At 48.4% G+C, this 140,174-nt stretch overlaps 7 protein-coding genes and 1 long non-coding RNA gene across 9 annotated transcripts; 3 read left to right on the plus strand and 5 right to left on the minus strand.

Annotated features, from left to right (window-relative positions):
• The first annotated feature begins 7,854 nt into the window (after positions 1 to 7,854).
• fbn1 (fibrillin 1) lies at positions 7,855 to 71,132 on the plus strand. Its single transcript, XM_086144222.1, has 66 exons — positions 7,855 to 8,188; positions 8,292 to 8,598; positions 11,148 to 11,230; positions 12,378 to 12,476; positions 13,666 to 13,761; positions 15,143 to 15,238; positions 23,032 to 23,229; positions 25,476 to 25,601; positions 26,514 to 26,639; positions 27,806 to 27,958; positions 28,040 to 28,252; positions 28,777 to 28,926; positions 29,010 to 29,129; positions 29,193 to 29,318; positions 29,518 to 29,640; positions 31,021 to 31,143; positions 32,443 to 32,595; positions 32,858 to 32,911; positions 33,609 to 33,734; positions 33,836 to 33,961; positions 34,047 to 34,166; positions 34,274 to 34,411; positions 34,485 to 34,535; positions 34,623 to 34,748; positions 34,820 to 35,047; positions 35,133 to 35,258; positions 36,107 to 36,235; positions 37,621 to 37,746; positions 37,962 to 38,087; positions 38,180 to 38,302; positions 39,786 to 39,911; positions 40,325 to 40,450; positions 45,868 to 45,990; positions 46,078 to 46,200; positions 46,285 to 46,410; positions 47,610 to 47,732; positions 47,819 to 47,941; positions 48,022 to 48,189; positions 49,156 to 49,224; positions 49,314 to 49,439; positions 50,806 to 50,928; positions 51,005 to 51,163; positions 51,240 to 51,311; positions 51,404 to 51,529; positions 51,611 to 51,733; positions 53,467 to 53,592; positions 53,675 to 53,791; positions 53,860 to 53,985; positions 54,076 to 54,195; positions 55,459 to 55,584; positions 57,318 to 57,470; positions 58,233 to 58,295; positions 58,376 to 58,495; positions 58,599 to 58,718; positions 58,807 to 58,929; positions 59,286 to 59,417; positions 61,641 to 61,766; positions 62,183 to 62,389; positions 62,934 to 63,059; positions 63,285 to 63,407; positions 63,881 to 63,997; positions 65,305 to 65,433; positions 65,510 to 65,629; positions 66,878 to 67,109; positions 67,183 to 67,363; positions 69,477 to 71,132. Exons 2-66 carry the CDS (start codon positions 8,429 to 8,431, stop codon positions 69,858 to 69,860), a joined length of 8,661 nt encoding a protein of 2,886 aa, XP_086000348.1. The 5' UTR covers positions 7,855 to 8,188; positions 8,292 to 8,428; the 3' UTR covers positions 69,861 to 71,132.
• LOC147235882 (uncharacterized) lies at positions 11,142 to 11,864 on the minus strand. Its single transcript, XR_015105945.1, has 3 exons — positions 11,784 to 11,864; positions 11,624 to 11,669; positions 11,142 to 11,251 (listed from the first exon to the last, which is right to left on the minus strand). It is a non-coding gene; the product is annotated as an uncharacterized LOC147235882 (long non-coding RNA).
• Positions 71,133 to 71,670: 538 nt separating the features above from the next.
• Positions 71,671 to 73,988, minus strand: dut (deoxyuridine triphosphatase). Of its 2 annotated transcripts, XM_086144225.1 has the most exons (7): positions 73,643 to 73,988; positions 72,910 to 73,057; positions 72,629 to 72,720; positions 72,493 to 72,537; positions 72,325 to 72,399; positions 72,139 to 72,209; positions 71,671 to 71,764 (listed from the first exon to the last, which is right to left on the minus strand). In XM_086144225.1, exons 1-7 carry the CDS (start codon positions 73,749 to 73,751, stop codon positions 71,708 to 71,710), a joined length of 597 nt encoding a protein of 198 aa, XP_086000351.1. In that variant the 5' UTR covers positions 73,752 to 73,988; the 3' UTR covers positions 71,671 to 71,707. The 2 variants fall into 2 exon arrangements, with proteins under 2 accessions (XP_086000351.1, XP_086000352.1); XM_086144226.1 differs by lacking the exon at positions 73,643 to 73,988 and having other exon boundaries at positions 72,910 to 73,634.
• Positions 73,989 to 75,020: 1,032 nt separating this feature from the next.
• On the minus strand, positions 75,021 to 86,767 carry slc12a1 (solute carrier family 12 member 1). Its single transcript, XM_086144223.1, has 26 exons — positions 84,481 to 86,767; positions 83,412 to 83,543; positions 83,061 to 83,136; positions 82,556 to 82,651; positions 82,144 to 82,283; positions 81,948 to 82,058; positions 81,719 to 81,830; positions 81,477 to 81,601; positions 81,289 to 81,373; positions 81,053 to 81,207; positions 80,864 to 80,971; positions 80,663 to 80,786; positions 80,468 to 80,569; positions 79,534 to 79,689; positions 79,347 to 79,446; positions 79,122 to 79,233; positions 78,843 to 78,983; positions 78,179 to 78,285; positions 78,007 to 78,089; positions 77,631 to 77,756; positions 77,374 to 77,502; positions 77,166 to 77,277; positions 76,961 to 77,047; positions 76,732 to 76,867; positions 76,578 to 76,645; positions 75,021 to 75,822 (listed from the first exon to the last, which is right to left on the minus strand). Exons 1-26 carry the CDS (start codon positions 84,727 to 84,729, stop codon positions 75,687 to 75,689), a joined length of 3,108 nt encoding a protein of 1,035 aa, XP_086000349.1. The 5' UTR covers positions 84,730 to 86,767; the 3' UTR covers positions 75,021 to 75,686.
• Positions 86,768 to 88,016: 1,249 nt separating this feature from the next.
• Positions 88,017 to 91,367, minus strand: ctxn2 (cortexin 2). Its single transcript, XM_086144227.1, has one exon. It carries the CDS (start codon positions 90,506 to 90,508, stop codon positions 90,263 to 90,265), a length of 246 nt encoding a protein of 81 aa, XP_086000353.1. The 5' UTR covers positions 90,509 to 91,367; the 3' UTR covers positions 88,017 to 90,262.
• A 29-nt stretch (positions 91,368 to 91,396) lies between these two features.
• Positions 91,397 to 105,301, plus strand: myef2 (myelin expression factor 2). Its single transcript, XM_086144228.1, has 18 exons — positions 91,397 to 91,457; positions 96,293 to 96,419; positions 98,139 to 98,341; positions 99,106 to 99,158; positions 100,062 to 100,069; positions 100,165 to 100,258; positions 100,465 to 100,656; positions 100,738 to 100,891; positions 100,979 to 101,028; positions 101,110 to 101,170; positions 101,725 to 101,826; positions 102,487 to 102,531; positions 102,613 to 102,708; positions 102,829 to 102,918; positions 103,095 to 103,154; positions 104,082 to 104,266; positions 104,657 to 104,708; positions 104,893 to 105,301. Exons 1-18 carry the CDS (start codon positions 91,412 to 91,414, stop codon positions 105,054 to 105,056), a joined length of 1,782 nt encoding a protein of 593 aa, XP_086000354.1. The 5' UTR covers positions 91,397 to 91,411; the 3' UTR covers positions 105,057 to 105,301.
• Positions 105,302 to 105,404: 103 nt separating this feature from the next.
• On the minus strand, positions 105,405 to 109,972 carry slc24a5 (solute carrier family 24 member 5). Its single transcript, XM_086144224.1, has 9 exons — positions 109,557 to 109,972; positions 109,169 to 109,348; positions 108,303 to 108,386; positions 108,123 to 108,226; positions 107,911 to 108,011; positions 107,549 to 107,829; positions 107,261 to 107,467; positions 106,440 to 106,541; positions 105,405 to 106,282 (listed from the first exon to the last, which is right to left on the minus strand). Exons 1-9 carry the CDS (start codon positions 109,726 to 109,728, stop codon positions 105,960 to 105,962), a joined length of 1,554 nt encoding a protein of 517 aa, XP_086000350.1. The 5' UTR covers positions 109,729 to 109,972; the 3' UTR covers positions 105,405 to 105,959.
• A 2,389-nt stretch (positions 109,973 to 112,361) lies between these two features.
• On the plus strand, positions 112,362 to 114,754 carry LOC147235888 (E3 ubiquitin-protein ligase RNF128-like). Its single transcript, XM_086144221.1, has one exon. It carries the CDS (start codon positions 112,789 to 112,791, stop codon positions 113,869 to 113,871), a length of 1,083 nt encoding a protein of 360 aa, XP_086000347.1. The 5' UTR covers positions 112,362 to 112,788; the 3' UTR covers positions 113,872 to 114,754.
• Positions 114,755 to 140,174: the final 25,420 nt, after the last annotated feature.

Below are 140,174 nucleotides of genomic sequence, written 5' to 3' on the forward strand. Positions count from 1 at the left end.
GCTCTTAATTATCAACAGCTTGCATAAAGAATTGAAGCAAAAAGCAGGGAAGATACTGAGATATGCATGTTTTTGGCCCGTGTGTGTGTTTGTGTGTGCGCGCATGCATGCATTGGTATGTGTGTGTTTGTGTGTGTGTGTGTGTGTGTGTGTGCGCATTCCTCGGAGGCAAGCCAGTGACATGACAGCCTCTGAAACAGGAAGTAAACATTCAGCGTAATCTCCCATGTTCCGCGGCTTCGATTCTTTTTAGACTAAACTGGAGTCATGAGCCTGTGGGGGGGGGGTTAAACACACACGCACTCACATACATACACACACACACGCAAGCGCACGCAAGCACACACACTGCACATGACAAAGCATTCTTCGTGCCTTAATGGAACAATTTAAGTCAGTGCAGTGTGATAGCGTCAAACTGTCCCTCTAGTCAATGTTATCAGTGTCAAACAGAGTTTAGATGTGGGAGGAAAGAGTACAGGACCCAGGCTGCCGCCACCACCACCACCACCACCACCACCGCCGCCGCCGCCTCCGCCACCGCCACCGCCGCCTGTCTCGTGGCAAAAGCCACACACATGAGGCCGTAGAGGGAGTGATGTGAAATTTACATCTCCCAAACAAAGCAGAGAGCTGCTTTTGTGTGCACGTGTGTGTGTTTCCCGTGCAGGTCTGGGAACCGGCGAGGGCATGTTGTGCGTCGCGGAGGGAGAGGAGGCCGCACCGCACGGCGAGGTTGCTGTTTGGCCGGAACCCCGCGGCGAAGAGACGAGTGTGTGGGAAAACCCCCACGGTGAGCGCGTCACTCCTCGCTGGTGCTTTCACCTCTCTCAGGCCGCAGCCCTCCGCCCCGGCTTGTGACGGCGTGTGAACGGCTGGCTGTTGCAGGCGCCCCCGTGAGCGGAAAAATCACCCACACACACACACACACACACACACACACACACTGTGTCCTCAAGCTGCAGTGTGCCCCGGAGTTCCTTTACCTCCTCCAAATCTTCATCTTTCCATCCCCTGTTTATCAATGACCCACTGGAAAATAGGTCAGTGTCAGTTCTTGTCATTAGCTTCCGTGCCAAGTGTGTGTGTGTGTGTGTGTGTGTGTGTGTGTGTGTGTGCAGTAGCCTAACCCTTCCATCAGAGTGAATGTGCAGGACTTTCTCCTGGAGCCTGGAGGCGAGTGGGTTTAGGGTGAAGGCTGGTTGAGGTGAAGGCTGGCGGCAGCTGCGGTTACGTTCGAGGTGGTTTTATAGATGTTACTGTATGTCCTGGAGCGTGCGTACGTGCATGTGTGCGTACGTACGTGCGTGCGTGCCCGTATGTGTGTGTTCAATTAGCAGTCACAGTTCCCTGAAAATGTTTGTTTTCTTGCTCTGATCTTCTGGTGAATTGAGTCAGCATTTGCCTTTGTGTGTGTGTGTATGCGTGTGTGTGCGTGCGTGTGCGTGCGTGTGAGTGTGAGAGACGCGGTGATGATTAGGGGGTGGGGGATTCCAGGAGTCTTGCACGAGGCAGCAGACAGATTGAAGGAGACTTGAATCCGAACTCGTTGGCGAAGTGCAGAAGGCGATTCTCCTTCCAGCGCCGGCCTCCATTCCTCCGCCTCATGCTTTTGGCTCCAGGCACCCCGATCCGACCCCCTCCCCGCTCCTCCACCCCCCTGGATTTCAGGCCGAGGGCTGACATCAAAACTTGGATGGGAGAAGCGGGTGGGAGGGGTGATTCAGAGAATGCTTGTCATGCCGAAATTTATGTTTGGGGTCTTCCAGATCCTCTTCGGCGGTGTTTTGTTAGCTCGATGGTTCGTGACCTTCCTCCCCGGCGGCGGTTCCACGGGAACGCCGAGTTTTTCGATGTCTCTCGTCTGAGGTCCTGCCGCAAATCCGTGTTTTCCGTCGCTCCGGGTGACGGCGGGGTGGGAGGATGCGGAGGGATCGCCGGCCTGAGGCTTCCTGTTATACAGCCGACGATGAAAACAAACATCGACGATGTCACAACACGCGGGCCGCGTGCTCGCCGCCGCGCTTGCAGTGAGGCGTTTTCGTCATCCCGTCACACCACTTCCCGTCATACCACTTCTTACAAGTACACAAGAAGAGTACCTGCAAATAAAAGTACTTGGGTTGGGTTTCACTGAAGTATTTTTACGCGGGAGTACACTCCCCGTCATCTCTGGATCCACACGGCCTCTGCCGCCTTCTCAAGAGAGCCTCATTAATAAAGTGGTAGTATGTGTGTGTGTGTGTGTGTGTGTGTGTGTGTGTGTGTGTGTGTGTGTGTGTGTGTGTGTGTGTGTGTGTGTGTGTGTGTGTGTGTGTGTGTGTGTGAGCGCTCCATCTGTGCAGAGTGTCTCTTGCGGAGAGGGTGGCAGCAAACCCCCCGGTGGGAAAACTCAACAGGGAATGTTTTCCATCCCTAAGATGGTCAGATTTGTGTGTGTGTGTGTGTGTGTGTGTGTGTGTGTGTGTGTGTGTGGAGGGTGGGCACTGACTTGCTGTAAATCACACACACGGAGGGGAGATAAGTGGGCGGTGGGATCTGGCCTGCACGGATGGCCCGAGCCAGAAATACTATCCGCCGTAAATAAATCGCTGTCGGCGCGGCGGGAACGGCCAAACAACCTCAGCGGCTAATTTCATATTTTTCATCATCATAATGTGAGAACACCTTGGGAGTCACGTCCAAGCAACGCCGCGCCAATATGGATTTGGTTTTATCTCTTTAAAACTTTTATCCATTTTCTTTGACGAAACATTTTTTCGTCTCCTCTGAGATTCATCACGTCATCATTCATCTGTTAGCTCCCTCGCGCTAGCCAGGCACGCTAGCCACCATTAGCCCCAGACTCTCATTCAGTAATCAGACAGGAATGTAGCGGGCTATAATTCCAAATAACCCCCATTAGTGAGTTAAGGGCGATGTAATAAAAGGATTACAAGCGCAGTAAAAGCGTGACCCCCCCCCCCCCCCCCCCCCAAAAAAAAAACATACTGTTATAGCAACGCAATAGCAATAGCGCGGGGCTGGATTGTGAAGCGGATCTTTTTATTTCGACACGAATCTGTCAACACACACGGATACCGACGTCTGCCTCGGCGAGGCTCGTGACCGCCGTGAGTCACATGTCCGGAAAATCAAGTGAACGTGAGGGAGATTAGCTGCTCGAAAACCGGCGACGGCCGCCCGCTGTCAGACTTCCCAACGGCGCGCTCAGTAGAGAGCATCGCGCGCTGGGTGGTTTTTATCTCCTCCCTCCGTCTGCAGTGAGAATGATGCGGTTTGCGGATGAGGAAGAGTTCAGGCCTTTTCCCCGGCGGTGTTTTTTTTTTTGTTATTGCGCAAATATGTCACGGGTGGGTTAAAAAATAGCTGATGCTGCAGAAGACATTGATTCAACCTTGACCCGACCTTGACCTCTCCTGCAGCTTGTTTCCTGTGACCGAGCGCGGACTGTCCGACTCTTCCTGTAGCACCAGACGCCCCTGGTTAGCACCTAGCATGGCGGCTCAGTAACTGGATTACTGTGTGAATGCATGTGTGGTCCCTGAATGCTTTCTAGTGTGAGGCGCTTCGAAAAGTAGCGAGGTGTGAAAGCGCTTTTTATATACATGTATATATATTTATATCCACGTCTATATTATTTATGTAATTGTTGCTCGCGGACCAAACCAAGAAGATGAGGTGGTCAGAACCTATCTTTTCCTCCAGCATCCAGATCCTCCTCCTTGTTTTGTCATTCACTTCCGTTAGCGCCCTGCTAAAGCTAAGCCTCGGGTTCAGGCTAAGGCTAAGGCTAAGGCTCGAGTTCAGGCTAAGTTTAAGTTTATGTCTAAGTCTAAATCTAAATCTAAATCTAAGGCTAAGTCTAAGTCTAAATCTAAGTCTAAGGCTATGGCTAAGGCTAAGACTAATGCTAGCACTCGGTCTCAAGCTAAGGCTAAGGCTAGGGGTCAGCCCTGGACTATGACTGAAGCTCAGGCACAGAGTCAGGCTTACGCTGAGGCTAAGGCTACGGCTACGGCTACGGCTACGGGTAAGTCTAAGGCTAAGGCTAAGACTAATGCTAGCACTTGGTCTCAAGCTAAGGCTAAGGGTCAGCCTTGGACTATGACTGAAGCTCAGGCACAGAGTCAGGCTAAGGCTAAGGCTAAGGCTACAGCTATTGCTCAGGCTCAGGCTCGGGTTGGGGCTCGGGCCCGCGCGCGGGCTCAAGCTAACGACTGAGGCACAGGGTTAGGCTCAGGCCAAGGCTAAGACTTAGGCTAAGGCTAAGGCTAATCCCAAGGCTCAGGCTCAGGCTTTGGCTCAAGCCAAGACTCAGTGTCAGGCAATGGATAAGGCTAAGGCTAAAGTTTAGGCTCAGGTTTGGGTTAAGGCTAAGCCTTCGTCCAAGGCTTGTGCTCAGGCTGAGACTAAAGGTTCGGCCAGAGCAAAGACTAATACTGCGACTCCGACGCCGATGCACCCTTTTTGAATCGGGGTGGTTTCAAGGTCGGCGAGCGATCCGGAGGAAACCGGCTGCTAAACTCCTCATCTTCACTTCTTCACCCTGAGACTTATAGGTCAAAGGTCAATCGGTCCACGATCCTCTGGCTTTTTCTGGAAGAGGAAATAATTTCCTCCTTTTTTTTCTCGGAGGTGATACGGGATTCCTGAGAGCCGTTACGCGGTCACGGTTCTCGACTCCGCCCGGCGCGTCTGCGGTCACGCGGGGAGATAGAAGTCCGTCATTGGACCCGCGACCAGAAAAGCAACGGCCTGCGAAAAAAACCTCCCGAAGCAAATCACAAGCGAGAGAAGGAGAGAGAGAGCGAGAGATCCATTCCTGCTGCAGCTCATTTTCATGAAATATTTCACATGAATATTGGCAGCCGTTGTGCTGCAAGAGACAAAAGGAAATGAACCGCGGCGGCCGGAGCCAAAGACAACACACAGTGTGAGAAAGTCTTGCTATAGTTCCAGCCCGCTGCACAGCCAGAGACCAGCCCGATCTACGCTGTTAAAAAAAAAAACCCTCTGAATCCGCGGAGGGCATTAATTGGCGAGGTGGACGGACGTCTTCTGACAGGAAGGGTTATTATCACCAGATAACCGCTAGCCCCGCGGTGGCGAACGTGGCGCGAAAATAGTTTGGCGGGCCTCTCGTCCTCTGCGACTGGGTTTTCAGATCAGCCATTTTAGGCCAGAGGAGTAAACATTTCCTAAAATGAAACCCACGCAGACGCTAGGAAGGAAGGAAGATGAGCCGGGGAACGGGGGGGGGGGGGGGAGTGGGACACCGGGGAGGGGTTACTGTAAGTGACGTGTCTGCAAACGTAGCGGCGACACAGCCTCGCCGCTCTGAACTCGCCGCCGTTTGGGAGGAAGAAGAGAGAAGAGGCCGGTGCTTTTGTGTTCCCTCGTCGGAGCTTCGTATTCACGTGACGTGATTGGAAAAAAAAAAAACCTCCTCCGCGGTTATTAGCAAACTATTACTGAATCACATTAGCTGTTAGCATGAAACTGTTAGCGCTATTGTTACTTTCCCTTTCTACTTCAACCGGTCGAGGCAGAAGGCCGCCAGCGCGATCTGCCCGAGGTTTTTCCGCACCCAAATTACAGATTCTGTGTAGAAAACCGCCAGGCAGCAGCGTCAATCGATTAAAATTCAGCCGTTCTTTGACTTACAAGTTGAATTGTTTCCGTGAACGAGCTTGTAAGTCGATTTGTAAGTCAAAATTAATCTGTAATTTCCCAATTAATATGATTTGAAATTGATCCATTGAGTGGTTTTTAAATGAGGATAAATTAACTGTACAGATAAGAAATCATTTATTTAAAAAAAAAAAAACACTTCTTTTCGCTACGAGCGTTTTCAAAAAGGATCCGCGGAAGACGGAGAAAATGCGTCGAGAGGTCCAGGTTAAGGGAAACTGCCTGAGCAGCCGGAGAGGGAAAGCTTGGCGTGCTAATATTAGCAGGCGCTACCGAGGCTAACAGGCTAACAGGCCACAAAGTGATGTCCCTGAATGCACCACCAGCCTTTCCAACCAGAGGGTGCGGCACAAATCGTACCAGCGCGCTACGTTCGAATACACTTTGTACGTCTTTTTCTTTCGTAAACCCAACGAAGTAGCGAAGCAGCCTCGGCGACACGATGACGATGAGCCGATGAGGAAGGCGCCGCTTCTGTCAGGCCGATGAAATCCCATGATCTGAAAGCTAAAGCTAATGAGGTGCGTTAGCAGAGATGTGTCAGCCTCTTACACGTCCACGTTTGGGCGGACGGATTTTTCTAGATCGACGTGCGAACGATATGATCGGTCCGTTGAAGTCACGTGATCAAACAGCGGTTTAAAGATACCACAAGTGATACGGAACGGTTTCCGGCTCATTTCCGAGGTCACGGTCGAGGTCACGCTTTGAGCAAAGCGAAATTCGATCGCTTTCCAAAACGTCCAGCGTCGGTATCCAGGCAACAGGGAGCCGCAAGTCCGCGAGTACGAATAAAAAGTTGATTTCGGGATGGGTAGTGAAGTCGGACCGGGGCCACGACCGGGATCTGGCGGCGACGGAGAGGCCTCGTGGAGCGGGCGGACGTCCAGCCGGAGAAGCCAGCGGAGCGAGGAGAGTCAGAGAGTTAGATCCTCATCCCCTCCACCTGAGGAGGATAGATGAAGAGAGAGGTCAGATGGTCGTCTGTACTCACGGTGAGACAAGGAAAAGGAGAACCTATTGACCTTTTGACAGGTGCGAATCTCCAGCCATGATTTTTCATGTTGCGAAATCCCCCCCCCCCCCCCCCTCATCCCGGGGGGAGTTTGCTTTACGACGCGTCTGAGAAACCGAATGAAGCGGAAATATGAAATATACGCTGTCCGTCCAGGGCCGGGCCGACCCGCGGGGCGGAGCGGCAGACGCGAAAGCGCAACGTGTGAAAACTATCACTTCGACTGACGAAATTCCTCCCGGCGCACAGAGCGGGCTTTGTGAACCCGGGCGTGTTAAAAACCCGAGCGCCCCCGGCCGCCCAATCAAACACTTTGGAGATTCACCTCTCGCTCGCGCACACACACGTGCACTGGAAATCCCATTAAATTCAACTATAGCGTCAACGAGCAACGAAAACCGGGTTAGCATTAAACCAGAAGTGCAAAAAAAAGCAGCAGGTGTGGATATGATACATAAATCAGCAGGACGTGCACGGTATATTATGTCATTTTTTTACAAATGATTGACAGGTGGGGTGCTGCAAACATAAACAGGTAAGATTATTGATCACCAATAATGACAGCATTAATAAACAGCATAAATATGAATAAAAGAGACAATGGAAAAATAGCAAAAGATGGATGGATATCTGCATTAAATGCAGCGGACTAGAGGCAGGAACTGTGATTTAAAAGTTACACTTTCTAAAAAAAGCAGTGGAAATAATAGAATAGAATACATGACGACCATTTGGAGCATTTGTTATTTCCGCTTTATAACACAGTATTGTGTAATTCAGGATGTTAGATCACTTTTTGGGGTGAACAGGTGGGCTGTTAAAAAGTTTGCACAAATACCTCACGGTATTTTTTTATTTTTGCCAAAAAAAAAAAAAAACATAAACACCACACACACACACACACACACACACACACACACACACACACACACCAAACTCTCCCCTTTCCCGCTCCTTCATCAGTCCAGAGCAGCAGCAACTAAACGCACTATTCCTTTGTGTGTGTGTGTGTGTGTGTGTGTGTGTGTGTGTGCGCGCAATGTTTGTATCGCGAGAGCAGAGGAGGGAGCCGGGGGTGAATTTTGGGGAAAGTTGAGAGCGGAGGAGGGAGAGAGAAAGAGAGAGAAAGAGAGAGAGAGGGTTTTACAATTGTCATCCTCTGGAATGCATCAGCTCTGACTTTACTTTTTTTTAAGTTCTGCGCAAAAAAATCAACAGTCCGCTCGATGCGCGCGTCCGAGAGGATGCGCGTCTATTTATAGCCGCTTATCGAGAGCTTTGCGCCACTTTTTTTTCCTCCTTTTTTTCTTTTGGAAAAGGGGAAAAAAAAACGTCCCCTCTCTCCTCCTCTCCTCTCCTCCGCAGTTGTTTTTTTTTTCTACCCCTTCTTCTTCTTCTTCTTCTTCTCCTCCTCCTCCTCCTCCAGCGGTACCTGCGGACTCCTCCGGGCTGCGGGATCTCTTCTGTGCGGGAGCGGAGGTGAGGACGCGCCTCCTGCGCAACATTTTTGCACATGATCTCCGCGGAGCCTCGGCGGCGGACGCTTTTCACCCACTCCCGTTCTCCCTTCTTTGTTTTGCAGCTCACTGCCTGCAGAGGAGCCGGGACTTTTTAACTTTTTTTAAAAAATTTTTAACCCCCCCCCCCTCCCTCCCTTCATATTTTTTATTTATCTCATTCCTTTTTTTTTTTTTTATTTTTATTTTTTTATTTTTGGATATGCCGAGCGGAGGGCGGCTGCTGCAGCTGGCCCTGGTGGCCCTGGTGGCCCTGCATGGAGCCGGAGCCGCGGAGGTGGCGGACGCCGGGGACGGCGAACCGGCCGCCAAGCCCGGCGACCCCCGAGCCAGCAGGGCCAAGAGGAGGGGCGGGACGGACGTGCTCAGAGGGTAACGTAACCGGTCCCGCAACATTTTGCACCCCATCCCCTTTTCCACGGTGCGTCACATGCATTTGCAGAACCATCTCCAGCAGGTGTCTTGTTCTTTTCAAGTTCAAGTTCTCCAGTGTGTGTCTGTGTGTGTGTGTGGGTGTGCGTGGGTTTTGCGAGGAGGGAAGGGGGAGGGGGGGGGGGGGGTCCAGAGAATACTTGTGCGTGTTCCTAGACCCGCGGGTGAGTCCGATCCGTGATGGGAAGTCTCTCGGAGCAAAGTTTAGTAATTAAATACTGGCAGGAATATCGCATTCCTGCTGCCTGCAATAATAAATTACATTCAGACAATGGAGGCCATTGGTCGTGTGTGGCTGTGGCAGAGAGAGAGAGAGAGAGAGAGAGAGAGGGAAGAGAGGGAGGTAGAGAGGGAGGGAGAGAGGGAAGAGAGGGAGGGAAGGAGACAGAGAGGAGAGAGACTAACAACCTAATCCTCTTTCTGGCCAAAAACACCACACCCCAGTTGTGGATAAATCACATCTGCAGCTGTACACAGTGGGTCACTGCTGGAGAAGGTTTGTGTGTGTGGGTCGTGCACGTACGTACGTACCGTGCACGTGCCTGTGTGTGTGAAACAAAAAGAACCCGGGCCAGAGAGGGAGAGAAAAGAATAAGGATTTAGAGATAGAGGGGCCTGCAGCTGATGAAGGTCGGGGTCGGCCTCGGGGAGTTTGGATGTCTGGGGGAGCGCGTTTCGGAGGCAGGAAGCGCACACGGGGCCGCGCGACCCCTGACCCCCGCTGACCTCTTGCGGGGTTCACTCACACCTCGGCCGGGCCCCGGGGGCCCGCAGGTGGCTCAGACGCACCCCTTCTTTCAGACAAAGCTTGGTTCCCTTCGTGTTGAGAACCTCATTTCCGCGCGATAACCGGCGTTTTCTGCCTCCACAACATTTTATTCCCCTTTTTTTTTAATTCTAATGATGATTTACACCCCGGCTGCCTCCACCCGACATTGACTTATTACCCCGCATATTAGGAATTCTTTTTTGGGCATGAGTGACGTTTTGAGTGATATGTGTGTGTGTGTGTGTGTGTGTGTGTGTGTGTGTGATTAGGCTGAAATATTGCTGCTGTTATTTTTTTTTTTCCATTTTAAAGTTGGGCCCGGTCATATGTCAGTACATAGTGAATATTGTCTCTGTGGTATTTTATTGTGTATTTTTTTTATATACAATGATGAAGCTGTTTCAGCCCATGCAGATATCGATCATTGCCTTGTAAACCTCTTTTGATCGCTCTTTTACTGCTGACGTTATTTCACTCACGTTATTCCTAATCCAGTAAATATTTAGCTGATTTCCAAACAGTTTTCGTGGAGCAAATTCACTGAGTTGCTTAAAAAAAGAAGAAAAAAGAAAACACTGGATGAATAATAGGAAATAAATTAAAAAAAAAGGAATCCGGGGGAAAAAAAACAGGAATTTGCAAAAACGTCATCCATTTTTGATTCATGTTTTTTTTTTTTTTTTTTTTTTTGCATTTATTTATTATTTAACTTAAAAAAAAAATCCATTTAGATCTTTTTAAAATTATTTATTACCATTTAAAATAAATAAATAAATAAATGACTTAAATAATTAAATAAATGAATTAATTCATGGGAGACATTTGAACTTTTGAATAAAAGCGTATTTGAACTTCATCAAGCTCTGCTCCGGACACGCTCTTGCATTTGGCGTTAGAGTTGATATTGTGAGATTTGCACCACCACCACCATCACCACTAACCCCCCCCCCCCCCCTCCTCCCCCCGACATGAAAATGAGTTTGCGACGGTTGAATTCTCCTGTCCTCTCACCAGACTAAACCACATGTTGGAAAATATTATTCTTCCTGAGCCGTTCCCCGAGCGCAGCGCGGCACTCCCGCTGCCTGCGAGGCAGGTGTCTGAACGCGGGGTTCGCCCTCCGCGAGCGTCCGATGGCCGAGAGGCCTCCCCCAGGGGGGAGTTTTCGTCGTAAAATTAGCGGGGCCGAAACGCCGCCGACCGACCGCACTACCGTTTTTATCAAAAAAGGTGAATCTGATACGGCTCCGCTGTGAAACACCCGGGACACAAGGGGGCGCTCTTCATTCCTCACCTCTGCCTGGCTGACCTGCAGCTGACCTGCAACGGTTCACTGATCCCCTTTGAAAAAAGGAGGGGTGGCGGCGGCGGCAGAGGTGGCGGTGGGGATTTACCTCCAATTTTGCACTGGAATTTAGGTCGCAGAAGAAGAAGAGGGAAGCAATCATGAGAAACAACAGAAGCCTTTCCAAAGAAGTAAAAAAAAAAAAAAACCAGAAGACATTCAAAGAGCGCGGTTTGTTTTGGTTCCGCAAACTGGCAACGAAAAAAAAAAAATTTGAATCATTTATTTTTTATTTTCTTTTATTTTGTTACCAGTTTTGTTCCCCGGGGCGGGGTTGTCGACAACGTCTGAGATAAACTTCCTCGGGTGACGGCTCGCACCCAAATCGAGATTTTTTTTCGAATTCCCTGACGGCCGAATGCTGTGTGTCCGCAGGCCCAACGTGTGCGGGTCGAGGAACAACGCCTACTGCTGCCCGGGCTGGAAGACGCTGACCGGGGGGAACCAGTGCATCGTCCGTGAGTGTTCTCCAGATTATTCTGTGAAAAAAAAAAAAAAGGGAAATAATAGAGAACTGTAATTTGAGCGCCGTCGTGAAGGCGCAGCTCGCTCGATTTTTCCCCCCGGTTCAGAGAGTTTGCTTCGACTCCGGGGGTTGAGAGAAGCGACGGAACCGGAGCGAAATCCTGCCTGGGGCTGAAGGTTTCGGAGGCCGGTCGGAGGGCCGCAGCTCGCCGCTCTGCTCGGCTCATTAGACGCCTCAGCGGCACGAGATGATACCTTTTGTATAAACAGCGATAAAAATATCCCGGGTCTGTTTGCTCGGAAAAAGGAGCCGCCTCGGCTAATGTGCAGCACCGGGCCCTCCACACACACACACACACACACACACACACGGGTAATTCGTTCACCTGGCAAAGTCGAATATGGTCCGTCGACTCGTCTTTCACGAAATTTCTAGAAGAGAGAAAAGCAAAAGCAAAGAAAAAAATAATAATAATTTTTTTTTTTTTTTTTTTTTAATCGAGAAACGCTTTTCCACTTTCTCGGGTGATTAGCGGCTATCATGACCTCCGAAGAGTGGAAATCGGTCCTTAATTCCGGTTCGCTTGCGCCGGACTCCTGGCGGCGGTTTCTTCTCCTTTATTCCGCTTTCTGTTCTGTCTCTCGCTCACGTCTCTGTTTTTTTTCAGCAGGAAGGTCTGCGAGGGCTGCAGACTCGTGTGATTGCTGTCTGGCCGGCCGGCCGGCCGGCTGGCAAGCTGCCTGTCACGGCTCTAATGACATTGTTTAGCAGTGGGGTTCGGCGGGGAGGGGAGGAGGTAGGGGTCAGTGGCCGGACTTTACCTGACGGGAGCCGGGGCCCGGGGGCCCGTGCCAGCAGCCGTTCTGTGGGAAAGGGAAGCGCTGAGCGAAAACAGCCAACCTCACACACACTGGTACACGATTATAGCAACAGAGTCCGAGGAGAAAATAGCCCCGCGCCGTTGCCAAGCGCGGCTTCTATAACGATGACTGATGAAAGGTCAATTCGGCCATATTTGCGTTTTTTTCTCTAGCGTCGCCGTTCTAAATTTTTCCCCCTTCACCAGCATAACGCGAGCTGCTCTTCGGGTGAATGTTGGTTTTTTTTTTTTCTGTTAAACGTGGTGTCCCTCTTCGCAGCCATCTGCCGGAGCTCGTGCGGAGACGGCTTCTGCTCCAGACCAAACATGTGCACCTGCCCCAACGGCCAGGTCGCCCCGTCCTGTGGATCCAAGTCAGGTTGTGGAAAAGCACGTCCCTAACACACACACACACACACACACACACACACACACATAATACCCCTGGACCCACATCTTTTCTTGATGACTCATGTGTGAAAGTTTTATTTCAAATGTTATTGAGTCCAGTCCAGAAAAGGTTGCACGGACAAAAGTGTATGCATCAAATAAACAATTAAAATATGTTCAGACCAGAAAAAAAATAATCGAATTAATCGGGTAATCAATCTGAATCAATCACATCAAATGTACATGAGCTTAAACCAGGGAATTTTTAATTCCTGGATTTGAACCCTGATGTGTGGTTGGATGTTGACTCATATTAGCATTAGTGCTATCTTTCACAGCAGAGCTAAAACTAGCCATTAGCGACCTGCATGCTAGCTCCAACATGCTAAGCATTGAGATGCTAACGGAGGGTGCAGGTGCACCTGTGATACACAAACTCCCTCACCATGTAAAGAACAGCATTTCTGTTCATATTTTCATCTGAAAGTGTCTTATATTTAGATTCGATTCAACCAGGGTTGTCTTATCTGTAACGCTAATCACAATATGCTTCGGTGAAATCTGTCCCCCTGGGACTAGCGCACAGAGAAACGTTCCACAGTGCAAATTAAAGTGTGATTAAAATGCAATAATTTTCTTAATGATTTACTTTTCTGTGAATTATTAATCAAAATAAACAAGTTCCAGTCCCAGCTCTAATGCAGACCGAACCTGTCTCGCTTCATTGACCAACAAATACTGCATCTTTGTTTTTTCTTCATCTTCTAATGAGCTCTAACGAAGAACGCTCAGATGGAAAGCCAAACTAATTGCTGTAAACGTCCCAAGAAATGTAGCAAACCGATATGTGTTGCAATCACGTCCTCGCAAAATAGCGTACAATCCGGCAGGGTTGTCGTGTGTGTGTGTGTGTGTGTGTGTGTGTGTGTGTGTGTGTGTTGGAAAAGGTCCACAGTAAACATCTCCTCCATGTAGCCGTCTTGCTACTTTCATCACCTCTACCCGATGTGCTCATCTGTTAGCACGCCCGTAAATTTACAGGGAATTATATTTGCCTTTGGAGCAGCATATGGTCTCCATCGCGTTTTGTTGACGTTGTAAATCTAATCCCGAGGAGATGCTCGTCGTCCGTTGTTTAACCTTACGTCTGCGTTTTGTGTTTTTGCGTCCCTCCGCAGTCCAGCACTGTAATATCCGCTGTATGAACGGTGGCTCCTGCGCCGAGGACCACTGCCTCTGTCAGAAAGGCTACGTTGGAAACCACTGCGGCCAACGTGAGTGTCACCCGAACTCCTCGCCGGGACTCTCCACCGACGCTAATATCTTGCATTTTGTTGAGTTTTTGCCCGTGCAGGTACCCCAGAGTCACTGTTTGGAAAGAGTTTGCACCTCCAGCCCGTCAAATATGGCCTTTCATTGTTATGATCTCCCCCCCCCCCCCCCCCCCCCCCTCCAACCAGCCCATCTCCAGCACAAATCAAAAACAAACTCATACCAGCCCATGCTTCATTATCCCAAACCGGATTTAATAATTGCATAATTTGATTTTTTAATACCATTAGATTCAGAGAAATGTAATTGCTTGGGAACATTGCAATGTTATCAGACGTCCCAGCTTGGCTACCCCGTTAGCCTGTTAGCTTGCAAATGGTCTCCACTTATAGGTGTTGTACGCTACATTGCATTCACCCAAACACAAATGTACTCACACACCGATGGTGGCAAAGCTGCCGTGCAAGGTGCGAACGGTTTGCCTGTTAGCTTTTGAATGGTCCCCGACTTATGGAGCACTTGCATTTTCAGATAGCATTCGCCCACTCACACACGCACATGGATGGCGGCAGAGCTATCATGCAAGGTGCTAACCGTTAGCCTGTTAGCTTGTGAATGGCCTTAACTAGTGCTTTTTCACCTTGCTGTTTCAAAGGATGTTACACTAGATAGCATTGACCCATTCACATATGCACACACACACACACACACACACACACACACACACACACACACACACACACACACAAACATTCCACAAACATTCATGGGCCATTGAGAAACCTTGAGTTTGATCATCTTTCCAGTGAAATAAACATCGACTAATCATTTTTGATCATAATTCCAACTATCTTCACGGCGTCATCGCCGACACTGTCACTTTAGCATTGAGTGAATAATGCTAACAGAGTTTTGCATTCATTTCATATTCCATCCATGTCTAGACGAACTGAATTAAAGAATGGGATACGGTTGACTGAGAAATGTAAAAGGGTGAAATTAAGTAATCTTAAGCTGTGAAAGGGCTGGTGCGGTTTGGAGGGAGCTCCCCCTCACAATGTAGTTTGGGTTTCACTCCAACCGACAAGCCATCACTAACCAGAAATCCAAGGGGGGGGACAAGAAACACAAACTGGGTTCTCCAACAGATCCCCGACTCTGGTTCTGCTCGGGAAGGACGAGTTTACACGGCTAAAAGTGTCTGCCTTGCTTGTTTAAACGCGTTTTTTACATTTGTGTGCACGGATTTTCTCCCTGAAAATACGTATCGTAATAGTGCGTTGTTTTTTTTGTTGCTAAACGTCATCGGCGCTAGCTAGCTAGCCCCTCGTTAGCATCGCCGACGGATAAAACGTGACCTTCTCTGTCCTCCCCTCCTTGCAGCGGTGTGTGAAAATGGCTGCCTGAACGGAGGTAGATGCGTGGCTCCCAACAGATGCGTCTGCACCTACGGTTTCACCGGCGCTCAGTGCGAGAGAGGTAAGTAGCAGCATGCACGCCCACGCCCACGCCCACCACCACCACCACCACCACCACAAGCCAATCCGCCACTCGCTCGCCGTCGGATCGGTTTTCACAAAGCCGCCGCTGGATGTTGAATGGCGGTCCTGCTCAGTAACGCCACCGGTACGTGCGGTTTGTTGTGGAACCTCCGTACGAGACCAAAAAAAAAAAAACGAGCTCGGGAACGACCATTATTTTCCACATCTGCTCTGGAAACCAGGCCCCGGAATGTAAGGTCTTTGTAAATGTGCGCTGTTTGTTAACCGAAGACCTCCCAACCTCCTGCGGTTGCTCTCAGGCACATGTGAGCCGAGGCTCCAAAGTACACAAGCACACGCAAACTGGGGAAAGACTGCGTTGTGTTTTTCTTCCGGTCCAATGTGCGTGTACGTTGGTGTGTGTGTGTGTGTGTGTGTGTGTATTTGTGTTTATGCTGCGGCTCTGCTACTAATGACCTGTAGATGTCAAAGTGGAGACCCTCTAAAGCTAATATTTGGACTGTGAGCAAAGTTGGTCATTAGCGTGGTTTCTTAATGAGGCTGGATGTTTCGCGGCCGGTCAGAATGTTCTGGCTCTGCGTCGCGTTTTCAACCCGACCCCGCAACTAATGACACAGCGTCCGGTCGTCCGACGGGGAGCTGCCGAGCTTATCTGCTGCAGGATGTGTCCCTGCTTGTCTGGACCCCGGGCTTCGGGACGTTTCCCGTGGAAACTCGGTCGGGGGGTTTGGTCGGATGCGTCAATGTCCGACGGAGAAAACGCCCCTCTTCCACGCTCACCTCTTCCTGTTTATGAACTTCCTCAGGGTTTCTCTCCGCCGGCCGTTGAACCCCTTCGGATCCATCGCAAATGGGTTCCGCCTAAAAATCAAATGAATGGTTCCCTCACCCAGAAGCTTCTCTGAGGGTATTTCACAAATATGATATACAGTATACCCTTGTTTTTCGCGGGGGTTACGTTCCAAAAAGAACCCGTGATAGGCAAAATCCGTGAAGTAGAAACCTTTTTTTTTTTTTTTTACAATTATTATACAATTAAATACTCTATTATACATTGAAAAGAAAGAACAAACCATTTTACAGGCTCAATCATTTGTTTCACAAATAAAAGTAATGTACTTTGGAAACTTTTTTTTTCAACAAATAACTTCTGTACTGTACTGTCAAATAATGATTTTAATCATCAATGTGAACAGAAGGCTTCAAATTGCAGAGATTAGCACCGCACACCGCAACCATATTGCTGCTGCGAAACTTATCGCTGCCGTCGTCTTTTTGTTTTTTTCTTCCTTCTTCGTTCTATGGAACGAACGGAAGATTCATTAATTCCGTAATGCCGACCTACAGCCCCATAGCTTTTACCTTCCCTTAGCATGTCCAGAAGTTTAACTTTATCTGCGATAGATAGCATCTTCCGCTGCCTTTCGGGCCCTGCCGCAGGTGCTTTTGTCGGTCCGGAGCGTTTTGTCAACATTATGGGTTTTAGAGAAACTCGAAATTGCGAGAGAATTTGCACGTACGTAATGTAAATTTGGCAAGCTGTTTTACGTACGTGTACATATTAAACTGCAACGTTATTGACGCACAGGTAGAGAAGAAGCGGAGTGACTTTTCAGCCAATCAGAATGCAGAACACAACGCACGATGCAAATTCGTGAAGTTGCGAAACCGTGAAAAGTAAACCGCGTTATAGCGAGGGATCACTGTCTTATTTTTCGGGGTTTTAGGTTGAGGAAACCTTTGGCTAATGGCTAATGGTCTCCACTTTTGGGGGGGTGGTTCAATGTCTTGCCCGAGGACACTTCTGCCTGCCGACAAGCAGGAATCCAACCGCCAACCTCCTGTTTTAAGGGGACGCCCGCCCTCCCAACTGAGCTGCAGCGGCCATAGTTTGTTTGTACTGGCACTTGGGAGGGTTATGCAAATCGTTGTGTTGTTTCAAGGAAGAGAAATACCTTCTCTGACTCCGTTGTTAACCCCCGAACCCGGTTCCCGCTGGCTCCTCTCTCCTGCTCGGCTCCCCGAGCCAAACCTGCACCTGGACATCAGGTCCATCTCCACCATCGGATTAAAACGGTCCCGTCGGACGATTGACCCGAGTTCTCCCTCCCTTCGCTCCCCCCCCCCCCCGCTCGCCGAACCAAATTAGAACCGGGCTCTTTGGTTTGGAACACTCGGGGTTTCTGAAGAGGGCCGTAGTTCCTGCGGTCAAAATCCGGAGTTCTCGTGGAGAACCAGGACCAAAATCCTGGGAGAACTGTTACTTCCAAAGAAATGATTGCTCCAACAAAAGGAACCATTGGGATGGCCTCTTTGAAAGTTCTCTCAGGAACAAATGGTTCTGGTTTGAAACTTGTATGTGTGTGTGTGTGTGTGTGTGTGTGTGGCCAAGAATCCTCTATACCAGATTTGGATCGGGTCATTTCTCAGCGCTGCGGTGACACCAAACAAAATCTGGAGGGCGGGATAACGGTTCACTTCAGCGGGCAGCGACGCGGAACATCTGCCGGCTTCTGCTCCTTCAATTGAGGAATGCGCAGCGTCTATCTGTCTTGTGTCAGCGTCCATTCAATCACTTCGGATAATTGTGATCGGAAAAAATGAGCCGCGTGGAGATGAGATCCAGCCCGGCCGCGTTCTCTTCTTAAAATCCCGCGGAAATTTACCGCTGTATTCTTTTATTTTACCGATTCCTCCGAAGAGCTGTTCAGAAATGACAACCAACGCATCATCGGCATCTCCTCGTTCTTCTTCCGATCACTTTGCGGTTTGGAACGCAGATCTGACGGGAATTCTGAAACAAGTTCCCGCGCTTTCGAAGCGCGAATCACTGGTTAGCATTCACCCGTTCACTCTTACACCGATGGCAAAGCGCTAACCATACGTAAGGGAGCAACTTGGGGTTCACTTGTATGTGCAGACAGGAGGAGCCGGGGATCGAACCACCGACTTTTTGGATTGGAGAGAACACCGCGCTCTAACTGTTGATGCATCGCCGCTGCTGGTCCGCTGCTGGCCCGCTGCTGGCCCGCTGCTGGCCCACTGCTGGCCTGCCGCTGGTCCGCTGCTGGCCCACTGCTGGCCCGCTGCTGGCCCGCTGCTGGCCTGCTGCTGGCCTGCTGCTGGTCCGCTGCTGGCCCACTGCTGGCCCACTGCTGGCCCGCTGCTGGCCTGCTGCTGGCCTGCTGCTGGCCTGGCGCTGGTCCGCCACTGGCCCACTGCTGGCCCACTGCTGGCCCACTGCTGGCCTGCTGCTGGCCTGCTGCTGGTCCGCTGCTGGCCCGCTGCTGGCCCGCTGCTGGCCCGCCGTCCCGGTACGTCAACGCGTCCCTCGCTGCTTCCAAATGCGATTTTAAGGCAGGGATCGCGAGGGCTCCTCTGCGCCGCTCGCTCGCTCTCCGCTCCGGCAATGAAACGGTGGTGTCGAGCGGAGGCGGGATGCCTCTGAGATCACCGGCGTTGGCAGCGAAGCCCTGGCCTGAAGTGTTGCAACACGTGAGGCGCAGTCAGCGAGTGAGTAGCCAGAAGATGACGGGGAAGTTGGTCAGTCAGATGGTGTCCCTGAACGCCTCACCGATTTTGCCTATCAGCTCTAGGCCAACGCAAACCTTTTGCAGAAAGATAACCAAGTGTGTGTTTTCTGTGCGTGCTCTTGTTGTTGCTCCACAGGGGACTGAGAAATCTGCCGCAGGAAAGCCCCACCCAGATATATGACCTCATAAAAATCTGGACAAAATCACCGCATCGGCCGTTATTGATAGATGCGTGTATATGTTCCATAACACGATGATGTGTTGACGTACGCGCTGGGAGACGTGCTGTCAAGGGGTTCATCCACCCGTAAATATATTCAGTTGTTTTCTATGTGATGGGAAAGTGAAATATCAGGCGGCCGCTGCCTAAAACTCAATTCCAGGTCAGACGGTTGCAGCGAGAGAACAACCAGGAAAGGAGAGAAAAGACTGGAGGCATTCTGGTCATCGCTCAAGTTGTTTTCATGCAGCGTACTGGCATTGATTTTTTTTTTTTTTCCCTTTTACGCCCACTATCTAACCAGCGTGACTAGTATTAGGAGCGCGATCCGTGTCTCGGCCGGAGCGGATTTCCCCCCACCTCCTCCCGGCAGAAGCTTGCTTCCCGGCCAAAGTGACGGTCCGAGCCCACCCGTCGCAGCGGTGCCTCTCGGATGTGAGCGGGAGGGACGTTAGCATCTCCGCTGCGCATCGAACCCCCCTCTTCTTTCGTTTCGGTGACCCGCTTTCTCACCGGAGGATTCCCCGACACCGTCTCCTACGGTGCCACAAAAGCAAAATCAGCATCGAGAAGAGCGCCCTCCCGTATTTTGTACGGTTCATGCTAGCAAACGTTAGCATAGATGATTGGCCGACGCCCAATGTTTCAGTATCCTTATCGGCGCTTGACCTGAAAAAGTGCTTCGACGCATTCGCAGAGGCTGGAAATGTGCTTTACAAATCGAGCAAAGGGCGTCGGGGTGCAACGGTATGCTTGCTAGAAGGATGCTGTGAGAAGTGGCGGTCGTGGGCTGGTGTGGGGTTGCGGGTGAAGGAAGGGTGGAAAAGGTGGACGCGGTATTTTTCTGTGTGTACAAACATTTTGGAGCCAATCCAGGAAACTCTCCTGACCCACTTCCTGACTGGCTGGTTCACGCCGAGGCTGTTGCGCAGAAACCCGAGGTCCTTGAGGAAGCCCTGGGCCTTTTCTATTGTGTTCCAAAAGCAACCGGACCCTAGGCAGACTGGAAAACCAGAACAAAAAAAAAAAAAAAAACCCCGACTTCCCTCCTCCAGATAAAAGATGCACATGTTGACGAAAAATGGGGCGGCGGAGCTGAAAACAAAAGCGAAGAAAAAAAAATAAATAAAAGGTGCGACATATTTTGCACGTTTTGGTCCGACTTGAGATCATCGCTGGCTAGACTGCAGATGAGGGGTTGGGACACTGGCTTGGATTCCTTCTATGTCTGTGTGTGTGTGTGTGTGTGTGTGTGTGTGTGAACACGTGCGATTGCTCCCAGATGTACAGGACATGGGTGGATCCCCCAGCTGTACACAGTTCACAGGGAGACGGTGAGATGACGGATGAAATGACACCGCTCTCACCCTCCAGCTGTCAGCCTCTCCCCGTTTACCTCAGCTGACTGCTCCGCCGCTGCACTTGCATCCACTCCAAGAAGTACTCCTACTTTTTGCGAGCGTACCGCATCGCTCTTATACCCAGGTGTTACGCAAAAGCGGATTTCAAATGGCGTCCCGACAGTAATAATACCTTAATCTGATAAAAAAAAAAAAAAAAAAAAAAAAAGAAACGCACAATCGATAATTCTTTGCACAGACTCAGCTTTTACTGGCACACTCTTAAAAACTTTCCATAACTATAATCGCTTTTCCTATACGCAGTACTGTCTTCTGCTCAGGCACTTACTGTAATATATACCGCCAGTAGAAAGACAAAGTACCTGGATGTGGACACGGGTTGATTTTATTTCTTGTCGTGGCAACCGGACTTGAATTTCTTCACTTGAAGACGTTTCAGCCCTCGTCCGAGAGGCTTCTTCAGTTCTGATGTAGTTTCTGAACGTACCTGCCGGGGTTTTCGGGCGATCTAGGCGATGGTGGCTTGTTGCGTTAGTAGAAGAGGTGATCGGCAGAAACTAGGTCCAAGGGGGTTGTTATGCTAACGGGGGTGTCGACTGGTCCACCACCAGATCCAGCCTGCGGTAACTTCCGCGTTAGCCTCAGTTCGTGCGATCCAACGGGTTTTCACATTCCGATCCAGGTAATCCCGCAAAAGTTGCTCCTTCGTCCCCAACGAACGACACCCCCATTAGCATAAAACCCCCCTCGGACCAAGTTTCTGACCATCACCTCTTCTCTTAACACAACAAGCCACCATCACCGAGATCGCCCCAAACCCCGGCAGTTCTATTTGAGAACTCCCCACTGGTCCCTTGAACAGATGAGGGTCTTCAAGCGAAGAAAGTCAAGTCCAGTTGCAAAGACAAGAAGATTTCGACAAGAATTCTCCGTGACCTGGATGACTGAGAACCTCCGCAGACCGTTATTTTTCAAAGTATTTGCAATACAAAGTAATGGGTACACTTGCTACCACAAATACCAGTTGTAGTTCATATATCTGCCTTAAAAATGGACTCAACCTTCTTTTAAAGATAAAAAACAACAACTCATGTATTACAGTGTTTGGGCTTGTCATATCTTTGAATCCTGCACAAGTATTACAAGTATTTTTTTAATTTCATTTTTAGAGTTTTATTTCGATTCTTCTCTATTCTGTGAGCAGGAGCTGCTCTCAACAAAAAGCAATTTCCCCCTCGGGGATCAATAAATAAAACTCATTCTGATATTACAGCCCGAATACTCGCATTGACCCAGTTTTATAGTGACGCATCAAAAATACTTTGCACCCAAAAATGTAAGCAGGATGAAATTCTGATCGCGTACTTTTGATTTTGAAGTACCCCGTCGTCCGGGGAAGACCGATCGAAACGTCCGATACGGAGTAAAACTACTCGAGTACTCTCCGGGCGGAGGAAGTACGCGATTTTTGAAGGAGTGCAGACGAAAAAGTGAATTCATAAAAGTGTCCAGGCGGGCTGGAGGGCGGGAGGGCGGTAGGGAGGGAGGGAAGGGAAGGGAAGGGAAGGGAAGGGAAGGGGAGATGACCCAGTTCTGTTTCACACAGCGCCGGTGCCAGAGGCGGAGGGAGCGCGGAGGCTGCGGCGCACGTGACGGCTCCGGGCCGGGCCCCGGTCCACACGGGAAACGCACAATGTCTCGTTTGTTTGAAACAACTGCGCCGTTGGAACCGCTCTGCCTCTTTCCTCTCGCTGTCTGTTGTCTGCTGCGAAATGTGGAAATGATTTTTGCCTTTGGCTCGACTCCAGGTTCTCTTCGTATTTATTTATTTATTTTTTTAGCGAAAAGGAGAGAGAGATTAGACCATCACCATCTTTCACCTGATAAGATTCTGTGATTTTTTTTTATTTTATTTTTTATTTTTTTTAATTCTGCAGGGAGTTTGCAGCTAAGGAGTGGTGTTTGGAGAGGGGGATGAAGGGTGGGGATTGATGCATGCAAGCAGCTGGAGGAAGGGGAATGAGGTTTAAACAAGCCTGAAGTGGAGGAGAGATGAAAAAAAAACAAAGAAAAAAAAAAAAAAAATGAGCTCGTTTTTATTATAAGCCATCAAGTTTTATTTCTAGATTGCTGTAGCTGGTGTGGAAATCACCGCGCTCCGCAGCTCCGCCCGGATCCAGCCGGGTCCGAGGAGTGACGACCTATTCCCCATGTTTCGCGCGTTGGAAATCCCGCGCTTCAGTTAAATATCGCTTCAAAAAAAAAAACTTAATTCCTATAATTAAAGATCTGATTATCGTTCAATATCTGCACCGGGCTTTTTATTGTCTGGGTGCTCTCACTCGCTCGCTATTTCTTTTCCACAGCCACCCACACAACTTTAAAACATTTTCCAGACCCCTTCCTTAGTGTGCAGACACACACACTTACACACACATGCACGCACGCACACCGACACACACCTGAGAGCCAGACTGATTAAAATGCCTGGAACAGACGGCGCATTCTTTCGCGAAGCGTTCGAGAGTCGTAGGAGGCTCTCGCGAAAAAAAAAAAAAAAAAAAAAAAAAAAAAAAAAAAATCCGGGGGGGACGGGACCCGTAAACATATACAGGTGCAGCGATTTAACCCTCCTTCCACCCGCCTCCACCTGCAGACTACCGCACCGGGCCGTGCTTCGCCTCCGTGAACAACCAGATGTGCCAGGGACAGCTGACGGGCATCGTGTGCACGAAAACCCTGTGCTGCGCCACCGTGGGCCGGGCGTGGGGTCACCCCTGCGAGATGTGCCCGGCCCAGCCTCACCCCTGCCGCAGAGGGTTCATCCCCAACCACCGCACCGGCGCCTGCCAAGGTAAAGTCTATCGCTCCCCCCCTTCTCCACCTCCACGCTTTTAACTCATTCCGTCTCCACCCTCGCTCCTCTCCGTCTGTCATCCCCTCGTCGCTGCCCGCCATCCCCTGTCCAGAGGATTAGCTCTAATTGGGTTAAATTGGGGTGGGTGGCAGTGCCTCCCACGTGCGTATGGAATGCCCGCAGACGCCCGCTGCGGCGGGCCTGTCAGAGCCGGTAACACGGGTCAGCGGCGGTGCCACGTGGGAGAGCTTATTTCTGGTTAAAACATCCCACTGCCTGCCTGCTCCAGACCCAACAACATCAGAACCTCGGCGGGGGGAACGCAAACCGGAGCCAGAACCCGGGAAGGGGGTGCGGGGCGCGGGGGCGGGGCGGGGGCGCCGGGTGCCGGGAGACGCGTCGGGTCACGGAGTCGTCCGGGGTTGTGGAGCGCCGGGAGTCTGCGGCGCGGTGACGTCAGCGGCGTTCAGCTTCAGGTCAGACGGGCGCCGACTTTTTCTTACGTCGGCCCCCGACGGCGAAGGCACCGCCGCCTCCCGGGGGAGACGCCCATCCAAGCGGGACACTCGCCGGCGACGAGATGACCTTCTCAGATGACCCCGCTCCCGCGTTCCTCCGTTAATCGCCCTATAGATTGTTCGCCGTGAACTACAACCACATGTTTGACGGAGGATCTCTCCTTCCCTTCCTCTCGCTCTATCTCCTCCGTGATTCACTTGGCTCGGCTTTCGCTCCTTCTGCAGGAGACATTCCTCTCTCTCTGTCTCTCTCTTTTCCATTGTCACTTGACTCTGGCGTCACTTTTTTTTTTTTTTTCTATCCGTTTTTCGCAGTATATCGTTTTGTTTCCCATCGCTGTGTTTGAAGGGTTTAAATAACAGGGAGGTTTTCTTGGTTTCCGCGATGCGATAAATCAGGAGGGAGTCGGATTGCGCGTCGCGCAGAGGCCAGGGGAGCACATCCTTTCTGCTCCGGTGGAAGAATAGATAGATATTTACGGTCAAAGGAGACGTATCATTTCTACTCTTCTCTCTGGAATACGTGCAGTTTTTAACTTCCCTGTCTGTACGACGCTTAATTCATGTCACGATTGAAAATTCAGTCATTCGTCAGCTGGACCGCATATCCTGCGCTCAGGGTCGCGGGGAGGCGTCATATAAAAAAAAAAACAAAAAAAAAAACTTAACTCTTCACCCCCCCATTCACGCCGCATACAGACATTCATTCATTCATTCACACACACATCATATGTCCTGTAGAGACACGACATCATTTACTTTCTCATTCATTCAACTGTTCACTCTCTCATTCTCACATAATATAGACTGCAGCCGTTCACCCACGCATTTGCATTATATAGAGAAATACAACCATTCACCCTCTCATGCACACAACATGGAGAAAAACTCAGCTATTCACCTCCTATTCATTCATGGACACACCGTTTGTCCGATAGCGACACGCAACCGCTCACTTTCTCATTCAAATGGAATTTAAAGACATGCAGCCGTTCATTCACACATTCACATGTTGGAAAGGGACATAGAAGTCTAAACCCTCTCATGCGAGCCTCCCTGGACATTCATTCATTCACACACACGTCGTGGAGAGATTACCATTCACTCTCATTCACAGGTCATATAGAAAATCTCAAGTGTTCACACTCTCATTCTCACATAATCTAGAGACTGCAGCCATTCACCTTCTCTTTCATATGTCGTATAGAGAAATAAAATTCACCCTCTCATTCACACTGCATATAGACATTCATTCATTCACGCATCAAATGTCCTATCGAGACACGAAACCCTTCATTCACAGAGAAAAACACCAACCTCTCCTTCATCATTTAGAAAACTTCAACCAGTCACTCCCTCATTTATACATCTGGGCAATTTAAAGTCTCAAATGAACGTCCTGCAAGAGGCGCGTCCAGGACTAATTATGACAACAAGGAGAAGAATTTCCTTCACATTTCCTCTGTAAAAGTTGAAGACGTGAATTTTACGTAGCCGCGACACCGTTTTTATACGACATTATATATTTGTATTTAGATATTTCAATGCATATAAAGACAAAGACGGTGGTTTACGCCGCAGACAGGCCGCATTTCTCCCCCCTGCAGGTCCGGCCTCGTGCAGATCCCAGTTTACTTTAACCCCTCTGTGTCATTTCTCCACGACGGGGAAGGAATCCATGTGTGTGTGTGTGTGTGAGTATTAATTGTGCGCTCCTTTGCACAGATGTGGACGAGTGCCAGGCCATCCCTGGCATCTGTCAGGGAGGGCGCTGCATCAACACAGTGGGCTCTTTCGAATGCAAGTGTCCCGCCGGGCACAAATTCAACGAGATCTCTCAGAAATGCGAAGGTAAGCCCCCCCTCGTCCCCCCTCGCCCCCCCGTCCCTCTCACCCCCACGGGGTTTACGGTTTAATTAACAACGCGAAAGTGGAGTAGAGAGCCACATCCGCCTGGTCGCTCGCCTTCGCTTGTGGTCGGCTGATTATGACTTTTGGTGGGGGGGGACCACACATACGGGGCCTTGGCCAGAACCCTAAAATACATTTAATTGAATTTAATTAAACCATAAGAGGGGCTTTTTTTTTTTTTTTTTTTTTCCTCCGCAACTTGATCCAAACCGATCTCACCGCTCGACGCCGGGACTCGAAAAAAAAAACGCAGACATTTATTTATTTATTTATTTTTATTTTTATTTATATTTCTTCGTTCGTTCGTTCTCTCTCTCACGGAGCTCATTGGTCAACGCCGTTTGCTCTTTTCAAAACATCGGGGCGGGCACGGATGGGTCTGGATCTCTGCCTCCGCCGTGTTGCCACCACATGGTCGCCAATCGTTCCTGGAAAAACCTGGAAAACAGATGACCCCTGTTTTTTTTTTTCCCCAGTCATAAAGAACATGGGACGCATTAAAAAACGAAGGGGGAAAAAAGAACAAAGCGTCCTTGAAGATCTTTTGTTGTTGGCAAAATTATTCCAGCTTTTTTTGTTACTTTTTTTTTTTTTTTTTTCAAATATTTTCACAGCTTCCCGAAACCGTCTCGCCGGTTTCCTTTTTCGAAGATCAGGAGCCGCTGAGAAAAACGAACAAATAAAAAAAAAAAAAAAAAAAAAAAAAAAAAAATTCTAATTCAAATAATCAGAGGGAATTAACGTCCTGGGGAAAAAAAAAAAAAAAAAGGGGGGGGGGTTCTTAAAAATCCTGGATTTGACGTTCGAGGATGAAAACGGAGAAAACCCTCCTAATCTTCTTCTCCGCTGCAGATCTGGACGAGTGTGCAAACATCCCGGGCCTGTGCGGCGTGGGCGAGTGCTCCAACACCGTCGGCAGCTACTTCTGCAAGTGCCCCCAGGGGTACTACACCTCCGCCGACGGGTCCAGGTGTATCGGTGAGACCCCCGGCCCGACTTCACCCCCAGACTTCTCCCCTCGCACCCCCTTTTGCCTCATTTTCACCCAAAAAAAAAAAAAAAGATAATGCCAATAATTTCAGGCACAAAAACAAGGCGACGCCTCTTTCTATCTCTTCTTTTCCACCCTGGATTTTCTCTGTGTGTGTGTGTGTGTGTGTGTGTGTGTGTGTGCGTGCGCCTGGCTCCGAGAGCAGAAAGAAATGAAATGTGTCCAAAGTTCCAGCTGGTAGAATTTAGGTCAGTAGTCACTTTGCTTGTTTCGAGTTCCACAACAATGAGTTATATTTTCTTTAGCCGAGGAAGGGGGTTGATGAGAAGAGCAGTCAGCTGCTCTTCTCTGTCGCGACCGCTCCCCGTCCCCTTTTTTTGTTTTTCGACTTTTGCGGCCGGCGGTGGGGAAGCGAAACGCACGCAGGTGTGTGGCGTATGACTGCGTGGATATTAGATCTAGAGTAAACACACACACACACGCACGCACGCATGTGCACACACAATTACTACGGAAACCCAGTAAAGCCTGCAAGTTCAGCTCGGTTTGACCCAAAACAGACCGGAGAGGAGGAATTTGGGTCAGAACGGTGCATTAGATGTGCACGTGCACATGCACGTGTGCGCACAAACACACACACACACACATAAACATATGCAAACACATGTTCGCTTCACTCCCCCAGGAGGATGTTTGTGAGGAAGGAATGTCTGAGTTTTTCACTCCAGAAAAACTCGAGTGAGTCTGTTTCCCATGTTTCCCTAAAGGACGGCCGGAACCCCCCCCTCACACACACACACACACACACACACACGAACACTGATTGCTTAATTACTGCAGCCTCTGTTTTACCATGTGACCATGGTGGCCTGGCTGGGGAACAACATAAACACACACACACACACTCACATATAAGTATATATAGTGTATATTTGTTGAAGTTCAGTTTATACTGTGAGCGAGCCTGAAAAGCAGGAAGTGATGACTATTGAAAGTGAGCTCTCCCGTCCGAGGGACGGAAATTCCAAAGCCGCAGCCGCCGCTCGTGACTTCAGTTTTGCCGTTTAGCACGCCGACGCCACGCCACGCCACGTCCCATCAGGTGCGGTGACTTCTCACCCTGCTTCTCTCCCCTCCCCCCCCTCCCCGACAGACGCCCGCGGCGGCTACTGCTACGCCAGCCTCCTGAACGGCCACTGCGCCAACCAAAAGTCGCAGCTGCTGACCAAAGTGCAGTGCTGCTGCGACAGCGGGCGCTGCTGGTCTGACGGCACCATGCCTGAGATGTGTCCCATCCGCGGAGCAGGTGGGGGGGTCGCTCTCGCCGCCACGTCGCAGGGGAAAAAAAACCCGGTTCTGACTCCTCTCCTCCCCTTCTTCTTTTCAGAGGAGTACCAGAAGCTGTGCGTCCAGATACCCGACGGAAACGGCGGGGGGTCGGTGCCCGTACGCGTCCCGGGAGGGCCCGACATCCCCACCATCTACTCGTTCCCGTATCCGGGTCAAACGGGGCACAGTCCGGGTCAGATTCCGATCCAGGTTCCGGCGCCGATCCCGGCCGGCCCCAGACCCTTCCCGGAGCCTGTGCCGCCTCCTTTTGGTGCGACGCTAACGGTTTTATCACACAAAGAAAGATCATGGCTGCAGTTTGTGGTTTATACACTGCTCAAAAAATAAAGGGAACACTAATGAATGGATGTGAATGAACGAAATATTCTGATTAAATACTTTATTCTTTGCATAGTTGAATGCGCTGACAACAAAATCACATAAAAATAATCAACGGGAAACAAATGTATGAACCCACGGAGGCCTGGATTTGGAGTCACACTCCAAATTAACCCTCTCAGGCTCAAATTAAGTTGTGGCGTAATTAGCTAAGTAGCATTTAGCTGTCGCAAATCTGCAACATCTGCCTGGAGAGGGTTAAAGGGGAAAAACAAACAACAGGTTAATCCAACTTTGATGTAATGTCCTTAAAACAAATCAAAATGAATCAGTGTTGCTTCCTAAGATGACAGTTTGATTTCACACAAGTGGGATTGACTTGGAGTTACATTTAAGTGTTCCCTTTATTCTTTTTTTTTTTTGGAGCATTATATTTCATTTAAATGTTCCCTCCAGATCCAGTGATCCAAACCCAGAACATCACCAACCTGTGCGCGGCGTATCGCAACCTCTGCATCAACGGCCGCTGCATCCCGCTGCCCGGCGCCAGCTATCGCTGCGAGTGCAACATGGGCTTCAAGCTGGACACGAGGGGGGAGTGTATCGGTGAGTGGCGGCGGCGGCGAAACGGCGAGCGTCGTCGGCGCTCGCAGCGTTTGACCAACTGTCTTGCCACCGTCTCGCCGCAGACGACGACGAGTGCGAGAGGAACCCCTGCGTCCACGGGGAGTGTGTGAACACGCCGGGGTCTTACATCTGTCGCTGCCCCGCCGGCTTCCAGACCACCGCCACCAGGACAGAGTGCAGAGGTGAGACACACACACACACACACACACACACGTGCGAGTACTGACCGCTGTCCTTTCCGACAGACCTGGACGAGTGCGTGGCCAACGGGCGCATCTGCAACAACGGCCGCTGCGTGAACACCGAGGGCAGCTTCCACTGCGTCTGCAACGCCGGCTTCGAGATCTCAGCCGACGGCAAAAACTGCCATGGTGTGTGGAGAAACCATCTTTATTTTGATTTATTTGGATCCGGGCGTGTTTGACATTTGGAGAGGATATTGAAAATTTGCAGGGGGAGGGGGGGGTTCATAGTCCGTTGACGCAGTATATGTTATTTCACATTACAAGCCCAAACCCTTGCTTCTTTTAACATCTTTGCGAATCAGCGTGTTTTGCGTTGTGTCCTCAGACCAGGACGAGTGTCTGATCCGAAACATGTGCCTGAACGGCCTGTGCATCAACGAGGACGGCAGCTTCAAGTGCATCTGCAAGCCCGGCTTCCTGCTGGACAGCAGCGGGCGCATGTGTGTGGGTGCGTCGCCGCCGTTTTACCCGCCGAACCCTCCCTTTTGTATAAAATCCCACGGCGTCTTGACAGGCCAGCTGGACGGCGGGATAGACGGGGTCCGCCTGCGCTGACATTGACCAGCAGACAGTCTTCCGTAAACACATCCAGGGCAAAGGAGACGGGAGGGTTGGGCCTCCAAGGGGGCGCGCAGGGAATCCAGCGAAACCAATCTGTAAAACGACCGAATTTTGCGTATTTTTCTGCGTTATAAGGCGCAACATCAATCAACGGGTCTTTTTCATATATAAGGCGCACCGCGTTTTAAGGCGCGTGATAAAACATACGGTATATAAAGCGAAGCACAACAGTCGGTTCAGTCGAACTTTATTCATCTCGGAAACTTTGTTCCCTCGGAAACTCTGTTTGCTCTTTTTTTACCCGGCGCGCTTCATCTACTCGCTTCCTCCACTTCCATACCATCGGTTCATTAACGTTGAATTCTTTCACAGCTGCTCTATTCCCATGATCTACCGCGTGAGCGCTAGCCTTGAGTTTGAATTCCACTTCATGAACATGGCTCTTAACAGGTGCCATTTTTGGGGGTCCTCATACACCCAAATGTAGCGTAATATTATGTTGAAGCACAATACCTACCGGTATTACAAAAAGTGGTGGAGGTAAGCGTACAATGTACTGTTCTTTGTTTGGTTTATCGGCACCAGCGGTAGCGGACACCTGAAGTTAGGTTGGAACTACGTTGTATTCCAGAACTACATAATTAGTTATCTAACGTTGCGACCCAGAAACAACCAAGAACCGACTTTCATACAACGTCCCCGAAGTCACACTAAAACATTTCGACCGATTTTTGAGCGCAGCGTACCGCATAAAATAGTTTCGAGGTCAGTAAGCCCGACGAGAATTCATACAAAACGCGCACTGACGATTTTTGAGAACATTTAAGGATTTTAAGTGCGAATAATCCGGTATTCGTGATTGATTGGGGTGGAAGGTCTGGAAACCCCGATGAAAAATGCGACGTCAAACCCGAACGTTCCATCCAGTCAGCAGACCCGCCGCTCCGATCGGAGAACCCCTGACCCAATTCAGTCACTGGGATGAATAAGGCGGGTGCCGGTGAAGCGCGCTGACGTACGAGACCATTAATGAAACGTGTCGTCTGAAGCGGCTTCGGAGCCGCAGCGCCTACGCATGCGTCCTCCAGCGGACGCACGAACATCGCAATCTATGTTTCAATGCGAGTTCCCATGGCGGATTTCGATGAATCAAGTTCCTGGCTCGGATTCCCGATCTGCTCCGGCGCCGGGCGCGCTCGCGCTTATGGAAAGAACGTATGTGACAGAGCGCAAACCCTCTAATCCCCCCCCCTCCGTCTGCCTCCAGACATCGACGAGTGCGAGACCCAAGGAATGTGCATGAACGGCCACTGCGTCAACACGGAGGGATCCTTCCGCTGCGAATGCATGGCTGGGATGGCGGTCGGCCTGGACGGACGGGTGTGTGTGGGTAAGTTCCTGAGTGGGTTCTCATCAGGCGTTCCTCCCGCGAGTTGAAAAACACGCCGTAACTGAAGACTTCTCTGTGGCCGTGTCTATGCGTGACCTTGTGATTGACAGGCGGGCTGTCCGGGTTAAGCCCCGCCTCTTAATCTGAGCGATGGGAAATATTGGAAAAGCGGAAGGTGCTCATGACGAACGGGCAAAACAAAAGACACGTCGCTTGGTTGCCGGGGTCTGGTTTCGGACCGTGGAGGTTCTCAGTCGTCCGGGTTCTGGTGATTTCTCGTCGAAATCCTCACGCTGTGACAACTGGACTTGAATTTCTTCACTTGAAACCGTTTCAAACAACGAAACTAATTCAAGTGAAGAAAATTACGGTCCGGTTGCCACGACAAGAAGATTTTCGGACTTTAGTTTTGAAAGTAAGGGAGCGTTACAAGCGTCGAGCCCCCGGTCGTCAATCGGACCAAATCGCATCTATTACCACCCGTTTCTCTTCCCGTCGGTCGTCGGACGGTTACATTCACCCGCGGCAACGCATTGCACAGGAAGTTAAAGAAACCGGAAAATGGTCCCATGTGTTGAAGAAATTTGACCTGTCGTTTACCATAGGAGGGATTGGGATATAAACCAATAATATAGGATGGGATGGGATGGGATGGAATGCAATTAGATAGGATGGGACGGGGCAGAATAGGATTGGATGGGATGGGATGGAATAGGAAAAGGAAGGATAGGATAGGATAGGATAGGATAGGATGGGGTGGGATGGGATGGGGTGGGATACAATGAGATACAATACAATAAGATTGGATGAGTTGGGATGGTATAGAATGGTATAGTTTTGAAAGTAAGGGAGCGTTACAAGCGTCGAGCCCCCGGTCGTCAATCGGACTAAATCGCATCTATTACCACCCGTTTCTCATCCCGTCGGTCGTCGGACGCTCGGCGACCGAAGCTCGCTCGTTTTTTTTCTCCCCCGATCGCGTCGCTCCTCCGCCTCCGTCGCCGCTTCCATCCTCGCTGACTGGCAGATTGAGAGCAGATAGTTTGGCCGTTATTTCCGAACATTCCTGCGTTTCCCCGGGCGACGTCCCTCGCTCTGTGTATTGTGCGGAGAGGCTGTTGTTCGGTCCGGATGAGTGTGTCTGCGTGGGGATGATATCAGTGCCGGGGAATGCCTCCGACCCCTGGGTAATACGCGCAGAGAACAACCCCTATGTTTCCCTCCGCTGTTGTTGTTTATTCTAGCTGAGACTCCTGTCACCCCTCCCCCGTCTCACCCCAATGCCTTTGTCTTGAACAGACACACACATGCGCAGTACCTGCTACGGCGGCTACAAGCGAGGCCAGTGCGTGCGGCCTCTGTTCGGCGCCGTGACTAAGTCGGAGTGCTGCTGCGCCAGCACCGAGTACGCCTACGGCGAGCCCTGCCAGCCCTGCCCGCCGCTAAACTCCGGTAGGATCAACAGTCACATGACGTGCACGCACCCGCCTCGTGCACACTCACGCACGAGTCACCTCTCATCAGTCTCGCCGATTACCGGTTTAAACGTACATCCAGACTAAATGAGCGAAAAGGCACGCTAACGGTTAACGACTCAGTAACAAACGTCTCGCGTCGAGACTTTTTTTTTTCAGATTCGGCAGAATGCGATACTCTCTCGCACGCCACCAATTCTCCCCGCCGACCAAAGTGCTGTTTGTGTGTTGTGTTGCAGCCGAGTTCCTGGCCCTCTGCCCCAACGGGATTGGCACAACTGGTGATAGAAGAGGTAATGCTGTTCTTTCTGCGTGTGTGTGTGTGTGTTGCAATGGAAAACCAAGACCGGCCCCTGAGACGAAATGAGAGCAGAGATGTAACATTTATAAACTGTTTCAATAAAACGAGCGTGGCGACTTTTCCTTCCCCGTGATCCCAATAATGAGGGGAGCAAAAATTGCCCTTCCCCTTTTCTGTGCATGCGCCTCCCGTCCCCGCCCCCAAACCCACCCGACGAAAACAAATTAGTTTTGTGGAAAATGAACCAGTGGAAACAATGCCAAGTTGTCCGTCTGGTGGATGACTGGAAGCCCGTCCGCTACGACTCCCAGAGTGACCTGAAAGTTCCTTTCCCCGGTTCAGAGTCAAAGTCATCGGTCATAACTCAAGTCATACAAGTCCCGGGGGTAGTAGACCCAGACTTCCCTTTCCCCGGCCTCTTGGTCCAGCTCTTCTGGGGCAGAATCCCGAGGCGTTTCCAGGTCTTTCTCCTGGCAGGACACGCCTCACAACGGAAGGGTCCAGAAGTAACCTTTGCTAGATGCCTACGTCACCTCATTTAGTTATGGATGCCGGAGGAGCAGCAGCTTTGGTAACCCAAAGAGTCAAACCGCTGATACATAAGGATACAAACGGTTTTTAGTCAAGGTCTCCTCCAGATGTTCAGAATTTGGATGCTAACTGTGTTTGGACCGTGTTCTTCTCCTCAGACATCAACGAGTGCGCCCTGGACCCCGATATCTGCCAGAACGGGCAGTGCGAGAACACGCTGAGGTCCTACAAGTGTATCTGCAACGATGGCTTTGAGGTAGACCTGACGGGCAAAATTTGCATCGGTAGGTAATCCGCCCCCGGTTGCCTCGCAATCCTCCAAAAACGCTCCCACGTCATCGATCAGAGTATCCGTCCGACTCTGAGCCATCGCGTTTGTCCTCAGATATCGACGAGTGCCTGCTGAACCGGCTGCTTTGCGACAACGGCAGTTGCAGGAACACGCCGGGCAGTTTTGTCTGCCACTGCCCCAAAGGCTACCACTTCAACCCCGCGTCAGCCGTCTGCGAGGGTCAGACGCCGAGCCGCCACCGGTATCACAGCACGCGAGGGCGACTTTCCCCGCTCTGAGTGGACGATCTTGTTTCTCCCCGCAGATGTGGACGAGTGCAAATCCAGCCCCTGTATTAACGGCGACTGCGTCAACAGCCCCGGGTCGTTCGTGTGCTCGTGCTCGGTGGGCAGCACGCTGGAGAAATCTGGCCTGGAGTGCGTAGGTGGGCGGTCGTTGGCGTGTTTGAGATGTCAGACCTTTGTGGTTACGAATTGACGGGACTTTGCTGCGGGAAAGCCCGCGTTAATGCCGTTTCTTTCGACGTGACAGAGACGGTTAAAAGCACGTGCTGGTTGAAGATCATCAATGGACGCTGCGAGGTGAACATCAACGGCGCCACACTCAAGTCCCACTGCTGCGCCACGCTGGGAGAGGCCTGGAACAGTCCCTGCACCAAATGTGAAAAAGGTAAGACATGCTCCGCTTCGATCCATATCGCTATCCTCGAACCCCTTTCTATCTAAATCCGCAATTTTTACAGATCCACACTGCGGAAAGGGATTCTCCCGAGTCAGGGGGGACAAGTGCGAAGGTAAAGCGGCAACGGCAATCCGCGAGGCGGTTGGGTAAAAGCGCGACGCCGGCTCACCTGTCGGTTTCTGATCCCGCTCCTCGACAGATGTGGACGAATGTCAAGTGTTTGCCGGGCTTTGCATCAACGGCAAGTGTGTAAACACGCAGGGCTCGTTTTTCTGCCAGTGCCCACCGGGGATGACCGTCGATATCAGCGGCAGGACGTGCATCGGTAGGTAGCCTGAAGAGTTCTCTCTCCATCTTCTGCATTTGGAAGGGGTTACGACGTGTTTTCTTGCGTAGACCTGCGTACTGAGCACTGCTACCAGACCCACGAGGATGAGCGTTGCGGGGCCCCCATCCCCGGCAAGCACCGCGTGGACGCGTGCTGTTGCTCCATCGGGGTAGCCTGGGGTCCGGAGTGCGACGAGTGTCCCGAGAAGGGGTCACCGGAGTACGCCCAGCTCTGCCCCCGCGGACCCGGCTTCTCCCACCGCGGGGACTTCATCAACGGCAGGCCCTTCCTCAAAGGTGCGCTCACGTCCCCTGGACTGCGCAGTTTTGTTTTCCGCAGATGACGAGGCTCACTCCCCAACCCCCTTTTCCCTCTCCTCAGATATAAACGAATGCAGAATGATCAACACCCTCTGCTCCAACGGGAAGTGCAGAAACACCATCGGAAGCTTCCGCTGTCGATGCGACAACGGCTTTGCTCTGGACTCGGACGAGAGGAATTGCACCGGTACGTCGGCGTGGAGGTTTATCTTGTGTGTGTTCTCTCGCCTCGACGCCTCCTGTTTCTTACTTATATCAACTTCATCACTGGCGTTTGATCTGTGACTCCAAGAAATGTCGTCCGGACCGGGCCATATTCGACTTTTACATTCACCCGCGGCAACGCATTGCACAGGAAGTTAAAGAAACCGGAAAATGGTCCCATGTGTTGAAGAAATTTGACCTGTTGTTTACCATAGGAGGGAATGGGATATAAACCAATAATATAGGATGGGGTGGGATGGGATGGAATGCAATTAGATAGGATGGGACGGGGCAGAATAGGATTGGATGGGATGGGATGGGATGGAATAGGAAAAGGAAGGATAGGATAGGATAGGATAGGATGGGTGGGATGGGATGGGATACAATGAGATACAATACAATAAGATTGGATGAGTTGGGATGGTATAGAATACAATCTGATGGAATAGAATAGTTTAGTTTAGGATAGAATAGGATGGGATAAAATATAGGATCAGTTAGGATAGGAAGGGAGAGAATAGCATGGGATGGGATCGAAGCTTTATGGTCTTCTTATTACCACAAAGCTTCACGTGACTAAATTCAAGATATTCTTAGGGTCAGTGTAAATCCTTGCTTCACATAAAACGCATGCCGTATAGGAGAAATAATATCCAATTAAATAGCTGAGGGCCGTCATTCTCCATCATCCAAGCAATTAATATAAAATATTGCATCGGCATCAAGGATGCATTCGTGTGAGTTCTCATCCCTCCTGGAATTAAATGAACTTCTAGAAATCCAGGTGACCTTTGTCTAACACCTGCGCCTGCGCTCCTCTCTCCTTCCCAGACATCGACGAATGCCGCATCTCCCCCGACCTGTGCGGACAGGGCAGGTGCGTCAACACGCCCGGAAACTTCGAGTGCGAGTGCTTCGAGGGCTACGAGAGCGGCTTCATGATGATGAAAAACTGCATGGGTGAGTGACAGGTCCTCTGCCAGGCGAGGGCGGGATTTGCTCCCTGGGGTGACCAGTGAGCAACGCTCTCACACACACACACACACACACACACCCTCTTTAAAGTGGTCACATCTGAGGGTGGAGGGGTTGTGCCAGCCCATAACCCCCCCCCCCCCCCTCCCTTGCCAGGCTCCCACTTGGGCCATAAGGATTGGATGTGGTGCTCAAGACAGCACGCCAGGTCTGATGTCATATTCAGATGCCATTTGTGTGTGTGTGTGTGTGTGTGTGAGTTAATTCACTTTTCTTAAACCCCCAGCCGGCTGTTTAAGCGCTCCGGCACCGTCCGGCCCCAAACCGTGGTCACGGTCGCTTTGAGGCGCGGCTCCATAAATCTGGGAGATAATTGCTCTTCTATTCCGCCGCTGACCTGCCGGTTTATACGCAGCGAAGAAAGTCCTCATGTCGGGCCCTCTGCGAAAATACTTACCGCTTCTGTTCCGGTCGGCCTCAGGCAGCGTCCGATTTAAAATCCCTCAGATCAGCCGTGCTCAGCAACGGCGACTCCTGATACTTTTATTACCCTAAAGCTGTTATTAGACCAGACCAGAACGTGAGAGGCCCCTTTTTAGTCTTCGAGCAAAAAAGCAGCAGATGGAACCTGCGTGGTCTGACGGGAGGTAATAACCGCTCTCGGGCTGAGAAGTTTGAAAAAACGGAGTTCCCAGAACGGTCCGGCTTGAATATCCTTCCAGAAACTACCCTCTTCCTCGAAGGGAAGTTGGTTTAGCATCCACATGCCGTAAGTAGGGTCTGGTTCGATGCGAGCGTCGATGTACCTTTAGCTCAAAAACGGACGACGGCCACCAAGAAGATGAAGACGACACGAACAACATGGAGAGCGAAGATGACGTAGCATCCGTGTTCTGCATGGCGGGAATAATAACCGCGGACTATCAGAAGGGTTATGTTTTTATTTCCTCCCAGCACTGTGTGTAGAACCCCGCGGTTAGCTAACGCCGCATTCATTTTGGAGAAAATGTTGACGTAGCAAGGAGGCGTAGCAGGCTTGGACCTCTTCGTCGGTCCATTCCTCAACGGTTCTGTCCATTGTTTCGCAAGAAAACGTTGGACCACAGGTGTGTTTGAAATCCTGCACAAAGTATCTGGTAATAGCGAGTTCCACCAATCACCAGCCTCCTATAATTTCCTATGGAACGGTCCCTCAAGAGTAGAAGCTAATATGGTGTTGGACTTGAGGTCCATTGTCTCTTGCCCCACCAAGAAACAGCCTTATTCCAGAAAAGGTTCTTGTAATTTCCACTATTATTTTTCCTCAAGTGTCTAAATGTCCGTTTCTGCATTTAAACGTTTTTCTTATGTGTCTGCTCTCCCGCTGTCAGACATCGACGAGTGCGAGCGCAACCCCCTGCTGTGTCGCGGCGGCGATTGCGTCAACACGGAGGGCAGCTTCCAGTGCACGTGTCCCGAGGGGCACGAGATCGCGGTGGACGGCTCGGCCTGCCTGGGTGAGTGACAAGGACCGTGGACGCCAACGGCGTGTCGATTAAAACTAAAATTAGTCATCTGTGCTTACAGTTACTGCATTTTGTTCTTAAATTCATGCTAACCAATGAGTAATGTGCCGTTTGGAGCCAGAGGTGCGTTCAAAAAACATCACATCACGGAGGGTTTTTGGGCAAGCTTCTTTTTTGACAACCGCTCTGGTTTGGTGGTGCCGCAGATATCAACGAATGTGATTTGAGCGACAGGCTGTGCAGGAACGGCCAGTGCGTCAACATGATCGGACGCTACCAGTGCACCTGCGACACCGGCTACAAGTCCACCGAGAGCAGGCTGGAGTGCGTGGGTACGTCCCGGACCTTCTAGCTTCTAGCGCAGCATCGGAGGTCGCGAGCTGCCGCCCCGCGACTGTATGTGTTTGTTTTTTTTTCCTTCCAGACATCGACGAGTGCACCATCGAGAACGGCGGTTGCGAGACCTTCTGTACCAACTCCGAGGGCAGCTACGAGTGCAGCTGCCACAGCGGCTACGCCCTGATGCCGGATCTGAGGAGCTGCACCGGTAATTTCCCCCGACACCTCTTACGCGTCCGACCTTTGCGTACGTCGCGCCGATGGGAAGCACAAACACACTTCAAAAGGAGGCGTTCGGGGGGCTGATTTAAGAGCTGGAATAAAGCGGCCCCTTCAAGCGGGACTCTTTTGTTTATAGTGAAACTCCGCTGTGATTTGACTGGCACGCGTTCAAAGGAAGCGGGCGGCAGAGGGAAAAGGTCACGGCTAAACCCTGAGCACCGTTAATTTTCCCCGCGTAGTTACAGACCCCACTTTTGAATTTACCTGACAAATTCAAATTGTTGTTTTTTTTTGTTTTTTTTTTTTGACATTTTTTTTTTTTAAATTTATACAGCATTCCCTTCCTAAGGCTCGGCGCGTTTCATGTGCCTGGCTCCTTTAATTACCAGACACACACACACACACACACACACACTCAGCAGAGATGAATACCGCCGCGCAATGTTAATTTCAGAGTCGTTTGCGCGAAACAACAACTCCCGTTTTCAGCACGGCTACGATTTACAGCCGTCTTCTTTCTATCTGCTGCTCAGTGCTTCTTAAGTTCCCAATTCCACTTTACACCATTAGTTTTATCCATAATTGGACTGTACCAATTATCGTGCACGCTATAAGACTGGCGTGAATAGAAAACGTCCAACCCAGTCGTTTTCGACAGATATCTCCATTCCAATGGCTCTATGCTTCTGAATACATTTACAACCACTGGTTTCGTCCACAGTTGGACCGTACCAACTACTGTGCCCTCTGTGGTACTAGCATGAAGAGAAAAAGTCCAACCTTGTCATTTCTACAGCCATCTTCATTCTATTTATGGCCGACTGCATCTTTTAAACCATTGGTTTCGTCCACAATTGGACTGTACCAAGTATGGTGCATGCTGTGGTACAGGTGTGAGTCAAAAAACATCCAACCTGGTGGTGCCAAACGCCTCTACAGTTCTTAATTCCATTTGATACCATTAGTTTCATCCATAATTGGACCGTGCCAAGCATCATGCATTCTGTAATGAAGGGCGTGAAGAGAAGATGTCCAGCCTGTTTGTTTTATACAACCATCTTCTTTCTTTCAACCGCCCAATGCTTCTATGCTTCTTAATACATTTCAAAACATCAGTTTCATCTACAAATGGACTGTACCAACTATGGTGCCCTCTGTGGCACTGGCATGAAGAGAAAACATCCAACCTGGCCAAACCATATTTCTCTATCTACAGCCAAATGCTTCTATAGTTCTTAATTCCGCTTCAAACCATTACTTTTGTCCGTTTTTGGACCATACCAAGTATCATGTTCTCTGTGGTACTAGCATGATGAGAAAACATCCATCCACTACGTTTTTAATTCCATGTAACACCACCAGTTTCATCTATAATCAGAAAATGTCTAACCTGAATCTTCAAGTTGGAACAGCGACCGATGAACGCTTCCTCTTTGTGCCCCCCTTTTTCCTCCGCCGCCATTTTCCAGACATCGACGAGTGCGAGGAGAGCCCGGACATCTGCGACGGCGGCCAGTGCACCAACACCCCGGGAACCTACCAGTGCCTCTGCTTCGACGGCTTCATGTCGTCCGTGGATATGAAGACCTGCCTGGGTAAGGGACAACCTGTTGGTTTTACTTGCGGGGGTGTCGGGGAGAGGTAGCGGCAATCCGAAAGGTCATCCAAGGAGAGCGAGCCGTGAGGGATGAGGCTTTATGACTCAGACCCGAATTTCGTGAGCAACGCTGATTTATCGAGTTCTTTCTCCCGTCAGCTGGGTTGCGCGGCGAGGAATGCATGACATTTAGCTGTCTGGTTCCACTGAGCGAGGGAACAAAAAAAAAAAAAAAAAAAAAAAACCCAGACGCGATGATGTAAAATCTCCTAAACGAGCCCTGCACTAACACTTACTCACTCACTGCCACCTTTATTAAAGGGAAACCTTTTTTTTTTTTTTTTTTTTTAACCGAAACCCCGCTGGTTTTTGTCATAATCATAATCTAATCCCAACCGCCTCTTCGTTTAGATGTGGACGAGTGCGAGCTGAACCCGAACATCTGTCTGAGCGGGAACTGTGAGAACACCAAGGGGTCCTTCATCTGCCACTGCGACCTGGGCTACTGCGTTCGCAAAGGATCCACGGGCTGCACGGGTGAGCTGATTCAGCAAGGACGTCGAAAACCGCTTTCCGTGCTTCGGTCTCTCCGACCGTCCATCGGCTGCGGGATAAGTTAAGATAGGCCAGTGTTTCCCAAACGTGTGCCGTGAGAGATCATCGGGTGTGTCTTGGAAAAATGCCCACTTTCACCTGATTGGTCCGAAAATTATTTATCCAACGCAAATAATGTGTCCTCCTATGTCTATGTGGGCAGCGTGCCCATTCCATGGCAACGGGTAGTGAATTAACCCGTGCATCTGTGTGTCAGTGATAAGTGACGCTTTCAGCGATACATTTTTAAAATAAAAAGTACTTGTATCTGCGTAAACAAACAGGCAGCATTGTTGAAAACTACCAAGACGAGTGAGAAAGCAGTGAAAGCTTGCTAGAAAGTTGCCGAGTTCATCTCGAAATCCAAACAGCCACACACCGAAGCAAAACATTAATACTACCTGCCGGCAAAATCATTGCAGAAGAAATGCTCGGCTCTGGCGTTGATAAAGAAATAGCCCGAGTTCTCTCAAATAATACCAGTTTCAGACATATTGATGACATGTCTTCGGACATTGCAAAAAAGTGTTCTGGAAAAGTTGCACATCAGTGGGAAATTTGCATTGCAACTTGACGAATCTACAGATATTAGATATATTAGATTTCACACTAAGTAAATTGAGACTACGGTTTCATTCTAATTCGTTAAAAAATGTTTTTGACATATTTATTTGGTGGTGTGACGTGTGATTTTTCTAATGTAAAATATGTGCCGTGGCTCAAAAAAGGTTGGGAAACACTGAGATAGGCTACAAAAGGTACAGAAGACTATTTACAATATAATACATGATCTAAATAGAAGAAAATGTGTAAAATGGAATGCCTTGTGCAGGATAGTAAGATAATATTTTATTGGATAGTAAGATAATATTTTATTGATCCCCATAGGGGAGATTCTTTTGTCAAAGCAGTGCAACAATGACAATATCAATATAAATGAATATAAATAAAAGAGACAATTAAAGGATAGCAAAAGACATCCACTAATAATAGACAGCAAAATGAATAATAAAAAGGATAGAAAAAGACAACGGAGAGAAAAATAAACCCAGCGACAACGAGGGTGAGAATAGACAACCAAAGCGACAAGGATGAAAACAGAAACAGTGACATTAGCAATAACAAAAATAAGCCGGATGTGAATGGAGTGATACCAGCAGGGATAAAAATAGACACACAGGAGTTAGGGTATGAGGTAGTGAGGTTGCGGTAGCGTCTCCAGACGGTCAGAATTATGTGCCATCCGGTTCTTCAGTCTGACGGGCGGAAAGGAGCGTCTGAAGCGTTCAGTTCTGCACTTCTTTCGTCGGCCGAACGAGCTGCCCATCAGCCACGGCTCGCCGTGCGGGGATTGTCCTGGATAGCTCCCGGTTGGTCCTTCACCCTCCCCACCGCCACCGATTTGAAGACGGTCCAGGTTTAATCCGCCACTGAGCGGGCTTTCCTCACTATCTTGTTGAGCCTTGTTGACCTCACCGGTCCCGGCACCGCCCCACCCGCACACTATAGCGAAGAAGAGTGCGCTGGATACCATGGACTGAAGAAGAAGCCGTACAGCTGTAGTCCTGGAGAATATGTACACGATATAAATATTGCATGCAAAGACATAACTCATTCAAAAACCATGGCCAGAGCAGATGAGCTAACGCACGCACTCACACACACACACACACACACACACACGCACACATGTAGCGGCGGGAACAGTAGCAGGAGCAGTGAGATCACTATCTTCCCGCAGACGTGTGCATCACGTTGCACCTTTGTTTATTCCTTTGTTGCTCTTTCATTAAGATCCATTAAACATTACGTGATGGTTGGAAGGGCTTTGCGGCGTGTAATAGCCTGAAAAGCCTCCAGAACACATAAATACGGCGTCCATTACTAGTCTGAAGTTACTCCTCGCTCTCATCAGAGTAAAGTCTGATTTATATGGCCACTTAAAAGGGTTTTTTTTTCAGAGGGGGGGCCGGTTAATTCTTATCTGGCCTTGCCTGTGTGATGGATGAGTCACAGATTCAGCGGCATGTCTTCCGTCAGACAAAAATAAATACATCTGTCTGAGGTTCGATTCCGTTCGCACAAACCAACGCACGCACTCGCCCCCTCGTACCCCTGTCCAATTCAAACGTCTATACAGTATCCGACATGTTTTGAGAGCGAGGGGGAGGTGGGATCGCAGCGTCGGAGCCAACATCTGATTCACCGGCTCGGAATCTGGGCTCCAGAATGCCGAGGGATCGGGATGCTAATTCCTCCCGGGCAGGCGGGACGTCTTGTTTGTCGATGAGCGTCCGAAAACCTGCCGCTGTAGCCCTCCGTCTGCGGCATCCCTGCAAAATCTGTTTCACGCTAAGGAATTAGCGCTGGGACTTTCCTCCAAATGAACCCAGAGTAATAAATCCAGGACTTTGGTGCTTTGCTACATCCTTCAGCCTCCCCACCTGGTTTCATTTGACCCTACAAAGAAGCTAACCGTTAGCGGCTCCATTGGCGTCAGACCGTGACCTTCTTGAATGTACAAGCTAACCTTTGGTAATTCCATTTGTGTCGCAACGTAATCTCTACAAATGTACAAGCTAACCGTTAATGACTCTATTTGTGTCGGAGGATGACTGTTATAAATGAACAAGCTAACGTTTATCAACTCCATTTGTGTTTGAGTGACCATCACGAATTTACAACCCAACCGTTAGTGACTTTATTTTTGTCAGCGCGTGATTGCCACGAATGTACAAACTAACCATTGATGACTCTATTTGTGTCAGAGTGTGAGCAGCATCAATGAACAAGCTAAACGTTAGAAACTCCAAGTGTGTTGAGGCATGACCATCACAAATGTACACGCTAACTGTTAGCGACTCCGCTTGTGTCAGAGCGTGACCATTGTGAACTAACAAGCTAGCTGCTAACAACTCAATTTGTGTCAGAGCATGACCATCACAAATGTACAAGCTAACCCTTAATGACTCTATTTGTGTTAGAGTGTGAGCAGCATAAATGAACAAGCTAAATGTTAGCAACACCACTTGTGTTGAGGTGTGACCATCATGAATGTACAAGCTAATTGGAAGGACGTCAATTTGTGTGGGAGTGTGACCATTATGAATGAATAAGCTAACTGTTAGCGACTCCATTTGTGTCAGAGCATGACTGTCACAAATGCACAGGCTAAGTGTTAACTACTGCATTTGTGTTGGAGCATGACCACTTAACATGTATAAGGTAACCGGTCGCAACTCAATTTGTGTCAGAGTCTAACCATCATGAAAGTACATTTGTTGTGGCGAGATGTTGGAGCGTGATTGTAATGAATGTACAAGCTAACCGTTTGTGACCCCATATGTGTCGGAGGGTGCCCATCCCACGTATCCAAGCTAACGGTTAGTCAGACGATTTGTGTTGGAGTTTGCCCATCACAAATGTACGAGCTAACGGTTAGCGACACTATTTGTGTTTGGGTGTGACCGACACAAATGTGCAAGCTAACTGTTAGCATCTTCTGAATCTGAGTGTAAGCATAATGGGAGACTGACGTTTACCTTTCTAAACTACCATTCAATTCCAGTAAACCACACCATTTATATGATGAATTATCGCGTCATTCCCATCATTCTTGCTATTTTTAAGAAAGGCCTCGTGGTAGAGGAGATTTCCACTTATCCAGGAACATCGAACTTGAAGATCCATACAATCACCGTGTCCTTAGTAATGATCCCAAGAACTCCGTGAAAATATCTACTGATGTTGTTGCGTGGTTTGGAGAATTGCTATACCTTCCGTTTGATTGACAGTACAGTGTTTTCAAAAGAACCGTGTTGACCAACTCTGGACTGTATGTCGTTGCAGTGACGTCAGCTGATTCCAATTGATCCTCTTACAATCTGGCCTCTATAGTTTCACTGTTAGCTACAAACAAGTTGTAAGCCTTGCTAACAACCTCTGAAGGCCCATTTATGCTAAGGTTTGGTATGTAAACAAGTATGTCAGTTTCAAAAGTTGTCAAACGCCACCTACTTCCCATGGTTGCTCAGTAATACATCCACTAGAGGGCCGTGCAGAGTTTAGAGTTCACTTCCTAGCGCAATATGAGTTGCCGCTCCGTGCAAACATCAAACTTTTGGCGGCATGTGGACGGAGAATTCTTCTCTCTGGTTATACTGATGCCTCGTCGTCTTCTTCTTTTCAGCGATTGCCCTTGAGCATACCGCGCAACACAGCTCTCCCACGACTTGAGATGGGACCGCTCCGTTTGCTGTCTTTGGCTACGTATCCGGGAGCTCCAGGATTAAGCAGGAAGTGAACACAGAGAATAGCCAGAAGGCTTCGTCCACATGCGTATTCCATGTCTCGGACCAGGAAATGCATGTTATCCACCGCCGTCCCGATCTCTTTTCTCGTCCAACCTCTTCTTTGACCGCGGTTGCGTTTGCTAACGCCCGTCGAACGTAGCCGCTCCTGTCATTATCTCACATTTCCACAGGGGAATGCGGGCATCTGCTGCGCCTCCTCCCTCTGTCATCAAAAGGCTCAAAAAGAAATTTCCTTTAATCCCGTCTGCAATCCGGAGGGGGAGGAGGAGGGGATTCATTCGCTCGCGGCCGTACCGATAACCCCGTCATCAAGGGCAGTATAAATACGCCGTGCCCTCTCCTCTGGAGGACTGTAAACCTGCAGCGCTCATCTGTAATTGACGGCGTTTGAATTAGTACCTTCGGAGGAAGACGCGCTGGGGGAATAGCGTGTCTCATTGGCTGATTAATCCTAACATCTTCATACCGTAGCATTCCTTGACGTCTACGCACACTTCATCAAAGCTGTGCACTCAGTGCTCAAGCGACACTGCCAGGTGTTGTTGGCTCGGGGTCGTCTGGATCGACATTGTTTTGCTTCTCCATTGTATCGCCTCGGATGAAGTCAAATGTGCCGGTGGAACACGGGCAGTCGGTCCGCAGACGCCGAATGCCGTCGGCTCCATTGTGACTCCATCGGTGTAGCCCGGGGCCACATCACAATGGACTCATTAATAAACCTAGGTGTTTTCATAACACGCGGTTCCCCTGTGCTCCATCCAGTGGTATTAAAGCATCGCTGTGAGGTATGTTTGCAGAAATAGGGCGCATTTTCCAACATCTTGGGCGGTGAGACCACCAAAAGCGAGAATCACAACAATGTGCAGTTCTAGAAGACTCTCGTGAAGTCGGCGAGGATAAACCCACCGTTTTTTCCCCCCGTTTGGGGTAATTCGTGCGGTGACATCGGACGGACTGGAAGCCGCTCTCTTTGGACCGAGTCAAGAAGCCCGGGTTGATCCGGTCACCCCTTGTCGGATATTTAACGCTTGTTGCCTCCTTCAACAGATATCGACGAGTGCGAGATCGGATCCCACAACTGTGACAGCCACGCCATGTGTACCAACACGGCCGGCAGCTTCAAATGCAACTGCGCACCTGGGTGGATCGGAGACGGCCTCAAATGCACCGGTATCCGTAACCGCGCGGCTTCGCGTTCCCTTTTTGGAATTTCAGATGAGCGAGGAGGTAAACGTTTCGAATGTTTGCCGCCCCCAGACCTGGACGAGTGCTCCAACGGGTCGCACCAATGCAGCAATAGCGCCGACTGCCTCAACACCATGGGCTCCTACCGCTGCGCCTGCAAGGAGGGATTCACCGGAGACGGATTCCACTGCTCAGGTCATTCACCGCGGGGAGTTACGGTGCGGGGGACTCCTTCATTCACGGGCATTTGTTTGAGACGGACCGTATCTGTGTGTGCAGACAGCGACGAGTGCGCAGAGAACAGCAACCTGTGTGAGAACGGCCACTGCCTGAACCTTCCCGGCGGCTTCGGCTGCGAATGCGACATGGGCTTCATCGCCACCCAAGACCGCAAGGCGTGCGAGGGTAAGACGCTGTCTTTTTTTTTTTTCCCGCCAAAGTACAATCCTACGCTTCGGTGTTGAAGTATCGATCCTGACCAGTTCGGCTTGCGCTTGCATGCCCGTGTGTGCGCGCGAATCCTCGGGCGTAGCGTCGAAGCGGAGGCCACTCGGGCTCCCGCCGCGCCGATTAGAGCCCAGCCCTGTGAGTCGCCCCGATCGTGGGCGTTACCTAGCGAGTGTTTGGGACATTGTGTTTTTGTGTTGTCCTGAAAGTGTTGTCGTCGCCGCTGACATCACCGCCTCGGTAATCGGTTACATCAACATCCCCCCGTACGGATGGGGGTCGGCGCCGCCGCCCTCCACCCTCGGTTAGCAACGGCCCAACCGACGCTAGATGGACACGGCTCTTCGGGCACCTTGAGCCCCTCACTGCGGTTAGGCGGCGTGAGAAGGGGGGCTCCGTAAAAGGCCGGGGTGTTTTGAAATGTGACTCACGCCAAGCCACTCGAGTGGAGTCACCGAATAAAAATACAGCGCAGCTGGAATCGTGCTCCCGCTTTTAAAAAAAACGGCAAGCCGAGTGGCCGGAGCGGCGCGGATAAATCCTCCCCGAGGTGCCTCGGGCCTCTCCGGCGTGAGAATGATGAGAATGAAGTCCTCTGCGCCATCTGTCAGCGTTAACAGGAAGCGGCGCGTTATAGAAGCCGCTCTGTTCTGTCGCTGGACGTTTACAGATAAAGATCCCTGTGTGCAGGTTTAATGAGAGCAAATGTGAGACGCGCAGCGTGTGATTCACCCCCGGGGCTATAAATCACCCCCGGTTCTGGATCCGGAGGGCCGACCCGCCTCGTGGTGCGGATGTGTCAGAGCGGCCCCCGGTCCCGTCCCGTCTCGGTAATGACTTGTGCAAAGTCTAATGATGTGGAAGAACACAATTTCGTAAAAGCCTGGCCGCGTCCCTGACCCTGGGTGTGTGTGTGTGTCTGTCTGGATATGTCTGGGCATATTTTTGCCCCAGAAACGTCCAGCAAAGGTGAGCGGCCTTCACTTCCTATCGCTGACTGCCAATTTTCCACCGTGATCCCGTGACCGCTAATCCCTCCGCGACCGGGTCTGACTCGCCCCGACTTTTTCAACCTCTCTCTTTCTCTCCCTCCCTCGCTCTCGCCCCGTCATTTCTTTTCTTTCTTTTTTTTTTTTTTTTTTTTTTTTTTTCCACAGACATCGACGAATGCACGTTCTCAGACATCTGTGTCAACGGGCACTGCCAGAACGTCCCGGGCTTTTTCAGATGCGAGTGCAACCTCGGGTACGAGCTCGACCGGAGCGGAGGCAACTGCACAGGTAGGGAGAAAACCGTGACTCGGAGACGGCGATGCGGTGTCTTTTCACGACGGGTGATCGACAGGTGCCTTGTCCCGATCGGACAGATATAAACGAATGCAACGACCCGACCATCTGCCTCAACGGCGTGTGCGTCAACATCGAGGGAAGCTACCTCTGCAACTGCCCGCCGGACTTCGAGCTAAACCCCACCCGGGTGGGCTGCGTGGGTGAGACGCCGTTCTAAGCGAAAATGCAAAGATGGCCGAACCGCGCGCGCGCGCCGCCGCTAACCGTCTCCGATTCGCAGACACCCGTTCGGGAAGCTGCTACCTGGACGTCCGATCCAGGGGAGACGCGTCGGAGAGCCTGGACTGCTCCAACGAGATCGGCGTGGGGGTCTCCAAGGCGTCTTGCTGCTGCTCTCTGGGTCAGGGCTGGGGGAATCCCTGCGAGTCGTGTCCGTCCGTCAACTCCAGTGAGTCATCGCCGATCGCACGGTAGCGCCGACCAATCGTGTTTCGGCAGGCGAAACATCTCACTTCCTGGTTTACGAGCTCGCAGCAAACAGGAAACCGGGAGGAGGCATCGAAAATAAACAGACAGGAAATAGATTTAGCGAAAACGAGATTCCCGGAACCAGGACAATCCAACCCGTGTTGATAGTAACATGTCGCATGAGGGATCGATCGCATTAATCTCAATGCGTTTGGCGGTGAAATCTTAAGAATCCAGCTTTTAGCCCGTCGCCGAAAGTCAGATCGGACAAAACATGGCGTCCCTGCGAGCCCGGGCCTGCTGGCGCGGGGCGGGCGCCTGCCACGGTTGTTGTTGCCGGTGAAAACACAGCTCCGTGTAACTAACGAGGAAATGGACAACAGATGTCTGAGAACGAGGGCTCATCCTCCTCTCCTCTGCGGTGGAAGGAAATGCTTCCTACTTTTACAAGAACAAAACCTTTATGTTTTTTTTCCTCCGATTGGATCGGCGGTCATAGCAGAGAAGAGATGTCAGGTTTCCATCCCGTTTCGACCGGCGATTGAAAACACATTAGCGGCTCCTCGGATATTCCAGATTCTAGAGCTCGATTGGCAAAATAATAAATCTCCTTTCATATTTATTTGTTTTTGCTCAGGAAACTTTATTATATGTTTATTTTATTTCTTGAAACCATGAACGAAACCTCTTAAAAGTTACGACAGTGCTTGAAAGACACTGATTTTATATATCTGTTCATATCTATAATCATATTTATATATGTCTACCGACACATATCCCACTGGGCTGCGGACAGGAAAGTAGGAATTTCACTTCACAGGAAAACACATTTCTACACTGTACATGTGACAATAAACGCTTTGGATCTTTACTCTTTATTGTTAGCATCCGTCGCTAACACAGCTGTTTTTTTTTTTTTGTTTTTTTTTTTCACTTTCCGCCTCAGCCGAGTACAAGACGCTGTGTCCCGGCGGGGAAGGCTTCAGGCCGAACCCCATCACCGTCATCCTGGAAGGTGGGATATCGTCCCGCCTCGTGGACTTTTTGCGTGTTTTTTTGAACGACCCGAGCCGACGGCGCTCCCCTTCTCCTCCCCGCCGACAGACATCAACGAGTGTCAGGAGCTGCCGGGCCTGTGCCAGGGAGGGAAATGCATCAACACCTTCGGCAGCTTCCAATGCGAATGTCCCAAAGGCTACGCCCTCAACGCAGAGACCAGAGTCTGTGAAGGTACTGGATGGACGCAAAACAAAACAGGGCATTTTCTCTCTTTCTGTCTTTCTCTCTCTGGCAGTGGAATCTTCAAAGCGAGGAGGAAATTGAGCGCAGCGGCGAAGGCCCTCGGTCGGCGCAGGCACATGGTGCGAGTCAGGAACAATAAGAGACCGAGGGGGGAAAAAAAAAAAAAAAAAAAAAAAGCCCGGACCCGCAGACGACACCGCGGCTAATTCCCGTGTCGGCCGCGGTTCGCTTCTGCTGGAAAAACCCAGCCGAGCTTGGGAAAAAATCCCCCCCCCCGCCCCGAGTGACCCCCGCAGACGGAGATAAATGAGAGAGCGCATCTGGAGAAGAACGGCGAGGAAAGGAAGAGGGGAGCGAGGTGCTAGACGGTTACATATCGCGGGCGGCATTTTAATTAGCGTGTGTTTGGTGGGAGAAAAAAACAACGCTAGTTAATCGGGCGCTCAGCTGGTTTCCAGGGTGAGGGGCAGGGTGGTGGTGGTGGTGGTGGTGGTGGTGGTTGTCGGGTTGCGCTTTCTGCAATAATCTCGCCGGAGAATGCGTGAAATGTCAACTGATGAGAAGTTACTTTCAAAAAAATGCAGCTTCGTCTTGGCTGTAAACAAGGCTAATCTGTGACGGCCAGGAGGGAGGGAGGGCCGCAGGGGTCAACGTGAGGTCAAAGGACACGACGTGGATGGACTCCGGGGATGTCATCGAAGTATTTACTTTCCAGGAATTCAACACTCAGATCCCCCTGGATTAATGAGGGCTTCATATGCTTTGGTTCTTCTAACCCTGTCCTCCTCCACCCCATAAATCTCCTCCCCGCTCTTCCTCAAGTCCTCTGGTCCGGCTGTTCCGACCTCAGCATCCTTCTACCAAGATCATCACCATCCCTCCTCTTTCCATGTCCAATCTCTAAAAACATCGAACATGCGCCGTCCCTCTGATGGACTCATTCCTGATCCGTCTTCCTCACTCCCGACGAGAACCTCAGCATCTTCATCTCTGCTTCCTCCGGCTGCTTTCGGACTCTTTCATCACCCCTGACGTTTTTCCCCACCCGTTCCAACCACCTTGCAAACGTTCCTTCACCTCTTCCCCACCCTCTCCGTTGCTCTGGACCGTAGACCCCAAGTACCTAAAATCCTAAAACCTTCAAATCCTCCACCGTCTTTATCTCCACGCCCTGTACCCTCACAATGTATTCTGCTTGCTAGCCTTCATTCCTCTACTTCCCAGAGCATACCTCCACCTCTCCATATTCTCCTCCACTTGCTCCCTTCTTTCTCTCTAGATCACAGTGTCATCTGCAAACACGGTAGTCCATCAATGCCCTGTGAACGGTATTTGTCCGCCTCTTTGTGCGCAGACATCAACGAATGTGAGCAGCCGGGTATCTGCGGCCCGGGCCAGTGTTACAACACCATCGGGAACTACACCTGCATCTGCCCCGTGGATTACATGCAGGTCAACGGGGGCAACAACTGCATGGGTAGGCCTTGAACCGCGTTGCCAGCAACGGTAACAAAAACACCGGGCGACAACACCCTCCGTCTCCCTCCGTGCAGATATGAGGAAGAGCTACTGCTACAGGAACTTCAATGCCGACAACAGGACGTGCGACGGAGAGCTGACCTTCAACATGACCAAAAAGATGTGCTGCTGCTCCTACAAAATCGGCCGTGCATGGAACAAGCCCTGCGAGGAGTGTCCCAAGCTCAGCAGCGGTGAGGTGCCGTCCAAACTCCTAAATTTAGAACATAAAAGTTAGCTGGTGTCACATGGAGCCTCCTGTCCCCTCAGAGGACTTCGCCACCCTCTGCGGCAGCGAGAGGCCGGGGTTTTACATCGACATCACCACCGGACGGGTCATCGGTAGGGTTCTGGCCGTATCCAGTGGTCGTTCGGGGGAAAAAAAAAAACGCGACGTGGTTTCGCTCACGCCTCGTGACGTTTTCCCCCCGCAGACATCGACGAATGCAGGGAGATCCCCGGAGTGTGCGAGAACGGGGTCTGCATCAACATGATCGGCAGCTTCAGGTGCGAGTGCCCGATCGGCTTCATCTACAACGACAAGCTGCTGATCTGCGAAGGTGACCGCAAATCCCGATCCCAGGCGCGCGGAAACAAATGACGGCTTTTCTTTAAACGCGACCCCGCTCCTCTGTGGCCAGATATCGACGAGTGCCAGAACGGGCCGGTGTGCCAGCAGAACGCGGCGTGCCTGAACATGCCGGGAAGCTACCGCTGCGAATGCAAGACGGGATATCGGTTGACCCCCACCGGGCAGTGCCAAGGTAGGCTCAACCGGGTCGGATCTTCAGAAATACAACGTGCGCCGTGGTTTTTTTGATAAGGCGAGACTCGCTTTCAGGTCAGTCGATTTGTTTTTATTATTATAATGATTATTTCAATGTTGTGACTGGTGAGAAGTTTGATACCAAAGAAGAGGAAGCGGTAGTGGGGGCGGCGCTGATGACAGCAGGGCTGAGGAGGAGTCCTTCATGGTGGGCTTGTTATGAGGGAAGGGAGAATGTGAAGCATGTGTCTTGTGGTTCGGCCCGCGCTGCGGAATATGCGAAACATGTTGACGGTCGTTCTGGAGAATCCTCACAGATAAGCAAATGTCAGATCGACATCCTGTTTTTTTTCTTTCTTCCCCGTGTTACTCGGGATTCTTTGAGAGAGAAAAAAACAAAACAAAACAGCCCAACAGCCCACGGAGTCCGGGAAGTTCTCATTTAACGCTGTGGTGTAGGGGAAGTGATGCTACATTTACAAGGCCCGTCTCAGTCTGGCATGATTTAAAACACCTGACTGATAATTCCCTTGAAATTCCACAAAAATTAGCTGTAAACGTGTGTCAAGTCAAGCCATGTTTTATTTAAATGGTGCCGAATCACAACAGATGTCTGACGAGGCTTTCCGTGTAGAGCGGATCTGGACCGCGGTCTTAAAAACCGACCCCAAACCGCGGCTGGATGTGGGCGGCCTTCTGCCTCGACCGGTTGGGGAAGAGGATGCCGATCTCTCCTCTTACTCTGATAACGTATTGCCGCTTTTTTTTTTTTTTTTTTTTTTGCGCTACTTTGCACTGAGAAAACCATCATGCTGCTATTGTCCATATAACATTATGATACTGCCTACAACTCCCTGATCGCCAAAAAAACCCTCAACTGCTGCTATTTCATGCCTTTAAATATGAATCCGTATCTGCGCGCACTTTATACTTCATACCACATAGTTTAATGTAATAGTGCCCTTCACTGCTAATTTGCACTTGATGACTATTATTATATTGTTAATTTCATCACTCCGTGGGATTGTGAGAAACGTCTTCTGAATTCCTCTGTATGTCCAGTACATGTGGAGAAATTGACGATAGTCCCGATTTTGACCTTAAATTTAGAGACAGAGGGGCTTCGAGGGTTGGGAAGCGCAGGCTAATTTAACAGTAGCGCTGAGAGGTACAATGCTAATCACCAAAATGATGCAATTATAGCTTTAGTATTTATAAAAATACTTAGATACGATAAGATAAGATAAGATACGAGGTCAGTTTCATGCACAGAGTGCACACGGACTTGGAAGAATGGGAGGAAGAAGAGAAGCCCATCGCGGGATGTCCCTCGGCAGAATTAGCCTAGCGGCATAACTCGGGGCGTTTGCGCGTCTGTTCTGGGACGACCGGGGAAATATTCACACCTCAGATCGGTGGCGCTGCAAGTTTGTCGAGTTGGATCGTTCTCACGGTCTTCGACCCAGACGCAGCGGGTCCGGCGTTCAGCGGATTACACAGTATTTACCGGATTATACAATATTTACTTAATTAATCCAACTGGCTGCGGAGACGCCTTTGGTTCAGTGCACCGACACCGTCCGGCGGTAATGAGGTCAAGCTCCGCCCCTCTTCGACATGGCCTGATCCCGGCTGGGATCGGCCGACCGGGGGGGGGTTAACAAATAACGAATTCATATTGAAACAATTACGAAAATAATAACGACGCTCGATTGTGTGTTTTCGTTCCAGATCGTAACGAATGTATGGAGAACGCGGGTATTTGCAACCCTGGTCAGTGCATCGACACCCTGGGGGGCTACCGCTGCCACTGCCCCAACGGCTACAAGGCCACCAGGGACCTGTCCATGTGTGTCGGTAAGCGGCCCTCGCCACTCGCCGACGTGGCTACGTGTCCGTAGCGGCGCTTGCCCCGCTAAGCCGGCTCTCTCGTCCTCAGACGTGGACGAGTGCGAGCGTCAGCCCTGCGGCAACGGAACCTGCAAGAACACCGTCGGCTCCTACAACTGCCTCTGCTACCCCGGCTTCCAGAACTCGCACAACAGCGACTGCATCGGTACGTTCAAGGCGTGGCGGGAATCCTCGGCGTCCTGTCAGGTAACGTTTTCTTGAATCTGCTTTCAGACATCGACGAGTGCTCCACCCAGAGGGGCCTGTGCCGCAACGGCCAGTGTATAAACACGGTGGGGAACTTCCTGTGCATCTGTCACGACGGCTACGAGCTGACAGTGGACGGCAGGATGTGCACAGGTAAAACACTACCCCTTTTTTGTTTTTTATCCCTGCAAACCACAGTTCGTGTCTCACGCGCTGTCCTCCTGTCCGCCCCCCTTTCTTCAGATATCAACGAATGCGCGGTGAATCCGGGCACGTGCGGCGCCGGCACCTGTCTGAATCTGGACGGCTCGTACCGATGCATCTGCCCGCCGGGCTACTACCTCCACGAGGAGACGTGCGAAGGTACAGGAGCTCCAGCGCTCGCTGAACGGGGAAGAATCAGAATTGGAAAAACTTGCCAATTTGTCTCTTTATGTGTGTATCAATTTATTTGGGGCAATCAGAGGGTGTAGCATAGCAACCTAAAAAAAAAGCAGATAACCAACATAAATAAATAAGATTATAAATAAATAAATTAAATTAAATTAATTATTAATTTGTGTATTATTATTTATTTATTATTATTTATTTATTATTTATTATTATTTATTTTATTATTTATTTATTATTTAATAAATAAATAAAATTATTCCCAATAATTCTGTGTATGTTCTGTTTCTTCTGTTTTTTACTTGTGAATCGTCTTTGAGTGTCATAAAAATCCCATGTATTATTATTATTATTATTATTATTATAATTAAATAAATAAAATATATATTAAATAGATAAATATAAGATATAAATATATATAAAATAAAATAATATATATTAAATATATATATTAAAATATAGAATAAATAAAATAAAAATAAATAAATAAGAGAAAAATAAAGTGATGGGGCTTTACGTCTTTAAATATCTGTGCAAAAAGCAGGAATAGGAAGTGATGGATATGAAGAATTGTGTGGGTCTTTACAATTCAATATTCTTTATAATTCAATATTGAAAATAAACATTATTGAAAATACGGGAGATAATTCTCCGGCCAAGAATTACTGCAATCGAACCGGGCGTGTTTTTTTTTTTTTTTTGTGCAAGGGAGTAAAAACCAGCCTCAAGTCAAATGCAACATGCTTGAACACTAACACGCACACACAGTATATGTTCGCCTGAGGTTCGCCCAGGTTTACGTGAGGAGGAATGAAGTGCTGCCCCTCATCGCTCCAGAAAAAAATGCTCTTCTCCGTTTCACACGTGGGAGTGGGCTCGGGGCCCGGGGCCCTTGTTTATACTGCGGGACTGATGAGGAGATATTCGGCAGACTTCAACACATTCCTTCTAAGGGCTCTGTTCCTGGAAGCCGGGGAGGAACGGCGCTAAATTCTTAGCATCTGTGAAAGCAACAGCCGGTCGCGGTGGCGGCGGGCGAGGGCGACGTCGCCATCCATTAACGGGACGACTCTCTCGTTTCATCACGTTCAAATAGACGTGACCTCATCCCCCCACCGCGAAGGGAAAAAAAAAAAGCCATCGACGCCGTCGATCCCTTTGCAAGAGTGTGCTTTTTTTTTTTTTTTTTTTGTATTTTTCTTCTAGAAAGCAATGTTTTTATGTGTGTTTTGACAGATATCAACGAGTGCTCCCAGTCGCCTGAGATCTGCATTTTAGGAACCTGCTCCAACACCGAGGGCAGCTTCACCTGTTTGTGCCCCGAAGGCTTCCAACTGTCGGCGTCCGGACGCCTGTGTTTAGGTAAATGCATGCAGACCAGAAGGTAAACGAGGCGAAAAAGCGTCCGTCACACACACACACACACACACACAAATACACGCAGGTTCGGAGTGCAAACTGTATAGTCTGGCCCTGAGTGTCGGCGGAGGCCGAGCAGCGGTTGGTGCTGTTACACTTTTCTGTGTTGAGATTGTGAGATTGTGCACATTATGTTCCAGCTGGTCCCGTTACCGCCGCCTCGACAAGGCCAAGGGTGGCTCTGAGAAGATCACTTTTCCATTCCCCCCGCTTTGCGCGTCTGTTTATGTACGTGTGTGTGTGTGTGTGTGTGTGTGTGTGTTCGTTTGGCCTGGGTGGGGGCGCGCTGAGCGCTCCGTTAGGGAATTCCCTCACAAAACGCCGAGGCGATGACATCACCGCTGCAGCGAGGCAGATAAAAAAAATATATATTTTTTTTTAATTTCACCCCGCTCGTCGGCCTGGGAGGGGCTCGGCGGAGGGTCTCGGCGAGGGAGGAGGCTGAGAAACACGGGCGGGCGAGAGGCGTCGGTCCCCGTCCCCACGGCGCCGTGATGGCTGAAGATGAAACAACAACAGAATCAAACACGTCGCCTAGGCAACAGTTGACCTATATATGGCGTCCAAAATGGGGAAAAAGGACGAAAACATCTGAGGCGGAATTGTATTTTCTCTTAAGTAGCAAAACGGGATTTATACATGGAATCTCGAGAGAATTTGCCCCAAAAATTAAAGATGGAGTGAAAGTAATTTTGTAACAACTGGGTTTGCAAATGCCATTAAAATGAAATTCACAAAAAAAAAAAAAAAATTGGAAGAAAATATGTAAATTAGAAAATAATAACTCGGAAAAAAGAAATTAGAAATAACGCCCTGCCCACGTCGAGTTGAAGGGAGACGCTCGTGGCGTTTCAGCTCAGGAGAAAAGCCACGTTGTATTATTTCCACTTTTCCTTCATGAATGTTTTGCCGTTCTTTAATTATTAACCACTAATTAAAAACATGTTTAATCCATTTATCAAATATAAAAACACTCAAACTCATTCACACCTGCAAAATCCTCGCCATCCGATTGCATAGTTACACCTCGATGACTACAATTGTGTCAAAAGTCACCCACTGACAGTGCGTGATCAGCCAGGATCGTCGTTTAAAGATAAAATATATATATTTAAAGCTGATTTATTCCTAATATTATGGTTACCGTTCAAATTATTTGATCCTCTTCATTCCTTAATTTTCTGGATGATGGAGCCCCTTGAACGCATTGCAAGTGTAAGAACCGCTTCATGCAGAACAAGGTGCGCACGTAAGCGTGACCTTGCCTGAGAGCCAGGTGTGTATGTGCGTGTGTGTGTGTGTGCGCGCGCGCGCACTCCTCGGTGGTCGGGAGGCTTATTTGTGCTGAGGTCAGCGAGGGCCGGGCGCTCGCCGGAGAGCGTGACCATATGTTTCTCATTAGCAGTTAGGGCCTTCTCCGGGAGGAACGGCGCACTCCAGAGAGAGAAAAGAGTGATACGACGACATGGACGACTCTTTGGCGTTTAAAGGCGACGCCCCTCCTCGCTAGAGAAACACCAATGTCTTCCAGACGCTATTGGCCGGCGTGCTGCTCATGTTTACATCCTAGCTTTTGAAAACACACCAAGCGCTCTCATCGACATCACGCTCTGACATTAAGTTCAATTCAACACGCCTTTACCGTGTGTGTGTGTGTGTGTGTGTGTTCACCTTAGACGTACGTGTGAACTACTGCTACACAAAGTTTGAAAATGGGCGCTGCCAGGCCCCGAAGCCCAACAACACTACGAAAGAGGAATGCTGCTGCACGGGGATGCCGGGCCAGGGCTGGGGTGACCCCTGTGAAATCTGCCCCAGCAAAGGAGAGGGTAATGTACAACACACACACACACACACACACACACACACACACAGGCTGACATACGATGTAGGGTGCAGACCGGCACTGAAATTCTGGTAATCATGACTCACTATTTTCTCTACCGCAACCCTCTCTTTCCTATACCAGATAGAGACATACAACCATTCACTTTATATGATAACAATAATAATAATAATAATAATGGATTTGTTATTATTGTTGTATAATTGTACATTGTACCATTATTAATATTGTTATTATTATTATTCCTATAATGCATTTTATTTGAAGACATACAACCATTCGACCTCTTTCTAAAGTGACATAAAACTATTCACTCACTCATTAACATAACAATAATAATAATAATAATAATAATAATAATAATAATATTCCTGTAATGCATTTTATTTGAAGACCAACAACCATTCAGCCTCTAATTCACATTTTCTAAAGTGACATACAACCATTCACTAACTCAAACCCATCATATTATAATAATAATTATAATTATGCATTTGATTTGAAGGAAAGCAGCCATTCAGCCTCTAATTCACATTTCCTAAAATAACATACAACCATTCACTCTTTCATTCACATCATACGGAGATTCAACCCTTCCCTCGTCATATAGTCAAGCAACCATTCACACATCTGGGTAATTCGTGGTGTCCAAAGATCCTCCTGCGTGTTTCTGGACTGTGTGAGGAAGCAGGAGAACCCGAGGAGCCCCGAAAGTGTTCTTAACTCTGAATATTTCACGTTGCAGAGGCGTTTCCCATCCTGTGCTTCAAAAAGGGATACCAGCGTGGGTTGGATGAAAATCCCAAAGGTGCGTCCGTCGCCCGCGCTCGACTTTCACTCGTCCGTTTGCTTCCCGCGCTTCAAACCCCGCGTGTTTCCCCGCGGCAGATATCGACGAGTGCCTCAACGACCCCTGCGTCAACGGACAGTGCATCAACACCGACGGCTCCTTCCGCTGCGAGTGCCCCTTGGGATACCGACTGGACATCAGCGGCGTCACCTGCGAAGGCACGTGTCGACGGGCGCGCCAGGCCTACGGCGCTCCGTGCGGTAAAAAAACGTCCCGCCGTGATCGCGTCCAAAGTCCAACATCGGTGCCTCCTCGCCGCAGATACCAACGAGTGCGACATCGGAAACCCTTGCGGCAACGGCACGTGCAACAACGTGATCGGAGGGTTCGAGTGCGCGTGCGAGGACGGCTTCGAGCCCGGGCCGATGATGACCTGCGAAGGTGGGCGGATCGATCGAGCGGCTTGACCCTTATCGCCACGGTAACCTTTTCATTTGTTGTTTTTTTTTTTTTTTCTTCCCCTGTCCAGACATCAACGAGTGCGCCCAGAATCCCCTGCTATGCGCCTTCCGCTGCGTGAACGTGGTGGGCTCCTACGAGTGCAAATGCCCCACCGGCTACGTGCTCCGCGAGGACAAGCGGATGTGCAAAGGTACCTCCCGTAAAGTTACATAACGTGCACTCTCAGAGACCCTCCGTGTCCCAGACAAACTTAAAACACGGAGAGTTTTTAACGGGGATGAGTCAATGTTTACACCTCAGCTGTCTGCAGATACTTTTTGGAGGGAAGCCCTGAGACAGGAGGAATCTGTCTGTTTGTAGCGTCATTGTGTACTTTACAGCGCCAAACGGACCACCGGCTTTCTCTCTCCGCTCGCCGCCGCCGCCGCCGCCGCCGCCGCCGAGCTCGGGGTTATGATTGACCCGTCCGGATTGAACTTGCATAACGGCTGTGAGGGTCACGTGGGAACGCGCGTTCGGGTTCTCACCGCGCCGTCTGCCTTGCAGATCAGAACGAGTGCGAGGACGGCATCGACGACTGCGGCGGCCGAGGCATGATCTGCAAGAACCTCATCGGGACCTACATGTGCATCTGCTCGCCGGGATACACCCGCCAGCCCGGCGGGGACGGCTGCATGGGTAAAGCCTTGCCTAGAAATATCTGCATTCAAAAATGCAGATTCAAGTCTACACTGTCAATCGCCATTTTAATGTGTGTATATATATATACACTGCTCCAAAAAATAAAGGGAACACTTAAAAAACACATCCTAGATCTAAATGAATGAAATATTCTCATGTAATACTTTGCTCTTTACACAGTTGAATGTGCTGACAACAAAATCACACAAAAATGATCAATGGAAATCAATTGTATCAACCCATGGAGGTCTGGATTAGGAATCACACTCAAAATTAAAGTGTAAAAACAAACTCCAGGCTGATCCAACTTTGATGTAATGTCCTTAAAACAAGTCAAAATGAATCTGTGTTTCTTCCTGAGTGGACACTATGATTTCACAGAAGCGTGATTGACTTGGAGTTACATTGTGTTGTTCAAGTGTTCCCTTTATTTTTTTGAGCAGTACATATATATATAATGCTCAAAAAAATAAAGGGAACACTATAATAGCATATCTTAGAGCTGAATGAATGAAATATTCGTATTAAATACTTAGTTGAATGTGCTGCCAATAAAATCACACAAAAACTTTCAATGGAAATCAAATTTATGAGTGGATATAAACACTTACGGGTTGATCCGACGTTGATGTAATGTCCCTTAAAACAAGTCAAAATGAATCAGTGTTGCTTCCTAACTGGATAGTTTGATTTTACGCAAATGTTATTAACTTGGAGTTACTTATTGTTTAAGAAATCCTTTTTTTTTTTGAGCAGTATATATATATACCAACATTTCTGGAAAGTCGCTACTTTATTTTCACACCCTTTGAATACTGTGGCTTAAACAATGATGTGCTTATTTACAAATTTTTGGGGGGCTAATTAGCTTCATGCCGCCAAAACATTTAGCCGCGTCACGTCGAACCGATGACATTATCGTAAAATTTTGAGGCTGTTCAATTTCGTACGCAGGAGGACGACAAACGTAGCGATCAAAGCGGGGATAGAAAATGGATGGATGGATTGACTTTTCCTTGTGTTATTTTTTATTCATCTTTTTCACTTGCTGGTGCGGCTTATATTCATAGTATATATATATATATTGTTTGCAGATGACATTGTGATCTGTAGTGAGAGCAGAGAACAGGTTGAGGAAACTCTAGAGAGGTGGAGGTATGCTCTTGAAAGGAGAGGAATGAAGGTTAGCGTACAGAATATATTGTGAGGGTACAGGGAGTGGAGATAAAGAAGGTGGAGGATTTGAAGGATTAAGGATTTTAAGTACTTGGGGTCAACGGTCCAGAGCAACGAAGAGTTTGGAAAAGGTTGGAATGGCTGGAGAAAAGTGTCAGGGGTACTATGAGATAGAGGACTATCAGCCAGAATGAAAGGAAAGGTGAGACCAGCGATGCTGTACGGTCTAGAAACAGTGACAATGACGAAAAGACAGGAAGCAGAGCTGGAGCTCGCTGAGATGGAGATGTTGAGGTTCACTTTGGGAGTGACCAGGATGGATAGGATCAGGAATGAGTCCATCAGAAGGACAAAACATGTTAGATGTTTTGGAGAGAAGTAGCCAGACTGCGATGGTTGGGTCATGTGCGGAGGAGGGATAGTGAATATATTTGTTGACGGATGCCGGAATTGGAGCTGCCAGGCAGGAGGTCTCGAGGAAGACCAAAGAGAGGATTTATGGACGTAGTGAGAGAGGAGGATACAGAGAATAGGGTTAGATGGAGGCTATAAACTGCTACTTTTTTCATGACGCCAAAACATTTAGCCTCGTCACAACGGACCGGTTAAATCACAGTGAAATTTCGAGTCCGCTCAATCGTGACATAGAAGAAGAGTAGCGCTAACAGCTACTTGCTAATAGCGTAATTGTTCATAAAAGAAATAACCATGGCGGGTGGTTTGGCGAGATGCTGCAGTAGATCAAGACACTCCCCAGGGAACCAGTAACGCGAGAGAGCCCGAGGATGCGGGAGAAGATATTAGGTTATTATCACGCATCTATGAAGGGACGTGAGTGCAGGTTGGAGGGATAAGAGAGGTGCATCCCTTTGCTAAGGGCTAGCCTAGCGCTAAGTATAAGCGCTCTCAAACAGAAATGTTAAAGGCTATTCTTAAAGGCTTTCCAACCCCTCTGGACAGGATTCAACATTTATCATATTTATGTTTACGTCCCGGCTTCTCACATACTTTCTCCGTGTGTGTGTGTGTGTGTCTGTGTGTCAGATTTGAACGAATGCACCGCCAAACCGGGCATCTGCAAGAACGGCCGCTGTGAAAACACGGTGGGGAGCTACCGCTGCAGGTGTGACCAGGGATTCGTCCCCAACCCCACGCAGACGGAGTGCATCGGTAATCTGTTCCATCTTAAAGACGTTACGTTTGACTTCAGATGTTTGCTTTGACCCGAACGGGGGGCGGGGAATAGATTCTAAAATCCCGCCGATCCCAGCGTGCCGTCTGGCTGCGAAAAACCCGCCTGTCGCTGTCGAGATAGCGGCGGGGAAATCTTTCCAGAGGCTCGGTCTGGAACCTAAATATATCCCCCTGGATCAGCGGGATGCGGTGAACTCAGCGTGAAGAACTCCAGGGACGCGGAGACCCGGCGGCTATCTGGCCCCCCTGACAGACGGCGGCGATAGCGGCAGCGCGGGTTATCTCCTCGCGTCTGGTTCTCTCACGCCGGGCCCCGTCTGGGTGGCCCCGTCCGCTCTCCAGGCCCGACTCCCACATCCCGCTCTCTCTTCCTCCCCCCCCCCATCATCTAGATAACAGAGACGGCTTCTGTTTCACCGAGGTTCTGACCACGCTGTGTCAGATGACGTCCAGTAACAGGAACCTGGTGACCAAGTCGGAGTGTTGCTGCGACGGCGGCCGGGGCTGGGGCACAAACTGCGAGCTCTGCCCGCTCCCGGGGACCACCCAGTACAAGAAGATGTGTCCCCTGGGACCCGGATTCACCACCGACGGCAGAGGTATGGAGGTTAGATGACTGCGGCAACATCCCCCTGGTGATAGAAACACAAAATCAAACTTGATAATCACAACCCGGTTGTCTGGAGACTCCAGACTCTTTAAGATGATTTGCAGAAACACAATATTCCCCCCCCATGAGTGAGGAAAAGTGAGATTTTACCCATGCAGAAGCCTGGGATGGATCCTGGCTCAATGCTTCGAGCGGCTGGGGTAGAAAGGGAGCAAGCCAGAGGCAGAGTAATAATAATAGCTGTAGCGCTAACATTTACATGCTAATAGCATAACAATAGTGCGCTTTGGCGTGACGCTGCAGTAGAACCTGCAACACGAGAGCGATGAAAGGTCACTATTGCACACTGATGAAGGGATGTGCCATTATGGGATATCCCTCAGCAGAGTAAGCCAACGGTAGCTAGCTTGATGCTAACTCTAGGCTTTCTCAAATAAGAAACGTTTGCGCTAGCAGTTGAATTTGAAAGAAACGTCGTTCTTCCTCGCGCCGGGTTGAGCTTTGGGAATTGAACCCGCGCCGTCCGTGTCCAGATATCGACGAGTGCCGCGTGATGGGGAACCTGTGCAAGAACGGCCAGTGCGTCAACACGGTGGGCTCCTTCGCCTGCACCTGCAAAACCGGATACACCACGGACATCAGCTCCACTCAGTGCGTGGGTAAGGTCGACTTTCGCCGCCGAGGCCGCATCGTACTTTATGGACACTCCTCCCTCATTCCTGCCGTCTAGTAAAAAGTCTAAAACCGCATCGGGTGGACTGCCCACACTCTGCAGAGAGAGAAAAAAAAAAAAAGCAGCCCCGAGTCTGTCCGTCTCATTATCTCCTCTTATGGAATTTCTGGCCATAAGATCAAGCTCTGAGTGTCTCCTCCTCCTCCCCTAGATGTGGATGAGTGTATACAGGCACCCAAGCCTTGTAACTTCATCTGTAAGAACACAGAGGGGGGCTATCTTTGTTCCTGCCCCCGCGGATACATCCTACAGGAAGATGGGAAGAGCTGCAGAGGTGACGCACAAACACACACAGAAAGAACACAAATAAATACAGACATGCGGTTTGGATGCCGTTCTCCCCCCGGATTTGGTTTTCCAGGTCGGGGCTCCGGTAACGCCGAGCTGGCCGGCGCCAGTGTTCTGCTCATTCTCTGCTGTTCGGTCACGACGGCGTGTCCGGGGACTCTCCGGACGCGGGGTTTATCGGGGGCTGTTTTTTCGCCTCTAAACAATCACCGCCGCCGCGCACACTGAGAGTCCATGCCGTTTTTCATCTGTATTTACTGTAACGTCGACCCCCCCCTCTTCCCTCCACGCTCTCCTTCCAGTCTTGCCCCTCCATGTTTCCGGTGTCTGGTTCATTTGCGGTTCATCTGTAGGTCACTGACTGTAGATGGACTGGAATCAGAGTCGCGCAAACGGGCGTCCGTTTTAAACAGCTTTTTGATTTTTCAAGCCCCGTCACGTGTCGCCTCTCTCCCGCAGATTTGGACGAGTGCTCCACCAAACAGCACAACTGTCAGTTCCTGTGCGTCAACACCATCGGCGGCTTCACCTGCAAGTGTCCCCTGGGCTTCACCCAGCATCACACCGCCTGCATCGGTAAAAAACCGACGCGCTTTAGCGGAAGGAACGACGGTGTCGCGGCGCTCCGGGGAATTCGGAGTGGACCCGCGCGGCGTTGCGCCCCGTGTCAGATGCATGCACAATTTGCTCTTTCACGGCGTAATTCCTCGGCGCATCTTCCATTCCAGCTCACAAAAGACCTCTCAAGCGTGCTCTTGTCTAACGTTTACCAACTCATGTTCGGAGTTAATGAACTCTGGCTGATATCACACTGATCTTATTAGGCTATACTTGTTTATAGTCGGGGCAGCTTAGCGATGCTTTGTTATGGAACATCGCGGTGGATCGTCATGACGACGGCGAGCTTTTTTTTTTTTTTTCCAGTCCATAAAACAGCTCCCATGACCTCACGTCAAATCAAGAGTCGGGGAAGAGCCTCGGTTTTCATTCGCAGGTAGCGCCGAGCCGCGCGAATGAGAACCGCGGGAAGGAAAACAAAACAAACACTTGTCTTAGCCGGTGCCTCACCATCTCCTAGCGTTAGCTTTAAAACGGTTTTCCTCCAGCCCCTCCAAGGACAGATGCTCGCCCGGCCGTTAAAAGTATTATTATTAAACTGAAGACTTTTCAAGGCGCGCTGGAAATTCGATGTCACTTCACGACGTCGGCTCACGAGTCGTTCCGGGAAATTACATGTTCCTACCCGTTGTAATTAGGGTTTAGAGTAATTCCTGGTGAAAAACACCAACAACCAGTCTGGTCTTTGGCCAGCGCCGGTTACCATGTGTATATTTAGTGATTTACAACTGTGGGAAGACCCGGCAACTCTCATTTCGAACCGAAAAGGTTTTTTTTTTTCTTTTCCTCATTTCCGAAGTTTTTTTTTCTCATCCGTCGATCAGAAAAACCTGCCGAACCTCTGATTTTTGACATCGCAAATGCCTCCCGTCTGATAATTGTGAGGGTGGTGTTGGATTGCAAGGCCAGGCGGTTTTGAAAAGCCTCTATTTTTATGCTTTTTTTATTAAAATCAATTATGCGTTAGCGTGCGTGTCTGGCCGGTGGCCACTAGGGGGCGTGAGCGAGCCCTCCTGAACGAACAAAAACTGCCGGTTCGTCCATTTTGATGCCATAAAACCATTTCAAATAATAAAATCAAACTCTTCAGCGTATACTGTGTTTAGCATTTGTCCAAACCGGCCCCCCCTTTTTTTTTGGCAGACAACATCGAATGCGCAAACTGCCGATTCGCCCATTTCAAATTATAAAATCAAGCTCTTTAGCGTATACTGCATTTAGCATTTGTCCAAACCGGCCCCCCCTTTTATTTTTTTTGTTTGCAGACAACAACGAATGCGCAACCGACCCCAAGCTCTGCGGCTCCAACGGCATGTGCCAGAACACTCCGGGGAGCTTCAGCTGCGACTGCCAGCAGGGATTCTCGTTAGACCCCAACGGACAAAGTTGCGAAGGTCTGGAAAACTCGCCGACGCCAAAGCGAAGGCGAACCCGCAGCGCCGATTCTCACATTTAACTCGCCTCTGACAGATATGGACGAGTGCGACGGGAACCACCGGTGTCAGCACGGCTGTCAGAACCTGGTGGGCGGTTACAGGTGCAGCTGTCCGCAAGGCTACCTGCAGCACTACCAGTGGAACCAGTGTGTGGGTGAGCGCCGGAGCGACTCTGCGACCGTCCGCCATCTGCTCGCTTCCTCTGGGAACCCCCGATGGCCAAATCATGTACCGTGGCGACTCAATATCCTGGGCTAGTTTTCTGCTCAAAGCCTTTTACAACTTACAGCAGGGGCTTTTAAAAGTGTTCATGCATGCGAGTGTGTGTGTGTGTGTGTGTGTGTGTGTGTGTGTGTTGGTGCTGGAAATTCCCTCAGCAGCCATGTTACTCAGCTCGGGATCACAGGATTATATTTATGAATTCAATTTACAAAAAATGCTTTTCGCTGATTCGGTTAAAAATTGGACGGCGCCTCGCAGCGAGAAGGTCCTCGCTCCGATTCTGACCGGGAGGCCTTTCGGCGTGGAGTCTCCATGTTGTCCCTGTGTCTATGTGGATTTTCTCAAATTTCGTCACGCCATCCGAAAAATCGTGCCGGAGGTTTATCGGAGGCCCTAAATGGGCGAATGGTTGCACGTCTCTATATGCGGCCCTGTGATTGGCCGGCGATCCGGTTAAGGGTGAACCTTCGCCCAATGGCTCTGACCGCAGGGGAAGCGGGACTGAGAATGAACGAATGGTTGAAATACATTTAGTGTTTACAGCGATCGACTCCTTCATTCCTCGGTGAATTTGATTCGATTGTTTTCGAAGTCGAAAGAAAAGGCCTTGAGGAGATTAGCGAAATCACCCAATACTGTGTTTTTAAATTTGGAACTTTATTATCGCCTTAACTTTGGCCAGAAATGACCTAAAAAAATCCACAACATTCGGCTAGCATTTCCAAAGAAGGGGTCTGCCCCCCCCCAGCCTGAGACTCTACTAACAACATTCTTAGAAGTTGACTCTCGTAGCCAGAATTGTTTCGAAAGAGTGTTGCGGGGTGATGCAGTGGTCAGCGAGAGCCCCCACCTCCTGCTCGCTGGGATTGGCCGCGGCCGATGAATGAAAATGACTAAAAGGTGGAGATTCCAGAGCTGAACTCGGTTCACGCGCAGCTGGAATGGAGGCCCCGACCGATAAAACAAATCGGAACGTGTATTAAACCCCAGTAAATGATGTCTAACGTCGTTTTCCGCCCCCGTTCGCGTGTTCAACCCACCAAAACAGCGTTTCAGTATATTTTTAATTTATCTTCCCACGCATTTACAACCATCCAGGAGTTTCCCGGTATTGTTTGCGTCCTTTTCCCCGAACGACCTTGAGCTTTGTTGACTTCCCGTCGACTTCCTGTGAACCCAGATGAGAACGAGTGCCTGAACAGCCAGATCTGCGGCGGAGCCTCGTGCCACAACACCCTGGGGAGCTTCCGCTGCCTCTGCCCCACCGGCTTCAACTACGAGCAGACGAGCGGCGGCTGCTCCGACATCAACGAGTGCTCCAACACCCAGAACCCCTGCAAGTTCGGCTGCTCCAACACGGACGGCGGCTACCTCTGCGGTTGCCCCCCCGGATACTACAGAGCGGGGCAAGGGTACGTGGCTGACTCCGCGAGCGCGACCCGGACCATGTTCCCGGTTGACCCTTATTCCCGTCGGTCTTTTCAGGCACTGCGTTTCGGGCCTGGGCTTCGGCGGCGGCTCCGGTCTGGAGCCGGGTGGCGAGGTGGATGATAACTCCCTGTCCCCCGAGGCCTGTTACGAGTGTAAGATCAACGGCTACCCGAAGAGCGGAAGGAAACGTCGCAACGTCAACTCGACACTGGAGAATTCTCTGGAAGACTCGCAGGTACTCCGGGTGACGAAATCTCTTAGCGCCCCGTACCGACGTATTGGACGAACCTGGAACGTCATGTCAGCGTCAACATGAGTAACGATTTATTTCCCGTATGTTTCTGTTTTAATTGGGAAATCGCGTTCCTCCGCCGATGCCGCACCCGAAAATAGACGGCTATCCACATTAGGCACCCCTTTCTCGTAATTTTTTTTTTCCAACCACTTGGAGCGTCATGTCAACATCAACATGAGTAATGAGCTCTAAGCCCTAACTAAAAGCGGAGTTTGTATTTCCCACATATTTCTGTTGTAAATGAGAACTCGCGTTCTTCCACTGACGCCGTACCCGAATCTAAATGCTTTTCCAGGTGCGTCTAAAAATCAGCCTACAGGTTTGTTTGAAAAATACCAAAAAAGGGGTTAATGCAGAGCCTCTCAATTATTTTCTGTTACGCACATTTCTTGCTCTCCTCGCTCTCCGCCGCGACTATAAATAGTATCATATGTCCATAAAATTGTTATAATTGCACCTCTACATCATGTTGTATCCTTAACATGAAAGAAAAGAAAAAAGAAAGAACTATAGATCAACTTGCATCAAAGAATAACTTAGCAGAAAACACTTAAAGTGCATAAATTTGTCTGGAATGTAAAAAAAAAAAAAAAAAATCCTTATTTAAACTTTTTTGACAGACTCAGCCTTTTGATACTGAAAAATAAAACTAAATAAAATCAATAAATAAAAACAATAATAAATTCAAATTGATCAGCAACATTAGCTCACATTTTTAGACACAGTAAACACACCGGTCTTTCCTCGTCTCCAACCGTAGTCACAATTATTATTCTAGCACAGCAAAAATAAGCTTGTGACCCAGAAGCTTTGGGTTGATGCATCGGGATGTTACGCTGAGGCAACTGTCACATTTCGTCAGAATTGAGGATGTGTCGCTGCTGACGGACAGGCAGGGTTACCAGGGCTTCAGGGAAAGTAATGTAAACAAAGCTTAGTTGTAAATAGTAACTGTGTTCATTTAAAATGATGCTCTAGTGTATTCTGCATCACACATAGTTCACAACGAGAGGAAATGCTTTGAAAAGGAACTTTTTTTTTCACTTTATTCATCATGTTATATTAGTCATTACTGAGTTATTTAGGAAATATAGTTGGGCTATTGCTAACCTTGAGACGACTGGCTACACAACACAGGGAGGCACCCCAGCAATGCAAATACAGAGGTAAATATGTGTAAAAAGGTAAAAAAAAGGAAAGAAAATTTGCCCCCCCCCCAAAAAAAAATCAATCCAGAATTTGTAATAATTTAGAAATTAAAAGAAAATTACCCTAAGTTTCTGAGGTTGGTGTACCCCAGGGTTCAATTCTGGGGCCCTTTCTGTTAATCATTTCTACGCTCCCTCTTGGCCACGTATTCTGCAAATCAACATCTCATATTATGCAGATGATACCCAGCCCTACATCTCCTCCCAATGCCAACTCCACTCGCATTCCTCCCTCTCCGACTGCCACGTGGCAATCGGATCTTCTTGTCCGTTACGAGTCGGGATGTCGGCCATATTAATAATATCAGCCGGGTCGCCACTTTCTAGCTACGTAGCATCAACAGACTCCCCCCCCCCCCCCCCCTCCCTCCTCGCTCCTTGTCCTTGTCACCTCCCGGATAGATGACTGCACATCCATACTTTTCGGCATTGCCCCCGAAAATCTCTCCGCAAACTCCGGCACCTCCGGAATTCAGGATTAGAGAACACATCGCCCTAAATGTTGCTACTCAAATACAAATGCAAGCACAAGCTAGCCCTTCCATACTTTTCCCAGCAGCTCCAAAGTGCCACTCCCTCCCTTCCGCTCTCCCAGGTCTACGAACATTCGTGACTCAACTCGTTCCCGCCCTCGTACCGTGGGACACGGCGCGTCAATCGAGAAATTAACAAGCCGTCGACCGAGATGTATGGCGTATGACATCACCAGAAACGGTGTAAATATTATGTAGACACAATGGAAACAGTCGCGACAGGACCCAGCTGCACTTTGTACCGTTGCCTAGAGAGGAGCGGGGTTTATTATATCGTCAGCCTTTAATGGCTGAATCTCGGCTTCTCCGCAGATGAGCGAGGAGCAGATCAGCCTGGCGAGCGTGGACATCGAGGACACCCTGCAGGTCCACCTCAACATCAGCGACCTGACCAACCGCGACCACATCCTGGAGTTCACGCCGGCCTTGTCCGCTCTCAGCGACCACGTGCGCTACAGCATTGACTATGGAAATACAGAGGGCTACTTCAAGATCAACCAGAAAGAGGGCGTCAGCTACCTGCATCTGAGCAAGAAGAAGGTCCTCTCCCCGGGGGCCTACTACCTTCAGATCAGCAGCATGCCCCTCTACAAGAAGAAGGAGCTGGCTGAGCTGGAGGACCGACAGGATAAAGACTACCTCACGGGGCAGCTGGGAGACATTCTGAAGATGAGGGTGCAGATCATCCTCCATTAACCACCACCAGACTGAAGCAGGCCGTAGTTGCCGGCAGCTGCTAATCCAGTGTCGGTCTAACACTCCCCAGAATCTGGCCAAACATCTCTGACTCTGGGTCAGTGGTTTCGGGGCGACTTCCGCTTGCTCTAACCAGGAGAAGGGCTTGCCACCAAAGAGACAAGAAGGGGGTTGGGGGTCGGGGCGGGGGACTGCATCATTCGATTGCCAAAGATGATTCTACATATCATAGATACAATTTCTGTGGAAAACGCCATCAGAACGAGGCAGTATGAATGATATCAGTCAAATGAAGAACATATTGCCCTTACAACGCAAGTGTGTAAGCACTGTTGAGTGTGAATATGGTTTTTAATTATAGGGTTTTAGGTTGTACAATGATATGTGGAATCAGGTGCCACTTTGAAAGGCATGTGGACTACAGGAAGCTTTTTGTGTTGTTGTTTTGTTTTGTTTTTTTTTTTTTCAAATAGATTTCAGCTTAGGTGGAAGAAAAGGATGAGTCCCAATAGTCTGAATGAAATTCATTTCCTCCCCTGAGGTCAATTACTGAATAATTCTGGGGAAGGTGGCAATAAACGCGCTCCTCCGTACCCAGCTGTTAATTTAATGTCGCGACGATGAAAAGAGACGAAGAATACGAGAATGGTTAGGAGAGGAAAGGAAACCCACGATGGACTATTGAGATGTAGCCATGTCCGAGCTTGAATGACTCCTACTGCATATTTAAACAATGCTTTTCCATCTTTCCTACTGACTAGAATAATTCATATTTACTGGTGCTAGCAATGCAACCACATAGACTTCTGAACGCACTGTACCGCCATACAAAATTCAGTAGTCGACAAGATTCGTCCGATCAGCCGTTTCTCAAAGAGATCATGTCTGCGACCTAGCTTCCGTAGCTTGCCTGCTCTCCTCCGTATTACATGTAAATTGTGTTTATACTGTAATAATCAATGCCACTTTTAATCTATGAAGCATTTGTAAACTAGAGGAAGCCCCTGGAATAGAGGGGTTTGTAATGGTGCTTATAATGACCAACTACTTCCTTTGTAAACTGTATACATACACATGACACACATTGATGATGCCAAACCTGGGCCTTCATGATTTTATGCACTGAGGCCTCCGCGGCCACACAATCTCTCACACGTACAATCAGTGCTGCATTACCGCGGAAACAGCCCGACGTTGGGCTGCGTCCCTGTTCACATCAGTGAGGGTTTAGTTGTAAATTCACAATAAAAACATATTTTTGGTCTATGTGTACTCGCTGCTGTGCTTTTCCCCTTTATCGACAGCGCCGCGTGTGCAGACGGGCGACAATTATTCAAAGCTTCACATTCATTACATTTAAATAAGCTCGTTTTCCACGGAGTCTGTTTTTCTTGTAAATTGTCAATCTGGCACAAATTTAAGGAACTTTTGTCAATTTTCACAATTTCCCCTCCATTACGCACCTTTTAATCCAGTAATTTTAGAGTTCGGTTCAACGTGCTTGCTAGATTATTTTGGAGACGGCTAACTACCAGTTTGAATCAAGTGTTTTCGTAGAAAATTATAAATCATTTTAATTAAAAGCTATAAAGGCTTATATAAAGTGCGTTTGCGGCCCCGCCTAGGGTGAACCCCTGGCTCCGAGTTTACCCTTCAATCATTGTACTTTCACAGATCCAAGAGCCGATGGAAGTGAAACGGCGACGGCCCCTTTTCCAACTGAAAGGTTGTCTCGTACTGCCCCCGTGTGGACAGTCACGGGGGATGTGGAAAGTGGAGAAAAAAAACAAGATTTGACCCCTAAATACAAAAAAAAAAAGAGCTTTATTAAATACAGAAATTAAAGTTCAGTTGCGACCGGTCGATCCGAAGCCTCCGGCGCCGCGCTCCGTGTCATCAAGTGTCTGAAATGACATAAACGAGTGATTAGAAATCTTAAATATGGATGTCATAGAATTAAAAATGGAGGGAGAGCTCGCACACCCGCATAGAATACCACTACTGCTACTCTTTGCAAAGAATCCAGCGAGAAACAAACCACGTTCAATCTCATTTTAGCTCATTGGCCACATGAAGGAAAATCTGTTAAGAGATGTGGGTCGGACATGTAAAATCATGACATACTAACTACTGTTAATATACCTATTGTTCAATTCACCAAAACTTTGTATCTTTTAGCTTTGCAAGCCCGGTTAAACTCATTTGTTGCCCTGATCCGGTCCACGGGCCTCGAGTTTGACACCCCTGCTCTATGCAAAGGCCGTTCTGATTCCCTTACCTCCTGTTCCAGCAGTTCTGGGTAGCAGATTCTCTCGCAGACCAGCTGAGCCACTCTATCTCCTTTTTTCACTGACAGAAACGAGAAACCCATGAGGTAAGTCACGGCTGATAAAAACTTTTTATTTCTTCTATGGACTAAGATTGCATTTTATATATTTCAGAAAGAAAAAAAAAACAATTGTACCTTCAAACACGTCCTGGCTGAAGTTAAAGAGAACCACGCCGACGTTTCCCCTGTAATCCTCGTCCACGACTCCGGCTGAGGAGAAAACAGGCAGGACACGGCTTCAGATTCCGCCTGCCCGACGTGGGATTTTTTACAAAGCAGAGAAGCTCTTTGTGAAAAACTCACCGCCGACGTCAATGAAATGTTTGGCCGCCAATCCAGATCTCGGTGCTGAAGAGCAGATCACACAAGTTATGGCCCATTTATTTTCAGGAGGCAGAACATTATCCATCACAGGGTTCTTTTCCTCAGAAACACTCACCTACTCTCCCATAGCAGCCATGCGGAACTGCTATCTGGATGTCAGTCTTGACAATGGCCTTTCCCATGGCTGCGATGGAATAGTCGTATGCACTGGAAGCAAATCCAAAAATAAATCAATAATCAACTGGTCTTGATCATTTATCATCACGCGGTGTAAATGTTACATCCAGGTCATTGCTGTCTACATACAACCTGCAGCTGTACTTTGTGAGTTGGCATAAGATTTCAAAATGCATTTTCTCAACTTGCACATTGTGTGAACATTGCACGGTAGCCCACCTGTAGAGGTCGAATCCCGCAGCCTTTGCGGAGCCCCGGGTGGGGGTCGTGGCGTGTTCGGAGAGTTTGGCGAACCTGAGGACTGGTCGCCACTCTTCGGAGGTCGTCTCCGTCCGCGTCCTCTTGGACGGAGAAACGACGGAAGCGTCTGTAACATCCAAGACGGGCATGTCAGTAGATGTAGAGGTGATCGGGGTTGGAAAACCGCTGCAGCGGAGATGGAGGTCTTCTTTCTCTGACTGCAAACTCAGGTTCCCGCGCTGGGTGGCGAGTCCCGCCTTTAAAGCAACGTTTGAATTTCCCGCGCCGGGGGGGAGCGGAACACTCCGCCTTTAAATTCATAATTTTTTTCGTCTTTTTTTTTTTTTTTTGAAGCTGAGGATTCACTTAGTCGGATAGGGAGAGGGGGACTAAAGCGACTAAACGTATTTTTTTCTTTTAATAGCTTGTCCATGTAGATAGAAAACGAATTGATCGAAATGCCAGAAGGATGAAGCATCACTTCCGGTGTAACGTCACATTCTCGCGATAATTTCCGAACGCGAACACCTTCATGTAAACAACGGAGATGCCGGTGCGGAAACATGCAAAGCTGCTTCCATAGCAGCTCTCTATTTTAAGTGTTGAAACAGCTGTCACCGTAATAACCGAGAGCCCTCAAGGTCAAGAAAAGACGTCCAAGCTACTTTTTACTATCCTCGAACCGCTAACGGGAACGTTAAACGTCACTCGCCTTCGCTTCGAATGCTCGTTTGCGTCCGGAATCCCCTGGTGGACATGCGCAGAGCGGCGCGAAGCATCTTACGACACATGCGCAGTTGCTCAAAGTACGTTGCTGTCATATGAGCTATGCTAACTGCTAACGTCCCATCGGTTGCATCTGCATCGCACTTCTGCTTCCAGGTGATGCAGCACTGTCAGTAATCACCAACAGTCCGGTTGAAGCTTCATTAGTCAATCTGTTTTTTTATATATATTCATTTTTTAGTCCCCTTGAGCGATCTTCGTGGCCAAACTGCGCCCACCGTCCAGACGAGGCAGCCTGTTATGCAGAATCGTGAACTCACTGCGCCCCCTGCTGGTGAGAGATCGTAACTGCGCCTGACGCGCACCTTCATTTAAACAGATGGAAGCGATGAACTGCAAATGTGCGCCGTCGTCTTTCACGCACATAAAAATGGGCAATTAATTTGTCACCGCAGATGTCTGATAAAAATAAGAGCGATGAAGCCGAGCAATCAAATCAAATTTCCACATAAACAAGAGTTCATCGCAGTTATGCGGTATTTAAACGAACATATTCGTGTGTACGCAAACGTTGAAATGTTATGAGTGTGAAACCCACGGTTGTCCTCAATGTAATGTTCCACCTAACTCACTTATATGACATGGGTGACACTGTTTTGGGATTTCATGTGAAAGGCCAACCTGGCGATGAAGTGTGAATCCTGTCAGTCCAAAAAAAAAAAAAAAAAAAAACCAGTGTAAAATCCAAGCTGTGAGCCGTAAATAATCAGAATCAGAATACTTTATTGATCCTCCAGGGGGAAAGCAGCTCCTGCTAGAGTCAAATGGGGAAGAATCAAAATAGAACTCGATATAAAAATAAAGAATAAAATAACAAATAATAAAAAACAGCAAAGATTAAAAGAGAGAAAGAAAAATCCCATGTAAAAATATATAAAATAAATGTAACATATATAATGATATTTATGATAGAGATATATAATGAATTTACTGCATTTGCGAAGCATCTCCAATCAAATGGAATTTTGTGTGACTGCTGAACAGCTGAATATATTATTTACCATGGAGTATTTTTGCAAATGGAAGGTGGAGTCAAAAGAGCAGCTTATTGAAGGTTATTATATTACATAGCAGTGTTAACATCTTATCTACTCTCTAGCTTGACTTCTGCACCTGCACCTGTGGGTGTGCAGATTACTGTCCCCCATCTGCAGTGAGCGCCCCCCCGGGTCAGATATTTAATGGTATTAAATGCTATTTAATAGCATTTAATACCAGAACTACAACAAGAATGGGTGGCCTGAAAAAAATCATTTGAAAAATGATGTGTGTATTTCATCAAATCACATAAATCAGAGGCTAAATGTGGAAAAGCTCAAGCATTTTATTCTGTGTCTCTTCGGGCTGAGCGACAATTTCACATCTATTTACATTTAATTCAGACAAACAGTTATACAGAAAGAAAAAAAAACAGTTTGATTCACCGTCTTTGGTTTGATGCCTCTTTTTAGGATATCAGAAAAAGTATTACAATACAGCTTTAAATATATTTAAACAGTATCACATGGACGAAGTACACAGCTCTAAAGCAGCAGTATATGTTACAGCCAGTGGAGGGCAAAGAGTGCTTTAAATAAAATACCATCATAATTTTCCTAATCATCCAAAAAGAGGTTTGAGTTTTTCTATAAAATATCCCCGAGTGATTTCAGACTATGTACATGTATTTCACAGTGGCAACTAAAACACAACCGGCCACAAACCAGACGGAGGAATGTTAATTATTACTGTAAATTTGTTTCCAGCCTATGTTTTTTTTTTTCTTTTTTGGCCATTTTCACTCTTTTGTTTGTCATAGTATTCATAAGTAAAACAGTTGTATGAATACAGTTAGTTCCCCGCTCGAGGCTGAAAACCTGGGATCTCGTCCGACCGTCGTCGTCCAAGTGTCCCTCCGAAGGCGGTTGGTCGTCACGGTGCGGCCACTTGTGTTTCCTCTCAAGCGAGTCTTCTGCAGACGGTCGCCGTCTTCACGAGTAGAACGTGAGCACGCTCTGGTGGTTCCCTCTGATGAGCAGGATGGGCGGGAGGTCCCTCGTCAGAATGTCCAACCAGGACATGTAGAGGAAGTCAGAGATGGAGTCCTTGCGTGCAATGGGTAAGCTCCTGCAGGGGGCAACAGAGGGTTATTCACACACTTAGTTTTAGCCTCTGCCATCGGATAAAGCGGTTTCAGAAGCACATGCCTCCGACCGGTGCGCTGATTTCCTCTGTGAAAAGACGGCGTAAATGGGTTCTAAGTTGTTTTCACAAAATACTCGAGGCTTGAGCGACCGGGACACTTTACTGTGCCTTTAAACGGTGTCAAAGTCAAGGCCGGCGGGCCGAATGTGGCCGCGAGAACATCCAATAAGGTCTGATTGTCTTGAAATAAATAAGTCAAAAGCGTGTTTTGACCAAAAACAACATTTCCCACAATTCATGTCGCAAAGTGACGGCATCACGCCATTAGATTGCAGTGTATCCACATAGATGCGATTTTTTGACAAGTAGAATTGAGAATGATCCCTAAAAGTTGATGCAGACAGAAGGCCGTTTCACAAAAGATGGGAAGGCGAATATATGTTTGTGTTTCAAGGAGAAAAAAACGGTACGTCTTTTGTGTTGCGAGACAGCATCGACTGTCAAAGAGTAGCAGTGAAAGCTAGCTTTTTAACAGAGCAACTAGTAAAAGTATATTATTTTTACATCTATGCAAATGCAATGGATTAGAATGAGTACTAAATTGAGTTATTTAACATTCAGGAGTAGTGATATTTATTTTACATTACATTTGGTTTCATTTAGTTACATTTGCACTGTTACCATGACACGTAGCTCTTTGAGGATCGGTGATCTGTTGTTTTGGAGAAGATACTTACACAATAATCAAGTTGGCAGACTTGGAGTTTTGCTGCAGCAGCTCGTTCAGCCTGATCTGGAGGTGGGTCTGCGAGAAAAGTGAAATAAATCAGTTTAGGAAAGGGGAATTGCACAGCGAATCTTTGTTTTTTTTTTCACGATTAGCGGCCGCACCTTCTCCTCGAACGCTCTCAGCTCTTCGTCGGTGATCTTCCAGGGATGCTCTCGCCGCAGGGCCTCGGCCTGGGCGGCGTCCTTGGAGCCGTCGTGCAGACGGAAAGGCTCGATCATCTCCTCCAACGCGTTCAAGCTGGAGGTTCAAGAACATTTCATAGGAGATGCTGATATGCAATCGTGTGTGTGTGTGTGTGTGTGTGTGAGGGAAATTACTTAAACAACCTACCTGTCTTTTCTGGGTCCGACATGAATGTCATCGATGACAATAATTTCACTGTACTTGATTCTGAATTTCTGCAACAGAGATTTCATCCTAAAAAAGATCACACACACACACACACACACACACAAGGAATATTTAGATTGTCAAGAAGCAGCCCCTCTAAAGTCAAAATTTTCCCTGTCAAACATCGGTTTGCGGTTTCACCCACTCCTGTTGGTCCTGCTCCGTTCGTCCGGGCTGTCCGGCCATGAAGATCCTCAACCTGCAGTCCTTCCACTTCTTCCTGGTGGTGAGGATGTAGGGCAGCAGCAGGGTGAGACCTGCCGAGGAGACCGGAGGTCGGGTTATTACGCTTTCCCGACGGAGAACGCGGTTCGCTTTATCCTGATTTTCGGAGTCGGAATTCGGGAACTCACCCCCGTCGTCGAACAGCCACCACACATCGATGGTGCCTTTGGGCTGCTTCTTCTTGAACTGCATGCTGGCCTGCACCAGCTTCTCGTTGGTCATGGCTATGCTTGGGGGCGGCGGTCCGCACACCGACACTGGGGAAGGAGAAGGAGAGCAGAGACCCGGGGGGGGTCAGACAGCATTCACGAGTTTGCCTTCTCGCTTGCCGAGACGAGGAACTCCAAATCCGTCCCAGAGGGCGAAGGCAGTCGAACGGCGGTACCTCGGGTGGCGAGCACTTGCTGGGACGACTTCCTGGACTTCCTGAACAGGCCTTTTGCTTTCCCTCCGTTCGGCATCAGCTCGTTCTCCAGGTCGAGTTGCTCCTTGGCCGCCCTCAGCATCTCATCTAGAAATTGATACGAAATACAAGAAAAAAAAAATAGGTTTACGATCACGCCATTATCTTCAACTAGTAGTTATTCCAGCTGCTTATCTGCCCACTACCTGGTTTTTATGAATACGCTGTAATCTACCGAACAAAGTGCGGCGTCTCTTTCGCCAGCGTTTTTTAACCACCTCTGCTTCACAGACTACAATCGCTTGTTTCGTTTGTACAAATTTGTTTTCCTCTGTCGCCCCTGGACAACACCGCTGACCTTCCTCATCCAGGATGTGAGTCACGTCAAGGCCTTGGCTCATCCTCAGTATCACGGTTCCGTACTCCAGGTCCAAGGCGTCGCTGTCGGTGGGAAAAGTTGAAAAGAATTAAAAACGTCGGTTTCCCTCGGGGGGAACGATCTCGACGAAGGCGTCCGCCGTCAGACTCACTGCAGGACTCCCACGTAGCTCTGCACCTTCTCCGTGCCGGCGGTTCTCCAGTTCCTCTTGAAGCCGAGCATCAGCGTGTTGGGCTTCATCCGGCCGAGACCGGAGGCCTGCGAGCAGAGGCGCCGTCAGCCGTCCGGCAAGGATAAACTCGTGAAACTCGTCTGTAACGATTTTTTTTTTTTTCTTTTGCGTCTTTCTTTCCGAGAACGAAAAGAAGGAGAAACTATGAAAACTTTGCTTGGACCGGCCCAGAAATCAAGGGGCCGAGGCGGTTTTTACTGCCAGGAGTTACGACCAGATTACTCTGCAGATTTCCTCCGTGTCTGCAGGGCCTCGTCCAGCGCGGAGTTAATCAATTATAGCTTTTAATCTGCCGCTCGGGTTTGAAGTAACAAGGCTTTATCTCCAGGAGTGTGATAGCCGGAGCCATAAGACTGCTTTCTTGCTTCTCATTAACCCCCGCCGAACCCTCCTCGCTCCTCTGGCCAGATCTTCGCAAAACAAGCAGGGGCCGGAGTCATAACGCGGCAATAGATACTCGACGTTGAGAGGCGGAGATCGATACAGTAAAATTTTTTTTTTTGTATGGGTTCCACGCTCCTTAGAACCTCAACTCCCAGTTTTATACGTTATTTATTGATCCGCGGCTCCCATCTGAGCGTACCTGAAGCAGGATGTCGGCCCCCTGCCTGAAGTCGTTGCAGGCCGCGGCGGCGTAAAACGCCTTGCGCTTCATCTTCCTCAGCCAGAGCTGGTTTTGCTCCATGGCGGCGTTCGTCCTTTGGAGGGCCTCCGATCTGGAGCCCTGGAGAGACCAAACCGCTCGTGTTACACGAGAACGACCGGTGCGTCGGTCGAAGCGTAATTGCGATTGGTCGTTGATATCTAACGGATGTTCAGAGTAAGGTTTTTGCGTACAAATATGATTATGGGGTCACTTTACCACAAACACTTCGCCGGTCAGACAGAGCCCGTAGTTCTTGGTGAAGGACTGAGCCAGGTCCAGGAGGGCCGGACGCGTCCGCGCTCCCCCCGTCAACGTCAAGATTTGAGGCCTGAGGAGCAGAAACGCAGTTCAGACCCGCGCGGAGCTTCGAGTTTGAGATTAATCTACCGATGAAAAGTCCTGGAAAAACCCCACTGGCATTCTCTCTTAGGCGACCCGTACCTGAAGTTCTTCACGTGATCCTCCACCCCCGATAGAGACAGAGCGTTGCTGACGGCGCTGACGAACGTAACGGCCTGCGTGGACGAACCCCAGTTCACATCTGCGACGGGGACGACGAGGAAAAAAAGTGACTTCCGCTGCCCGAGGGGGGGGGGTTGGAGGGACCGAATGAGAAGAAACATCTCACCTGGCTTCTTGACGGTGACGTAGATGTAGAGGAGGATTTCGATGGCGTACGTTATGAGCGCGGCCCACCAGTTTATCACGAACATCACGGCGCAGCACAGCAGCGCGCCCAGCAGGGACAGCCACATGTTGTAGTATTTATAACCCGGCCTCCAACCTGGAGAGCACGAGAAAAACAACGTGAGCCGCGAATCCCGAAACCCATCGACAATCGCACCCGATCGTGTCGGCCCCTGGAAAGCTAGCTTCATCGGCATGTGAATTAATTTAGTTAATTGGCAGTTAATTCACAGTAATTAATAACAGTAACAATAGTTACTGTTATTAATTACGCTTTTTTTTTTTAATTTTTAATTCTTTATTTTTATTATATTATATTACTTTTATTTTTTTGTTATTTTGATTTTAATTTAATATAAAATATTAATAATATATATATAATAATATAATATATATATATATTATATATAATATGTATATATATATATTTATTATATTATATTATATATAATAATATAATATATATATATATATATTATATAATATAATATAATAAATAATATAAAATATAATATAAAAATATGATAATAATTTTAATTATTATTATATTATATAATTGTATTAAATTAAGTAACAGTAATTAATAAATTAAAAAAAAAAACAGTTAATTCCTCTTCCCTCAGCCGCAGGGAATCTTCGATCTTTGCAGTTACTGCTAACAGCTAAGACAATTTATATTTCATTATATTTCTTATTCTTCCTCCTTTCCACTATTGTCTATTACTGTTATGTTTTTACTTGAAACTCTGGCACAACAATTTCCTTCGGGTTTAATAAAGTTGTTCTCATCTCATCATCTCATCTCATGTGAAGAACTACAAAACTACAAAAGCCACCGGAGAGGCTTTTCTAAGTTGCGGCAGTTGCGGACTCACCCGGGGACTTGGCGTAGGAGGCGTGGAAGCAGGAGAAGTTGATGAGAGCGTAAGACGCCAAGAAGAAGTTTGAAATGATCGGGGCGATTTGGTTGAGGTTGCCTGCAGAGACAGAGGCGGAAGCAGTGGTTAATCCGGTCGGTACGTTTGGGGTTTTAGGTTTTTAAAAGCAGGCCGCGAACGTCCGGAACCGACCGATGAGAATGAAGGCCACGGAAATGAGGAAGGTGAGGATGTAGCCGCGGATCGGCTCGTTGTTCTTGCCGTGTCCCTTGGCGAAGAAGTGCAGGGCCTTGTAGATGTTGTCCTTGCACAGCGCCTGAGGGAGGACACACTCTGAGCGTCGGGCGGTGAAAAGGGCTGGATGTATTCGGGAAGCGGTTAAGAGTTCCCCACCTGGAAAACTTTGGGAGCGCTGACCAGAGAAGCCAAGGCCGAGGAAAGCGTGGCCGAGAAGGTCCCGGCGATGATAAGAGGGCCGAAGCCGGACACCATGGTCATGACCTGGCAGAGAGCGGGAGGCGTCAGCGTCGGGGAGACGTCTGCCGTGTCCGCGAGGGTCAGAGGTGGCGGGTTTTCTCTCACCTGGAAGTTGTTCATCAGGCCAAATTTGCATTTTTGCACTTCGCAGATGGAGAAATTGTATCCCAGCTCGCAGGCCGACGTGGTGGCGTCGCACGATCCTCCGGGGGTGAAAATGTCGGTCAGGTTCCCCGTGGCGTCGCGCACGACGCTGGCGGCTAGGAGGGGCGAGGAGAGGGGACGGGCGTCGAGTCGGGTTTTTTTGTTTACCGACGTGTCGGATGATCGTTTCTACTCACAAACACAAAGTGCGACGGCCAGGTAGGTGATGCCAGTGATCAAAATGGCCAGTAAAGTCCCCTTGGGAATGGCAGCCTGGGCGTCCTGTTAGAAAACGTGTCGTCGTCAGCAAATTTTTTATCGATGTTAGCTGAGAATACCGCGAGCTCCTCCCTCCTTCCCCCTCATGGGATTTGATAATAGTTACCCGCAGGTCACCGGAGATGTTGGCACCGGCCAAGATGCCGGTCGCAGCCGGGAAGAAGATGGAAAACACGGAGAAGAATGACTCGCCTCTGAAATTCGGAAGGAAGTTCTCCATGAATATTTTGGCTGTAAGGAAGAGATAAGACAGAGAGAAAGAGAGAGCGAGAGAACATTAGCATTCCGGTTAGCTTGAAATGAAGGATCTAATTTCTTCGGCAAGGTCGTCCCCAGCGGGCTCCTTACAGTTGTAATTGAAGAAACCTTGGGATTTCTTAGTTTCCGTCGCGGGAATGAACGTTCCCACAAACACGTTCACGATGGCCACCAGCAAGATGATGAGCAGGACGATCTGAGCCTGCGGGTGGCGGCGGCGGCGGCGGCGGCGGGGAGAAGTGGTCGGAGGTGACTGTTAGAGGTCTGGGCGCAACGCCCGAGAAATTAGTCAACAAAAATAGCACGACGCGCATCTGACCTTGGCCTCCCATTCCATCCCGGCGACAGAGATGGCCAGCAGCAGCACCACCGTGATGACGCCCACGATTCTGATGTCGTTCAGCTCGTCCACCATCAGGACATCGTGTTCCTGGAAGAGGAGAGAGGATCACCACGAGGTGGATCGCGTAGGAAAGAGACTTCCGCCGATTACCCGCGGCGATAAACTCACGCACCTTGAGCAGGTCCACCACCGTCTCGGCGAATCCCACCACGTACATGGCGACCGCCACCGCGTTGGCGAAAGCGAAAATCAGACCGATGGACCCGCCGAACTCCGGCCCCAGGCTTCGAGATATCAGGTAATAAGCCCCTCCTGTGAAGGACGGCGGTGGATGATTAATCACCGTCGCACCGAGCCATCGATTAAGTGTCAGAAGGAGTCGAGTTCAAACGCGGGTGCGGCTTCGAACCCTCGTCTTCGCCCGCACACCCGCCCTCCATTCTCTCGGCCAAAGATTTTATGTCAGAAACATTGTATGTTATCTCGGCCCCGCGTCGATTCATTCGCAGATACCGTTCCGACACCGAGAGGAAGTCGCCTTCGGATTTTTCGATGTCGAGCGGGTCGAGGGCGCGTCTCCTCACCTCCTCGGACCACGCCGTTGGTGCAAATGGCCGACATGGAAAGGCCGGTGATGGTGGTTACCACGCAGCTGAGGGCGATGACCATGATCCCAAGACCTGAAACGCAGCACGTGAAGAAAATGATCGTCGAGCCACCGAGAAGAAGGGAAGGGTGGCCTCTTCGGAGGAGCCCGGAGGCCACGAGTTACAACCCCCTGCCCCGCTCCCCCCCTTGTAGCTTCTCCAACCCTTTCGCCGATCAATACGCTCTCGAACATTTAATACCCCAAGGGGACCATTTACAGGATTAGCCTTTCTCCTCGCTTCCTGTGAACACAAAAAAAGCTCGCACCGCCTCCTTAACATTAGATTATCTGCAGTCCAATCTGTCAGCCTGCTTCTACAACACCTGCTCTACCCATGGAGGTTCGCAGGACTCCTCATGGTACGATTGGTATATCCCAGAGCGCGAAGGGAAGTAGGCGCGTAGGGGTGAAACGCACCGCGGCGCCGCCTCGTCACTCACCCCAGCCTGCCTGTCCGAACACCCAGGACAGACGGATGAACAGCATGACGCCCCAGATGTTCAGCATGCATCTCACCTGTGGACGGCAAAGGAGGCCTTGGTTTTACGGGCGCCTTCGACACAGCGTTGTCCCGTTCGGGGATTCGCGAATGAAAGGGATATTTGGAAGACATTTGGTATCGGACGACGCAAGGAAAACGGGTGAAAATAGCACAACCCGACGCTGACCTGATTAAAAGGTCAGAGAGAATTGTTTTTTTATTTGTAGATTTAACCGCCACGCATGCACCACACGGGCAACCGTCGCTACTTGCGCTTGATGCTCTTGTTAGTCGATCCGGCGTCACTCACCAGGACGCCGCGGATCCAGCCGAACTTCACTTCCCCCTTGTTTTTTTCGACGGGGGTCGACTCCGGGTCGTCGGAGGGCGTCCCGTCGCTCCCCTCGTCCTCCACCGTGTCCGGCACGGAGATGGCGCCATTCTGCTCGGGAGGCAAGGAGGACAGGAACACGGGACGTTTATCATGCCGTTTTCGGGAAAAAAAAAACAACAACAACAACAAATAAAATCAAACGCAGTGCCATCGCTATGCCGACCGGAGATTCGGTCCGTCCTTCATATTGGCTGATGAGCGTTTGGCTCTCCCTGCGATGCACTTGGGAGGAATTAGAGTGGGAGCGCCTGCACGGCTTGATCTGGATGAAGATTTATAAAGCGCTCGCAGACATTACACTCCCCCCGTCTGTCCTTGGAAGCCGAAAAGAGAAATGACGAGGAGAAAGGACGAAGCGAATACGGACTGCTGAATTACTCCTCATCTGATTTAGCCTTTCAGCTCCATCGGAATGGACTCCCCACTCCAGGTTCCTTTTTTTTCTACTGAGTAATTGAAATTGTAAATAGTCTAAACACGGCGCCGGCCTCATCCGTCAATGCACCGCTCCGCTCCTTTGTGCTTTCGCCCATTTAGAAACCAAATAATTATCCTCCTCAGATAAACCGTGAGTCGACCGGGTATCTGTCAAGGCGTCGCTTCGTGCTGGCGATTTCAGGTCTGCTAATTTCCCCGTCGCCTCCGTGGATTTGTGACGTTTCCCACGAATCATCGGCCTCTGACAAGGCTGTCGTTTCATTTTTTTTTCTTTTTTAATCTAAAATCCCGATATGGCAATGGAGTTTAACCTTTATAACGCGAATCTCTCGTTACCCGTTTGCAACACAAGGGTTTATAACGGTCAATTAAAAAGTCGTAAAAGTCTCAAGTGTGTCACGCGTACTGCGGGGAACAACATCCCGGCCGGCGGCGAGCGAAGAAATGAACGTGGAACGTAGAGAGGCATGTTTGGTGAAGCTACAGTGGAACTGGCTCCGGACAGTCGCGAGTAGCCAAGATGCCGAACTCCCGCGAAGGGTCTCACCTTCTGGAAAACGTTGTGGAGTTCTTGCAAGGACGGCCGCACCGCCCGGTGTCCGCTCACGCTGCCCGCATTACGGTAGAAGTCGATGTTGGGCACTCGGTCCAGAGTGTCCCGACCGAAGGCGCTGGCCACGGAGGGCCGCACCGCCCGGTGCTCCCGTTCGGAGATGTTCTCCTCGTAGACGGGGGGTTCATCCAAGGTGGGGTCGTAAGCGGCGTTAACGTGCTCCCCCGCTGTGCTCCGCTCCATCGGGAAGGCTGAGGGAGATTCTCAGACACAATCGGTCAAGGATAAAAACAAAAAGAATGGCGGCGCGGATCCGAAGCCTCGGGTCATCCGACAAACTTCGGCGACAACCAGATCTGTATCTGTAGAATATGAGTAGCCTTGAGGTTCTCGTGCATAAGTTTGATTCGTTCCCGACGGCCTACCTTTATACGCCGCATCCCGGGGCAATAACTGGCCGTCAGCGATTGGCCAGCCCTCAGGATCAACCCTCAGAAAGCCGAACAAGGGGTGTCACATATGTCCTTGCTCCATCCCAGGGGACACAAAGGCATCGCTTAACGATTAACCAAGTCATAAACGGCAAAGGAGAGATAAAGGCGCTCATTGCCTGAGCTTTAGAGAATTGATTACTAATATTATTGTCTGAAGTGCAACAGGGGGAAAAGCACATGTTGTTCAGCGGAGTGCTTTATGGAGGCGTGGGGAGCGTTTCCTTTGACCGACTGGCCCTTCCTAAGGGACGATTGGGAAACGTCGGCGTGGAAGTTCACATTAAATAAAAGCTCGTATAACCGGCGCGGGGAAAAGTTTCAAGGTCGCCGGGCTGCGACGATTTGCATGTGAACGAAGCCGAGGAAGGCGGAGGCGCGAAACCGTTCATTTGTTCACGGGTATGTCATCCACGGCGCGAAAAACAACGGAAGCTCGAATTTAATATCGAGCCAATAAAAGCCGCGCGATGGATAAACATTATCCCTGAAAATACTGCTGAAGACCCCGAAAATTAAGAGGGAAGTTGGCAGGTAGAAAAGGAGAAATGGCCATAAAATGGGAGTTAATATGAGACCATGAATTACAGGAACACGCCTGAGGCATTTCTGTGCAGCCGCATGACTTCTAAAGTGCCTTTAAAAGACTCTTTAAGCGTCAAACTTCCTTATTACTGATACACCAGTGACTTATGCACGGAGTGAAAGGCAGGCTAATGACTCCGGAGCTGACCTTGGATGTGTCGCCAGATCAACAACGACGACAACAACAATAACAAAGTAATACTCCCGCGGCGTGTTTGGGCGGAAGGAAGCTATCGCTTGCAAAACATTTATCAGTCGGGGAACACGGCGGTTAGATGTTCCGTTCAGGAATTTTACTGACTGAGTCATGCCGAGAGCAGGAATTTTCCACCTGAATTATGATCCCGTCTTGACAACGGATAGTTTTGGCTATTAGCATTGATGGTAGTCTGGGGTTGTTTTGGTCTTGAAATAATAATAATGTTAATTGAAGATAGCGACAATGTGCAGCCTGACACCGCCGCGCTTTCGCTTCAGCCACTCCAGAGGTGCTGTCGCAAATCCTGCGCTCGAGCACGCTCGGGAGTCTGCAGGTCACCCGGGGAAAAGCTCTCCGCTCCACGCCGGCGAGTAAAAAAAAAACCCCGGCCCAATTAGTATGGGCCGCGTGTGAACAGGCAAAGGAGTGTGTGTCGAATCGTCCAAAGGGCTCAAAAGAGGCAGGAAGAGGAGGAGGAGGAGAGAGTGTGTATAAATATATATATATATATGTATCCCATTGCAGCATTTTCTCCAACCTCGCTCTGCCGGCTGCACCGTGAATTAGAAAAACGCGTGGCGCAGCAAACAGGAGTCCTGATACTACATCTTAATAGCCGCAATTATTAAAAGGCTGAGCCGAGCCTTCTGCCGGGCTGCTCACCTGCGGACCCTGTCGTATAGATTACCCCGACATTCCCTCATAAACTTCCTGGAAAAACTTCCCCATACGGGCAGGCAAAGTAAACAATTTGTGAAATCACGCCATGTCGGCTCATTTGTTCCCTCCGGATAAAGGTTGGCCGCGTTGTTGTTATTGTTGTTTTTGCCGATGTCGGACGAAAAACGAGGCGTTTGAACAGAACCCTGCAGGGCCAGCAGAGAAATCATAAGAAACCCCAGGCTCTAATTCTCTGAGCCACAAAAACACGGTTATTTATTTATCAATTAGTTATATTTTTATTTGCAGGCCCTAGAAAGCCCTTGGTTCTAATTCCACCAAAACATGGTTATTTATTTAATCATTTGATTGTTGTAATAATTTAATAAATTAAATATTTAAGTATATTACTACTTAATTCTTTACAAGGCAGGGCCTGCAGAGAAATAATAGAACGCCTCAGATTCTAATTCCATTAAATTCCATTATTTATTCCATTATTTGATTATTCGATTTTTTTTTTAAGTATTTATTTATATAATTATCTAATTGTTTGATGATTTAATTATTCGCAGGGCAAGCAGGGAAATAACAGAAACCCCTCGGTTTTAACTGAGCCACCGAAACACGGTTATTGATTTCATTATTTTATTACGTGATAGTTTTGTTTCATTATTTGATAATCCTATTATTTGATTACTTATTTATTTGCAGGACCAGGGCCGGCAGAGACACCGTCGGAATCCCCGGGTTCTGATTCTTCGAGCCGGTAAATCGCGTTTTGGTCGATTATCTATTAATTCCTTCGTTGATTTGTGTGTTTTTTTAAAATGCAGCCGTTCTGATCCATGTTGTGGTGCAAGATGTTTCTCTTTCAGGCGTGCCGGTTTTAAATCATTCATTTAAAAGGCCGTCGCGGCCTAAAGTGTTAATTTTTCTAGGAACACAACGTAACTTCACACCGCAGGTGCCGCGCTCCCCCGTTAGGGGTCATTTATTAAGCGTAATTGCGTTATAATCATTAATAAACTGAGATAAAACATTAATTTGTGAACGGCTCCAATCCATACGGATCTGTTTGCTCTCGTATTGTTCAGGACGCAAACCCGTGTTTGGCTCGGCTTCGCTACCGCTGACAGAAGAAACGTCGTCATAGCAACGCCTGCACAGGTGGAGTTTACCATTCTAGCCGCTGATAAGCTCTGTTAATGCTCAAGTTATGCAACCCGAAAGTAGTTTTTTCTTTTGATATTGTTTCATGTTGATATTAACGGGTGGGTTTAAAGATATTTGTAAAAGCCTTAATGTATCTCGCGATCTTATCGCAACATACGAGGACGTAGCTCGTGAGGTCCGAAGACCAGAAGTAATAAAAATGATGATTGATAATCAACGAAAAGCTAAGGTTCACGATTCGTCCGACACATGGACCTTAAACTCCGACAACATGTCCTATATTTCTTCAACGCCAGAGCAGAAACGTTTTATTGCTCGTGTTTGAAATTATTCTCCGGGACCGGGAAAAGGAAAAGTTTTTTGCAGAGCAAGGCTGTTTATTTGTCAAAATGCTACGTATCCTGGGATACCCAGCCGGCGGGTGGCGGTTGGGGTCTTAAGGAGCACAAAATGCTATTAGATATAAGTTCAGAAGGATTAAATGGAGGAAACGGCTCAAAATATAAGCCGCGTTTGCAGGCCGGGCTTAAATTCGTCAGAGCCTTAGAGGTTAGCTGACACCGGCTAACACGGGGATTCGCGTGAAACGTCCGTCACAGGGCTGTCGGCCGAGTATCGCAAACTGTCCGGAGCGGCGGTTCTGGTTTTGCAGTCGATCTGACCGTAATGCAACCGTAACAAAACGAAAATAGCTTTTGCAGAGTGACTCCGTGCACGCGGAGTCATGATTATTCACTAGTTCACTATCCGTAACGCTTATCCTGGACTCACAAGGCAACTGGAGGTGGCTGTCATTGGCGGGAAATGCATTCACTCTCTCATCCGCAGGTTATAAAGCAGAAAAAACCATTCGCACGTCATTTCGAGAAATATTCACCTTCTCATCCGCACGGCGTTTAGATATACAAAACCATTCACGCTCCAATTCCCACGCTGTAAAGTGACACGCAACCATTAACCCGCTAATTCCCGTCGTATAACGACACGCCATCATTCGCTCCGTCATCCGCACGCCGCACGCAGACAAACAACAGGTCGTACGACCTTCCCGGGATCAATAAGCGAGATGCGTGTTGCTGTTCGGCCGGAGTGGGTATTTTTCAAACCGGGGAGGGAAGAGAGAGTGTCTTTAACGAGTAGAAATAGATCTCAGATAAGGATGTCACGGCGGCGACAGAGATAATGGTGCAATAATGGCCGCATTCCCGACAAACGATGTGTGTCAAAAAGAGGCGTGCTCGATGGCCCGGCCTCGACCGCCAAGCGGACTCATAAGGAAACCCCCGCTCCTATTAACACACCATAAAACGTCGTTTGCGTGTAGCCATACTGCTGCGGCTGCACCACTCTCTCACACACACACACACTCACACACACACCTTCCTTTGCATCTGTCAGCGTCACTAGTTTTCCCCTCAAGTCTCGCTCCACGCCACCCTCTCCGACGGGTTTCGCGGTGCGGACGTAGGTCGCGGTTGCCGTGGTTACAAGCGGCGAACACAGCATCCGACCCCTCGTGCGAAGAAATTCGATTTTATTTCACGTCATTGAATCACACTTGGACCGATGGGTAATCTCTACCGCCAGCTGAGCAAGCAACAGGTCCGGAGACGCTCTGTCCGTCATCGTGAAATGCCACGCACGCACGCACACGCACACGCACGTACAAACAGGCGCTCTAATGTTTCTAGATGAAGGCACATAAACCCGTGGAAGGTCACAGTAAGGCAGATTCACAGCACTAAGGAGAAATCGTAGAAATCAGCAAAGGAACATTCGGGACGGTGACGCTCGGCCGCGCCATCTCTGCCTCTTCCTGCCTCCCGGCGGCGAAAGGAAGGGAGTCGCCGGGGATGAGGAAGCGGGAAGAGGAGGAGGACGGTCACGTACGAGGCCCTATACTCCACATGACCTTTTTCCTCTGCAGTCATGTAGAGTGTCTCCTCTCGATGTCTAGCAGCAGTGAGAGAAAGAGAGAGAGCGAGAGAGAGAGAGAGGCTGTCCCGGTTTGTTTTCCTCTGACTTTACGACAACGGACGAAAACGCTTTGTCGATCCCTGGTCATCCTCCGGACAGCGACGTCGGAATCTGTGCTCATCCTCTTCTTTCCGCGCAAACCGAGTTTTGGCATCGCTGTCGAAGAAGCGGGGATTCTGTTTCGGGGGTCCCTTCGCAGCGAGGCTTCAAAACAAAATGAAAACAAAGAAAAAATTGATAAATAAACAAAGGAGACGCCGATGAAGCGCCAGTTGGGACGTGATACCCTGTAGCCAATCGTGCGTCCTTTTGTGCGGATGTGCAAACCCAACCGTTTCCCAATCTGTGTTTAGGAATCTTGTCCCTGAGTCTTCTGTCCCTCCGGCGTCCGCCTCGATCTCCAAAATCTGAAGATGCTCATCTTGTCAGGATGATTTTAATTTTTTTTTTAAAGGGATCTTCGGCCATTTCCCTTCGGCGGAGGACACGACCCCGGAATCCACGCCGCGTCGCGAACTGATCCGTTCACGGCTTCGGCCTCCGAGTCCTTCCGTCTTTCGCAGACAGACGTGTCGGTGTCAGGATGGGCGCTGTGGCGTACGAGTACTTGCGTGTGTTTGTGTGTGTGTGTGTGTGTGTGTGTGCATCCACGGAGGCGAGGACATCCGTGGATGTCTGCGTCCCTGGGTTAAGTGAGGGCGTACTCGAACGTCCCTTTCTCCAGCCCTTCGATGCCGTCGGCCCAGTTGGAGGACGGCATGCTGCTGTAGGGGTCCAGCAGGATCCGGAAACACCTCACTATCAGCAGTCCGAGGAACACCAGCAGCATCCCCACGAAGGCGAACGCCGTCTTCTGCTCCAGAGTCAGGGAGTGCGCCATCATGTCGTTTCCGCTCATGGCAGCAAGGGAGTGGTTGTAGTGGACGCTACACATGGTAACCCAACATCGAGGCGCCTCATCTCTCCTCGGATGGGGTCAGGCGTTTGTCAGCCCGCATGTTGCCTAGACAGAGATGACAAGATGCTTTCAGATCAGGACTGTCTCGTCTCCCGAGCGGAGGGATCGATCCCATCACGTTGAAATGCATTGGCTGCACTGGCAGGAGGGGTGGAGGGTAGGGGTGGAGGGACGTGGGTGCAGATATGGTGGGCGGAAACAGAGAGTCAGGATCCCGGCGTGTCGCAGTGCATCGACAAACGCGAGTCAAAGGAGGAGAAAAAAAAAAAAAAGAAAAGGTTGTCTACCTGTTGCTGCGGGTGGACGCCTGCAACACAGCTGGGCTCCGGCGGATGGGAACTGAACATGCCAACAAAAAAAAAAAGAAAAAAAAAAAAGCCGGTGTGGCTGCACGGACGCGTGCACGCCTCCCATTGACAAGTGTGGATGTGCAAAAAAAAAAAAAAAAAAAAGGCGACTCACCGTCACCACCGCGACATCCTCACAGACCTGTTGCTGCCTCCCCCCCTCTCCCGGCGGGGACCCCCCCCCCCTCCCCGGGTGTGTGTTGTCCGTGATCCTCGCCTCGCCTCTGGTCAAAACAAAGCGCAAGAGACAAGGGTGATGCGTCCCCTCCCGGAGATGCTGCTCCTCTCCTCCGTCCTCCTCCTCCTCCTTCTCATTATCATTCTGTTTCTCTATCTCTCCCTCCAGGAGCACGCTTGCTTGCTTGCTTGCTTGCTTGCTGCTGCAGCCGCCGCTGTTGCTGGTGATGCTGATGATGCTGATGCTGCTGTTGCATGGCAACCACTTGTTAGTTTCACTCAGCCTCACTCATTCACAACATTCGGCGGCGCAGGGGATGGACGCGGCGGCGTAAACGACCGGCGGGACGGGACGATGCGAAAGACGGGAGGAAGAACCAGGGGCGGCAGAGACAAAGATGGTGAGGTTCTTTTCGCGGAGCGAGGAGGACGGATAAAAATCGGGGATGGGTCCATCCAAAGTCAGACCGTCGGATGGTTTGGCTGTGCACGGAGGAGGGATGGTGGATGTAACAGTAGAAGGATGCCGAACTGCCAGGCAGGAGGTCTGGAGGACGACCACAGAGGAGGGAGGGAGACATAAAGGTTGGTTGGTTTGAGAAAAGAAGATGCAGAAAATGGGGTTAGACCAGGGGTCGGCAACCTGCCGCTTCCGAGCTGCATGTGGCTCTCTGATGCAGCTCCCTGTGGCTTTTTAAAATAATCAACATGTATTTAATTAAAACGTATTTGATTTTAGTTCGTTCATTTTTTAAATGTCATTTGAAATGTGATAATGGGGATTTTGAAACATCTGAATAAAATCGGTTAAAATATTTTTGTCGCTCTCCCTGCACACGCCAGTAAAAGATGACGGCACACACAGAGAGGATGGTATTTTTGGTTTGCTGCTGTTGAGTAATTCAAGTTCGGCTTTTTTTTCCCATAAATACAAGAAGGACTCAAATAGACATTGAGTATTTCCCTTACAAGTAAAAAAAAATGCAACAAAAAATGTTTTGTTGCATACAGTATGCAATGTGTGCATGTAATGTCATCTTGTTTTCTCTGCAGATCATTGATTTTAAAAAATGCAACACATATTTTGCTTATACATAGCATGAAGGGGAAAAAAAAATAACATTATATGCTGTGTTCATTCATTTTTAATTTCAAAAATTCATCAACCCCTGGGTGGAGATCCATCGGCGCCTTTTCTAATTTAAAATTTGTCCCCTTTTTACCCTTGTGGTCAGAAAGCAGTGCTGCACAGGAGAACAAGAGGACAGGTCAGCGTGGAAGTGTCCGGCCATCTGCCATGTTTTTACGCAGAGAGAAATTTACATTTATTTATCATCACGGAGCAATGACCGGATTGTAAGGATAAAGCATGGTAGGGAGAGACGCCATTATTGTGACATTTTGTGCATCAATTCATGGCTTACAAGCTGAATAGGCAGCGTCAGTTTCAGCGTCAGAGATGAATTACTTTATTTGTTCATTCACTTTCTATACCGCTTGTCCTGCTCTCAGGGTTGCAGCCTGTCCCAACCTCCACTGAGTGAGAGGTGGGGCTTCACCTTGGACTATAAGCTGCTACTTTTTCACACTCTTTGAACACTGTGTGCACTTGTGCTGCTTCCACAATTCTACAATCTCTCTATCCTTCCCCATTCACGTCATGTCCCAACTCTGCTGTCTCACTTATCTTGTGTTTGTCCCAGCCTGCACACATCCTGCCTATTTTTGTTTATTTATTTTATTCATTGCTATTTATTTTTGTCACTCTATTTATGTTGTTGTTTAGTTCTAGTTGTGTATTTTTCACCCTCACTGATGTTGCCCATTATCATCCTTGATGTTGCTGTCTGTTTATTTTTTTTCATATCTCGCTATCTTCTGTTTTCTGCCTTTCTATTTCTATTTATACTCATATTTATATTAATGTTTATTTCCTTTTTTTTTTTGCATTGTAACTGTTGCGCTGCTGTGACAAAGGAATTTCCGCTTTGGGGATCAATCTTATCTTATCTTAAACAATGATGTGGCTAATTTATGGAATTTTTTAGGCTATCGAGCTCCATGCCGACAAAACATTTAGCCCTGTCACATCGGAAAATGAAGTTACAGTGAAATTCTGAGGCGGTTCAACTCCAACACTGTAGAAGACGACTGTAGTGGTTTTAGTGTGCAGGAGAAAGACGAAGATAGCGATCAGCTACCCGGTGCGGCTTATATTCAGGTGCGCTCAATAGTCCGGAAATTACGGTACGTGTGATGTCAGTCTGCACTTTCTTAAGTTGCACATCCCGCAAATACAACTGTTTTCGTTTCAATTTGCACTTTTTCTTTCAACATGAACACCCTTTTAATAATATTTACATTTCTTTCCAGTTATATGCTTATTTATTTATTGTTTTGTTTCTGTCCACCTGTCTGGCTTCACAGTGGCTGGCAAAATAAGAATGTCATTATGCAGGGAAACATGTTTCCAGACTACACACTTTGAATCTTAATCATCTTAAAATGTTGAATATAGAGACATTCGACCATTCAGTCATTTATTCACACCTCATATATAATTTTTCAGTCCCTCATTTGTGCGTTTGTAAAAAACTTCAAATTAAAATTAATTCTACGAATGGGTTGAAGGGGATTGTTATGCGTTTCATTTTGCATGAGATGCCTTGAACATCGGTTTGAAAGACAGAGTAGTTTGGAGATTTGAGGCGCGGAGCATTTTGGTGAGCGATATGTTGTGGTATTTCCATATACTGGGTGAGATGCAAGCAGGTGCCAGCAAATAAACTTATATTCAAATGTCGGGTCAGTGATGTTTGATTACTACATAAGCAAAAATATTAGGAGGAAAATAAACAGAAAGATCCTAGGCCCCTGAAAATAATACAGTATAACGTGAGAAAAAAATATCAAATACAGAAAGGAAACAGTAATTAAAAACAAGAAAAACATAATCTCTAGAAAAAGCCTTTTCAATCAGCTTTAGAAAACGGCGCCTTCAGTCAGAGAGGTAGGAGGAGGATTCGTACAAGGCGGGGTCGTCTTGGGGCGCATATTGTGTTATCTGCGACCGATTATCGGCGATGAGGCCTTTACTGATGTGAATTGCAGTATTATCAAATGATTGCTATGAAGGACTGTGTCCTGCACTGCAGCCAAAGTCTATTTGGACAGTTTGACGGGAGTTTAAAGACCATCATTTGATTCTTATCACCGATTTTGCAAAAACCTGGAACAAGCTTTTGTGTCCTCCCGCTCCAGTGTCACACTGCTCCGCCACCTTCAAACCGAGGAGACAATCTACCCCTGTTGCATAAAGCAAATTGGGAGATTATCCATTGTTCATTGGACACAACAAGATATTAGCGTTATCTCCATGCAGAGGAGAGGTCAGTGCCAACTGAACTGTGATTTAGTGACTTTATGAACTCTTCATGATACTGTAATGCAAGTTTACCATGTGGTGATGGAGCCTGGGATGGCATGCAGAGGCCGATAGGAGGACTGCATCATTCTCCTCATCAGTGAGCAGCCGGAGCTAATCCCCCTGCGACTCGGAGGGAAATTGAATGTATGTGAGCCATTATTAAGTTTAATTCCCTTGGGGAAAAAAGGAGGATCTAACAAATTTCCATAATAATGTTGTACTGCAGTTAAAGGAATGCAAGATTTTATTAATGTTTTTTTTTTTTTTTTTTTTGCTCTCACACCAATAATAACATATTGGGGGAGGAGGGGATTCCAGGAAATCACCAGTAATTGCCCTCTTTGCATACTTTACCAGTAGTTGTCGACAGTTGTGGTCCAGTTCTACAGATACGTTTTTACGTAAGCCATAAATCGAGTCTTTTTGACCTCGTGGAAAGAATAAGGCTTGAACAGTGTGTGAGGGGTTAAAATTCCCGTTATCAAAGGTCAACCACACATGCACACACACACCGGTGACTGTTAGAGTCATTGGATAGCAACTCCTGTTGCTTTTCATTCCTTCTACGGTGGAGCTTTATGGTGTTTGGCTTCCGGAGTGTCCTGTCCTTCAATTTCTGTACTACAAAGCTCATTTGGTGTCTCCGCTGCACGCCGCACTTTCTGAACCCCATGCTCCTCCTTTTTCCAACATCACAAACAAGGCGAGGAGGCCGTCTCTTCTTTGTGACCTCATGCGTTCTTTTGATGCACCACGTGTGCACACCCATCTCATTGACACGCTATACTGCTTCCCCTTAAGCACCCCCTTTTTTTCCCCCCACTTTTTTTTATGCCGGATCCAAAAAATACACGGATATGGACGCCCCAACATGGACAGATGATGTTTACTGGTTTTACAGTAAGATGGTTTGATGTTGGAAAGGCTTTTATAAGCGGTTTTAGGGGATCTGAGCAGCTGAGCATGTTCTTTCTTTATAATATACATGTACATCGATGGCTGGAATGCAATACCACCTATCTGGAAAAAAAAAGCACTTTTTTCAGGAAATGAAAACAATGTTTCATTTGATTATAATATGTTCTTTGTTAAAGATAATCAAGAATATTCTATTGTTCATAGACTATATTTCTATGTTATGATTATAAATACATAGCGTGTATTCTTACCACTGACAATGCAAATAAGTGTTTTTTTTCCTAATTTTTTCTGCTTCATTGTGCACATAGGAGTTTTGTCATGTGATATTTATGTCAAAAGATAGGGCGAGATTATCTTGCAGAAAGACTGAAAATGTGGAGCCATCCCATTTCTCACCATTCAATGCAAAAACCCCAAATCAAAAAAAATTAAAAATTTATAGATAGGTTTTGCATTTCAGCCATCATTATATATATATATATATATATAAAGAGAGAGAGAGAGAGAGAGAGAGAGAGAGAGAGAGAGAGAGAGAGAGAGAGAGAGAGAGAGAGAGGGGGAGGAAGACTCTATATCCCCATGCAATTTGTTTCATGTTTATTTTCATGAAACCAAAATGTCTCAATTCATAGTTTATATTTTTAGTTTCCACGATTATTTTAAAACGGTAACATGTGTGAAGGTTTACTTATTTCCTGTCAACAGCCAGCAAGTGAAGTACATTAACTTAATGTTTTGCTGATCCCCAAGCATCTTTCCATTCTATCTAATTCTATTCTATTCAGTTGCCTGGCAACAGCTTCCCAACTCTCGCGTGATCGGAACAAATCACCACTGTGCTCCCCGCACATTTCCTAACTGCGTCAGGGGCGTTCTTGTGTCGTGCAGGGCAAACAAACCTCAACATGGCAGATGTTGTCACTCTTGAAGAGGAGATAAAGCAAGAGGACTGTGCCGAATCTAACAAATCCGACCCCGACGAAACATCCGAGGAAACACCAAATGGCGTGAAAACGTGAGTGGAAATACTGCATTGTCCTACCCGCCTTTCCCTGCCCTAGCCGCTAGCAGGCTAAGCTAAAATGGAGTCCCGCTAACGGTAGCGCTAGCTATTGTTAGCCAAAATGTACCGCGAACCTCGTCGGCTTTTCATGAAACTCCGGCGGTTTGGAGGGTTCGGGGGGATTGTTTGTCGTGATGTTGACATAGCGGTGTTTTAGGTGTAATTCAACGTGCTGGACGGTACCCTGTGGGGGTAATTGAAATGTTAGTCATGGCGAAGTCAGTCCACATTCATCGGCAACATTAGCTAATTTCCTCCGAGCCAGGTTACATTGAAAGCATCACCTTAACCAGACTCTTCACATATACCTGCATATTCACCAGGTATTCGAATTTCATTTTCACCCCACGCTTTTCTGGAAGCAGAACAACGTTGTCGGGTCGTTTTAAGTTTCTTTTGATACAGCGAAGGTAACGTTCCTCGCCGGTCAGGTGTCTGAAACGGACACCGCCGCCGCTGCTGCGCAACGGGAAGCCTACGGATCCGAGGCCGCAGAGGGATGCCCGTCCGGCCGTTTATTTACCGCCGGAGTCGCAGAGAGGGATTGTGTGTGACTTATTCAGTGACTTAAAATGAAACTAAGACTTCCCCTTAAGGAAAAATAAAAACAACGCTCGGTTTTACAGTTGTGTCTCATTTAAACGGCGCTTGTATAGCTGCTGCACTTGGCTCCTCACTTTTGTGTGACATTTGGGCTTTAAAAAAAACTTCAAGTCAGTAAGGCAACTGACAAAAAAAATTTTTTTCCAAGAAAACGATTCTTCTTTACAGCCACAGCCTAAAGCTGTTTTTCCCTCACTACTTTGAGGATGAATGAATCACCAGCTGAACCAGGCCAATGTACAACTTTGACACATTTACTCATCACAGATAGCTTGCATGTCAATACTGAAACACCTCTGATTTACATAGATTCATTTTCTGATGGTACCCTTAGCAATGTGAACGCCCTCTGTAACCTAAATTGGCTGATAAGCCAATCATCACCCTGGGCCAGCTGGTCAGCACAGTCCCTAAAGACAAGCTCCATCTGACCTCTTCTATCAGCAAGTTCTTCTTGTAGTGCCAAAGGTGCCCCTGTTGTGCCTTCAGGAGCAACTTTACCCAGTCATTTAGAGGGCACACATATAATAGTGTGCACCATGTTAATTTTTGAACTTTTGATGTTGTTTGTTCTCCATTAACCTGAAACTGTTTTTTTTTTCTCAGTGAGAATGAGAGTCCATTTCACTTTGTGTACTTTTTGGACTCTGTGTGCCTCATTGATCCGTGTCGATGTGGTCATGTGACATTAATGGGGAAAACTCATCAGTTTAGTTTTCCGGTTGTGGCAATGTCTGTAAGGCTTGTACGTAGGGAGAGTAGGTTGTGGTTGTTTTGCTTGGTTGAACACATAAGTTCTCAAATGTGTGAAGATTTGTTGTTTTAAAAAAAAAAGGATCTGGAAAATTTTAGGGTGACAAATATTTGTGCAGAAATGCGACATTCAGTCTTTTATAGTTTGGCACTGTTTAATGACTATACACTCAATATGTGCCCAGAACAAAGCTTAATAATATTGGTGGACATGCTCAAGTTTTGATATGGATATGCTTGTGACTGTGTCTGCTTACTCTGTCCATCTGACTTTTAATTTAAACTTCATCTACTTTTTCCCTCTTGCTCTTGTAGGGAAGCTGAGGACGCCAAATCTGTCAAAGATAAGCAAGATGGTAAAGACAAATCATCTGGAAGTCGAAGAGGAAACCGCTACCACCCTTACAAAGACAAACACGGCGGAGAAAAGAAAGGCGCCCACAGAAATCGTGTTTTCATCAGTAACATCCCTTATGATATGAAGTGGCAGGCAATTAAAGATCTAATGCGGGAAAAAGGTAAAATCTGCATTAGCTGGGTCTCCCCCCTCCCACACTTCTTTCAGTCTCCTCAGCCCGAGTAGATGTTTTTCATCCTTGCTTTCCTTTTGTAACCAGATGGGTCATCCTGTTTCTAGCTGTAATCACCTAGTTCCTACCTTCCTCTGGATGTACCTTGTTCAGATAGTTGGGGAAGTAGCACAGTGTGATACCAGATTATTGGAGTGATAATCTTTTATTTTGGATGGACACTAATTTAGCTTGGGGTGATATGTTTTTGTGAGAAATGGAAGATTCAATTTTGTCCTTAGCTTTACGGCATTGTCAGCTTCAAAACGTAACCTCAACCCTGCAGTAGAATTGACTGTTGTATGATTTTGTCGCATCTGTTGCAAGGTGAACCTTGATGTTATGAATGAAACTATGATGTTCTATTTTCTGAATGATGGGGGTCCTCAGGGGCCTGAAAGGTGAGCGGAGAGTCACAAAACTCTACTGCGATGAATGGAATCTGTCGACCAACTGATCAATATTGAAGTCTTTTGAATTTCCCAGGTTTAATGTAGCTGCGTGTCTCTCTGGCCTTGGCCTTTGGGTGTCTCAGTCACTGCCCAGAAAGGCATGGTGTTATCTGGTGGGATGTTGGTTCTGGGCTGACTGTTGATCATTAATGGGACATCTCCATCTGTAGCGGCATTGCCAAGGCCGACGGCAACTTGACGACGTGGTGATTTAAATTCCTTTGTTCTTTTGGTATTTTTTCCTTTGTATGTCTCATGTAGTTGGTGAGGTTACATACGTGGAGCTCTTTAAGGATGCAGAAGGAAAGTCAAGGGTAAGTGAAGTGGCCAATTTGCTGCACGAGGTTTTAAATGCCCTCAGCAGGCTCTTATTAATCAAGTGCTCTTTTAGGTTCTGATCCTTTGGGTCTTACCATGCTACTGAACCGGAGACACTGTAGGTTGTTCTTAGAGCCTGATAGTTGGCTTATGATTTGATATTCACTGGAAAGGGAGATGTCCTGTTGATATATCTTTATTTTTTTGGAAAAGCAGCATAATGAACTCAATTAAGAGTACACTTTTGCTTTTGTTGTTGTCATATAAATTGGTGTAAAAGTTTGTTTGTTTGGCCATTTTCCAAAGGGAAACGTGGATGGTGTGATTTGTCTATTGATTGACCCTTACACCTCAAAATCTTTCTTCAAAGGAACAAAAGTCTTGCCGATCTCATAGTCTCTTATTGATTGTGCAAATGCATTCTATAGGTGTACAAGTGCACCACACTATTTTTACTGCTGTGGTAAAAATGGAAATAGCAAACATTGTGCTAAAAAGTTACAAGTGCCTTTTCTTTTTATTTCCTATTTTTATCTTAATGTGCGGTTAAACAAAAAAAAAACAACTTCAAACTGTTTCTGTTACTTTTCTTTGCACTAGATATGTTTCGAGTTGTTTGTTGCAATAAACCTTTAGTCAACACTGTTTGGGTTAATGATAAACAATGCTGATATTGGCCTTTTTTTAAAGTCTGTTTACACATGCTTCAACACAACCCTAAATTCTGCTGGCTCATGCCAGTGGACAGAATATGGCCAAAATATAGATTCTAAACACTAGAATTGATCACACATCACAAATAAGCATTCACATGTTTTCTCTTGATTTTTAACTGTATCTTGTCCACTCCCTTTGGTTGCATATGTGTTTCCTGAACCCCCATGATGTTTGCGTGTCAGGGTTGTGGGTGAGTGAAGGCCTTACATTCCTCAATGTAGGTTTCTCTCCTGTGACCTTGAAGAATGCGTTGTGTGATTGTCTCTCTGTCCCTCTGACTGCCAGTGTGGTGGAGTTCAAGGATGAAGAGTTTGTGAAGAAGGCACTAGAAACTATGAATAAGCATGACCTGAGTGGGAGACCTCTCAACATCAAGGAGGTGAGAAGAACAAACCGGCGAGCTGGAAAAACGATATGAGACGACTCTGTTTTTGGCACTATGAACGTCACACTCTCTACTTAATGTGCAGCCTAAGAGTGTCTGTTGCACAGCTCTGATGTGGAATGACTCCTAATGATTGTCTGAAGTTGACAATCTTCATAACCTCTGAATTATGAAGTAAACGAAATCCGTTACCACATCAGGACCCCGATGGGGAACACGCCCGGCGTGTGCTGCAGCGCATTGGAGGAGGACAGCAGGGAGGTCGCAGTCAGGACATGGGGCCCGGTGGAATGAACATCCCGCCCTCTATAGCCAACAACCCCAACATCCCACCTGACGTCATTCATGCACTGCAGGCCGGGCGACTTGGCAACACAGTGTTTGTGGCCAATGTAAGATCAGTGGTTTCTTAAAGTAAAGCTCGATCATATTAATGTTGATGCATTGTGACTTAATGAATGTTGTTTTTCCAGCTTGATTTCAAGGTGGGCTGGAAGAAGCTGAAGGAGGTGTTCTGCATGGCAGGTGTGGTGAAACGAGCTGATGTGAAGGAGGATAAAGATGGCAAGAGCCGCGGGATGGGAACGGTGACTTTCGAGCAGCCGCTGGAGGCTGTACAGGCCATATGTATCCTTTTTACCATGACACTAACCTAGGAAACACATAACAGAAACACTTGTCAAAGTCTCCAGTGACTGTCCTTGACTGGACTAGCCATGTTCAATGGGCAGATGCTCTTTGACAGACAGATGCATGTAAAAATGGTAAGTTAATTAAATACATCGGCATAATGTGAAACCTCATCGCTGTGAAAATGCAATCTCAACTTTGTTTTGTCTTTGCAGGATGAGAAATCCATTCCCCTCGATGATTTCCGTCAAGTAGATAAAGCACCCCAGTTACCAAGTGAGTGCCCTAATATCAAACTCGTGAACTGAATCTGTCAAGTCTTTATAAAAACCACGAGCCTCTGTTGACTCATGGAATATATCCTGAAATAAATGATGAAAGTTGCTTGCTCCCCCACCCTCTGACCCGGCAGGAGAGTTTATTCGTCTTGATAATACATTGTCAGTGCTTGACTTGCAGCATCTAATTTTTAGGCCACCAAAACACTATTTATCTATTCAATTTCTACTAGATAGCTGTAAACTAGACCTGTAAGCAAAATGTCCAGGGGTTTGTTGGTTCACTCCAGTTGAACCAGTCTTAATGTAGTTAAGCAGCAGAACAGAATCAGCCAACTGCCTCTTTTTGAGAATCCTCTTGATCGCAACCACATTTGAGTGTAAAGGCTCTCAACAGCAACTGCTGCTTTGATTACAATCTGTTGCGCAACGCCTCAGTTTTGAGCTGTTGCTGTGATACCGAGGGCTTCATCTATGTTGAAAGAGCTGTGAAGCAATAGTTAGGGGTGAATGCTTAAACACATCCATTTCTCTTCTTTATGATGTGTTCAGGGGGCCTTGGCGGAGTCGGCATGGGCCTCGGACCGGGAGGACAGCCCATAAATGCCAATCGTTTCACCAGCGGGGGAAGCATGAACTCCATGGGCCCCGGAGGTGAATTACCTCTTGGTTATTTTTAGTTATCGGGGGCAGGAAACGTTCCCACATGCCACTGCTATTAAATCTCACATTGTCTTGCGCCGGATCCTGTCGCTAGTGAAACTACTTTTCACCGGCACGCCGCATTATTCACCCAACGAACACCAGTTTGCAAGTTTCTGTGAATGCAGCGAGCTTCAGCTCAGCTCGTATCCGTCTGTGTTGCCCATTTTTTGACCCCACAGCTGTTGAAACAATAGATAAGAGAGCACACTCACATGTAAATGTCACACAATTTGGCAGTATCACAGGTGTGCTACATTTCCCCATTAGCATGTTTCTGTATGAGGGTTTCCTGTATCCTCATACCGACTCCTCCCAGGTTGTTTCTAATTACAAAGCCCTAAACATCTAGAAAAAGTTAAAGGAAGTGTTTACAAGGTTATTTCCTCGTGTGGCACATTGTCATTATTATTGTCTTTCTGTTGGCCCTGTAACCGGCTTTTAGGGTTTTAACTTAACATTCAAACAGAAGTAACATATACTGAACATTTACCGGTAAAATTATATATTTTGTATGATTCAAACGTATTCCCAAATCATGACCCGCCCTTTACATTTACAATGTGTATTTGCCTGCTATCACGTGGGCACTGACCGCCTCTCCTCCTGCAGGTATGGATTCTCCGGGTTTTGGTGGAATGAACAGACTCGGGGGAGGTAAGTCTTCTGTTCTTCCCTTGTTTGTGATTGTCGCTACGGTCGGAGAGCGCCATCTAAGCTCGATGCTGCTTCTGACAGGAATGAGTGGGGCTGGGGGCTTTGGGGGCATGGACAGCATGGCCAACATGGGTGGCTTTGGAGGGCGGGATGTGGCGCCTGTCGGCAGGATGGGAGGTAGGTGTGATTACCGCTCCTTGGCAGAGGGAGGGTCGAGTTGCACATGAACACATTGTATGTAGTAGTGCCCTCTCTGTGTTGATGGCAGTCTGAGTTGGCGTTGTTTTTTTCTTTGAGATATGTATCGGTCGAGAATGGGCGGAATGGACCGGGATTTCGGTGACATGCCAATTAATCGTGGCTTCGGCGATTCATTTGGAGGTATGGGTAAGTCCCTTTCTATGCATACGTAAACATGAAGCACAACACCGATTATTCCTCCGAGTGAATTCTGAAAACTTCCTTTTTACGTGGGCTCTTCTGCTTCTGAACTGTCTCTAATCTCGAAGGCGGTGACTTGTGGTCTACCACATGCATGCAACAATTTGCATTCTCCCCTGCAGGTGGCGGTTTTGGCGGAGGCATGGGCAGTGGTGGCATGGGGCACATGGGGACTGGATTAGGTACAGGAGATATTCCAATCATCCTTTATTCCAGAAGTATTATCAGTGCAATCCTCCCCTTGAAAAGGGACATATGAGTAGGTAGTTTTGTCCTGCACAAGGACTTGAGTTTCGTTCGTGGTTATTTGAAATGGCTGAAAGTGACGCAAGTATCGGACGAATATTGTTGGGCCCCTGAAAGCAGTTTTAAATTGTAACCTCCAGTTAAAGTCTTCATGATTTGAGGGATACATGCATAATTTATTCTTCATAACTCTGCTCATTTGAGCCCTCTTAAGACACAGATCACCGGTGTAATTTTAGCGGCGGGTCCCTACAGAATCCTCATCTCTGAGCTGGAAGCTTCCATTAACAGCCCAGCTAAATGAAATACATCCCCATAATATGATAAGCCCTTCTAAAAGTTTTTAAATTAGAATCCAGGAGCATGCCAGTCTTCAGACAAACTCTCCAAGGCTGAATTTGATGCCAGCTTCCGCGCACGTCTCTGCGGCACGTCTCTTCCCGCTCCTCTAAAGTAACCGTCAAAACTATGGCTGTCTCCAGATTAAATTAAGGCACCGTGTCCCAGAGTGAAGGCCAGCAGCGAGCGCTGTGAGCAGCAGCTGTGCTCTCTTCTCCACCTCCGTCGCCATGTTTGCTTTGCGTATCTTTGTCAGGTTATTAAAGAGGACCGGGTCTGATGACTAACACGTGGCCGTTAACGCCGATGGAAAATCAATGTGTTTAATGGGAGTTCTGTCCCCTTCAGTGGCACATCATTTGAGTCATTCAGTATTTCAAAGGTAGACAGAGGTCAGGTGTTTTTCAGTGTGACTCAGATCGCATTTTGGATCATTTACACCAGGGTGCTCTTAATCTCCACGACTTCTCTTTGCCAGTCCAGATTCTTCTCTGAAATTAACTTTCTTTGTCGTTCCATTGCAGGCGGCGGGATGGGCAACATGTCGATGGACCGCATGGGCTCCAACTTTGACCGCATGGGGATGTCGGGAATGGACATGAACCGCGGCTTCGGGGGATTCGGAGGCGGGGGCCCCGGCCACATGGGCGGCAGCATGTCGGACAGAAGCTCCGGGTCCAAAGCAGGCTGTCAGATCTTTGTGCGAAATGTGAGTAGAGTCCCCTGGTTGGATTCCGACTGGGCGTCTTTCCTTGCGGAGTCTCTCTGCGTTTCCTCAGCTTTCTTCTCACAGTCCAAAAACATGCGGTAGGTTCATGGGAGAATCAAAAGTTGCCTAGATGTGTGAACGAGCGGCCGGGGCGAACCCCACCTCTAACCCAGTGACTGTGGGGATAGGCTCCAGCCCACCCACCACCCTGAATGCAGGATAAGCCGTATAGATAATGAATAACTGATTGAATGACTCCTCCGTTGACCTCAGTGTCCTTCGGTGTTGAACATACTGATGCGACGCCAACGTGGCAGCTGTCAGTTCGTCGCTGAGGTTCATGTGTGACTCTTTCTGTTGGGTGACTGGCACCGTCTGTTTGTGTTCCAGCTTTCCTACGATCTCACCTGGCAGAAGTTAAAAGAAAAATTCAGTCACTGCGGTAGGTGGTTGTTTTATTTTTTTAACTTAAATAGGAATGAACCCCTGGCAAAGCCCACATACCCCTGTTGTGAAACACCCCAGTGCGTGTGTGGGGTTCAAAAGAGGCCTATTTTTAAGTGTAAAATATATTTACACCGTGAAAAGCTTGTATTTATTTATTCATCTCCCCCAATTTGATTCAGGCCAGGTAATGTTTGCGGAGATCAAGATGGAGAACGGAAAGTCAAAGGGCTGTGGAACGGTGAGGTTTGACTCCCCAGAGAGCGCCGAGAAAGCCTGTAGGATGATGAACGGAACCAAGATCAATGGCCGGGAAGTGGACGTCCGAATTGATCGCAATGCTTAGTTGTTTTTTGTTTTTTTTGTAGAAGTCATGCTAATGCTAATCCATTTCGATATCCAGCCCTCATGCCAATGATCTCTTGTTTTGTTTTAAAAACACAGTCACTTCTATCCATCTGTCCGACAGTTTCATATATTTTTTTTGTTGTTGTTTATACTTCATAGATTTGTTTTGTAAACCCTTTTTAAGTTGTCTGGCGGTTTATTGGAACAAATAAACTTTTTAATTCTTAAAAAAAAAAAAAAAAATCCCCAGCCGGTGTGAAATGGATGAGTCACAGTCTGAGCCGGTTCCCCGAACCCGAGGCGTCCATCCTTTCGGGGCGCTGCTGCCCCTCCAGACCGCCGGCCGCACCGGAGCGACATGGAGGAAGCAGCTGCAAGAACCGGTAAAACGTAAACCGCAGTTTCACCCCGACAAAGACGCCTCTCTCTCTCTCTCTCTCTCTCTGATTGTCGCTATTTATGGCTCTCGTGTTCCCTTGTGAGCAGAAAGGACTCGACCATAAAAGCTTATCAGAGAGGCTGGGATACTTTTGATGTCCCCATTTACAAACCACCGGTGAAGGAAGGACCAGGCCGGTTGACCTTTATTTCTCCACCGGGGCCGTGTGTGTGTGTGTGTGTGTGTGTGTGTGTGTGTGTTTGTTTATGTGTGTGTTCTGGCTGGTGACGAAGCGTTTTTCTATTCAAAGACACCTGACTGGAGGAGCCTCCATTCCCGGCTGTACGTCGGGGAGTTGAGATCTTTGGCACGACTGTATTTTTAGTGAAATTTGTCACATGACTAGAAGCCGTTGTCCACAGATGTGACCCCCTTTTTGTGAATGTAACATTCACTTGTGTGTGTCGAGAGCCGTTGAAATTCTCCGTGCACTCCGGCCCCCGCTCCAGGGAAAGTCGGGTCTCAGTCACTGCAGAGTTTTATGGGATTATTTCCGATAATCCCCAGCTCGTACAGGATAGACATGGTGGCAAAGAGGATGTAGCAGAAGAGGGACACGAGGCCCAACTTCCAGTCCAGCCTCCAGCCGTTCACGTGAACCGCCACGAACAGGAAGACAATGGATAGCAGCAGCGTGGAGGAGATGAAGACCAGTCCCGTGCTGTTGACCTCCACGGGGTTGTCGGTGTCCACGAACGCGGTCTTGATGAACCAAGGCAGGCCCAGACAGAGCATATCGAACACGTTGGAGCCTACGATGTTGGACATGGCCATGTCCGCTTTCCCTGTCGAGCACAGTCGGGAGCCTCAATCATCCAGGAAATGACAGAAACCTACATTTCCAAAATGAATACAACCACCAAAAAGGACTCTTCTGGGATTCAAAGTTCAAATACAAGAATGAAGCAGGAAGTTTCAAGTTATACAGGAAATACCACTCACCTTCCCTAGCCACCATCACGCTGGCGATGGTGTCCGGGATGCTGGTCCCAGCGGCGAGCAAAGTCAGCCCCATCACCGTGTCGGGGATGTTGAGCGTCTCACCTGCGACGACAACCCATGTCAGCGTCAGGCCTCGGCCGCTTTGCCCGCGGGGTTAATGAACGATTAGTGGCGCCGAGGGGGTTTTAGCGGCGCCGTCTTAAACTCCCGCGAGCGGGCCGCATTTTTCTGCACACTTATTTTTAGCCCCTTGGACGAATCCCGTACCACACTCCTGTGTCACGCAGAGTGATGTGATGTAGCTGTGTGTGGGACCCTCAGGGTGAAACTCCCATCACACACTGTATGGAATGTGTGTGAGTGTGTACCTGCCGGGTCCCGTGAATCCTCTTTCATAAGGCCGACCTCACCCTACCCTCACCCCCCCTGACAGTATGAGCCTTTTTTGACAACAACGGGATAATCATCTCATTATACTTCACTAGACCTACTCAAGTCACATGACGCTACTGCCCTTTCAGCCCGAACCCAGACGTAGAAGGAGGAGGCGGGGGGTCTTGGACCCGTGCCTGTGGGTAGTTCTGAGTATTCACCCAAGTTTCACATGACTGTTTCCTGAGGGGTTAAGTAAGCTGTAATCCCACTGTGGCTGGGTAAGCACATGGCCCACCGGACCTACGTTAAACCCCCCCCATCCTGTCCAGGACAATGGCATCCCAGGAATTAGCCAGCAGACAAACATGTGATTTTACCCCCGCCGCCTCCTCGATACGGCGATTCGCCGAAACGCGGCAGGTTCGCCGGCGAACGCGGCCTCTCACCTACGACCGTGACCATCCACACCAGGATGTACGTGAAGCCCGAGATCCAGACGGCCGACATGAAGAAGGTGACCATGAACCAGGGCTTCCAGAACCTCCTCCTGCAGTCCGGCGTGGTCAGGAAAAGAAGAAGAATAATGGGAAGGGACAAAACCCAGAGGATCCTCTTCAGGTCGTTCTCGGGCACGGCGAACACGCTCTTGTGGTCTGGGAGAATAAAACAGGATCAACGGCGGGGTAAAAGATGGCGGATACCCAGGAAGAAAAAAAAAAAAGGCGGTTTCGAACCGTCGGGGATCTCGTTGAGACCGTGCAGGCTGAGCGAGAGGTGCGAGTAGCCGGAGTCGTCCTGGAAGATCCCGCTGTCGGTCCTGGAACGGCTGGACACCCGCAGGCCCGCGTTGTCCTTCCAGCCCGTCAGAGGCTGCGTCTCGGTCTTCTGCGGCTCCCGGCCCAGGCAGGTGCAGCACGGGCTCAGCTTCCGCAGGACGAACTCGCTGATGCGGAGGTCGAAGCAGAGGACCACGATGTACACGCCGTAGACCAGCAGCAGGCAGGCGGCGTCGTACCTGGGAACCAAAACATCCGACACGTCAAGATCAGGGGAAAGAAAAAAAAGCCAGTGTTAGCAAGGTGAATTTAGCGCTCACCAGTACACTTTGTTGTCAGAAATGATAGCGATCACCGCGGCGACGCTGATGCCGTACGCCAGGCAGTCCCTGAACAGAGGCCAGCAGCTGAGGCGCCCGGCCTGGCGGGAGGGACGGGGGGGAAACACGAATCGTAAAACGCAAATATAAACACGGGCTCTTCTGCCGGACGGAAAGTTAGCGCGATGCTACTGCGGGCGGTCGAAACATACCATGGAAGCTAACAGCCCGCAGGCAGCACATATTCCCAGGAGGTTGTAGACGGCCGAGCCCACGATGGTGCTCACCCCGATGTCCCCCTTTGTCACGAACACACCTGAGAAACACACACACGTGTCTCAGCTCTCCTGTGAGGAAGTGGCTAGTCAGGTTTGTCGGTGGTTTGCCGTTACCCAGAAAGGCCGTGACCAGTTCGGGCGCCGAGCTCCCGGCCGCCATGAAGGTCGCGCCTGCCACGTCCTGAGAAAGTCCCAAACCTGCCGGATGGAAAAAAACAGAGAAGCCCATAACTACAGGTCGTCATGACAACACGAATACATACTCTGCTCAATAGTAATGAGAGTAAATCGTTTTTAAACGCAACACGAAAGATGTAACAGAAACATGAGTTTTCATTATAATAAAACGGGTGAATTTTCCTCAACCCCATAAAACCCATGAGAGTAAATAACTTTTAAGATTTTAGTTACATAAAGACAGAACAGAAACATGAGCGTCTTGTTTATTCTTATCATATTAAAAAGCTGGTGAGTTTTCTCTCTTTGTGATAGGCTGAGAAAACAAACACACACACACACACACACACACACAGACAGCCCCCTTCTACTCCCAGCTATATTTATCAATTGAAATGTACAGATATTTTAACTGGATGATATAAAAATATATATAAATCATGTTGTTAATTTGCTGCATGTTCTTGTTGCTGTGCAACAATACACACACACACACACACACAGCCCCCTGCAACTCCCACCAGCAATATTTATCAATTGAAATGGACAGATATGGGTGAAAAAATATAAGGTATGCCATTCATTTGCTGCGTGCTTTTGATGCTGTACAACACACACACACACACACACACACACACCAAGCCCCCTGAAACTCCCAGCCGCATTTATCAATTCAAATGAACAGATATTTAAACTGGGTGACATAAAAATATATACTTAGTGTGTCATTCATTTGCTGCTCTCTCTCTCTCTCTCACACACACACACACACACACACATGAAGATGCTCAAAGGTCACTCACGCTCGCTGATGACCTCCAGCGACGGCAGGAAGTAGTCATCGCAGACGATGGAGACGGCCAGCAGCATGTAGAAGATGAGGAGGAAGTAGATGACCAGGCCGCCGTCCCGCCGCTCCTGCACGGTGAAGAAACCCTCGGGGAACTCGGAGGACTGCGGAGCGATGCACTCCGTCTCGTTCTCTGCACACACGCCCACGCAAAAAAATCATCCACGGGTGTCAAATCGTGCAGACGCGGGCTTGCGGAGGGTGGAAATCGCGGTGACGAGCGGTTTAAGAGGGAAAAACAATGGGAGAGTTGTTTGCAACTCAAGAGGACACATTGACTGGGATTAGAGATGGGAAATTAGAAACACAAACAAACAAACACGCGTGGAAATTGGTCTTACCTAACGCCCGGCGCACCCTGGCCGGACCGGCCCCACGGGCGACCTCCGCCGTGAAACGCACCAGGTGGACGACGCAGTACAAGGCCGCGACCAGCAGCAGCAAGTAGGGCACGGAGTCCCCTCTCCTCCTCCTCCTCTTCCACCCCGGACCTGCGTGGACGTGGGCGTCCATTAAAGTGCAGACAGAGGGGGGGGTGAAGGGTTATTCCGTGGGAGTCATGGGCCGTGGCTGCAAAGAGGGAGAGAGACTTGTGCGGGAGAAAGAGGGAAGGGGGGGTGCTTTAAGGGTGATGGGGGCCGGAGGTGTGTGTGTGTGTGAGTGTATGTGTGTGTGTGTGGGGTATCACGAGTTGCGAGTCATTCCAGCCGACTTGAGCGCAAAACTTGCCCAGAGGCTCATCAGATGTTGATGCAGAAAAAAAAACAAAAATCAAAAAGAAAAAATATGAATCTCAGCTCTTCCGCTTTGCGGGTTTGTAATCCGATTAAAGTCAATCGGATTTGCGGGGAAAGTTCGATTCATCGATTAATGTTCGGTTGCTTTCGATCAATCAAACTCCTGCAAACTCCATCAGGGCCTGGAAATGAAAGGTGTGTGTGTGTGTGTTTTGGGGTCCAGGATATGCCCGGGCATGATCCCGCAAGAGAAGCAGGTGTGTCCACGGCGCGCACTCCGGCCATAGACCCCTCCATGGTTAGACAGAGAGAGAGAGTGTGTGTGTGTGTGTGTGTGTGTGTGTTTTCATTGATCCCCGGCTCGGTTTATTAGTAACACCGGAAATAATTCGTCCTCTCCACGGAAAGGATCACGCAGGAAGAGGAAACTTGCGGGAGTCGGCGCGAGATTGCGTGGACACCGAATCACGCATCGCGCGTGACGTCCGATCCTCGTCATCTTCTTGTCATCTTCACCATCTTCATCTTCATTTTCATCTTCATCTTCATCCCCGGTGATGTAAAGAAAGAAGCAAAAAGTGAGTAAATGGCGCCTCTGTGTGTTTCCCGGTCGGCCGCGCACTTCGGTGCGTTCGCTTTGCTCACCGGGACGTCCCGGTGGGCGGGCGGGGCGGGCGGGGAGCGAAACGGCTCCACACTGCCGAATCGCAATGCGCATGTCCGAAATATGTATTTGTTTTTCTTTTTCTTTTTCCACGTGTTTTGCTCTGTAGAATTTATCAGGTTTTTTTGGGTGTGCGTGTGTAATTTCATTCAACTCAGTGACTACTTTTTTTTTTTATTTATTTTTTTTACTTTTATATACTTTTATACTACACAGAAAGACCCTTCTGTGTGGCGTTTGCATGTCCTCCCCGTGTTTGCGTGGGTTTCCTCCCACGGTGCAAAACATGCAGCAGGTTAATTGGAAAAATTGGGTTAAAAAATTACCCTGAATGAGTGAATGGTTGTTTGTGGCAGAAATGATTATAAAATTATAGAAGACGGATGGATGGATGAATTTAACAAGTGTGTGTGTGCACTCTCACTCTTAATAAGCTAACATTGTTTCATTCAAGTCCATTAATTTTTTTTTTTTTAATATATACTTTATGTTAATGCTTATTTTCTGTGTGATTTTGGGGTAGCTGGGAATAATGGGGTGCGGTTTGGTTTCTACAGTGATTGTCATTAAACAGACATTCTCCCTGACTACCAACCTCACAATTCTTTGCTACTTTTTTAAATTCTTTTATAAAACTTTTATACTTTTGAACTAGCCAGAAGAACCCTGGTTCAATTCCAACAAGGAAATTTTTTTTTGTGGGGTTTGCACGTTCTCCCTTGTGTAAACGTTGTTTTTTGGGGGGGGGGGAATTGCCCCGAATAAATAAATGAATGAATGAATGAATGGTTGTCCGTCTGTATGTGCGGCCCTGCGATGACAGCTGTCCTCCTGCTCGACCCGAGGCCCGAAAGCGTCATTTTTAGAAACATTTAGGCAGCCCCCCCCCCCCCCCCCCCCCCCCCCCCCCGCTACTCTTCGACCCCCGTCGTCCATGAAATGAAATGAAATGAAACGTCCATGAAATATTCAGAGAGGGAGAAACATAGTTGCACATTTTACGCGTCACCATGGACGAGGAGGTTTCTGGCGGCGTGTTTTCCACAAGAGGGCCGGCTCCTCCGCAGGCACGCCAAGGTCACGCTCCCCCTCCCTTCTCTCCTTTCTCCTTCCTTTCTTTTTTCTTTTTCTTTTTATCAGTCCCCTGCGAGCCGCATTGAGAATAAACACCGGGCTCTCTTTTATTTGCCCAGTTTTGTCCGGCCGGGATAAATTATTTAACAGCACCCTCTGCAGTGGCCTGTGCACTGCGGGTGGGGGGGAGTAGTGTGTGTGTGTGTGTGTGTGCGCACGCGCACCTGTATGTGTGCGAGCATGAGTTGTGTATCCTTTGTCACCGGGAGACTCTCCGTGTCTAAAGTGTGTGTGCTTTCACTTGCAAGAAAGACGATACAATGGAAACTTGCCGATGTCCGGTCTCATTTCATCCGTGTGTGTGTGTGTGTGTGTGTGTGTGTGTGTGTGTGTGCGCGCGCACACGCAGGCTTGTGACCGTGGCAACCCGAACACCTTTCAAATCCAGGTTTCTGTGTCGACGTCGCCTCCTGTCTTGTTTTTCGTCCTTGCAGGTGGATGATGTTTGTCTTTTGTGTGTGTGTGTGTGTGTGTGTGTGTGTGTGTGTGTGTGTGTGTGTGCCTTTTACAGACCTCGGTGGGGGAAGTGTCACCAAAATAGAGGAAGGAAACCAGTCCAACTTGAAAAACCAGATGATTTGCTTAGGCTCGTGTTGCATAAGGAAAGCTCAGCTGTTTTTTATCAGCTCCAAAGGTCCACTCTCCTCTGGTACGACCCCTACCTGGCAAATTATCTTTATTTTTTATTTCTTTATTGCGCACGCCTCTTTTTGTTTTCCCCCTCTGCGCCGTCGGGGCGGGCTCCCGCTGGGGCCGCGCACGCCGCGCACTTCAACTTGTTGAATACCGGCACCCTGTCCCTGCGCGAGGAGTGTCCAAGGTTCAGCGAGATAAGGGGAGGTGAGCGCCTGACGCAGGGCGGGTGTTGTGTTACCAGGGCCCGTGTCAGATTACCGCTGACGGCAGGTCGGCTGAAACCGTAGCAGTTGCGCCGCGATCGCAGAGCAACCAGGAACCAGGGGGACTCGGCGGAGGCGTCGGAGAGGGACCAAAAGGAGCCAGCGGAGAGCTTCCTGTTGTTTTTAGAGGAGCGTTACCATGGGGGGGAAGACGCAACACGGCCGGCGGCTGCTGCCGCTGCTGTGTCTGACGGGATTCCTCCAGCGCTCGGCCGCGTTTGTGTTCTGGACGGCCGTGGTGGAGATCAGCTACACGGCCAACGACAACAAGACCGTCGACCGCTACTGCGAGTGCGGCGTCTTCGGACGGAACTCCCCGTTGGAGAAAGCCTCGGGCGCGGTCGCGCTCCCGAAGGGGGACCCTAAAGGCTGCGGGCCCGATCCCGTCTACGCGCGAAATGCCAGCTCGCCGCCCTGGATAGCTCTGGTGAAACGCGGCAACTGCACCTTCAGCGAGAAGATCAACGCCGCCAAGCGGCAGGGCGCCGCCGGCGTGGTGGTCTACAACATGGACGGCAGCGGCAACAGCACGTCGCACATGGCGCACGCCGACGCGGATAAAATCGTCGCCGTCATGATCGGGAACGTCCTGGGCGCGGAGGTGGCGGCGCTGGTGAGGAACGGCACGGAGGTGATGATGCTCATCGACGTGGGGACGCCCCACGGTCCCTGGATGGACAGCTACTGGCTCTACTTCCTGTCCATCGCCTTCTTCATCGTGATGGCGGCGTCCATCGCCTATTTCGTCTTCGTCTCGGCCAACCGGCTCTACACGCTGCACAGGCACCGGCGCTCCGAGCGGCGGCTGAAAACCGAAGCCAAGAAGGCCATCAGGCAGCTGCGGCTGCGCACGCTCAAGCGGGGCGACGAGGAGACCGACTCGGAGGCGCACGTGTGCGCCGTCTGCATCGAGTCCTACAAAGCCGGGGAGGTGGTGACGGTGCTGACGTGCGACCACGTCTTCCACAAGAACTGCATCGAGCCGTGGCTGCTGGAGAGGAGGACCTGCCCCATGTGCAAGTGCGACATCCTGAAGGCTCTGGGCGTGGAGGACGAGTCCAAGGAGGGCATGTCCGGGGAACCGCCACCAGAGGTCACCGTCATCACGGTGGCCGGCGGAGACGCCATGTACGAGGTCCCGCTGAGCCCCGGTCTGGACGCGCGCCGCCATCACTATGACAACGGGGCCTTCGAGGGAGACTCGCAGGTCCCGAGGAGCTGAACCGAAAAGGAGGAAACAGTCGGTTTTTTTAAGCCGCTTTTCAAATCAACGTTTGCCGGAATCCGATGATTGACGCACCGCGGTGGAATCAAAACCGGGCGAGAGAATGCATGCCCATCCGGTGACTCAGATCTATTTAAAATGAGTAATGTTAAGGAAAAAAAAAGTGATTATTTTCATATATCTGGCGAGATTCGCCCGTCTCTCTCTGTCTCTCTGTGGCTCATATAGGCGCCTTGTTAGCGGGTTTGTTTATACATCGGTTTCTGCACAGGTACGGACGATGCACGGAAAGAGGAAAGAATGAAACTGCGTGAAAGCAGCTTGTCAAGCTGGATTTGGAAAACACACCCTTTGCTGGAAATGCAGGCTGACGCACACACACACGCTCACGCACACACATGCATACTGACGAGTGAAAAGTGTGACCCGAGGGTGCGGACCAGCAGGAACGTGTTTGGAGTCGCTCCCTCTTCCGGGATACTTTTGTAATTTTCCTGTAGATATTGAATGTCTATATAGATATATATATATTTCTATATATATATATATTTCCAAAGAAATGCTGTCGTCCCACTGCAGAGACTCCATCCTCCATCCATGGTCTTCCACATCTCTTTTCCCCACCGCGTCGTCTACCTCGCCGCCTAAACCCCCTCCCCTCCCTCTCCCCCGGCGACCGCTAACGGTTTCCTCCTTGCGCCCATGGCGACGCTCGCCGCTTGGGATTTTATTATTTTTCTACAAGGAATCATCTTCAGCGCGTTATGGATTTCAGGAGTCTTTTTCAAAATCGCTCTGTAACGCCGGATACGACTTGTATTAAATCACATTGATGCTTTTTAGAACCGAATAAATCCCTCAAAATGAGGCCAAATTTTTACCAGACTGGTGTGATTTGTTAGGGTGGCGTTCCGCGGAGGGCGAGGGGGCGTCCCGGCCTCGAGGCTGACCGCCGTCGTATCGTTTCCTCACGTCGATTATCTCTTGTTCGTTCATATCTGGTGAAAGCTAGCCAGGTATTTGCTGCCCGTGTGTGTTTATGTGTAATCATTAACAGAGGATTGGAAAAATTACGTGGGTCTTAAATCTTTATGTAGCTTTATGTCTTTATGTAGAGTTGCGAAACGTTCCAGGTGCCCGAAGAAATGGGAGTAGCCGGTAAAAGCGGATGATTTTTGTTTCCCTTCCCACCATTGGGGAACCCGATGGCGGTCGGCGCCCGCCTTGTAGAGGTGGGTGGACGGACGGGCGTCCTGGAGAGAGAGGGGTCAAGTTCGTACGAGCGTGATGTGCGAGTCCTGGACGAATCGTTCCAAATTTGTGAGTCGTTATACTGACCCGTGAGATTTCTCATCTCAATTGACTCTTTCACGCACTTGACGCTAACTGCTAATAAGACATTGCATGCTTTGCTAACCGCGCATGTCTGAATATGTCAAGTTTATCACAGTGGTCATGGTTTCAACCCAAGTCCCCTTTTCCCTCCACGCTATGAGATGAAGACAGTCCCTACTGCCAAAACGATAACTCACTCAGTAACTCTACAAAAGAATCACTCAGCCTAGTGTAGCCCTCCCCACCCACAAAACGAATCATTCTGCCCCCCACTCTCACAAACGAACGATTCACTCAGTATCTCCGCAAACAAATACCCCAGTAGCTCAGAGTGGATCTCCACACTTGCATAATGTACACTTCGGGTAATTCCTCAAAAGAATCGCTCAGTAGCTCAGCCTAGCCCTCCACTTTCACAAAATGAGGGATTCAGTCAGTAACTCCTCAAAAGAATCACTCAGTAGCCCAGAATAGCCTTCCCCGCTGACAAAACGAACAATTCACTTCGTAACCCGGCAAAAGAATCACTTAGTAGCTCACAGTAGCCCTCCACTCTCACAAAATGAGCGATTCAGTCTGTAACTCCACAAACAAATACCCCAGTAGCTCAGAGTGGACCGCCACACTTGCAAAATGTACAATTCATTCAGTAACTCCACAAAAGAATCACTCAGAAGCTCAGAATAGCCTTCCCCGCTGACAAAACGAACAGTTCACTTCGTAACTCCGCAAAAGAATTACTCAATAGCTGAGAACAGCCTTCCCCACTCGCAGAACAAACAATTCACAGAGTAACTCCACAAAAGAGTCGCTCAGTAGCTCAGAATAGCCTTCACCACCTGCTAAAAGAATAACTCACACTGTCCCTCAAGAAAGGAATCACTCAGTAGCTCAAAATAGCCCTCCACACTTCAAAACGAACGGCTTGTCTCAGACGCTCAGAGTACTCGCCAAAATCTAAAAACAGGGGGACCCACTAAGTGACTCAAGTGACTCAAAACCCATTGGTGAGTGACTCATATAAACTTGAATCAGTACAAAGTCTCGAGTTCCCCGTCTCTGTGACCACATTGTGACCGAAGCGGAAAGTTTATCCCCTCGATTTAAACGGCGTTTATCAAGCGGCTCACAATCTGTTGAGGGAATCGCTAAGAACCACCAGAAGCTTTTGGTTCTCAGCCGCACATCCCCGTCGCCTCCGACCGCCCAATCACACCGCGGCGAATCGTGGACGTATTAAGTGAGGCCCCCACCGCTCACGGGGCGGCGTGCGCTGACTCTCGGGCCAAGCAGCGAGCTAAGCATTCATAGGTCAGATGGTTATAGTGGCATGGCGGGGAGACAGAGAATCAATACCGGACTAACTGGCCGCGCTCGGACCGACTGGCAGACGGCGGGTCGGAGGCGCGCTCTGCTCAGCCCTTGATTTATTGCAGTTGTTAAAGCGAAAATTGAGTCAGAAGGTTTTCATTTAACGGCGTGCCGGTCAGCGGCGCCGCTCCGATACCGCGTTTGACCTTCAGTTCCGGGTAGGAATGAAAAAAAAAAAAAAAAAAAAACGGGATTAAAATATCACAGCGCAGAAGTGCTTATCTGCCCTTGTGGAGGCCAATCGTGGTTCATATCTCTCACGCCGGCGAAGACAAACAATAATCCCGCGGCGCATCTGTGTTGTAATATAAACAAGGCGTTCTCTCGGGCCTCAGAGGTTCTGGTTGTTGCGCGGCTCGCTAGCATCACCTGCTGGAAGGTTCCCTGAACCGCAACCAGAATTTCCTCCTGACAGGAAATGACACCCGGACCAACGGCCTCACGGAAAAATACAAAATAATCAGAATTTTGCCCGCCTCCCTGTCTGTGTGTGTGTGTGTGTGTGTGTGTGTGTGTGTGTCCGTTTTGCAGCTTCAGCTTGAGTGAAAGAAAGTCTCTCTAATTAAATTACAGTAGTTAGTCTTGTTTTCAGGCTCCCTCGTCTCAGACCGCCTGAGTAATTATCCTAATGAAGGAGGGGAATCTGATTACAAAACTGCAGTTAGAAACAAATTGATCCATTTAGTCGATAAGTAGAACATAAAACATTTCTTTTCTTTTTTTTTTTCCGCCTCCTGCTGAACACACAGACAATTTGATCAAGTACCGCGGTTCACCCTGGAGGCCCTTATTGCACATCTTACTCCTTTTTAGATGGAGAGCTACTAATGCATAGATTAGTTACAACTCCTTTATTTATTTATTTGTATTTTATTTTATTTATTTACCCTCTCATTTATCTTTGAGGTAAAGAAACCGGTTTAAGCAGGTCGGAACAGGTGGAGAAAAGTGTCAGGGGTAATATGAGATATAGCTTACGGCGCATGTACCGCTAATGCTAGTCACGGCGACCTTATGCTAATACTGGCAGAAAACAGGATTTTGCATGTGTGAAATATTAAGTTATATATGGTCTAGTATTCAGCTTTGTTTGTTCCGTATTCAGTTTTTAAGCATAACTTGCTCATATGAAAGCTTGATTGTTATCTCTGAAGGAAGATTTTTTTTTCAATAAATATTAATATTGGCCCGCAACTTTGTCCCAGTTTTGAATTTTGGCCAACCGTGGATTTGACTTTGACACCCCTGGTCTAGAGGTCAAAGAGAAGATTTATTGACGTAGTGAGAGAGGATATGAAGTTAGTTGGTGTGAGGCTGAGGAAGACTTACTTATTTCTCTCTCTGTCATTTGTTAAAGTTACCTAGTTTCAGAAAATGCAGACAAGTAGCACAGCGGCAGTGCCACGATTCATTGATTCATTAAACTTCATCTTCTTTTCGTGGTTTTAGCCTCATCCAAGCTGTCATTGGGCGAGAGGTGACGTTCATACGAGCATTCACCCTCCTATTAGCATGTCATATAGAAACAATCAAACATTCACTCTCTTATTCTGATACAGCAGTGATATACAGTCAAGGGAGGCAGGAGAGGCCGTGCCTCACTTGTCAATCTTGGAAAGAAATAAATGTAAAATGAAAAACAGAATTAAATTGTTATATTTATCAGTGATTTGCAGTATAAAGGTATTTTACTTTTAACCTCACCAGTTTTTTTATTTAAAATTTACTGTTCAAATACTGAGAAGAGGCGTCTGGTGAGGCAGCGGACTGTTGAGCCTCACCTAGATTGCGCAATGACGGCTGACTGCTAGCATGCTCTGCACTAAGACCACATTGCTGTCGCTAACATTGAAACACTTTTGCTAGATGAAAGACATGTTTTTTTTGTCAACAACTGTATGTGTGTTACTAGTTTTTGTGCCGGGCGATCATAAAACGGCTGCAAGGAGCCCCTAAGTGAGGCACGCAGTTCTCCTGCCTCATGGAAGGCGACTTCACTAGCCATAAACCTCACCGCCCGTCACATAGAGACATTCAACCATTCACTCATTCACATGTCTGGATAATTTAGAGTCCCCTGATTGTTTTAGGACTTTGGGAGAAACCCTCATGTGGAGAACATGGACTTCACGCAGAAAGGCTCCCGTGTCTGAATCCGACCTCCCCGCTGTGAGGAGGAAGCGCTACCTGCTGCGCCGCCGCGCCACTATTTATAAAGCAGGAAACGTGTTTTCCCGAGCGTTCGCACATAAAGAAACACAAACATCGTCCGAGTGGCTGATACCGCCGTTGTTGGGAGCCCTCCTCCCTTCCTCCCTCGCTTCCTTCCTCCCGTCCTCTGGTCCCTTCTGGCAGATCAGCTCAGCCTGGAGTGTGTCCAGACACACCTCTTATCGTTGTTGTTGTCGCCGTCTTGTCTTGTCCCGGCCTCTGACGTGGCCGTCCGGCTCCCGCTGCGCCGTGGCCGTTTCCTCGCTGGCAGCCGCGGCGCAGAGGATATCCAAGAAGAAGAGGAAGAGGCGCCTCTTCCCCTGCAGCTCAGCGACAGCGGAGGTCGTTGTTATTTTTGTCTCCTGTTTCTCACCTAGCTTGACAGATGACGACTCGGGGTCAATTAACCTCCCTCCGATCTTGAACCGGATTTTTGAACATCGCTCGTCGGCACGGTTTTGACTTTGAGCGGCTACAAGTTTGGGTTTCCCAGATGGGCGTGACTGGGGGAGCACAAACGTGGCGCGACGTTCGCTCGAGATGCAGCGGTTAGCTTCACAGCAACGAGGTCCCCGGTTGGATTCCCGCGGGGGACCGTTGCCCTCGGTGACCCTGGTTTGACCGGACGTGCGAATGAGAGCGTGAATAGTCGTATTTCTATAATTGAATGAGGGCGTGACTGGTTGTGTGTCTGGAGGATGTCTTCATGCAGCGCTTCGAAACACTTATTTGTCCCCGAGGGGCCATTGGGGGCACATGGGGATAGTGAACATCAAGAATAAAATAAAAAAGTTAATTGATAAATAAAATGTATGTTTGTGTATATACAAGGGGGGATATATACATATCCTCAATTCCTATATATACATGTACATATGTATAGTATAGTGTGTGTGTATATATAAAGAATACTATACTACATATAGTATATATGTATATGTATATATACACTATTTATAGTACTATATACATATATGTATATATATAGGTATAGTACCATACTATATATAGTATGTATACATACATACTATATATAGTACATAGACATATACACATGTGTATATGTGTGTATATATATAATATATACTATACTATAGTATACTATGCTATAATTACACGTGTATGTATGTATATAGATGAAGTAAAAAATAAAATTCACAGGTAAGAGTATATATTAAAAATCAGATTAAGTACAAGTTAAGCCTATGTGTCTATATATATACATATTTATGTATTGTGTATACATATGTATATACATATATATATATACTTAGTTGTAATGTGTGTATAGGTGTTATGTGTGTATGTGTATTTATAACTTTTATTCCTGGTAGATCATTTTGAGTTGGTCATTTTAAAAGTAGCTTGCAAGCCAAAAAAGTGTGGACACTCCAGGGGCTAAACTGCTCACACACACAAAAAAACCACACAAAAAAAAACCCTCTCCTGCTCCTCTCTCATGCTAACAAAATTATCTCTATCTGCGTGCACTTTATGCTTTACACCTTATGGTTTAAATGTTTACTGTGTTGACAGTGCACTTTCCTGCAAACTTGCCCTCTATTAAAATTATTATTTTGTTAATTTTATGTCAACATGGGATTGGGAGAAACGTCTTCTCGATTCTTCGTTTTTGTTCAAATTGACAATAAAGCTGTCTTTGACTTTGTCTTCAAATCTGGAGGAGCGTATATTTTTGGGGTGCAGCGTCAGTGGAAGAAAGCGATTTCTCATTTACAACTGAAAGATGTGAAAATTACAAACTTTGCGTATATTTAGATATCAACACAGACGTTAATGTAGACATGACGCTCTGGGTTTGTCGAAAAATGACACAAAAGGGGTTCTAATGCGAAGAAGCGTCAGCGAGACGTGGAAAATACCAAGTCTACTTTTATTATGTTAGATTTAGACATAGATACAAATGTTAATGTGGAAAAGACGCTCCGGGTTTGTCAAAATATGGCTTAAAATTCCAAGATAACCTGATCGATTGACCTTGATCAACCGCTAACCGCCATGAATCGATGGTAATTGCGACATCGATGCTTCTCATTCACGTTCCACTACCTTGCAGTCTCGTCCTGGCGTTTTATGGTAAACGCTGTACATCCGGGCTTTGGGACAAATCCGTTTCGGATTTCGGGTCCTCCGGGCACCGTCGGCCCTCGGCGAGACTCCGGCTCCCCGAGTTTCCTCCTTAAGTGAAAGCGCCTCTCAGCGCTGTTTGAAAAAACACCCAATCAATGCTGTTTACCCCCTGATTTTATCCGTGCACGTCTCACTGGGGGCTCGCTTTCCGAAAAGGTCAATAGTTTTTGAAAGCAGGCGTATGTGTGTGTGCGTGTGTGTGTGTGTGTGTGTGTGTGTGTGTGTGTGAATGCGTCATAGTCTTTTCAGTCCATCCATCCAGTCTTATTAACCCCTGGTGTGTCCTGCTTCCTGTGGCGCTCATTAATTAATGACCCATTTGCTTAATTGCAAAGAGCTTGCAGGACTAAGAAAAAAAAAAAAAAAGGGAGGGCGGGGCTAAATATTTGTGTAGATGCACGTGCACGTGCATGTGTGTGTGTGTATAGCATGCAGAACCTCAACAGTTTTTGCAGTACGGCCCTCTTTTGCTTTATATTCTGCTAGCTTGTAGTTTCATCCATGTGTGCATGTGTGTGTGTCTCCTTTTATTCCGAGCATGTTTCAAAAGTGTTTTGGCGTGACAGCGACACAACAGAAGCTTCAGGTTTGTTCTTTCTGTCTTTGTGTCATTGTGCTGAGCGGGACTCCCGGAATGAGGCGTTCGCTGACAGTTGGCACGCACTCTGTCCACAAGCCGCTGTCGCCGATCTGTTAGAATACATCCCGCTCGGACGTTTGTCCTGATTATCGTCCGCCGGGGTCGGAGCGGGGACGCAGATATAATTCACGAGAACGGCTGCGTATCCAAATCAGAGTCTTGCGAGCAACGTTCCCTCCAAGCTGCGCAACTGCGCGATCGCGTACCGCTCGCACACTCTCTGCGCACTGCAAATGAATGCGATATGTAACATTTTTTTCTGTATCATTTTGCTGTGTAACCCTGTGAGTGACAGGTGTCCGGCCGTTACGATGCAGTTACGCGACACAGCCAATCACGGCACTGACAGTACTTGCGCACGCGCTCTGCCCGTACACGCTATATAACAATAATAAAAGTGTGGCGGGGTTAAGTGACGCTAATGCTAACACGCTAACCCCTTGTCATGACAAAAAGATTTTGCTCCTCAATGTGCTCGGGGAGGTTGTCTGTGCGCCCGGACGTATGAAAAAACCTGCTTGCACGTTTGCGTCGCATGATCCCAACAGTTTGAAGACACTTTTCACACGGTGCACGTCTGGACCGCACTCTTTAAGATGATCTACAGCCGGGGGGGTCAAACTCAATTTCACTGAGGGCCACATCGGCATAACGGTTGCCCTCAAAGTGCCATAAGGTAACAGTTTAAATGTAACCAAATGCGATGTAAAATAAATGTAACTACTCCTTAAAGTTAAATGACTCTGAATTTATGACTCATTCAAATCCATAATGTTACTTATGCATTTCCATCTTTCCAGAAGCAGCCGTCCATTTGCATCAACTTTTCCCCTTTTGGACATTTAGGGATCATTTGTATTTTTCAATTCCACTTATTGAAAATTGCATTGACGTGGATACACTGCAATCTAATGACGGGATGCCGCCACTTCGCGGGGAACGTGATCGGCATGAATTGTTGGAAATGTATTTTATGGCCAATGCATGCGTTTGACTTATTTATTTTAACACAATCAGACCTTTTAAGAGATTCTCAAGTTTGACACGTGTGATCTACAGAAACTCGATCCCCCGCTTTTCCTGGTGCAGGAACCGGAGGGGAGGAGGCAACTCGTATCAATAACAATAGCCCTAGCAGTTACGTGCTAATAGCTGAAATGATACATTGATAGCATTGATATTAATAAAATAAACAACAAGGGTGTAGACCGAGCCACACCCCCTGGCAGGCCGTGATGAAACTGAGCCCGAGGACCAGGGAGAAGATACGAAGTTACTACTATGTGGAGAAGTGCATTATGGGATATCCTTCAGCAGAGTGAGCCCATGGCAACTAGCCTAGCGCTAACTATAAGCCACGCCGGAAGAAGGAGAAGGAGGTAAACCTGAGCTGATCTGGTCGGCAGGTGGAGGACACCTGATGTCTTCTTGTCCTCGTCGCGTCTAACCTGGTGATGTGAACCTTCTCGTCCGTGCGCAGTCGTGCACGGCGGCGTCAGTGGGGATCCCGGCTTGTAGTTTCACCTTTAGTTCCTGAATCATCTCTGCGCAGGACATCCCGGATTCCACCCTTCCGGCACAAAACAACGCACAAATATAGCGACCGCCTTTTCAACTGCAGCAGATTGTCACTTTCAACCTCGGGGCCTAGAAGCACGGACTCCAGCCCTTTATGTGACATTTATGTGGTCTTTTTCAGCCCCAAATCATCCCCCGCCGTCGCCCGAAGGAGCCCAGGCTCCAGAGCGCCGTGCGTCGGTTCAACCGCTTACACCAAAGAAGAAGCGCAGAAAAAAAAACAAAACAAACATTTCATATCCTATCCCTTCACCCGAGACTGTAGAGGCCTCCCGCTGCTTTTTCCAATCTGTCTTCATCTCATCTAATATTTTATGTATATTTATTGAAATACCTGCAACCGCGGCTGAAAGGCGGCGCCTCCCGTTGTGAGCGATGCTACTCACGTTTGTACACGAGGCGCGCCGGCCGTAACTTCATTAACTATTTACACCTCCGACACCATCGGCGTCCCGGGAGACTCGGGGGGGTTAATTTATGTTTAATCGACTCTGATTGCAGAACGCCGGCGCGTCACAAGCGAGGTTTAGCGGAGGGGCGATCCGCAGTCGGGGGTCGTGTTCAATTCCGGAGAGGGAACGTCACCGCCGTCACGCGTGGTTCTGCGGGAGAATAGCGCGCTATTGTTCCGACTCTCTAGCCGCGAGCCGCAACCCGGCGAAGACCAACCCCGACCCCCCCCCCCCCTTTGTCCCAGACAGCTGGATCGCAGGCGTACGTCTAAAGCTGAGACCCGAGAGACAGACGTGGCCGGAGTAGCGTCATCTAGAACGTCACGTGACGGCGGATTAACAAAGAGGGTTTTGGGCCCGAGGCCGGAGGAGGAGTTTCACCGCATCCCTTGACGGATGATGTTTGCGTTCACCTCTTGTCTCTGAGAGTCTCGTCGGCCGCCCAGACTGCCGGGGGATGTGCGGTTCCGGGGGATGAATCGGGACGACCGGGATTTGATTTGCGTGGCGGCCGCTTCCTCGTACAAGTCGCCAATAAATACCGGTTACCGGCGAGCCCGCTGTATTTCTGCGCCTCGGTTTTCCTCTCGGCGCGACGGGAGGTTTGTTGAGCTGAACCAGAAGGCTGAAAGAATCTTTCACAATATATACACAGACGAAATCATAAAGTCGTCGCGGAGCCAGATGGAACGCAAAAACTGAGCGAGAGGAGGAGGAGTCTGCACAGGAAGCAGGGAGAAACAAAAAGAATCGGAGGTTTCTTTGACGAAGGTACGCGGGAAGCGATCAGACGCGGCAACGAAACGCTTGCGATCGGTTTCTGGATGATCGGTATTTGTGTGATGAAGAAAAGAAAAAGGAGGGGACGCTCTCGCCGGAGATGTGTTTTTTTTTTTTTTTGGGGTGTCACATCGGAAGCAGCTCACGGCGGCCATTACAACTGATTTTGTTTATCGGCGGGGCGAAATTTATCGGCGGAAGATGGAGACTTCCCTAAAAAGGCTTCCGGTGTATCGCAGGACTCTAATCGAGCACGCTCACGCCGATCAGCCCGCACGAGCACATCAACGCCACCCGTTAGATCAGGGGTGGGCAATTATTTTGGTTGACGGGCCCCATTTCTTATCTAATTTTTTTACGCGCGGGCCGACTAAGTATCATGTAAAATGAACAAAATGAAAATTGCAATTTAAATATTTTTCATTTTATTTCAACTTTAAAATCATTCATGATCATATGAAATATCATAAAATGATCATAAAAAATAAGGAGTTTCGAAGTTCAATATTGGTTGAAAATACCTAGTAAAATATTCAAAGATAGTAGTTTGGCGGGCCGAAAATGCCCAGGTCTGCATGAGACGTTTTCCTTTTGCCGAAAACTCCCTTCAAGCGCTTCTGCTGCACAGAATGAAGGCCCAAGGTTGGATACCGACAGAAGGCCTTTCTCTGTGGACTCTCCATGTCCTCCATGATCTCCTCTGGGTTCTCCGTTTTCCTCCAACAGTCCAAAAACAAGCATCGGAGACCCTACATTGCCCATATGTGGGAATGAGAGGGTGAACGTTTGTCTGTGTGACACATGAATGAGTGAATGGTGGAAAATAAAACACCCACTCACAAAAAGTAAACACATTAATTTATTCATCCAATCTCCATGCTTCTTATCCTGTAGTCAAGGTTGCTGGTTCCCATCTCAGCTGTCATTGGTTGTTTATAGAAACATCCAACCATTCATCCTCTCATTCATTACATTACATTACATTACATTACATTGCATTTGGCAGACGCTTTTATCCAAAGCGACTTACAATAGAGGACATAGGGACTGCAAATACACTTGCAAATACACGATGCACAGGAAATATACAGAACAGTAAGCTTGGGTTAGTGAGTTTTTTCTTTTTCATTCACACATCTAGGCAATTCAGCATCTCCAGTGAAGCCACTATTGCTGCAACTGTGCAGGATAAGCAGTATATATAATGAATGAATGAAAACTCCACTTCCCCCTGGTGGATATGGAGAGTTGTTGCATGTCTGAGTCAAATGCAAGACAAAAAAAACATTGGAAGAAAAAAAAAAAAAAAAACGAACGACCTCAGCCGTTAGCCGCTAACTAAAAGCTAATGGGTGACTGCATTGACATTCTGGACTGTGCTTGTAATCTCAGCTCGCCTCCAGTTCCCCGAGTAAACTCCTAATGGGTCTTCTTTTATTTAAGAGTGACGCCATCTTGGTTCGGGCCATGCACCCAACAGATAAAACACGGCGGCGGCGGCGTGCTCGGCTCGCTCCTTGTAAATAAGCGAGATTTACAGCCGGCGGGCGTAACGGTCCCTCCGAGTTCAGGCACGGCAAAGTCCCGTAAATCAACACCGGCTCCGGCGCGCTTGTAACCGCGGGCCGGTCAATAAGGAGCCACAGGAATACAGCAGTTGAGAGACGGCTACACACCCACCTTGCACACACACACACACACACACACACACACACACACGGATATATACGTATATCCAGCATGAAGGTGACAGAGTTTGCAGGAGCCGAGCAAACGAGGCCCTCGACGCCTCCTCAGCGCTGCTTTAGCCCCTGGCAGGTGAAGGACAGCGTTGTTCGGCACTCGGCGGGGAAGACGCAGCTTTGCTTCGCCGTCCGAATCCACATTTGCATTTGTCTCTACTTTTCTGACTTCACACCTTCCCTTACCGCTCTCTCTTTCTTTCTTTCCCTCTCTAGGTCTCTCTATCACTGCACTGAGTTCCCCCAGGACAGCATACGCGCATTCATTATGCATATTTTTGGTGTTTTCCCCCTGAGGGATTTATATAAATTGAGCAGCCTTAATTATGTGTGTGTGTGTGTGTGTGTGTGCCCACGTTTGCTCCCACCCCAGTGATGTGTGATGTGCCAGCGGTAACTGCAGGCTCTGATGGAAGATTTTTCTTGTGAGCGATTTGGGCTAACACGTCATCCACCCGCCTCCCTCCGCCCACTCGCCCTTCCAGTCACATGCCTGGGTGATGCATCAGGTGTGTATGAATGATGCGCGTGACTCCAGTGTGTGTGTGTGTGTGTGTGTGTGTGAGGGGTTAAGAAATGAGCCTGTCAAGAGTAAATGATCAGACTAATCAGGTGGAACACGGCAAGACGGCAGGATTAAGAGGCGCCGGTGAAGGAAGGCCCAAACATAGGCAGGATGAGTGTGTGTGTGTGTGTGTGTGTGTGTGTGTGTGTGTGTGTGAGCCATGATATGGTAGTTTATCTCAGAAGTCAGAAAAACAAAACCCCCCCCTCCCCATTTGGATCATCGATTCCACGGTGCTGTCAGGAACGACTCTATCAGCCGCCCCTACCGGTTAAGTGAAACGGCTCATCCTGGAATAAACCCCTCCGTTTAACACAAATGAACCTCACCGTCCCGAACGGATAGATCATCGCGAGTGGCGGGAGGGAAGGTGGGCGCCTTCCTCCTCCTTCTCTCCGTCCATTAAGTTATTCCCCCTTCCTGACAAATGTGCGTCCGCGTACCCATTTGCTTGGGCGAATATCGACGGCGCTCCCGTCGGCGGCGCTTTTTTTTCCCGGGACCGAAAACAATCATCGATATTAATGGCCGCTCCGTTTGGCGATAGAGCTGGCGTTCATTATCGTCCGTTAATGTTTGTTTACTTAATTCGATCGGACGCCATCCGCCGCTAAGCCTCCGTCCTTCTTTTAGATCACGTTGATATCCAGCCCCTCGTCAGTCGGACGATCGGTTTGGTTTGCATCGTGAATCCCCCCCCCCCCCCCTAAAAAAAATTCCCCGTCGCTCGCCCTCCGATGATCGCCCGTCGCCGGGTTCCCCCTCCTCGCCGTCTCCGTCGAGCCTCTCTAATTAAACACGGGGTTGGCGGCGGTGGCGCGGAGTCTTCCAGCTGAGCAGAGGAGAAAGGCTCTAATTCCAGCTCTCAGGATGGAACTCTGACACACAATGGCACTGCCATCCTCTCTGCCCCCCATAGAGTCCCCACTGAAAGCCCTCTCCTCAGGCAGCTTTTTAATAGGCCTCACCCTGCACACACACAAACACACACTCACACACACACAGGAAGAGGCACACGTCAACGCACATGCATCTCTGGAGCAAGACACATGTGTACACGCACATACACACAAATGCATACAAGTCTTGCCCCGTCCTCCCCCATGAGACTGTCGCTTGTGCTGCAGCTCACACTGCTTTGGGCTTTTTGAAGTGGGTCCTGAGGCCAAATGACAGCCTTTTAACTTTCCACGTCCCGCCGAGGCACAAGCGCCTCGCCGACTCGTCGGTATTGTGAGGGGAGCACTCAAGAAACGGACCGTCGAGGGGTAGGAGGGCGGCGGGGGCGACGAAAGGTCCACAGCCTTTTTGCCGTTTTGACGTGGATTCCGAGAGCACTTGAACGCTTGGGGGAAGAAACGCCATGGCCACGAAACGCACCGGCGCCGAGTGGCGGTACAGTCGGTGAATCAAGGACTTACTGTTAGAGAAGACCCACTTTGAACACACCCTTTGGTGGGGGGTCAGGAGTGGGTGGATTCTCTGGAGGTGGTAAAGGAGCCTTCCTGACCCGTTGAATCCCAGGTGTGTGCCAAAGTTATCCCATCCAACCCCCTCATATGTGACATGTATGCTATTTATCAGGCCCTTAACCTGCAAAGGGGTGGAAAGCTTGTCATTGTAGTTGAATCCAAAATATCTTGAAATTAAATTAAATTGAAACATATCTAGATATATCTGGAGTGTTTTGTCAACACACCATATATATGTGTGTCCAGCTCTAGAGAACATTTTGAGACCACTGGAAAATTATCAGCCTCTCTAATTTTGCTTTTTTAGGTCTATGTTTGAGTAAAACGAACGTTTGTTTTATTTTATTCGTTCCCGTCTGACAACATAAATCCTGTTTTGCACATAGTCAAACCAACAAATACTAAGAAATGGCAAAATCTGAGAAACTGATAATTTTGTCTCTTAATTTTTTGCAGAGCCGCAGAGAAATATGGACTAAATATACCAATCTACAGAAAATATATACATGATATAAGGAGATTTAAATATAGGCTTCATCACAAACAGATTTACAAACATATGAACCCTACAGTGTAGCTTATTCACCATTGTTCAACAAGGCACTGTATTATGCAGCCGAGGAGTCGCAAAAATCCCTGAAATCACAAACGCCCCCTACCATGAGGCAGGAGAACTGCATGCCTCACTTACTGGCTCTTCGCAGCTGTTTTATGATCGCTCAGAACAAAAAACTAGTAGCACAGATACAGTTTTTGACAAAAAACACTGCATTGGAAATGTAGTTCATATAGCAAAGGTTTTTAAACATTTGAATGGCAACAGCAATACCGTCAGCATGCAGAGCATGCCAGTAGTCATCCAATATTGCCCAATCTATGTTGAGGCTCAACAGTCCGCGGCCTCAACATCGCTGAACAATAAATGTGAAAAAACAGCGATTTGGAATAAAAAACAATCTAAAACTGGTGAAGTTAAATGAAAAATACCTTTATAGTGCAAATCACTGATAAATATAAACATTTAATTCTTTTTTTCATTTTACATTTTTTTCTTTCCAAGATTGGCAAGTGAGGCACAGCTTCTCCTGCCTCCCCTGACTGCACGTCACTAGTGGGAGTCCACCGCGGGTGAGGCTAACAAGTGAAGCTAATGCTGTTGGATTATCTTTGCTGAAAATAAGGAAACAAAAAAAAAAGTTTAATATCACACTGTCTGCCAAAAGATGATGCTGCACATAAATGTGACTTTTGTTCAACTGGGGGAGAACAATGTGCAGCAGACCCCCCCCCGTCCTCCTACGTCGTCAGCGGTACAGTCCCTGTAGCTGCCTGGCACGGCGGACACAGCGTCACTGTACCCGCTCAACAAGCGCCCACACTGACGGCAAGCCAGATCGGATTTCAGCGCTAAACAGGAAATGACCGTAAACGACAGAGTGATTGAAGTTACACGGAAATTGTTTTCAATTCTCCCCCCTCCCCCCCCCCCGATTTGGAAAAGGAACACGCTGACGTCTTAACCAAACCCTGTCTGATAGCGCTCACCAGAGTTCCCAAACTGCATGGACTCTGAAGCCGCCCCAGTTGAGATCTTTAGCTTTTGCTAGCAAATCAAGCTCAGCTTTCGGGCCGATCGGGTCGCTTATGGGAGTCGTGGGCCGCGTCTCTGGTGGATAATGCGTTTTCGTGAATATCCTCTCCCTGCAAATAGCATTTAAATACATTGCATCACCCTCTGATAAGCCATCCATATTCAGCAGCTTCCGCCCAGAACACCCGAACACCCACGGAGCTCTGCTGTGCGCCGGAGAATGGACCGCGAGCTCCTCCAGGCCGCCGGCGCCGAAGCTTAATGCGTGTCGCCGATTATCTTTACACGAATGGTGTGAAGCTCCTTTCTGTCAGGATAATTGCATTCGTTGCGCCGCAGCGATTCTGCCGCTTGCGTGGGTTGCAGCCCGTTTTATTCCGACATCCGGAGATTTTCCCCGGACGGAGAACGCATCACAGCTTCGGATGCTCTCGGGGGCTCGCCTTCATTGACCGGCGCTCTTGCTCCGACGCCATGTCAAAGGAAAGAGTTCACGAATTCTGTCCGATTCTGAGGCGCCATCACAGCATTTTGATTTTTCCACAGGACTTGTATGCTTCGCTGATAGGGCTGTCAGGTGATCGGGTGATCGCATCGCTGACAAGCTGGCGAACGTTTGCGAAACGAAGGCTCAGTGTAAACAAGGCCCGGGTCTGTTCTGATGGTCTGAAGGCCTCGAGAGCTTCTGCACAATTCCTCTTCTTCTTCTTCTTCTTCTTTCTTGGCCCGCTGCCTTCTAGGGTCGCCGCAGACAAGACAATCATTTGCTCTGCACCGACTAACCTCTTGTCCTCTTTCCCACCATCCATAAAGCTCCTCTGGTCTTCTCTAGTCCTGTTGCCTGGCAGCTCCACTCAGATTAGCCTCCCACCCAGATCTTCACCATCCCTCATCTGTACGCATCCAAACCATCTCAGCTTCATCCAAAATGCTCTGCCCTTCTCATGGACTCGTTCCTGATCCTCTCCGTCCTCCAACATCTCAATCTCTACCTCCAAACCAGACACCACCGCCATCCTCACTTTTGTCTTCTACACCTTTCCTTTCATTCTGGCCGATTCTCTTTTTGCCTTTTGTCTAAATATAAATAGGATTAATTATGTTTATTATTGAACTTATTATACCGCAACCCGAGTTTAACAATAACCAGAAATTTTACCTGGGGCGATGAAAATACCCAGACTTTTTTATCCTTTCCTCTCTTTGCTTGCATTTTTAGATTACATTCAGCTTTATTGTTATTATACATGCACAAGCACAGGGCAAAGAAATGCAGTTAAGCATCAAAACCAGAAGTGCAGAAAAAGCAGCAGATGCAGACATAATGAATAAATCAACAGTATGTACACCGTGTATTATGTCGTTAATTTACCGGTGATTTACAGATAGGATACTCTGAACATATCGTACGGATGCATCGTCTTGTTTTCCTTTCCCTTCAGATGTCGCCGCAGCAAATCAACTTCCTCCATCTCACCCTCTTCTCCACACTCGCCATTGCTCCGGACTGTTGACCTTAAGTACTTAAAATCCTCCGCCGTCTTTATCTCCGCTCCCTGTAGCCTCACCGTTCCACTCGGGTTCCTCTCATTCACACATGTATTCTGTCTTTATGAGACGAACCTTCTTTCCTCTTCGCACCTCCGCCTCTCTGGATGGTCGTCCACCTGCTCTCTGCTCTCACGGCAGAGCACGATGTCATCTACAAACATTATCATCTGTAAACACCACATTGTTACACAGATGGATATGTGCATTAAATGTAGAAGACAGGAACTTTGGACACTTTTCCTACCTCATTAGATCATTAGTATTTTATATATATATATATATATTTAAAAAAATAAAAATAAAAATACATATATATGTTTTTTTTATATAAATTTAAATTTGAATATTTATATATGTAGAATGTAGGATGTAGAAGACAGCGACTATTGACATTTTTTCTACCTCATTGGATAATTCGTAATATATATATAGAGAGAGATATATAGATATATTTAAAAATAAACATATATATATAATTTTTTATATATAAAAATATATAATATATATTCAAATTTAAATATATTTAAATATTTATATTTTTAAATAAAAATATATCTATATATTTATATTTATATTGTTTTTTTTTATAAAAATTAATATAAAAAGATTTATATACAGATTTTTTTCTAAGTGACTGGTTGTATGTGTGCAAAATGAATGCAAAAATTTCCCCTATGGGGATCATTAACGTTTATCTTATCTTATCTTATCTTATCTTATCTTATCTTATCTTATCTTATCTTATATGTGCAATATGTTTGATATGTGATGTGTGTGTGTGCTGCTAGACACCTTAATTTCCTTCGGGATCAATAAAGTATCTCTACTATTATTTCCAAGGAGAAATGTAGAGGTTGTAAGTTCTGCTGGGCAAAAAGACAAATCAGATGGACGTTAAATAGTACATAATAGTTATTACTAGTTAAAAAGGGCATCGTCGTTTGGCAGCGGAGCGCAGTTTATTTTCTGCAAAGACCTGCCGTATCTCATGGCTCTCAGCTGCCATGTTGTTCTCAGTGCTCTGTTGTTGCTCAACCGTCAGTCGACCCCTCGGCCCCCCCAAGTCCCCCCCGTGATCCAGTCTTTTGAAAGTAAACGTAACCCAAGCAGCAGCTGATCCCTCCCCTCCCCTCCCTCCTTCCCTCCCTCTCTATTTCTGTCAAAACAACAATCCAGCCGGGTCATCTCAAACTCCGCGGTGTGTTCTTTGAGAAGCGCCAGAGGAAAATGAAAGCGCAGATGAGGCATGTATTTGTCGAGGCTCTCCGTCTTAACGGTGCACGTCTCTCACCAGCTAAATTTTACACTTTTTAAATGAGATTTACTCACATTTTAAGACCAAAACCCCTTTCCCGATGTTGCTGTGCGGACCGGAGACCTCTGAAGGGGATCTGGAGAGTGTCGCCAATATGGATTTTTTTTCTACGAATCACACACACACACACACATACACACACACATGCACACACAGAGTCGGCTAGCCTATAATGCTAGGGGGGCTGTGGCCTTCAGGGGGCAACACAAAATTGTGAAAAACAAAAAATCACCTTCAGTTAATTATAATAATACTATTTATCTTCAAATGGAAAAGCTCACATTGATTCAGGCCAATTAATATTACTTATAAATGCAAGTTATAGTACCAAATAAGTCCTCAAGGCTGAATAAATTGATGTGACCCCTTGTCATATTATAATTTATTTCTATTGTTATTATTAATTCACTTATTTGCAGGATTTTTTTTTCTCTGTTAAGGGTATTCATGTTGTATTTCAGTTTGTTTTTTTGTATGTATTTGTAATTTGTTAAGCATATAAATGGATTGGTGTCGAATTAATTGGAGATAACGTGAAAAACGATGTCATTTTATTTTTTTTGTGAGCTTATGTAAATCAACAATGGAAAATCTAGCGCGCCACATTGGGAAGGTCCGGCTCTGCACACATGCAATGGCGTAAACGGAAGCACATGATGTGCTACAACCATGGAATCCGAGTTTATCCTATCCTCCATCCACGTAACAAAATGTCTGAAGGCGCCGCCCGTTAATCCCCGAAACATACTTCTTGAATTTGTACCATCCAAAAAACAAGAGGTGTTCATGGCAGAGCCCCTGTGCTAAAGGGCATTAGCCTCCCTGGCGCTGTGAGACACTGTGCTCTCCAAAGCAGGATTGATTCATTGGATTATCCCTCGCCACGTCTTCAGCCGTACATTTAAATCCCCGTTTGGCCGTAAATGCAAGCAGGTATATCTTTAATCCGCCCCTTATCGGATCCGCGGAAGTTCTTGGAGCGTTCCAAACCGCTGCGCCGATTTCTCTGGAATTGCTTCTTCGTCTCCTCAAAGTGCTGACGAGGCCGATTGTACGGCCACCCCCCGGCTTAAAGCGCCAGCGTTTCCTCATCGCTAAAGCCATTTAAGTCGATTAGGTCGTCCACTTTGGGCTTAACCCGCTGCAAGTCAACCGGCCCCCGTGCTCAAAGCGTAGCAAACAAAGAGCGGCACCGACAAATCTTTAACTATTTTGGATTCCTGCCCTCGTATGCTTGAGGAACTCGATGCTAGCATTTGTGCCCCTGAGTGTTTTTACTCCGGTTCAGGCTTCCATGAGAACAATCGGGTCATTGGACTGCGGAAAAGCAGTAAATGTACACATGTAAAACATGTAGTAGCGAGGTGTATAAAGATGCCCGAATGGCCCGGAATTCTTGTAAAGAGGTGCCTGGATGTTGTCCCAAAACATGGCGGTACCTCAGTGACAAATCGGTGGAGAAGAGCAGCGGGAGGAAGTAGTTCTGGAAACTTTTCCCCGCTGTTGTTTCTGTCGGATTCCTCCGATGACTAGCGAACCCTATGAGGCTTTCTTCAAAGTTCTGCGCCTTGTAGTACCAAACGTCAAGGCCAGATAGACCACTCTTCTTGCTCCCGCAACCGAGAATATTTCAAGGCCTTCATACGATTCTTCGTACCTACCAAGAGTTCATTAGTGGCCGACGTATGAATGGATGAATCCAGATAGTATGTCCAGTCAGTATGACCAGAAAGGTGAAGCCGGGTCTGAAAGGAATCCCAAGAGGATCATCCAGAGGAGCAGATGGCCAGGAAGGGACCCCAGGGGCGGCTCATTCAGACACCGTGAATCCAAGAGCGCTTATGATGGGATGTATGAAATAACAGCAAAAAAAGGAGGGGGGTTGGGGGATGGCGAGGCTGACTCTGTGAATGAAAGGCGTTTTCAGAACGCGGGAAAGCGGAAGCATCAGTTTTGCCCGTGGAGGCGATCAAAGCAGGAATACCCCGAAGAGACGGAAACGATATTTACTGAACTTTGGCCAAAGCTTCATTAATGCTCTCTCATGCGCGGAAAGCGGATTAATTAGCAACCGAAGATGCACGAACACACCCGTGTCCGGGAAACATCTGCTTGAGCTAGTCTGCCACATTTATATGAAAGTGAGAGTTGTCATTATCTGTCACTTCCTCCCACTGGAAAGCTGTGAATCCTCTCCCTTTGTTCCCAAATCTATGCAGCGTAAGCTCTGCTTCAGATGTTTACTACACGAGATGAAGGTGTTTTATAGAAATACATTTTTTGTCAGCTCAGAAAAGAGACGGGAGCGCTTGGGGAGCGGTTGTCCCGATGGGAGGGGCGGCACAGTGGTACCTTACTGTGGGTCCATGTTAGCCGCCGTCGGAGGGAACAGTTGAAAGAACTCAGTTCTAACGACTGTCCAGCTCCAGTTTTGTTCCATGAACTAGCATTCTCCACTCGGAAGCTTTTAGCTTAGCAATCCCATGGGCGGTAAGGAACGGACAGCGAACCCGCCAAAGCATACATGTCCTGCATGGCGGAAAAAAGTAACCACAGACCATCGGAGGGGTTGAAGTGTTTTTATTGCCTCCCTGTACTGCTTCGCAGTGTGACGAACTCCGCGGTTCGCTAACTCTGGGCTTACTTTGACCAAAACTGGCGAGCCTTGGAAACCCCTCTGTGGCGTAGCTCTGAGACCTCTTTGTCGGCACCAGGGATGGGCGTGGCTTATGAGTCTCACCGAGCATCTACGTCAGACTCGCCCAAACGTCCGGCCCGCAGACCAAATGCGACCCGTGTTCAAATTTACACCGGCCCGCAGGCGCTATTATTTAATCAATTATGAAAATACTTTGGTCTGATTCTAAATAATGAAAATCACTGCATTTCTCCTTTTTGATAACGAGTAATACAAGGATTCATATGGCCCTCAATGCTTTGTGCATCTGAATAATATCACTGTTAGTTATTTTCCTGTTCACATGTTTTGAATTTAGAAGTTCAAAATGAGCATTTAAAAGTGAATAATATGTGAACCTAGATATGTTTAATCTTGCTGAAAGTTTTTATTTAGCATTATATTTACAAGTCAAATATGAAAAACGGGGTCATTTTGGTAAAAACTTGAGATGTGTGTTCTGCGTTAAAACACTAAAAGTTTGCCATTTGCAATTAAAAATTTAATGAAATAGTTCCATTTGCATTTAATGTTAATGATTCAAGGCCTTCACACATTTTCATCTCACCAAATATTTTAGGACACCTCTAATCTACATCATATGAGCCATGGAGATTTTAGGTCCCCTGGTTCTGATGCCGTCCCAATGCTCGAACCAGGACTTCCTGGACAGGTTCTAGGGATACACTGGCAAAGCGAACGCTTTTAGTTTCTTCTCCCTGATTGCTAAATCTATGGAGAGACCAGTGGAGGTTGTTGTGCAACGTCTCGGCAGTAACGCCAATCACCCCTCCTCCCCTTCTCCTTCCTGTCCTTCAAGACCAGAGACGCAACCTTATCAACTCAGAAAGACGGCGCTCAATCAGGACGGAGCCGCCATCGATCCGGGCCGCTTCTAGATCGGCGAGCCGCATTCGTCCTCGCGTCCTCAAAGAAGGGGAGGGGAGAAACAACAAGAGATAATGTTGTCTCTATTGGATTGAGCTCGCCGATCTGATTTCTTTTCTTCTCGATAAACAAGTTTGATTCTGGGATGGTTAGAGAGGCAGAAAATTAGGCCGCTGATACAGCAGCCTGCGCGCTGATGTGTGCAGACTATAAGCCCATCGGTCTGCGGGGAGAATTAATTTGCCCCGGCGTTAATGCAGGAGGGAGCTAACCTCATGTTGTTAGCCCGCGTCGGATCTGAGCATTGTTCAATTAAACCCGCTAACAAAGATGGGCCGGGCTAATCTGATTTAGCCCTTCGCTCGCTTCTGCCGTCGCGGAAGGACGTTTTTTTAACGATAAATCGCTAATCCCATCGAGAAGGTCGGGATCGGACCGTTCCGAAACATGGATGCCGTTTGATTCCATCCGCGCGCTTCATACCCACTCCAACAACCATTAGCTGGCATTTTTTTGCCATGTCGTGCACTTTGATGTGCACGTGTGCGCTCGTATAATTCCCCATCGCTCCCAGTGACGTAAGCTTTCTGCCCCCATTAGCAGCACGACTTCTCTCACGCCGCCGCCGCCGCCGCAGGGGGCACCCGCGGTGCTTCTCATGTGCGTTTATGTATTTGCGTACCTTTTCCCAGACGCAGGTAATGAGCGGCGCGGCTGCCAGGGTGTGTCACGGCGTGCACGTCTGTCTGGCGAAGGGCGAGGACGAGGCGGGCGGGGGTGGGGGGTGATTTCCCAGTGACAAAGCGCCATAATAGCAGGCTGGGCTTTAGTCATGAAGCAATTTGGATAATCCATCGGTTTACTATCAAAGCGCGGAGAACACCCACGCCGCTGCCAGGCGTCTGAGTCAGGAGGGGGGAAGAACCATCATGGGGGGAGAAATGCATTTGTTTGTTTCCATGCGGACAAAGCTGAAGTGCAGCTCTTCAGCGCATCTGATAATCCCCGACCTGAAGGTACGGTACCTTCACAATGAGAGCCAGAGACGGTATTTACTGTGCTGCACCCTCCCACTTCTACCAGAACACACACACACACACACACACACACACACAGGGTGAGCAGACGCATATGCCTGACAAGCACCTTTACTCACAGGTACGGCAGCTGGCTGTTCATCTTAAGGAGAGAGTTGCATGTCTCTATATGCCTGCGGAGGTCCTCGTCATGCAGGTCGTGGGGAATTCTTGTCTGGATCCTCTCGTCGTGGCAACCGGACTTGAGTTTCTTCACTTGGAGACGTTTATACCCCTCCTCTTCAGTTCTAATGACCTGCGTTTCTGAATCTAACCGCCGGGTCGAGGTTATTGTGTAATTTGAAGCGTCGATCTGCAGAGACGAGGTGGAAGGGCGTTTGTTATGCTAATGGTGGAATCTTAATGGTCAAAGCTAAATAAAGGAGTGAAACCCGTTGGATCACATGAACCGAGGCTCATGTGGACGTTTTCGGGGGCCGGTTCTGCAATGGATCTTTCCTGGTTGTTTGGAGGGTGCAGAAGATCTTGGTCCGTGTGTGCAAATCCGTCTTGGTATTGATCCCAGTACCGCGTTTGTGAAAGGTTGTGTCTGACGCCCCTCCTCTGTTCACAGATGGCCCTTGTTTAGCTTTATCTATTCGCATTTCAATCCAGGTAATCCCACAAAGTTGCTCTTTTGTTCCAACGAATGACACCTCCATTAGCGTAACAACCCCAGCTCCCATTTACACAACAAGCCACAACCGAGACCAGGGGTGCTCACACTTTTTCAGCATGCCAGCTACTTATAAAATGACCAAGACAAAATGATCTGCCCACAACAAAAATGCAAAATATTCTTTATACATACAATGTATGTTGATGTACCTCACGGAACCGCATGAACCGAAACTGCACAACACAAAATAATGATGCATATTTTTTGGCATCACCCAAGTTCACTCTGATGACTTGCGCCGAATTGAATCATAGTAGTCGTAGCCGCTTAGCCTGTTAGCCGCATAGTAGACAGTAGCCGCTTACGACCGGCCTTATTAACCGTGACGTGACGCGCCCAGAACTGTGCTTCGGTCACGGCTTTCGCTTTTTAGGTATGTCTTGTGAAAAGGGACCGCTGTCCGAACAGCTTGGATTTTAGATCCTTCACCTTTCTCCTTCTCAGCTCGCTTTTCGGCGGAATGTCCGTGCCGTATTTTCCAACGAAAAGTCCGAAAATGCCGCTCCACATTACCCCTCTTTGGTATTGCGATGGTCGACCGGCAGATGAGGTAAAAAACAGTCCTCCTCCCGTGCCGGATGAAAATGATACGTTTTTGTCTTCTTCCTTGGTCCAGCTCCCCAGCTCATTCTACACCCTTTCTTAAGTTTAAGAGAAAAAAACGAGGGCTAAAAATCTGAGTTAACTTGCTGACTAGCTTGTTAGTGTTGCTGCATTTCACGCTGTTGTTTGTGCACGTGCAGTAACCGCAGTGTCAGAAAAATCAGATGTCATCTGACTGGCTGCCCTGTGTATCAATCAAGGCCAATGTCTATTTTTTTTAATGTCATTTGATCTTCCGGTATTACCTTCGGGATCAACGAGAATTCCCAATGACGCCAACAATATCTTCTCCCCGACTACATCCTCCCTCCCACTGCATCCCCTCCTTTCGACTACATCCTCTCTTTAACATAATCCAGTCCCGTATTTCAGCCTCAAGCTGACAATATCCTCTCTCGGACTCAGACTCCGTCCCCTTCCTGACTCCGTCCTCTCTCCGACGACATGCTCTCCGCAAATATGTCATCTATGCAACGACGTCAACTCCCCGTTTAAGCCCTCCCTCTAGCGAGGTCGTCACCATTTACATCTTCTCTCCAACAAACCCCCCAATCAGATGAGCGCACATCTGTGCACATCTGCACATCCAGCACCAGAACCAGACCCGGTAACTTCCGCATTAGCCTCAAGTTTATGTAATCTGACAGATTTCCCTCCTTTGTCTGGCTTTACCTTTAGCATAACAACCTCCTTAGACCTTGTTTCTGCCCATCAACTCTTTCACTTACACAACAAGCCGCTGTAACCTAGACCCGCCCAAAACCCTGGCATTTATATCCAGAAACTCCCCGTGGGTTATTAGAAGTGAAGAAGCCTTTGGTATGAGGGGTGAAACGTCTTCAAGTGAAAAAGCTCAAGTCCAGTTGCCAAGACGAGAAGATCTCGACAAGAATTCCCCGTGACATGTATGACCGAGACCCTCCGCAGACACGAACACGTGAAGGCGTTTCCCCGCTCATCCCTGAGGCTTTTTCAGTTCTAAAAACCTGCTGGGAGTTTCCTGATCATACAGGTGTTCCTCGCGTAACCACGGGTTTACGTTCCGAGGGGTCTGTCGTTAGGCGATTTCGTCATTGAGCGAAACACCGTTTCTACCGTGCTACCATCCAGTAATTGCATACATATTTGTACTGCGCTATTTTACCTTTTCTTTTCCTTTTAATATTTCCATTTGCATGAATATAGGCCAATTATAAGCACATACTCCGAGTCGTCAAGTGAGGACAACCCGTAATTCCAAATATTTCTTGACGTGAACGAGAGTGTGAACGGTTGCACGTCTGTATATTTGGTGATTGACTGATGACGGGTTCGGGGGCGACTCCGCCACCGAGCTCCCCCGAGTGCGAGAAAAGTCATCTAGATAACGAACGAGGGAATGAATGTGTTATATTTCCAGGTGCTGCCGCGAGCGGGGGACTTGGCAGGTGTATTTTCCGAAGATTATCTATGAGCACCGGATCCGTCTCCCGCGGTTGCATAATAAACGGCGTCTCTGCGGGCGGGCCGCGCCTCGGCAGATATTGGTGAAAACCATCAGAAGCGCCCCGTTCGTGTCCGCGCTTTTATTTTCTCAAACGCAAACAATCCCTTTTCCCCGCGTCTCCACATTCTCCTTCTTCC

Source organism: Fistularia commersonii, chromosome 3 (assembly GCF_037954325.1).
Source record: "Fistularia commersonii isolate RoL2024-O1a breed Wild chromosome 3, RoL_Fcom_v1.0, whole genome shotgun sequence".
Classification (NCBI taxonomy): Eukaryota; Metazoa; Chordata; class Actinopteri; order Syngnathiformes; family Fistulariidae; genus Fistularia; species Fistularia commersonii.

What these genes read in the sequence shown, in the direction of transcription:
- ctxn2 (XM_086144227.1), bottom strand. Translation starts at nt 90,508, where the DNA reads ATGTGTAGCGTCCACTACAACCACTCCCTTGCTGCCATGAGCGGAAAC.
- myef2 (XM_086144228.1), top strand. Translation starts at nt 91,412, where the DNA reads ATGCGAAAGACGGGAGGAAGAACCAGGGGCGGCAGAGACAAAGATG. An exon ending in AGATCTAATGCGGGAAAAAG is followed by an intron (nt 98,342 to 99,105) that starts GTAAAATCTGCA and finishes TGTCTCATGTAG; the next exon opens with TTGGTGAGGTTACATACGTG. An exon ending in GTCAGATCTTTGTGCGAAAT is followed by an intron (nt 104,267 to 104,656) that starts GTGAGTAGAGTC and finishes TTTGTGTTCCAG; the next exon opens with CTTTCCTACGATCTCACCTG.
- dut (XM_086144225.1), bottom strand. Translation starts at nt 73,751, where the DNA reads ATGACAGCAACGTACTTTGAGCAACTGCGCATGTGTCGTAAGATGCTT. An exon ending in GCGGGATTCGACCTCTACAG is followed by an intron (nt 72,721 to 72,909) that starts GTGGGCTACCGT and finishes ATTTGCTTCCAG; the next exon opens with TGCATACGACTATTCCATCG. An exon ending in CAGCCAGGACGTGTTTGAAG is followed by an intron (nt 72,210 to 72,324) that starts GTACAATTGTTT and finishes CGTTTCTGTCAG; the next exon opens with TGAAAAAAGGAGATAGAGTG.
- LOC147235888 (XM_086144221.1), top strand. Translation starts at nt 112,789, where the DNA reads ATGGGGGGGAAGACGCAACACGGCCGGCGGCTGCTGCCGCTGCTGTGT.
- fbn1 (XM_086144222.1), top strand. Translation starts at nt 8,429, where the DNA reads ATGCCGAGCGGAGGGCGGCTGCTGCAGCTGGCCCTGGTGGCCCTGGTG. An exon ending in AGACCGCAAGGCGTGCGAGG is followed by an intron (nt 46,411 to 47,609) that starts GTAAGACGCTGT and finishes TTTTTTCCACAG; the next exon opens with ACATCGACGAATGCACGTTC. An exon ending in GCACAACAGCGACTGCATCG is followed by an intron (nt 53,792 to 53,859) that starts GTACGTTCAAGG and finishes ATCTGCTTTCAG; the next exon opens with ACATCGACGAGTGCTCCACC.
- slc12a1 (XM_086144223.1), bottom strand. Translation starts at nt 84,729, where the DNA reads ATGGAGCGGAGCACAGCGGGGGAGCACGTTAACGCCGCTTACGACCCC. An exon ending in GTCGGACCCAGAAAAGACAG is followed by an intron (nt 76,868 to 76,960) that starts GTAGGTTGTTTA and finishes TTGAACCTCCAG; the next exon opens with CTTGAACGCGTTGGAGGAGA. An exon ending in TCTGCCAACTTGATTATTGT is followed by an intron (nt 75,823 to 76,577) that starts GTAAGTATCTTC and finishes TGCCCCCTGCAG; the next exon opens with GAGCTTACCCATTGCACGCA.
- slc24a5 (XM_086144224.1), bottom strand. Translation starts at nt 109,728, where the DNA reads ATGGACGCCCACGTCCACGCAGGTCCGGGGTGGAAGAGGAGGAGGAGG. An exon ending in GCTGGAGGTCATCAGCGAGC is followed by an intron (nt 108,387 to 109,168) that starts GTGAGTGACCTT and finishes TCCATCCGGCAG; the next exon opens with GTTTGGGACTTTCTCAGGAC. An exon ending in CGTGATGGTGGCTAGGGAAG is followed by an intron (nt 106,283 to 106,439) that starts GTGAGTGGTATT and finishes TGTGCTCGACAG; the next exon opens with GGAAAGCGGACATGGCCATG.